At 36.4% G+C, this 121,896-nt stretch overlaps 3 protein-coding genes and 2 pseudogenes across 3 annotated transcripts; 1 reads left to right on the forward strand and 4 right to left on the reverse strand.

Moving 5' to 3' along the window:
- Positions 1-4,951: 4,951 nt before the first annotated feature.
- On the reverse strand, positions 4,952-5,482 carry LOC132301696 (secreted RxLR effector protein 161-like). Its single transcript, XM_059798929.1, has one exon. It carries the CDS (start codon positions 5,480-5,482, stop codon positions 4,952-4,954), a length of 531 nt encoding a protein of 176 aa, XP_059654912.1.
- A 62,816-nt stretch (positions 5,483-68,298) lies between these two features.
- LOC132301697 (disease resistance protein RUN1-like) lies at positions 68,299-70,692 on the reverse strand (annotated as a pseudogene).
- A 25,024-nt stretch (positions 70,693-95,716) lies between these two features.
- LOC132300698 (disease resistance protein RPV1-like) lies at positions 95,717-98,624 on the reverse strand (annotated as a pseudogene).
- An 8,892-nt stretch (positions 98,625-107,516) lies between these two features.
- Positions 107,517-107,843, reverse strand: LOC132301699 (disease resistance protein RPV1-like). The gene has a single exon (XM_059798930.1). It carries the CDS (start codon positions 107,841-107,843, stop codon positions 107,517-107,519), a length of 327 nt encoding a protein of 108 aa, XP_059654913.1.
- Positions 107,844-115,845: 8,002 nt separating this feature from the next.
- Positions 115,846-120,676, forward strand: LOC132300699 (protein EIN6 ENHANCER). Its single transcript, XM_059797897.1, has 3 exons — positions 115,846-116,175; positions 117,822-117,889; positions 120,232-120,676. The coding sequence occupies exons 1-3, from the start codon at positions 116,001-116,003 to the stop codon at positions 120,361-120,363; spliced, it is 375 nt and encodes a 124-aa protein (XP_059653880.1). The 5' UTR covers positions 115,846-116,000; the 3' UTR covers positions 120,364-120,676.
- The last annotated feature ends 1,220 nt before the right edge of the window (positions 120,677-121,896 follow it).

The following is a 121,896-nucleotide window of genomic DNA, read 5'->3' on the forward strand; positions in this document are numbered from 1 at the left end:
AGAATTTCTTTATCAACATTATCTCTTTTCCACTCGTATCTCTTTTCAAGGCTCTCCAACATGATCGCAAAACATAATATATACAGTGGCAAATCAAGAAAGGAAGTTCAATCCCAAAATGCTCTTTATAGAATATCTATAGAGGTGAGGACCCTTCTCAATGATGTAATTGTCTATTTAGAAAGAAAGCATGGCTAGCCATAGATAGATTTTGAAAATAAATAAATAAAGAAGAGGCAAAAGTTTTTGGAAGAAATAATTTTTCAAACATTCTAACAAACAAATGAAGTGCATTACAAAGTAGTATAATTTTGGGACGTGAACTAATAATGGCAATGTCTAAGGTGAATACATTCACTTTCAAAAACAAAGTGTAATTGCACGACAGGAAGTGTTCCAAAGCCCAAGCAATCTCAATGACAATTCATATGACAACTTCATATTTTTCAAAACACTTATTAACAGGTGGTAAAATTCTGAAATTAATCATCAACAATGGTCATTATTTCTTAAATTATAACGCAGTAGTATTGAAATATTCCTAAAAATTATAATCTTATATCTTAGGGAAGATCTCTCAAACAAATCAACTTGTAAAGTATAATATCTATACCTTAAAAATAATGAATAAGAAAAAAATTTACAATTTTCTTGTCCCTCTTAAAACATTGAAGAAAGTGATGTAGAACCTCCGTCCTCAGTTCTCTTTTCTTCAGAGACCCACCCCGATATGGTAGAATGTGTTAAGTAAGTGTTTATTTAGCTTAATGTACATGATAAATTTGTTCACTTGTAGAATCATATATTATAAGAAGGTCATTTAAGTAATAAACCATCAAATGGTCACTTGTTAGCAATTAAGTTTTATGTTTGGTGACTATTCACCTTTTCTAGACTTTAAGGTCACTTTACACCAATTATGTTTAATTTTGGTCACCTAAATCTAATTTTTCCAAAAAAAAAAAAAATTATATATATATATATATATTAAAAAAATTAGAATTGTCTCACTCCAATTTTCTTGTAGGTTTACTGTATTAAAGTAATTATTTCATAATTGTATATATACGTATGTGTATATAATATGTAACACTGAGTTCTATAAAGTGATCTTAAGAGTTCTATGTACAAATTATTTGGAACAATAAATAAATTTAGGTTGGAAGGCATGGAAAAGAACGTGAATGGAGATCTGACCGAATGATTTTTTTTTTTTTTTTAACAGTGCAGTGTTGGATCTCAGAATTTTATGAAACAAATATATATTACTAAACATGTTTATTGTTTCTTGTTTATAAAATTTAACAAACAAATTAATGTTACCAAACATTATTTTGTTTTTAGACCGAAACACAGAGAAATAGACACGTTTAGAAATAGAAATTAAAAATATAAAACATAAACGTTACCAAACAACTCCTTATTTTGAATTGAAACAATTATTTTGGAATAGTAAAAAATGGCAAGGTGAATATTATGAATATAGAGAAAATATAGAACACTAAGTGAATATAGAGAAGAATATAGAAATGAAAAGAGAGATTTTGTTTAGTTATCAAAATCTTTCGTACATCAATATAGCAAGGAGTAACCCATATTTATAGTCAAAACTCTTGCCTTAATCACCATCCATAGTTCACCATTAACCAAATGCATTTACCCCTTTATTGATTACACCATTAACCAAATGCATTTACCACTTATTTAGTGCACCATTAACGAAGTGTATTGTGATACCACCAGATTTCCGGATGCGGGTTGGCCAGGCCCAAGCCCGAGGATATCCAAAACAAACGACAATAATAGAACACAGAATACAAATATGATAAAAAAGAATAAATAAGAAAATATTCTGGTGCATCCAATCCTCCATTACTAATACAACTCGGGAATCCATCTAGTGGACCCCTAATAAACAACCCAACTGAAGATGAACTAAACCAACAAGGAAATCCAAAATTAAATAAACACAGAAGTCCTACGTAATCGGAAGAATGAGTAACCGTCTCTACTCAGCACGAACAAGCTCTAAGACTATCCGATACTTGAAAAATAATAGTGGGTCAGGCCCACGAACAAGTTATACTCTAACTACAATCCAAACAGAGACCCGATATATAGATACATCTTAGATAACTCAACAATAACTATCTAATCCATAAATATATATATTCACACTATGGGACTCTCATTGGATTACAAAGGGGGCCTCAACCTGAATAGAAGGCAACATGCAAAACGCACCTGAGGTAGACATGAGTACCTAAACCTAACAGGGTATACCTCTACCATTATAGCCAGTTATGCATCCCAATGCATATATGCTTCCTAACCATCGATCCTAAGATTCAAGCCCATATTATGGTACCATAATCATATATCTAAAAATCATATCCTATCCATCCATAGGAAAACCAATTAGTCATTCAACTTGTTATCTGACTTAAATATAAGTAACAAATAATCTAGTTAGTCATTCAACTTATTCAGCTGATCTGACTTAAATATAAGTAAGATTTAATTTTATAATCCATTCACTTATTCAAGAGTAGGTAGGACTTAGTATTTTGAACTAATTCGTCCCTAGTATGCCACCGTCCCATACCGGTGCATACAATCCATAACATCCATGTAATTGACAGAACAGAATATAATGGTTTATCAATTAATATCCAAAATAACATTTATATAATTAACATAACAGAATTTAATGGTTCATCAATTAAAATCCAAAATAACATCCATGTAATTGACAGAACAAAATTTAATGGTTCGTCAATTAAAAATCCAAAATAACATACATGTAATTAACATAACAGAATTTGATGGTTCATCAATTAAAATCCAGTACTGTTAAATCCATTAGCATATAGACATTAATTACGCAATATGAGGTTTAATATAACATGAAATAATGTTTAGAGTCCTTAATATTAACCCAGGACAGTCCAGGAACCCCAAAAATATCAAAACCGTACCCAAAACCACATCCAGTACACCTTTAAGTATGAGAGCTGGCTTTCTCTCTCACAGAGAGCCGTAACCAAAAAACTTAGGGAGCCGGCTCTGTCCCTACTTCCTGTCATCATCTTCACCTCCGATAATGTTAAATAACCCTCTATAATGTTTTGTTTAAGTTCCTAGAGGTCCAACAATGTCCCGTATCATTCAGAATAACACATAAACTCAGTATGCATTAATACAAGATGTAAAATAGAATATGAGACAATTTGATCAACAATTAAATTTCAATTAATCAACATACAGAATATAGTTTAAAACCTAAATTAACATGCATACTTAATCATTATTAATATCCGTTTAGTTCCTAGAGATTACCTAGGCATGCACGGAACACAGGTCAAAGGAAAAGAGCAATAAATAGAACTTGCTTCTAGGTTTCGAATTGAAACCTTTAACCGTCCTATGTCTAGACTTTTTGGCGACGTTTGATTGTTGTTAACTCCTTTGTTGCCCTAGGTTCAACCCACGAGCAAGCGTCCAATACCCTTTCTCGGTTCAACCCTTATTATTGGCCAAACCCTAACTCGTTCTCTCTGTTTTCTCTTAAACCTCACTATTCGTGAATAGGGTTTGTGTTTTAAGCCTTAAGCAGACATAATATGATATATATATATAGGCAAAATAGTTTTAACCTAATTCTATTCATGTGAGGAGTTGGCAAAGCAAACACAGAAATAAAATATAAAATACATATATATATATAAGTCGGCAATTTTAATGAATATATCTAAAACCCTAAAACTTGATATTACATATATATAAAGAAAATATAATGAAGCTAATTTAATTATTACCAATTACTAATAATTAAACTAACCCAAAATACATATATACTCATATATACATATATATCCGTCCATGAGTAAAAACTGTACCCATTCACACTATCCAAATAGTCCATTAATCCTATCCAAGTTTAACTCCGTTTAAAAATAAAAATAATACAAACATGTACTTTCAATTAAACAAGTAAAGTAATTTAAACAATTATACAAAATAATTTCAATTTAAAACAAATAAACCAAGCTAAACAATTATACAAAGAAACAATTAAACAATTAATATTAAACAATTAAACAATTATAACCAGCCAAATAATCAATTAAACAATTAATTCAATTAAACATATACCATCAAGCCACGTAACCACATAGCCACATAAACAACTAAAAATGCACAAGAAATAAAATTTAAATTCCAATTATATCCTTTTTAAAATTAGGAGTATTACATGTATTTACCACTTATTTAGTGCACAAATTAATTTAACACTATACCTAATTAGTGGACACCATATATATTACACTCCCCCTTGGGGTCCACTACACAACACTAAGAATATGCCTTATTAAAACCTTGCTAAGAAAAATCCAGTGGGATAAAAACTTAGCGAAGGAAAAAGAGTATAATATTGCTGTGTATATGAAAAATGGTATTTTATAGGTTAAAACTACCTCATTAAAACCTTGTCAGGAAAACTCAGTGGGATAAAACCTGAACGAAGGATAAAGAGTACAATATGCCAATATCTTTTCAATTTAATGCTCCCCTTTATTGTTGCATTAGTTCAACACTAAAGATCCTTGAGTTGACTCATTACAATATTGTGTACCAACCTTTTGAATGTCGTAGTTGGCAGTGTTTTAGTGAACATGTCTGCTAAATTTTCATTTGAACGTATCTGCTGAATATCAATATCACCATTCTTTTAACGTTCATATACATAAAAGAATTTTAGTGAGATGTGCAGGGTCCTGTCACTTTTGATATAACCCTCTTTCATCTGTGTAATGCATGCAACATTATATTCATAAAATGCTATTGGGCTATCTTTTATTGATGAGAGACCACATGTTGTACAAATATGCTGGATCATAGATCTCAACCAAATGCATTATCTACTTGCCTCATTGAATTGTGAGTATCTCTAAATGATTGAAGAAGTTGCAATCATTGTTTGTTTTATAGATCGCCATGATATAGCAGTGCTACTACGGGTAAACACATATCCTGTTTGTGAATGAGTTTTGTGTGGATCAGAAAGATAGCCAGCATCTACATATCCAATTAACTGGGAGTTCGATTCTTTTGAATAAAACAATCCCATATCAATTGTACTACGAAAATATCGTAATATATGCTTGATTTCATTCCAATGTTTACAGGTTGGTGCAGAACTGTATCTTGCTAATAAATTGACTGAAAATGCTATGTCCGGCCGTATGCAATTTGCAAGATACATAAGAGCACCAATTGCACTGAGATATAGCACTTCAGGACCAAGGAGTGTTTCATCATCCTCTCGAGGATGAAAAGGATCTCTCTTAATGTCAAGTGATCGAACAACCATTGTGGAGCTTAATGGGTGCGCTTTATCCATATAGAATCGCTTCAAAATCTTTTCTGTATATGTTGACTGGTAGACGAGGATCCCACTTGCTAAATGTTCAATCTGCATCAAATCTTTTCTATATATGTTGACCAGTGGACGAGGATTCCACTTGACAAATATTCAATCTGCAGACCAAGACAAAATTTTGTTTTTCCAAGATCTTTCATCTCAAATTCTTTCTTTAAATAAGTGGCTGTTTTTTCAATTTCATCCAATGTTCCCACAATATTAAGATCATCAACAAATACTACAATAATAACAAAACCATATCTTGACTTGTTAATAAAAATGTAAAGACTCGGTCTGTTCCTTGTTTTCGTTTTCGGCAATTTTCTTTTCTGTTTTTTTTTTTTCTTTTTTTTCTTTTTTTCTTTTTTTTTTTTTTTTTTTTTCCCATTTTCATCTTTTTCCCTATTTTTTCTTTTCCTAATTTCTCTTTTTGTTGTATAACCTCACTTTTTGTGCTCGGATTTGATTCTGGCTTTGCATGTATCCATAATATTTAATTTCTACAATATCTACATTTTTACTTTTGTGTAAAAACATGCTAATTGTTAACTTTTCTTGCAAAGGGCATGGATGCATAACTTTTGGTAATTTTCTTAAACTTTTGGGGTTTTAGCGTAATTATACAAAGTAATTATTTTTCATCTTAGGGACCATTTTGTAATTTAATTTGGAAGAAATTTTCAAAAAAAGACCTTTTTACAATTTCCGAAAAATGTGACAAGTATCACATTCTCATGGTGCCACTTGTTGACATTGGGGTGGGGAGACTTGGAGGCATAATCTCTTGACACATGGAGGGTGAAGATTCACTCATTTGTTGGCCTAGGATAGGAGCACTTGTTGGTATGGATGGTTGACAAGTGTAAGCTTGATTTTAAATCTTGAAAGTTTGCTTAGATTCATGACAAGTGTAGGACTCACCTTTAGTCTTGCAAGTGTGTGTATAAAAGGTAGTGCAAGAGCACCTAGTAAGTGGAGAATCTGTGACGTTTTCGATTTTCAGCATTATTCAATTTTCTGTAATTCATGTCACCGCAAGGGAATGTTCATCCTTTCACGTTTTGTGTACGGGATCTTAATAGTGTCTGATTTCATTTTTGTGCATTTTAATTTATGTAGATTAAGTGGTATTTGTAAATGGTGTATTTTTATCTATGTGGTGTAAAAGGAGGATTAAAGAAAAAAGAGAAAATAAAAAAAAGTGGCGGGACCCACCACTAGTGTAAATAATGGTTAGAGACCATTTTTGGTCTCCCAATTCTCTCTCGCCCCGCTACTAACTCTCTCACTCTCTCAAATTTCCAATTTCCATCTTCTTTTGCTTCAAATCTTTGAAGCTTGATAGTTCCTTCATTACTTGCCGGATTTAGGTGCCGTTTGAGGCAAAACGAAGAGCACGACGAGCTCTACGCATACGTGCAAGCAATTTCAGATTGGGTGCCCTCCTTGATTTTCGAATTCCTTGACCCATTTCAAGGGTTTTGCTCATTTTGAGGTAGAGGCTTCCTAATTCACATTATTCATGCACCTTTGTGAGTTATTCTACTTGAATTGTGTTATGACATGCTTATTGGTGTTAATTGTAGCCTAAAATGTCTTGATTGAATATATGTGAATATGTGAAGACTTGTCATGATTGTACTATATGAGAAGCATGCTTATGTAATGAGTTTTGTGCCTATTATATTGTTCACATGCTATGAATGGTGTATGAAAGCATGCCCTATTGTATTTTGTGATAATCCATTATTGTTTAAATATTAAAAGTATGAGAACATACTTACTTGTGTTGTGTCAACTTCCTCATTTTCATAGTATTGAGATCATGAGACATGCATGTACACCATTGGGTTGCATGAAGGGAAGAAATTGTTTTTGAAATGAAAATGGGGAAGTTTGGGAAAGAATATTGTGATGAAAGTGTTTTGGAAAACCTGGTCGCTGTGGAGTCACCAACAGGCCGGTAGGTTAATATAACCTAGAGTGAACTAGGGAGATTGCCCTAGCGTGGTTGAGCTATCCGGGCCCCATAATGACGCTGCGGAGTCACCAAAGGTCAGGGACAGTAGCCAATCCTTCTCTCGGTGCTGCGGAGTCACCAAAGGGGGTTACATTAACAGTTTGAAAGCGATGATTCTGATTATGAAATATAGGGAGCGACATCGGCATGCATTGCATCTCTATTGCATCTTATTGTTTGTGTTGAGAAGGATAACCATGTTGCACTCTCCCCTATGTTGTGTGATCCCAACTCCTATTGGCCTATTCTTTATTTTGGATTCACGGGGTCTCATGAGGTGCATCTTAGGCGTCACCTACTGAGCAAATTGCTCACCCCACTATATTATTATATTTTTCAGGTCATGGCAAGGAAATAGCGGATGAAAATCCTCCACAAGCTTAAAAGTTGTTAGAAGATGAATTTTTTTTTTGCTATTTTGTATTTGGCCATTACATGTACAATTATAGTTTTGAGAATGTAATTAAATTTGTATTCATGGCTATTGAGAAAATGTAATTAAGTTTTACTCACTCAAAATCAGTTTATATATTTTAAGTAACGTGTGATAATTTATGTTATTGATGGTGGTGGTATTTTTATTTGATGTTATAATGTGAATAAAATTTCACGTAAGTGTAGTGTCGTGGTGGTTGGATTACCAAAAGTTAGTGTATATGAGTTTCCACAGGTCAGTGGGAAGTGGAAGTGTGAATTACCCAGAACCGGTCGACGTATGACTTCCCAAACGTCGACCGGTATCTTCACAGTGGGGTCATTGAGACATACGTTCCAAACCAGTTGACGTATGGCTCCCTATACGTCGACCGGTATCATGTCCCAAACCAATCGATATATGGCTACCCATACATCGACCGGTATCTTGGCAGTGGGTTTTCCCACTGTTCATAACCTAAACCAGTCAACGTATGGTGTGGATACGTCGACCGGTTTCTGTCTCTTAAGTAATATGTGTTTAGTTTCCCAAATTGCACTTTGGCACCCAAGTGAGGTTACACGTAATTATTTTATGACCCACTAAAATGTCATAATTATATTTTAACCACCAAAAAGGATTATATTGCCCTGGACCTTATTTTGTTTACTACGTAATGCAAGTAAATGACTGTTTTACCCTTTGAGACTCAATTTATTTAATTATGGAAAATTACCATTTTGTCCTTTTGGACCTTACTATTTAAATTTAACGTGAAATGACCGTACTACCCTCGGATGTTTTTGGGTCGGGTAAGGACCCGTTTAATGATCCGGATCCATGAGGATTTGGGTCGTTACAAAATGGTATCAGAGCAATGGTTTGAAACCATAGGACGACGGGTAGAGGCCTATGTAGGATTGCATGGGAAATTGAATTGCGTGACTATGTAATACGTGTTTAACTGTTTAAGAAGCACGCTTATTTGCTTACTTGCTTACCTGCTTAATTGCCTACGTGTTAATTTGCTTATGTGATCACATACTTACACGTTATATGTGTGTAGCACTAATCTATGAAGTAGGTGTTATGTTTTCAGTATGTAATCGTTTGGCATGCGCGCTTCTATATTGTGTTAGTTCTGTAAGTTATCACCTGTGACTAGGGAAAGTGTCAGCATTGTGAGCAAGGGGTGATGTGAATGGTACGACCTATTAAGTTCAGGTTCGATTTGAGCACGTTGTTCCATTAGGAGTCTTTTCCTTAGGGACTAGTAACGGTAGAAGAGTTTGATCTTAGGTGTCTTCCAAAAACGGAAGTTCTCTTTTTCTTGCTGGGATAAGAGTTTGTGTTATGTTTCTTTAGCATAGTGAGTAGACTCTGGGAATGATGGATTCGTATGGTATGGTGTGTGAGTCAATGGATCCTTTCAGGTAAGTAAAGTTGATTGGATGTTATAAGACGTGAGGTGGTATGTAGAGTATGACTTGTGAGGTTCTAGTGTTGTACGGGTTGAGTGAGGTTGGTATTTGGATTTTATATAGAAGTTCACTGATGTTTAAGATTGCGAACTTGTCTCTTAGATTGCCATTTTGGGAATAAAAGTTAAGGTTGATCTTGTGATGGCGACGAGATGGGTAGGTTGCACTTTTTATTTTGATTTTCCGTGAGGAAGATAAAAGTTCGGTGTGATGTTGTTTGGTGACCATAGAGTGTTGGTCACATATTATGTTGAGCCAGGATGAGGAGTGACCTCTTGGGCTCGGTGGCCTGTTCTATCTGATTTCTTTGTTTTGTGGCCCTGTAGGCGGGTGTGCGTGAGCGTGTGCAGGTGGCACCAGAAGGCCACTACACTAAGCGAGCTGCGAGCACATAACTCAGATGAAATCAATGTGAACATTCCATTGTGTTGGATGGTAGCCTTAGCGATTGATTAGGAAATGATAGTGTTAGGGATATAGGAGTTGTGTACCCTGTTGTTTAGCCAGAAAGGTCAATTATAGGTATGACCTGAGTGTCTAGTTAGATACCAATGAGAGACTATTATTTTGTAGTTGTCTTAGAGTGTAGTTTGTGAGGTTGACCATTTGGCGTGGTGTTTGTTTTCCTTTTTGGGATTGTTTCTGTAGTGTGCCACGTATAATTCCTTTTTCTTGTGACGGTAATTGAGTCTCGGTGAGTTGATTGTACGGCTCGGTCGATGAGCGGAGTTTTTGGTTAGCACGACTGTCTAGAAGGTCTTAAGGTGAGGTATGGTGCATTTTGAGGTAGAGGCTTCCTAATTCACATTATTCATGCACCTTTGTGAGTTATTCTACTTGAATTGTGTTATGACATGCTTATTGGTGTTAATTGTAGCCTAAAATGTCTTGATTGAATATATGTGAATATGTGAAGACTTGTCATGATTGTACTATATGAGAAGCATGCTTATGTAATGAGTTTTGTGCCTATTATATTGTTCACATGCTATGAATGGTGTATGAAAGCATGCCCTATTGTATTTTGTGATAATCCATTATTGTTTAAATATTAAAAGTATGAGAACATACTTGCTTGTGTTGTGTCAACTTCCTCATTTTCATAGTATTGAGATCATGAGACATGCATATACACCATTGGGTTGCATGAAGGGAAGAAATTATCTTTGAAATGAAAATTGGGAGTTTTGGGAAAGAATATTGTGATGAAAGTGTTTTTGAAAACCTGGTCGCTGCGAAGTCACCAACGGGCCGGTAGGTTAATGTAACCTAGAGGGAACTAAGGAGACCCATAATGACGCTGCAGAGTCACCAAAGGGGGTTACATTAACAGTTTGAAAGCGATGATTCTGATTGTGAAAAATGGGGAGCGACATCGGCATGCATTGCATCTCCATTGCATCTTATTATTTGTGTTGAAAAGGATAACCATGTTGCATTCTCCCCTATGTTGTGTGATCCCAACTCCTATTGGCCTATTCTTTGTTTTGGATTCATGGGGTCTTATGAGGTGCGTCTTAGGCGTCACCTACTGAGCAAATTGCTCACCCCACTATATTATTATATTTTTCAGGTCATGGCAAGGAAATGGTGGATGAAAATCCTCCGCAAGCTTAAGAGTTGTTAGAAGATGAAATTTTTTTTGCTATTTTGTATTTGGCCATTACATGTACAATTATAGTTTTGAGAATGTAATTAAATTTGTATTCACGGCTATTGAGAAAATGTAATTAAGTTTTACTTACTCAAAATCAGTTTATGTATTTTAAGTAACATGTGATAATTTATTTTATTGATGGTGGTGGTATTTTTATTTGATGTTATAATGTGAATAAAATTTCACGTAAGTGTAGTGTTGTAGTGGTTGGATTACCAAAAGTTGGTGTATATGAGTCTCCACAGGTCAGTGGGAAGTGGAAGTGTGAATTACCCATAACCGGTCGACATATGACTTCCCAAACGTCGACCGGTATCTTCACAGTGGGGTCATTGAGACATATGTTCCAAACCAGTTGACGTATGGCTCCCTATACGTCGACCGGTATCATGTCCCAAACCAGTCGACGTATGGCTACCCATACGTCGACCGGTATCATGTCCCAAACCAGTCGACGTATGGCTACCCATACGTCGACCGGTATCTTGGCAGTGGGTTTTCCCACTGTTCATAACCTAAACCAGTCAACGTATGGTGTGGATACGTCGACCGGTTTCTGTCTCTTAAGTAATATGTGTTTAGTTTCCCAAATTGCACTTTAGCACCCAAGTGAGGTTACACGTAATTATTTTATGACCCACTAAAATGTCATAATTATATTTTAACCACCAAAAAGGACTATATTGCCCCAAACCTTATTTTGTTTATTACGTAATGCAAGTAAATGACTGTTTTACCCTTTGAGACTCAATTTATTCAATTATGGCAAATTACCATTTTGTCCTTTTGGACCTTGTTATTTAAATGTAACGTGAAATGACCGTATTACCCTCGGATGTTTTTGGGTCAGGTAAGGACCCATTTAATGATCCGGATCCATGAGGATTTGGGTCGTTACAGAATCCCACCACATTTAACTTAGGATTTTCATTACATTTTATTCATTCATCTTTTTGCTCTCAAGAATCCTAACCTGGTCACCATTGAAGATAAGCTTGGTTTAAGGTTTGGACTTCATTTTTAACCTCCTTCCACTCACCTTAGATCATTAAGCTTGGAATACGAAAGTCTTGCCTCATCTTCCTCTTCATAAACCTAGAAGGAAAACTTGAAATTCATTTGCTTTCCTTGGATTCAAGAGAAACAATCCTCTTGTGAGGTAGAGGGTGTTCTAAATTATGTCTTTGATGTTTTATATGTTTTAGCATCTTGATACATATGGAATACATGTCTCTAATCTAATATTTAAGTGAGTAGTTAATTAAATCTTGTAGGAAATTTTGCTAGGACATGATTTTTGGAAAGGGCATGACTTAATTCATAACATATATTAACTTGAAGTCATTTAGGGTTGTTTTGAAATCTAGAGAAATTAGTTAATTAATTTAATTAATTTTTGTTATTATGTTCTTATGATTTAAATCAAGTTTTGAAGTGATTTATACAATGACCATGATAGGTACTACAACATATATTAAATTGAGCATGTTTGGCTGAGAAATGAAATCTAGATAAATTAGTTGTTGTATTTAATTAATTTCTATGCTAGTTGTGTTAATGAAAAAGTATGTATCCTACGTTGATTGTATGTTTAAATTATGATTTTGAACTTATGTCATACTTGTGAGACTATGTTCTTATTGTTGGATGATATTGTTATAAAGAGTAATAAAATTGTATAATGATTATTCAACATTCTTCATGCCATTGTAGTTGAGAACTTAAGGCATGTATTGCGTTTTCAAAATTGGTTTGTGCATGGTAGACGGCTTTACATTATATATATATATATGTTATGCTAATATATATATGTTGTTGCACAAATTGTCGATTTTGGAAACTTAGGATGTCGTTGTTATAACTAAGGTTAGGGCATAGTTCTAGTACGGGGGATTGTCCCTCTACAAGTCTAGTGCGCACATAGGGAGGTTATCCATGGGCTAGTAACCTTAAAGTAACTATGGTGTCGGTTTGATCCGGCGTGACGTCTAAGTATCCACTTTGTTTGATTTTGCTTTTAAATTCAAAACTTGATAACCTTGTGATATTGCATCTCATTGTGCTATGTTAAAAGTTCCAATGTCATTATAATAGCATGGACTAAATTCTATAGAATTGCAAACTTTGTAATAAGTTAAATTTATGCATGCTCCTTCCCTACGAGTAAACTTGTTTACTCACCTTGAAGTTACTGGGTGTTTTTCAGGTAAAAAAGCTTTATTGTGGGCTGTACAACACTCTTAGACTTGTTAGAATTCTTGGAGTACTTTTGGTGACATTGAATATACACTTGTTAGCATATCATGATCTTTTTTGGTGTATTGTATAAAAACTTGTATTTATTATCTAAGCTATATAATGTGCACTTAGGTGCACCCTTTTGCCACTCTTTGGATGTATATGTAATAAGGTCAAGGGCCAAAGACACTTATATGACAAGTATGCTAGTTTAAATTCATAGCTTGTTTAGGGACTATAATGGATTTCATGCATTGAAGGATCATATTTTATATATAACATGCTGAGGCCGTAGGCCATTCTAGTGCGTCTAATTCATCTTTTTACACATGCGAGCATGATCATATCTCAAAGAATACTTGGATTTAAACTTTTGAATTATTTTTGGATGATTTATGAAAATTCAGGCAAAATTCATGCGTTGGAGTATCATTTAAAGCATCACTTTGATTTAGCATGTAATGGTTGTTCATTTAAGGTTTAAAGATATTTTGAACCTTGTCCGGATCAAATGGGAAGTATGCATAGCCTTAGAATTGAGCCAAGCACCTTCCCCATGGATTACAACAGCTTTTTCTGCTATTGCTAGGTCCATCGGTCGGCTGATAGCAATCATCAGCCGACTGATAACTGTTTGAGACCAATTCCAGTAGCCTTTTTGGGATTTTTAGCGTTTCAGCCTGCTGATCATTGGGGTTTAGTTGGCTGATGATTGGGGTTTGGTCAGATAATGATGAGGGTTCAGCCGGCTGATCCTCTCAGGAACCTTCTCCTTTTGATTTTCTTGGACAGCTTTGTTGTAGCAACTTCAGGGAGCCATAACTCCTTCATTCCTAACCCAAATTAGGTCGTTCTTAAGCCTAAACTCAAGAGCTTGAAGTCATATTTCCAATGATACCAACCACTTACAAAAAATCCAATCGTAGTGATAGTTATGATAGTTTTAATAAGATAGGGTCGTGGAATCTCTAAATCGGAAGATACCACTTCGTTCTAAATTCATATCTTTTCCGTTCGGACTCCGAATTAGGTGATTCTTGAGTCTAAATTCATTAATTTTTTATTTTCTTTCCAATGGTATGCTTGGTTTCATCCATTTTTTTTATTTTATAAAATGACCATTTTACCCCCAGGTTCATTCTTGTCCGTTTTTGAGACGTCTTTTTCGCATTCATTGTCATTGGGTTTCGTGACCTCATTGAGGATCACATTGGTGTTTTGTAAATGTGTAGTATCCATAGAGACCATTGTTATACCTTTTGATTCACATTCTGGATTCATCATTGGATTTACGTTCGATTTATCATAGGACGCACTGGCCTAAAAACCAGGGTCGTCACAAAAAATGCATGGACAAATATAATTATTCACATACCTTTCTTTTATCAAGTACTCGCTAAGGCGATTGTACCATATGCGCCTAGATTGTTTCAATCCATATAAGGATCGTTGTAATTTGATCGAGAACGTACTAGGTGGTTTTGTTTCAGGAATTTGAAATCCTTTTGGACTTTTATATAAATATCACTATCCAGTGATCCATATAAATATGCCGTTACCACGTCCATTAGATGCATATGCAATCTTTCTATGACTGCCAAATGTATTATGAATCGAAATGTAGTTGCATCCATCACAGGAGAGCATGTTTTATTATAATCAATACCAGGTCTCTGTGAGAAACCTTGAGCTACCAATCGGACTTTATATCTCATAATTTCATTTTTCTCATTATGTACGTGAAGTATTTGGACCTGTAGTCCAAACACTTGAGGATGTAGAGGACTGATGTGAAATCATGGTTCATTTAGCTATCGACATTAAATTTAGCACTCTTGGGAATAAATTCTTTCAATTTCAAAGCCTCCCTCTTCCAAGTTGCCTTAGCTAAAAACTTTCCAGAAATTAGCTAAGTGTAGCCAAAATGTGAACTTTTTCGGAACTGTTTTGAATTGCGTTCCAAAAGTCATTTTAGGCTTCCTTAGTCATTTTAAGGTCTCGGTACCATTTTCGGAATTTTTCAAGATCATTTCAGCAATTTTCTCAAAAATCCAAAAAAATCACAAGAAATTCGGACCCCAAAATTAGCGCTTTTTCAAATGAGCTCTAAATCCCATTCCGAGGGTTATACAAGGTGTCTAAGGTCCATAGGAGCTTAAGTTTCTAATTGGAGAACCCCGTCCTGGCCTCTGTTCGGCCAAAATGAAAAAACAGATTCTGTCAAATTTGGCGGGTGCCCGCCAATCCTTACGGGCCCCCGCCGATTGCCAAAGGCTGCAGCTGCTGCACGCTAGGTTATGTCATGTGCCATGCCATGACATGCTGCGGGTGCCTGCCCTACGATGGGGGCACCCACCAAACTTCGTAGCCCCATTTAAAATACCCATTCAAGGCCCATTCAAATCCTCATAACTTTCCTCTTCTCTCTAGCCGACCCACCAACCTCTCTTTTTCCTCCCCTTCTTCCTCTTCTTTATCCAAACCCTATTCTCTCCCTTCCATCTTACCTGCCACCATCTCCATCGCTATCAAAAACCCTTATCTCTCATCTTCTTCCCTCCATTTTGCACCAAGCAAGAGGGATTTTGTTGATTTCTTCACTTCGGGTAAGTTTTTCTTTCTCTCTCTCTTTCTTTCAATTTTTGGATTAATAGAGGATGAGATTGATGGTGTAGAGGTGTAGTATTTGTTTGGGCTTGGTATATCTTGATTGCAGGACAAAAATTTTTGGGTTTTCACCATTTTAATTAATTCTTCCCTTTTGAAATTTGTTCTTGCACACTAGGTGTTCGACAAATTTCCTAAGCCAACTCCTTCTTCCAAATGGCTCCAAAAAATTCCTCCAAGTGTGATCACTCCTCCGAGGGACCATCCGAGGAAGCTCCTACTCCAAATTAGGCTGAGTGGCCCATTGAAACCGAAGCCAAATTCATCATTAAGAATGAGTTTAAGGAAAACCCAGAGACGGCGTGGGCAGTCAAAGAATTGAAGGACCGTGGCCTTAAAGCTCTTTTCAAACCCTGCACTGGCTCGTTCTATCCGCATATAGTTCGCCAATTTTACTCCAACATGTTTTACTCATACGCGGAGCCGGAGGTCATTAAGACCACCATTGATGGCACACCTTTTGCATTCACACTTCATGACCTTGCTACAGCCTTGGAGTGTCCACTAGCATCTCCTTTGGATGAGGAGGACCAGCCTCTATATGGTGCTTCTCCAGCTGATCTGAAATTGTCAGAAATTGTCGAGGAAATATGCCATAACAATTATACCGGTAATCGCAAAACAAGCACGAATAAGTCATACCTTCTTGCTGGCTGTGGTTCTTGGACTCTGTCCTTGCCAAAAATGTCTTTCCCATCCCTAAGCACTCTGAATATAAAGGGATTTTTCTTCACACCCTTTATGCCGCTGAGAAGGGACATTGGTTTTGTGTTCCGCAGCTCATCTGGGACCAGCTTCTCAAGTTCTACAATGATCTTTTTGTGATACAGTAGGATAATTCCCTCAGTTGGGCACTTTCTTTCCCATATTTGGTCACCAAGCTACTTAATAAGAAAAAGTTTAAGGTCCCCCAGAGAGAAGAGCAGAGCACTGAGGTATTTCTTTATGACCTTGATGCATAGAAGTCAAGCACCGTTCAGCTTAAGACTTCTCGTCAGGCCCGCATTGGTGGTGTGTTTGATTGGGTAGGTATCGCTGCTTCTGTTGCTCCTGTTGCTCCTGCACCTGCTGCTCCCGCACCTGTTGCGCCACCACCACCTGCTATGTCTCGTGCCGACTACGACCCTCTCAGCACCTGTCTTGATACACTGCAGCTGCGAGTCGAGACCATGGAGGGCACCCTTATGGATTTTCGTAAAGAGACTCAGGAGGGGTAGCAAGTATTACAGGCCATGCTATAATCTTTGATTGACCAACCATTAGGCGGAGCAAGTGGCTCATCCTCCACTCCAATGATGGAGTGATTTTCTGTTTTCAGTTCCTATTTTCATTTTCAGTAGTACTCTTTTGCTTTACTTTGGGCCACGTTTGGCATTGCTTTCGGTTTTTATTTTGAACCTATAACTGCAATTCTTTTTGCTATTTTATATGGATATTTAGTTTTTGGTTAAATAAAATTGTAGTTGGTTATTTTTATCTCTTTCTATGTTCCATTTCCTGCTTGCTGTATATATTTGTATTCTTGATAGGTTTTTAGATTTAAGTTTGGGGGCGTGGCTTTTGGAATTCACATGGTGGTATATTGTCACACCATTACAGATTTTCCTCCTATACTTGGTAATATTGTTCTTGTTACCCTTTCTATTTTTCATTAGTCATTCTTTGTCTTCCCACATTAAGGACAATATGACATTCAAGTTTGGGGTATATTTTTGGTATGCATTTTTTACTTTGATATGCATTTTTGTTTGCATGTGCTAAATTGTTCATGTAAATTGATAAAAAAAATAATGTTTTGGGGAAGCAAGGATCCTTTAATCTTGGAACTTGTTGAAGATTGAAGCATGTGTTTAATACTTTGTATATAGAGGCAAATAATAGTTTTGAAGTAAGGAAAAATGTGAAATGATCATGTTGATTCAAATTGGTTTGTATAAATGCTTCAATTAGATTTTCGTCGGATTTCATTCTCTTCTATGCTTCACACTTCACAGATGCACACCGGAAATCTAATTGTGAGGCATGCAACCCCGATTTACCTTGACCTTGACTCAGTTGATTTGAATTGATGACCCTAATGAATGGATATCTTTGGCATTGAATCTAAAATAAATAAATAAAAAGTTGAATAAGGAAAATGACTAGTTTAAGTTCGTTGCCTTACTAACTCGAGTTATTAAGCCTTTGGAATGTCCTTACACTTAGCATCCTAAAGCCGTCTGGTTTGGGAGTTGTTGGCCTAACACTTGCTATATGGGTTAGTTAGAAAGCTTAAGGGACTTAAGCATTGCACGGTCATTCACAAAAATAAAAATAAATAAATATGATTAGTTTGAGTTCGTAACCTTGCTAATTCGAGTTATTAAGCCTTTGGAGTGTCCTTACACTTAGCACCCTAAAGCCATCTAGTTTGGGAGTTGCTGGCCTAACACTTGCTACATAGGTTAGTTAGAAAGCTTAATGGACTTCGACATTGCCCGACCATAATATATATATATATAAGCAACAAAGGTTGTATTTTGAATAAATTTATGCCTTAGAGACCTCATTTAAAAGGGAAATTTAATGATTTGAAGACTTGTGTTCTTGAAATGGGAAAAAGAAGGTAAAAGCCACAAATTGGGAATCCAGTTCACTTTTAAAGAAGTTAGAGATGATTTCTTTTATAGATATGACAATTGAAGTATTTATATAGACTATGATGTTGATGCATGAGAATTGAAATATGTTTAGCCATTGTGTTACATTAAGGCTTCATATACTCAAGGTAGTTTGCAAAATGATTCCGTCTCTAATGTTCTGTCTTTCTGCGTTGTAAATGAACTGTGTGTATTTTCTTGCACTATGGTTGATGTCTATGGATAGCATTACAAATGTTGTCATTTTGTTAAGTCCTTCATTTTGGTTTTGCTATAGGACTAGTAAAATGTAAGTTTGGGGGTGTGATAAACGCCGAATATTGCATATTTAAGCTCCCTTATTTGCACTAGTTAAGTCCATTAGTTAATCATATTGTATTTATTAGCTTCATTTGCATGTTTTTGTTTACTTTCAAGTTGGTTCCCTAAAATTAGTTAAAAGTGAGGCTTTGATGAGTTCTTGGAGATCAAAGCATGCAGTTGCCGGGGACCTTCATTTTGCCAAGCTAGTAATCCATTGAACTCATGGTTTTCTCTACAAAAAGTGCTAAGGAGGATGATCGCATCATCAGGCCGAGCCAAAACCAACTCGAAAAGGAGATTTGTGTCCAGAAGCATTGCGGACGCCCGCCATTTTGTCTAGTAGGTTTCAGATTTGGCGGGGCCCCGCCATGTACTGCGGGCCCTCGCCAAGTGCCTCTATCAGGACATCAACGCACCTTTGGCATCCCGCGGGCGCCCGCCAATTTGCAAACAAAAGGTCGTGGGCTGCATTGCTTCCCCCAATGTTATCCCCTTGATTCAAGGGATTGCTTTGCACTTTTCTAGGGATTTTGGGCCATAAATTTAGAGTGGTTGGAAGGCTATTTTTGCTTTATAGAAGGCTTGAACCATTGTAATAAGATATCGCACATTGTAAGGATTTTCTAGTGAGAGAAATATTGTGTTCTTAAGGGTACGTTGTATGTGTATTGTGGCTCCTAGGTGCGAAAATGGAGGGGAAGATCTCCTCTACTCCTTCCTCCCTTGCTTCTATGGGTAACTAACTACCTTTCTAGAGAGGTGATGAAGCCCTTCTTTGTAAGCATGCTTTAGTTTTGTTTAATTTGGGGAATGAAGTGTGTATATGGTATTTTCATAATCTAGAGCACTTTACATGTTGTGATGGATATTAATGTCTATAAATGATCATTTTGAGTTCATTATCTTCTCTTAGATTGTTTCCTCTCATGATCATATAGCTTACATCTTCATAGTGAGAATGGAAATGAGATTGTGAAATGGGTTTATTGGCATGTTGTATGAGAGGCTTGTTAGTCCATAGCTTAGGGCCTCCCTTTGATGGATTTTTCTTGGTTCTTGACTTCATGTGCTCTTACCAAAGTGATTGAGGGGTTTGATAATCCCTAGCTTAGTGAGCATGTCATGGCTACACTCTAAGTTAGGTAGTTCAAGTATGTGAAACTTTGAGGGATTATACTTAACTCTTGATTCTATGAACTTCTTGAAGATAATGTAGTAATCTTGTGTTGCTACCTATCATTGCCATATATGTAATTTGTTTCCCAAATTAATCATAAGCTAGCATGTTTATAGGGTTGGTAGTTGATTCACTTCCCTAGTCCTCTCTACATAAGTTCTCTCCTCTTAAATTCCTTCAATTTATTATTTTATGCAATTTTCAATTCTAGTTTCTAAGTGACAAACAAAACCAACTCTACACCTCTTCATCAAACAAAGTGATTTTTAAGACCTTGGTTGCCATAAACTTATAGTCCTTATGGTTTGACTTACCCCTATCATAGCCCTATTTTACAGTGATTTGTGCTATTGCAAGGGTTGATTATTATTGGTAGCATATACTGAGGCCCACCACCTCAGTCACAACAACCCACTGACTCATCAGAAGAAAATGTGCCTATGAGGCAACACCGCCCTCACTGGCTATAAAAGACTAATCAGTCCATAATCGCCTCGATCGATGCATAACCCCATCACCTACCTGACAACATATGACAACCAACTCATACTCTTTAATCCTCATTCAGATCACACCTTAAACCGTTCCACTCATCAGTACTAAACACCACGCGATAACTGATGTGTGTTTTTATTTATTAATAATAAAATACCACTAGCAATAGAACGAATCCTTGTAGGATAGGGCTATGTTGATGGTGTCAAACCTCAAGGACTGTGGTAGTTTATCAAGTCTTCAATTAATACTATTTTAATTTAAAAAGAGGATTTGATTTTGTGTGCTGTGATGCAATTCAATAACATAAAAGAAAATAACAGAATAAAAGGATTGAGATCAAGAGAAGAAATACTTAGGGAGTGACTTCACCACGAACCTCATACTATGTTCAACTGTTCAACCTTGGAATTTCAACAATTATGTATAATGTGGAATTAAACTTAATAACATTTGTTTAATTCAGATTTTAAAGAAAGATGGAATTTCAATTAACTATAACCTATCTTCGGTTGGTACGAATTATCTACCTATCTACTTTTAAATACTTTTGCAATATAACTCATCTTTCCTAGGCATAGACTATGAAAACATTCATTCATAAAAAACTTTTGAATACCATTGCATAATCTCCATTCTTATGTCCGATAGGCCTCCACCAAATACCGTCTAATAAGAATGGGTTAAATATAATATAAGAATAATTAAATCTAAGATAAGGTATTAATCATTAAGAAACTATGTAATCATTAAAAACCAATTGAATTAAGTCAATTGCCCATAATCATGCAATTAAAATTCATAATATATTAAATTTCCAAAGTACAAAACAATCAAACCATAGTATTCGGATTCGGGCCACATCAATGGCCTAAGAGAGGAATTAGCTACTCAAGACGATGCAAGATATCATCTGTGCCGTTTTGGTCTTCATTACCATGGACCGCCAAAACTCCTTTTGGATCTTCTTCTTTAAAACCCTACAAGCCACCGTGAAAGAGAGATGATGGATTTGATGGATCCCTTAATGTGTCTTCTCTTTTTCTTTTATAGTGGAAAATAAGTTCCAATCCCCTTTGGATTGGTTTTATAACTTTTGGTAACAATTGGGCCCATAAAGAAACAAAGAGGAGTTAAAATATATAATTTCCACATGTATTTTTAACCTTCAGGACGTCAAAGCTCGAGCTTTGAAGTCAGGGCTCGAGGTTCACCTACTAGCAACTTGTTCTAACGTTGTAATGTGATTTTAACCCATTTAGAGTGTGAATCTCTGTAATGACCCGGATTTTTTGGATAAATTTTTTCCGTTGTCTTTTCCCTTCTGAGTTTGGTTTCTTGTCGATTAGTGTCATCTCGAGTGCTCTGGAGTGATTCCGAGACTCTTTTCTGTGGATTGACAACTTCCTTTGAGGACCGAGTCATTTCTGCATTTTCACTTTTCAGACACTATGCGCTATTTTGTCTTTTCCCTATTTTGTCTTTTCCCCGTTTGTCACTTTGTTGGCTTAACCACTCTTCTTGTGTTCAGAGTTGGTTTTTGACTTCACGTATCTTCATCTTGAGTGGTTTCCATAAAATATGTATCTTTACTTTTGCAAGAAAGTACTCTGGTTGCTCTCGGTGTCCGTAGGGGCATGGATGCAAAGTTCTTTAGAATCTTTTTCGTTTCTTGGGGTGCTTTTCATAAATATATTTTGAAGATATTTTATTTTAGGGGTTTTTAAGAAAATATTTTTGGAAGATATTTTCATTATAGGCCATAAGTGCAGTTTTCACTTTTTGGAGGGGCCATTGTGCAATTAATGAAAGTTATTACAAAATGTCTTGTTTTGAGCCTAGATACTCGTACGGGATTCATTTTCACATTTTGACGAGTTGTGTACTCTTCGAATTTCCTCCTGGTCGATGTTTTCCAGTTTCAGGGTTTTTGACCCCGGTTTGTGCCAAACTTGTTTTGGGCATAACTTTTTGCTCGGGACTCAGTTTTTGATGCTGTTTCTTCTGTTATTCATATTTTCTCATTTTAAATCCTTTCTGTTCATAGAGTTTTGCCATTTGAGCGCGCCTACTCAAATTTCACTTTTCCAGACCCGGTGAGGCCCGTTTGGGGCACTTTTTGAGATTTCTATAAAAGGGGGGTGAGATATTTTATTTTTTCATCTTCCCCACTCTCTTGCACGACCTGGAGCTTCCATGGCAGCCCAAGGGAGGCTGCCACCTTCTCTCTCCTCTTTTGAGCTTCATTCCTTTGTCAGAACATAGTAAGGCTTTGCGTTTTGTGTTCGTGTTGACTACGCGCTTCTTTCACCCTTATTAGAACCCATTTCTAGCCAAATTTTGAGTTTGGTTTTGAGGTCAAGTTGTGATTTTGATGGGGCTTTCATAAGGGTTATGTTTACGGCGTTGTCCCCGACAAAACCTAGTAGTTTCGTCGGATTCGGAGCCGTTCCATTTTGATGGCTTTTGAGATTTTCATCTCAAATTGAGGTAGGGGATGTTTTAGGATTTTGTATGTGTTGTATGGGGTGTTTTCCATGATTATACAACTTGATTGCATGACTTGTATCAAATCTAGATAATTAGTAATATTTAATTCTTTGTACAAGATTAAATTTACATAGATGTACCTTGCATGAAATTGACTTGTAGCATGCTTTTAAATTAAGTCTAGGAATGTTGTTTAACATACTTAAATTTGAGAGCATTTGGATAAATATGAAAATCTAGAGACTTTAATTAAAATCTATTTAATGGTTCCTTTAGCTTAATTAAGTTTTGACTTGATATTTGAGATGACTAGGACTTGTATGCTAGTATATGTTAATATGGGACCATTTTATGTTGTTTTAGAATTTAGGGATTTGATTATCATGATTTAATTAAATTCCATTTTGTTATTCAATTGGCCTAATCAAGTTTTGGAATTGGTATATGCAATGATCATGCTATGTTGCTAACATGTGTAATTTGAGGCCATTTGGTTGAGAATTGCAACTTAGAGGAATTAATTAGTTTACTTGATTAAATTCTATTTCTATTGCATTATGGATTTAAATCATGTGTTTGACGTTGATTGTATATCTAAAGCATGATTTTAGACTTGTAATGAATTTATGAGATTACGTTTCAATATTGGATTATCTTGTTATAGCGTGTAACGAATCGCACATTGAAGATTCGACATGTGATGTTATTATAACGCATAACGAATCGCGCTCTGAAGATTCAACATTTGTCATCCTATAGTAGTTGTGGATTTAGAGCATTTATTGTGTGGTTACGAACTACTTGTGCATGGGATGTGGTTTCGTATATATATAAGTTGCTAACTTATATATTTTGGAGTCACTTGGGACATGGTTACTATGATATGGCTAAAGTTCGGCTTTAGTGCGGGAGGTATGAGTTCTCCCCAATTGAGATAGTGCGCACTAAGGGTGGTTTTCCCTGCGGGTTAGTGTCCAGAACAACCATTGATCTCGGCAGAATTCCGAGTCTAGATGTCCAAGTCTTCCATTATTTATTTTCGCATTCAATTCCAAGTTAGCAATCATGTTTATATTGTGACTTGTGGTTTTGGCTATCGGCGATTTTGATGTTGTTAAGTACATCCATGCTTTATGATCTTTGTAGATTTTGATGTTGCCAAGTACATCCATGTTTTATGATTTTAATAAATCATTTTAATGTTGTTAAGTACATTCATGTTCATGATTTTTAATAAATCATTGTAAGCTTTTAATGTTGTTAAGTACATTATTGTTTTATGATTTTGATGAATCATTGTAAGCTTTAGATGTTGTCAAGTACATTCATGTTGTGTTGTTCAAATGTAAATTAGGAATGATTCTATAGATTCATTTGGAACATAGACGTTAGGTGGCATGATCACTTATGTCGTTTTCGTTCTTTAGATTTCAAATTGATGACTTTGAGAATCTATGTTTGTTGCTTTGTGTAAGCATGACCCTATGTTGCTAAAATTGCATGAATGAGTTGATTGATGCTAGAAATGATCTTAGGTAGCTAGGATGTTCATTGAGTCTCACCTTTGACATAGATGTTAGGTGGAATGAATCACAATAATTAATCATGCAAACTTCTAAAACGTAGGTCGATGCATGCTCATTTCCTACGAGTAGCTTTATGTTACTCACCCCTACGATACTGGGGCATATTTCAGGTACGAAGACTTAGTTCGTGATGCCTAGCATTCCTTGGATGTCGTATAGCTTTCAAGTTTCCATTTCATGCAAATGTTAGCATGAAATGTCATTTCGTAGACTAATATGTCAAAATATGTATATTTGATTCCATATATGTAATGTGTACTTAAGTACACTCCTTTCAATGTATTTGATATGTATGAGATGAGGCCGGAGGCCAATGACCATTATATTGTATTCTATGTACTTTTTAACTTCATGAAATATTGTGAAAATCTTGAAAAATCGCAAGTCATTACTTGATAAGCGCCGAATAATGTATATTCAAGCGCCCTAAATTACATTAACAAAGTCCAGTTATTAATTATTTTATGTAGATTAACTCCAATTCTATGTTTTTATGCATTTTCAGGTTTATTGGCCAAAATGGAACAAGAATAAGGCCTTGTGGAGTCTTGAGCAACAAAAGGGTGCCAATGCTGAATTCTGGCAGCAGTAGAGCCTGGACTTCGCTTGCCATTTTGACCTTCCAAACTCGAGAACTGGACTTCCCTCATAACATGAAAGATTTAGAGTTCTGAATCAGCTTTCCAAATCTTCAAGTGGTTCATCATTCGGAGTTCGGAGCAGAGAGTTATGATCTTCACAACAGAGGTGCGCAGAACTGCCTAGCAGCACTGATGTACTGCCTTTCTCCCCATTTTCGACCAACCAGACTTGAGATTTGGGTCTTCATCAAAACATGAAGTTTTTAAAGCACTGAATCAGCTCTCCAAAGCTTCAAACAGATCGTCATTCGGAGTTCGGGGCACAAAGTTATAGCAGTTTTCCCAAAATAGGTCAGCACTGAGCAAGAGGAGCATGTTGCACATTGCACTAAGTTAGAGTGCTCAAAGTCACCAAGCGTGCGCTCGAAAATCAGGCAGAATGCCCTTCGGAAATGGCTCATTTCAGCCCACTTGCACATTGGTTTCCTCAATGCCATCTTCCCTCTTTATGAAGTGGTTGGAGGTGTTCCTTGGAGGAGAGAGGGTATGGTTGGAGCATAAAAGGCTACCCAAAGGCCACATATATCATTAAGCTTTATCTTGAGCAAGAGAAAGGAGAGAGAAGAGAGCAAGGAGAAGGGTGTTCTTGAGTGCTACAGTAGGAGCTCGAAAATGGAGATGAGGATGATGCTTCTTCCTTCTTCTAGCTCATCAATGGGTAACTAAACCTCATCTAGGGAGGTGATGAAACCCCTCCCTTGTAAGCATGTGTTAGTATAGTTTATTTTTGGGGATTACAATGTATTTTTGATAGTCTTTCCATGGTCAAGAGCCTCATTTTTGTTGTAATGAATGTTGAATGTTTTAAATGATTATTGTGAGTTATTCATCTTGTCTTGGATGGTTGCCTTTCTTAATCATATTGCTTGCACTTCCATGGTGACAATGGAAGTTAGATCATGGAATGGTTTTAATGGCATGGAGTTGGAGAACCTAGATAGTTCATGGCTTAGGGTTTCCCTTTGATGGGCTATACTTGATTCTTAGCTTTATGTGCATTCACCATTTAAATTAGGGCTTGATAATCCTTGGCTTAGTAAGCATGTTCTAAGCTACATTTTAGTTTAGGTAGTTGATCATGTGAACCTTTGATGGTTTATTCTTGCCTTTCTAATTAAATGAACTTCTTAAGGATATTATAGCAACCTAGTATTGTTATGTATCATGACTATCATATATGTTGTTTTCCCCTTAAATTAATCTTAACCTAGCATGTGTATAGGGATGGAGGTGGATTCATTTCCCTAGCCTTCTTTACTTGTACTCACTCCCTTAAATTCTTGCAATTTACTGTTTTATGCACTTTTAATTTCCTAGCTTAAGTGACATCCAACAAAACCTCTATACACCCTTCATCATTCTAAGAATGATTCTAGACATTTAGGTTGTATTAGACTAGCGTAGTCCCTGTGGTTCGACTTACCCGACCAATAGCCCTATTTTACAATGATTCGTGCTATTGCGAAGGTTGATGTATGATTGACCAACCGATCAATTTTTGGCGCCGTTGCCGGGGACTGCAAACGGTTTAGCAACCGAAGTTTCTAGGGTTAAATTTAGTTTGATTGTGAATATTGTGTCTTGTGAATATTCCTTGTGTGTTTTGACCACCTTTGTGTTTTAAGTGTTGCAAGATTCTAGGGACTCGAAGCTCGCCGTGGGAATGCTAGCAAATTGTAAGTCTAGAGGACCCCAGGTAAGTCTCGTGACTTCTAGTTTCGAGTTGTGAATATTGTGCATGTGTTAAATTTAGTTTTAGTTTAGTTGTGAAGCCCTTGTTGAGGCTCTTATCCTGTTTAAATTTTGTGTTAAAGCATCGGTCCTTGTCGTGGCCATTTACATTTTCCGTCTTGATAATTGAGGAGAAAGGGAACATCGTATGTGGAGTTGTGGTTGATGAATTGCTTTGTTGAGTATATGCTTTATTGTTGATGTTCGGTCGTAGGTCACTTTCCTTACCCACAATCGATTCGCCCATTGATATCAATTCTCTTGAAAGAACTCTTAGACGGAACCTTAGGGAACCCACTCTTACAAGGGACCTTGAAACTGAATTCAATATAATGGGGGATAACGTAGGAAATCCGGGGAATGAAAGGGCTGAAATTCCTAATATCGAGCCAATGACTCTTAGAGATCATTTCATCCCTACCACCTATGCTTCTCCATCTTGCATAGTGATGCCAAACATCGATGCAGCTCAATATGAGATCAAGTCTAGTACCATTCAAATGCTTCCATCATTTCATGGCTTTGATAATGAAGATCCATACAAGCATCTTGATGAGTTCCTTGAAATCTGTTCAACCATCCGGTTGAGAGGTTTTCCGGACAATGCACTTCATCTCCATCTCTTCCCATTCTCCCTAAAAGATAGGGCAAAATATTGGTTGAACTCCCTCGCTCCCAACTCTATTACTTCTTGGGCTCAATTGCAACAAGAATTTCTTAAGAAGTATTATCCGGTGAGTAAAACCAACCAAATGAGGCGTTCCATTCTAAGCTTTTCTCAAGTTGATGGAGAACAACTCCACGAGACTTGGGAAAGGTTACAAGATCTTCTTCGGAAGTGTCCTCATCATTTGATCCCAAAATGGCAATTAGTGCAAGCTTTCTATGCCGGCTTGACCGAAACCCATAGATTCATGGTTGATTCTTCTTGTGGTGGGATGTTCATGTCCAAGAATGCGGATGAGGCTTGGACCTTACTTGAGAATTTGAGTGAAAATTCACTTCAACACAATTCTCGTAGGGCTCCGACCGCAACCACTCCAAACAACACCAACCCTTGTCAACCAAAGTCAATAAGGGAGGAATCATCTCAAGTGGATGCCATCGCTCATAAATTCTATCAATTGATGGCACCACATCTTCCTCCTTCATTGTCTCAAAATTCGGCAAGTTCAGTTTGTGCTTCATGTACTAGTCCATTCCATCTCTCGGAAGATTGCCCCACAACGGAGCAATTTCCTAGTCCCAACCAAGAGCAAGCTAATGCCATGTTCTCGCGGCCCGGGAACAATCCATATTCCAACACCTACAATCCGGGTTGGCGAGATCATCCGAATTTCTCGTGGCGGCAACAAGCCCCACAGAATTCCCAATTCCAAAACCAAGGGCGGCAAAATCAGCCCTCTTCTCAATATCAAGGTAGACCTTTCCAAGCCTCTTCAAGCTACCGTCCTCCTTACAATCCAAATGTCTCCAATCAACCTCCTGTGTGTCCAACTGACGAGATAGTAGCTGCAAACAAGCAAATGATGGAATCATTAAATAAGCAAATAATGGATGCCAACAAGCAACTCTTGACATCCTTGCAGCCTACTCTCCAAATGGTCCACTCTCATACTCAATCCATAGCTAATCTCGAAAATCAAGTGGGCCAAATAGCTAACTCGGTGAATCAATTGCTTCAAAAGGACAAGGGCAAGCTTCCCTCTCAACCTTTTGAAAATCCTAGAGGAATTCATGTGATTGACGAAACCCCTCCTCCGAGTGGGCCGACTCATGAACAAGTTCAAGCTATCACCACCCTTCGGAGTGGTAGAGTGGTGGACAACAAGGTCGATGGAGACAAAAGTGAAGAAGTTTCGCCGTTGAAAAATCCAAATTCAAGCTCTTCTAATCCAAATTCTTGGCCCAATACCATTCACGGATATCCCACACATGTCTCCCCAAATGTGGAAACTACTTATGAGCCAAAAGCTCCGTTTCCTCAACGTCTTCAAGAGTCGACACACTTTGGGAACAAGAATTGTAAAATTCAAGACATGTGGGAAGTCTTCAAGCAAGTGAAGATTAACTTGCCCCTGTTGGATGCTATCAAGCAAATCCCCCCCTATGCAAAATTTCTTAAAGATTTGTGCACTCAAAAGCGCACTTCTAAAAATCATTTGCCAAAAAAAGTGAGGTTGACTGAAAATGTTAGTGCTATTATTCAGCACAGCACTCCCCCGAAGTATAAGGATCCGGGTGCCCCCACAATCTCGGGCGTCATTGGTGATAGCAAAATCGAGAGGGCCCTCCTTGACTTAGGAGCTAGTGTGAATTTAATTCCATACTCGGTCTACCTACAACTTGGTTTGGGCGATCTTAAGCCGACTTCTGTGGTTTTGCAACTTGCCGATAGATCGGTCAAGCATCCACGAGGTATTCTTGAGGACGTCATCATCAAAGTGGACAAATTCTACTTCCCGGTAGATTTTGTGGTTCTTGATACGGAACCAGTCCATGACCCAAAAAAGCACATTCCCGTGATCCTTGGTAGACCATTTTTAGCTACGGCTAATGCATCAATTAATTGCCGAACCGGGGTGATGGACATTGCTTTTGGAAACATGCAAGTCAAACTCCACATCTTTCATGCAACTCAACATCCCTCCAATGAGGATGATTGTTTTCTTGTGGATGTCATTGATGAAGTGGTCGAAGAATCTCTCCCCTTCATCCTAAGCAAAGATCCCCTTGAAACTTGCATGTCTCATTTTGACTTCTCAAACTTTGATGTTGATCAAGCCATTCAAGAAGTCAATTCCTTGCTTGATATTAATGCTATCATGGATGTACCTCCTTGGAAAATTCCAAAAGAACCACTTCCCCAACTTTCCACCACTCCTCCGGTCCCATCATTGTTATCTCCGCCACAACTTGAGCTTAAGCCGCTCCCGGCCCATCTCAAGTATGTGTTCCTTGGTCCAAAGCAAACCCTTCCGGTCATTATTGCCTCGGACCTTCAAAAAGACCAAGAGACCAACCTTTTAGCGGTGCTCCAAGAGCATAAAGAAGCTATTGGTTGGACAGTGGCAGATTTGAAAGGAATTGACCCCTCCATTTGTATGCACCGCATTCATATGGAGGATGACGCAAAGCCTACTAGAGAGGTCCAGCGCCGGTTAAATCCAAACATGAAGGAAGTGGTCATGAAAGAGGTGATCAAATTGCTAGATGCGGGAATCATCTATCCTATCTCTGATAGCAAGTGGGTGAGCCCCACACAAGTTGTCCCCAAGAAATCCGGGCTCACCGTTGTTGAAAATTCAGCGGGCGAGCTCGTGCCACAACGAACCACCACCGGGTGGCGTGTGTGCATTGACTATCGTAAACTCAACTCATCAACTAGGAAGGATCATTTCCCACTCCCATTTATTGATCAAATCCTAGAAAGGTTAGCCGGACAAAGCTTCTATTGTTTTCTTGATGGTTATTCCGGCTATAACCAAGTGGCCATCGCCCCCCAAGATCAAGAGAAAATAACATTCACATGTCCCTTTGGTACTTTTGCCTATCGACGCATGCCTTTTGGTCTATGCAATGCACCGGCAACGTTCCAAAGGTGCATGATGTCCATATTCTCCGATATGGTTGAAAGGTTCTTGGAAGTTTTCATGGATGACTTTTCCGTATTTGGCTCCTCCTTTGACTCGTGTCTCAAAAATTTATCTCTTGTGCTCCAAAGATGCAAAGAGACGAATCTCATTCTAAGTTGGGAGAAAAGCCACTTTATGGTCCAAGAAGGCATTGTTTTAGGACATGTCATTTCTAAGCGGGGAATCGAGGTAGACAAGGCAAAAGTTGAGTTAATCTCTAATCTTCCTCCTCCGAATTCCGTCCGTCAAATCCGTTCTTTTCTTGGCCATGCCGGATTCTATCGTCGCTTCATCAAAGATTTTAGCAAAATCTCACGGCCCTTGTGTAATCTCTTAGCCAAGGATGTTCCGTTCAATTTTGATGACGCTTGCATGGAAGCTTTCATCAAACTTCGCATTCTCCTCTCCTCTGCCCCGATCATGAAACCCCCTAATTGGTCTCTTCCCTTTGAGATCATGTGTGATGCATCCGATTATGCATTAGGGGCGGTTTTGGGCCAACGTGTGGATAAACTTCCGCATGTCATTTATTATGCTAGCAAAACTCTCTGTGATGCCCAATTGAACTACACCACCACTGAAAAAGAATTGCTAGCTGTGGTGTACGCCTTGGATAAATTTCGCTCCTATCTTCTTGGCTCCAAGGTCATCGTCTTTTCAGATCATGCCGCTCTTAGGCATTTGTTAGCGAAAAAAGAGACAAAACCCCGCTTAATTCGATGGATCCTCTTACTTCAAGAGTTTGACATTGACATCCGGGACAAAAAAGGGACCGACAATGTTGTCGCCGATCATCTCTCTCGCTTACTTATTGAGAAATCTTCAGAATTTGCAGCCATCCGTGATTCCTTTCCGGATGAGCAACTTCTTCAAGTTTCACATTCTACTCTTCCGTGGTTTGCGGATATTGTCAATTATCTTGCGGTTGGCAAAATTCCAGCTCATTGGTCCAAACAAGAGAGGGACCGGTTTTTCTCCCAAGTCAAGCATTTCTTTTGGGAAGATCCGGAATTATTCAAGTATTGCCCGGACCAAATCATCCGGCGATGTATTCCTGAAACCGAGGCCACAAGCATTTTAAATTTTTGCCATACTCTTGCTTGTGGAGGCCATTTCAGTGCCAAAAAGACCGCTAACAAAATCCTTCAAAGCGGATTCTTTTGGCCTACCTTGTTCCGGGATGCATACAATTTTTGCAAATCGTGTGAACGATGTCAAAAACTTGGATCCATGTCCCGAAGAGACATGATGCCCCTCACCAACATTTTAATTGTTGAAATTTTTGATGTGTGGGGGATTGACTTCATGGGACCATTTCCATCTTCTTATGGCTATGAGTACATCCTTGTAGCGGTGGATTATGTGTCTAAATGGGTTGAAGCCGCGGCTACCAAAACTGATGATCATAAAGTCGTGATCCATTTCATTCAATCTCACATCTTTAGTCGTTTTGGTACACCCCGAGCAATCATTAGTGATGGTGGATCTCATTTCCGAAATCGTTATCTCAAATCCGTCCTTGCTAAGTATTCAGTCATTCATAAGGTTGCTACACCTTACCACCCTCAAACGAGTGGTCAAGTAGAGATTTCTAACCGGGAGATTAAGCACATTTTAGAAAAAACGGTTAGACCGGACCGCAAAGATTGGTCATTACGGCTAAACGATGCACTTTGGGCTTACCGGACAGCTTATAAGACACCCATTGGCATGTCACCATATCGACTTGTCTTTGGCAAAGCATGTCATCTCCCGGTAGAATTAGAGCACCGTGCTTATTGGGCCGTAAAAAGGTTCAATTTTGATCTCAAACAAGCCGGCTCTAATCGTGCGTTGCAATTAAATGAACTTGAGGAATTGCGTAATGACGCGTATGAAAATGTAAAAATTTACAAGGCAAAGACTAAAGCTTTCCATGACAAACACATCGTCAAAAAGTCTTTTGCCCCGGGACAAAAGGTCTGGCTTTTCAATTCCCGCTTGAAACTCTTTCCCGGTAAACTCCGGTCAAGATGGGATGGTCCATACATTGTCACTACCGTCTTTCCTCATGGAGCAAACGAACTTCATGATCCTGCAAGTGGATCACTCTTCAAGGTAAATGGCCAAAGGCTTAAGCCTTGCATTGACAGCACAATTCTAACCCAAAAAGTTGAGGAAGTCCCCTTGACGGATCCCATTTATGAGGAATAGTGCCTGCTCTAGCTTGGTCTAGCTATCGACATTAAATTTAGCAAAGCAAGGGAAGAAATTCTTTCGATGTTCCAAGCTTCCCTACCTTCTCAAATTGCTCGTGCCTTGAAATTTTCTGGGAAATGGTTTCGAAAAGCCAAAAATTTGATTTTTCTGAAATGGTCTTCAGTTGTGTTCCGCAATTTTAGACCGGCTTCTTAGACCTTCTCAACTCTTGTTTTCATTCCCGAAAGTTTCCGGCTCTATCAGGCAATTTTCTCGGACTTTCAACATGGCACTCACATGCATAACCTCTCATCTTCAATGCATTGTTGAAATGTTCTTAATCTCATCCATGCATTGAAGAGATGTTCCAAAGTTTGAAAATTTTCTCAAAATCATCCACGCATTGTGTGAGGTTGCAAAAGTTAGGAAATCTTCTTGAAATCATCTATGCACTCATTGAAAAAAAATTTGCACAATTTCAAAATTTTTCTAAATTTTCCATGCATTGCAATGAAGTGTAGAGTTTGACAATTTTCCCTCCTTGCATTAGAATGGATTGAAGTTCAAAAGTTTGAAAATTGTCCATGCATTAGAACGAAGTTGAAAAGTTTTCAAAATTTTCCACCCATGCATTAGAATGGATTGAATTTGAAATTTAAAAAAAAAAAAAAAAAAAAAAAAAAAAAAAAAAAAAAAAAAAAAAAAAAAAAAAAAAAAAAAATTTCCATGCTGTAAAAAAAAATTTGCACAGTTTGAAGCATTTTCCAAATTTTCCATGCATGGCATGAAGTTGCCAAGTTCTTGATTTCCATCCATGCATTGGTTTGGAAAAATGCATCCAAGGTCTGAAAATCCATCTATGTATTGCTTGGCCTCAGGTGCAGCAGTTGCAAAAATTTTTCCATCTAATTTGCATAATGTTGCTCACATTGCAAATTCCATCTCCATGTTGCCTAATGAGTTCACTGCCTCATTTTCGAGCCCTCTCAAGTTCCTTTGGAGTGCTCGCAGCCACCTCCCAGCCAACCCTCACTCTCTGCCACAATATCGAGCACTCGAAAAGGCCATTTCGAGTGCTCCAACTCCCATCCTCGCAGCCAACTTCCCATCCACACACCAAACCCACCTCCCTCACCACCCAGCTCACCACACTGCATGCATGCCAAACCCACCACTCAGCAATCACCTTCCATCTATCAACCCTCCTCCCATGCCTGCATGAATGCCCATGCATGCATGCAAACCCTCAACTCTATCTCACACCATGCACACCAACCTTCCTCTCTCTCTCTTCCCAAACCAAACCATACATCACCACCCTGCATGCATGCATGCACGTCCATGCATGCATGCCACCTCTCAAACCCACATTCTCTCTCTCTCGGCAACACAACAACAACACACCCTCCAACACCATGCACCACTACCACCTCTCGGCCTCCACCCCTCACCACCCAGCTAACCACCTTCCTGCATCCACCCTCTCGGCCATGCATGCATGCAGGCCCATGCATGCATGCCACCCCTCCCATCCCTCACCACTCAGCTCACCACCCTCCTACCAACCATCACAACCAACCATCACAACCAACCTCACCACCCCTCCACCCACTGCTCAAATTTCGAGCACTCGAAGACCCAGCTTCGAGTGCTCGAACTCCCCTTCCCACACCCTAGCCCCTCACCCAACTCTCTGCCCCCATTTCGAGCACTCGAAGTGGGCCTTCGAGTGCTCGAACCAAGCTCTCACTCTCCCTCTTTTAAACCCCGAAGCTACCATCACCTCACTCTCATCCCCCTCTCTTGGCTCCAGCTTCCCCACCCTCATTGCACCCACTTTTCATCTCTCTCTCTCTCTACCTTCCCCAACCACCTGCTCGACCCTCTCACACACCACACCAGCTTTTCTCTCTCTCCCACTCACAACCAAGTGCACAACCACCAGCATTCACCACACCTTGCATGCATGAACATCCAACACCCATCACCCTCTCGGCACTCCTCCACCCACCACCTTCAGCCTCCACTTGCATAACCAACCCACCTCCATACCTCACCACCCCATCCTCTCACCTCCCTCTTCCTGCCTTCCTTCTTGCTCTCGGATACCCTGACATTCAGGTTTGTGTCCTCTTCCTTAGTTTTTCTTTTCCTTTGTTCATTCATGGTGTTTTACACGGAGGATGGGCTAGTAATGTTGGAGTTTGGTTTTGTTGGTGATTTGTTGTTGCTTTGTCAATGCTAGAGCTTGTTTCTTTGTTAAAAATTTTGGGTTTGCTCCTCCATCCCACTCACTTTCCTCTTCTCCTTTTTGTGGTGCACGCCAGGTGTTCGCTGAAATTCCTCAACCAAGTCCACCTCTCTAAATGTCTCGTGCCGGTCCTTCTCGCCCTCCTCGACCCTCTTCAGGTGCCCGTGCTGTCACTCGTGAGCGACCACGTGATCCTTGGGATCGCAAACAACTCAACTACGAACTCTCATTTCCGCTCACGGATGCCTTTGACATTCTACCCACAACTTCGTGGGCTGTCGCCGAATTGACTAACCGGCGTCTGCAACACATTTGTGCACCCCTTGCCAGGGTTGCCTACCCCCGTGTAGTGCGCCTCTTCTACCAGAATCTCCAGTGCCCTGAAGAGCCACCCATTTCTCTCACTACATCCATTGATGGCACCGCCTATACTTTCACTATGACCGACATCATTCAGGTTTCTGGTTGCCCCATTGAGTGCCCCGATGACATTGTCAATCGTGAGAATCTCCCTTTATATGAGGAGCCGGATACATTAACTGTGGCGCAGATTGCCGCTGCCATTTGCCCTATTGACGATCCTACTCGGCCCCGGTCTTTTATCCGCAAGACCAATCTTCCGGAACGCCTATGGTTCATTGACACTGTCTTCAAGCACAATGTTTGCCCTTTGGTGCACAGCACCGAGCGTCGGGGCCTCTTTCTGCAAGCCTTATATGCCATGGACCAAGGCCAATGGTTCTCCATCCCAGAGCTCATTTGGTCCACCTTTATGAAGTTCTGGCATAATGCTCATAATGCACGGGCTCCGCGAGTTGAAAATCGGAAATTGCCTTTGCCGTTTTTCATCACTCGACTCCTTCAGCACAAGGGTTTCGTTGTTCCTCCCCACGAACCAAAAGGCGACAAAATTAAAATTTTTACCCAGCGCCGGTGGATCAATGTTCTGAGCCATTCTAGTACCCCTCCGCCTCCTGCCCCCCTGTTCATCCACGCTCCACCTCCTCCTCCTTCTGAGGCAGTTTCCACCGCCGCAGCCACTGCGAGGATAGAGCCTTCGGTCGACTCTCACCAGGACCAGGCTTTCATCCGGGCTTCCATTGCCGGTATTCATGCGCGACTAGATCGTTTTGAGCATTCTTTGTCCGCGTGCACTCAGGCTCTGTGTGAGTCTTCTTCACGTGCTGAGGAAGATCGTCGTCTTGCTGCTGAAGACCGCCGTGTCGCCGCTGAGGACCGTCGTTTGGCTTCCGCTGAACGGCGTAAGACTCAATCTCTCCTCCATTCCATCCTCGCCCGTTTACCTTCTGGCCAGTAGCTTGTTGCGCGTGTGGACCTTCTCTTTTGTTTCATCTGTAACTATTTCTCTTGTATATTTTGTTTTCCTTTTAAACTGTAAGAATTTGCTATGTATAGGTTGCTCTGGTCGACATGATCCCTGTACAGTTCTTTTTGTCCTCATGTAAACTCTTTTTGCAATGCAAGTTCTTTATGTTCTGTTAACTTTCGATACATTCGTTTTCTGTCTTTATGCTTGTGCTATTAATGTGTTTGTGGTTGTTTCTTTTGGTTCTTCATATTGCTTTCCAGGTTGCGCAGTCCGGTTCAAGTTTGGGGGTTTTTGTTTCAAAATGCCATTCCCTCCCCCTGGGTATTGTTGTTCCTTTTATACTCGTTGTCATTTTTGTCTCTCACTTGCATCCATGTCCACATTGAGGACACTGTGTCGTTTAAGTTTGGGGGTGCATCAAGCATTCTTGGCATATTTTTGGTTCCATAATTTTTGCTAAGCAATGATAATATAACTTGACACTTGTCGGAGATGAAACATATGTTTAATACCTTGTGTATAGAAGCAATTGAAAAATTTTGAAAATAAAGAAAAATTTGAGTTGAAATGATCATGTAAATACAATGTAGTCTGTATAAATGCCTCAATTAGATTCTTGCTGGATTTACACTCTTATAAGCTTCATAATGCACAGATGCACATTGGAAACTTAACTGTGAGGCATGCAACTTGATTGACCTTGACCTTGGCCTAGTTAATCTGATTTGATGAACCTGATAGATGGATACCTTTGGCATGTTTATTCAAAAAAAAAAAAAAAAAAAAAAAAAAAATGAAATGACCAGTTGACGTTCGTAGCCTTTCCAGCTCGAGCTATTAAGCCCTAGGAGTGTCTCTACACTTAGCACCCTAAAGCCATCTGGTTTGGGAGTTGTTGGCCTAACGCTTGTTACAAGGGTTGGTTAGAAAGCTTAAGGGACTTAAACATTGCACGGTCATTCAAAAAAAATTAAACTAGTAATAAACATGGTTCGTTGGAGTTCGTAGCCTTTCCAACTTGAGCTATTAAGCCCTATGGAGTGTCTCTACACTTAGCACCCTAAAGCCATCTGGTTTGGGAGTTGTTGGCCTAACGCTTGCTACAAGGGTTGGTTAGAAAGCTTAAGGGACTTCAGCATTGCACAACCATTCTATGTTTCGCTTATGTGTTGAAATAAATTGTTAACAAGCAACAAAAGTTGTCTTGAAAATAAAATCATGCCTTAGGGACTTCATGTAAAAGGGAATTCATTGACTTGAAAACTTGTACCTTGGAATTGGAAAAGAAAGTAAAAGCCGCATGTTGAGAATCCAATTCACTTTCACTGAAGCGAGAGTTGATTTCCATTCAAGAGATGATAATTGAGTTATTTATATAGACTTTGATGTTGATGCATGTATGTAGAAATGTATTTAGCCAATTTTTGTATCAATGCTTCATATATGCAAGGTAGTTTTCCCAATGACCCCATCTCCAGTTTTTGTCTGTTTCAAGTTGTATTTGAGCTATGTTTCTATCTCATTTTACCATGGAGGATATTTTTGTAGTAGCATGCCCATGGTTGTCTTTTCTTTATGTTTTTCATTGTAGTTTTGCTAAGGGACTAGCAAAATGTAAGTTTGGGGGTGTGATAAGCGCCGAATAATGTATATTCAAGCGCCCTAAATTACATTAACAAAGTCCAGTTATTAATTATTTTATGTAGATTAACTCCAATTCTATGTTTTTATGCATTTTCAGGTTTATTGGCCAAAATGGAACAAGAATAAGGCCTTGTGGAGTCTTGAGCAACAAAAGGGTGCCAATGCTGAATTCTGGCAGCAGTAGAGCCTGGACTTCGCTTGCCATTTTGACCTTCCAAACTCGAGAACTGGACTTCCCTCATAACATGAAAGATTTATAGTTCTGAATCAGCTTTCCAAATCTTCAAGTGGTTCATCATTCGGAGTTCGGAGCAGAGAGTTATGATCTTCACAACAGAGGTGCGCAGAACTGCCTAGCAGCACTGATGTACTGCCTTTCTCCCCATTTTCGACCAACCAGACTTGAGATTTGGGTCTTCATCAAAACATGAAGTTTTTAAAGCACTGAATCAGCTCTCCAAAGCTTCAAACAGATCGTCATTCGGAGTTCGAGGCACAAAGTTATAGGAGTTTTCCCAAAATAGGTCAGCACTGAGCAAGAGGAGCATGTTGCACATTGCACTAAGTTAGAGTGCTCAAAGTCACCAAGCGTGTGCTCGAAAATCAGGCAGAATGCCCTTCGGAAATGGCTCATTTCAGCCCACTTGCACATTGGTTTCCTCAATGCCATCTTCCCTCTTTATGAAGTGGTTGGAGGTGTTCCTTGGAGGAGAGAGGGTATGGTTGGAGCATAAAAGGCTACCCAAAGGCCACATATATCATTAAGCTTTATCTTGAGCAAGAGAAAGGAGAGAGAAGAGAGCAAGGAGAAGGGTGTTCTTGAGTGCTACAGTAGGAGCTCGAAAATGGAGATGAGGATGATGCTTCTTCCTTCTTCTAGCTCATCAATGGGTAACTAAACCTCATCTAGGGAGGTGATGAAACCCCTCCCTTGTAAGCATGTGTTAGTATAGTTTATTTTTGGGGATTACAATGTATTTTTGATAGTCTTTCCATGGTCAAGAGCCTCATTTTTGTTGTAATGAATGTTGAATGTTTTAAATGATTATTGTGAGTTATTCATCTTGTCTTGGATGGTTGCCTTTCTTAATCATATTGCTTGCACTTCCATGGTGACAATGGAAGTTAGATCATGGAATGGTTTTAATGGCATGGAGTTGGAGAACCTAGATAGTTCATGGCTTAGGGTTTCCCTTTGATGGGCTATACTTGATTCTTAGCTTTATGTGCATTCACCATTTAAATTAGGGCTTGATAATCCTTGGCTTAGTAAGCATGTTCTAAGCTACATTTTAGTTTAGGTAGTTGATCATGTGAACCTTTGATGGTTTATTCTTGCCTTTCTAATTAAATGAACTTCTTAAGGATATTATAGCAACCTAGTATTGTTATGTATCATGACTATCATATATGTTGTTTTCCCCTTAAATTAATCTTAACCTAGCATGTGTATAGGGATGGAGGTGGATTCATTTCCCTAGCCTTCTTTACTTGTACTCACTCCCTTAAATTCTTGCAATTTACTGTTTTATGCACTTTTAATTTCCTAGCTTAAGTGACATCCAACAAAACCTCTATACACCCTTCATCATTTTAAGAATGATTCTAGACATTTAGGTTGTATTAGACTAGCGTAGTCCCTGTGGTTCGACTTACCCGACCAATAGCCCTATTTTACAATGATTCGTGCTATTGCGAAGGTTGATGTATGATTGACCAACCGATCATTACTTCACCATGGTTGCATTGGGTGTGGGAATTCCATTCTCATTCTTTTATAGGGTCTCATTAATCTTGTATGAAGTGTGGTCAAGGGCCAAACGGTCAATTGACTCCATTTTGTATTTTTGGATTCCATGTTTTCCATTCCAAGTCCATTTTTGCCTTTTTGCCCGTTAGGGGGGGTTGGATTTTGCATCGGCTATGTTTTTAAGCCATGGACCATTGTAGTGCGTCTAAATAGGTAAGTTATGTTTGCGTGCATAGTCGTTTCCGGGCAAAACCTCATTGTTTGTGTTTTGAGCCTCCAACGAACTCATTTTGCGTTTTTGTTGCATATTCTGATCTAGGGGTATTCTAGACTTTTCAATTCAGTTTTATTTCCTTCTTTCTACATGGTTGAATAGAAAACATGATTTTAGGGGAGGTTTCTTTTTCGTGTTTTTCCAAAAAAGGTCGTCTTGGTGCCGGAAATCCATCGTAAAGTCCAGCTTCTAGTTTTCATTTTGGCAGCTTTTTGAGCCCTCTTGTTTAGATTTCATGGAGGGGCATTTCGGGTATTCTACATTGCATTTTTTTTTAATTCTCTCTCAATGCATAGAAAATTTAATTTTGAGGGGGGTTTCTTCTTTGTGTTTTTCCAAAAAAATTCATCTTCTAGCCCCTTTTTGCTCTCAGTTGCAGACAGTCACTGTAGCAACCTTTAACCCTCATGTTCAGTTCTGATCTAGGGGCATTTTGGGGATTTCACAGTGAGTTTTTTTCAATTCCGTCTGCAATGTCGGGTAGAAAACTCAATTTTAAGAAGGGTTTGTTCTTCATGTTTTTCCAAAAAAATTGTTTCGGCCTCCATTTCAAGCCTCAATTCTGGAACCTCATTTTTTTTTTTCTTGCTGTCAGCTGGTGCATGCCATTGGGCACCGGCATGAGCGCCGGTGGGCTCGTGCATGGGCGCTATGTGCGCCATAGCCCTCGTCGGGCCGCCGCGATGTCTCAACTTCAAACCCTCGTGTCTCCCTCGTCCGGACTCCAAATCGAGTGAACTTTTTTTTGAACTTGACTAATTTTTCGCTGTCTTTCCAACGGTGTGCTCGGTTGCATCCGGATCTTCCTGAATAATAACCAGTTTACCCTTTTAGCCTTATGTGTTCGTTTTTCTTCGTCAGGCCGTTTCTCCTTCGTCCGGACTCCGAATCATGCGATTCTTGAGTCCATCCTGATTTTTTTTTTTTTGTCTTTCTAGCGGTGTGCTCGGTGGCACCCGAATCCATATTTTTTAAAAATGACTATTTTGCCCCTGGGGGCTTATTTGTCATATTTTTGACCTTTTGCTTCCGCATCAGTTCTCATTGAGTTTCACGACCTCATGGAAGGTCACTTTGACTTTTTAGAGTCTTGTGTTCTGTTTTTGCTTCCGCATTTCGGATCCGTTATCGGATCATCCTTACGGTTCATCACAAGACACGCTGGCCTAAAAACCAGGGTCGTCATAATCTCAAGATGGTTATTAGAGATAAAAACATTATGCTTCGAATCTTCTTTCCAGAGCCACTGAGTTTACTCAATTTCAAGTTTCGAGACAAAAGTTATGCCCAAAATACTAAAGAAGGTCTAGAGTTTTCAGCAATGCTCGAGCCCTGCCCAAGCTTTCTGAGTTGGGCTTGAGCTTTGAAGCTTGGGCTCGAGCTCTGGAAGCAAAATTTTTCTGAAACGTCTTTTTATTGATGGTGCTTGATCCTTTCTTTATGGTTCTCGATCCCAAGGTGTTGGGCTCGAGCTTTGGGGCTGTGGGTTCAAGCTCTAGGTGTTAGTGCTCGATCCCTAAGGTTTGGCACGAGGTCCTAAGAGCTTAGATCAACTTTTCAATTCTGACGCATTATGTGCTCGAGCTCTTAGGTAAAGGCTTGAGCACCCTCTGGTTGGGCTTGAGCTCTAAGGGTTAGGGCTCAAGCTTTCTTGCCTTTGGAATTTCTTGCCTTTTTCTGTTGAGCTCAAGCCATAGAACCGAGGCTCGAACTTCTAAACTTGAAACTCCCCAAAATTCACCATTTTGACTCTCGGCTTGCTTTGAATGACCGGCAATGACTCAATAAACTTCTTTATCATTTTTTTCATCATACAAGTCCGATTTTATCGGTTTCTTTGGGAAAGTACCTAAAAACACAAAATATATAGAAATCAGTCTAACAATGGATAGAAGTATCACTTTAGGTCTTAACATACGTATATTTAGGGGCTCAAATCTGCAATATTCAGTGCTCATCAATAACACCTCTATTACCATCATTCCCGAATGACAACTCGGACTCACATCCCACCGACAAGACAAGCTACTACCAAGTGATCTCCCCTCAGGCATCCTTGGATGACACGATCACAATAAGAGAGTATGCATTAGTCTTGATACTTCCCACAATGGCCACAACCTGCCATAAGAAAAAAATATTTATACGGCAATGCCATGCCGACAAATCCCAAAAGGAAAAATAAACACCAAAACCATAATGCTCCATGTCCAACTGTCTCCTCAAAACCAACTATAACACAATCAGCCGCTAACACTTAACCAGTTACTCAGACCACTCTTCCCAAGACAATCTACGTGCATAGTTAGGGAAACTTCACACTCTTGCTTTAACATCATTACCTCTCCTCTTCACCATTCCTCAGAGCACCCTTGGCCCCGACAAAAGTTAAATAGGGCTACCAGCTAAACCTGTGAGATCACTCTCATTCCAATCACTCTAATCAAGAGTCCATTTCTTTGGATCCTCAAACAATAAGTACTACCTCCTGGTACTCTAGACATAATTGAAATACAACTCTAGTTCATAGCTTTCAAACTCTATAACATACTCTACGTGGTAACTCAACACCTACCATCTATCATCTCATCTTCAAACAACTGGACGCTTTAATGACCACCAATTACTTTCTTTATCATGCAATTCTGCACTGCATAGCTAAAAATGACCACTATACCCAACCTCGAGACTCTCTCGATAGCCGTGCCAACCTATGGCCCTGCTCATCCATCGAGCCATGCAATCAACTAACCGAGAGTTAATTACCTGCAACACACTCCTGTAGTTTTTCGAAATGGGAATCACCCCTCAACCAATCGTCCTCTAGAGCAACTCTTATTAGACCGTGTGATACCCCTCGATTCTAGAGCCACGGGTGATCAAGTCCGGGCACAGATCCGAATGATATCAAACAATTAATATGTAATTGAACACAGAATACAAAATTGAATAAGAATAAATATTATAAGCTAAAAAGAATACGAATATAGAATCCTCAACTGATAACACTTAACAAAATCCAATTTCCAAACCTCCATGATTACAACTCGGGAATCCATCTCTAGTGGACCCCTATTTAAAAATCCCAAACTAAATGGAAATAAAACTGAAGATAAAAATCCAATCCCAATATCTGGAAGGAAGTCCTACATCGTCGGTGAAATGGAAAATCGTCTCTGCTTAGCACGAACAAGCTCAAGCCTGAAACGGACCTACACCTGAAAAATAGGAGTGGGTCAGGCCCACGAACAAGTTCTATCCTACTACAATCCAAGCAGAGACTCGATACGCATGTACATTCTAACCAACTCAACAATAGCTAATAGTCCGTATGTATATATATATAATCACACTAAAGGACTCTCACTGGACTACAGGCCGGTCTCAACCTGAATAGAGGCAATATGCAAAACGCACACAAAGTGGGCATGTGTACCTAAGCCTAACAGGGTACACCTCCAACCATCATAGCCAGCTATGTATCCCAACGCATATACGCTCCCTAACCGTCGATCCTGAGACTCAAGCTCATATCGAGGTACCATAAAAATATATTTAAAATCCATCCAGAATCCATAGTAGTGCCGCTCAACTATATGTTGCCTTGACACTACAAATCCATAGGATTTAACCTTTCGTCAATCCATTTCCTTAATCCCAAAATAGGTAGGACTTAGCGGTTTTTGAGCTAATCCCCCTTGTATGCCACCGTCCCATACCGGTGCATACATTCCATCCAACCAGTAGTTGATAATACAGACCATGCATGTAAATATCAACTGATCCATAAATCCAACAATTTAAAATAAAAATATTAAACTAGACATTCAATTGTTCCATAAAGAGTATACAAAAATTATGTAATTTAATATGCTGATTTTAAACTACGCAACCGTAACCCAGCAATTGGCAATATAACAGTATATGTAATTATCAATTTATCCCAGAATCCATATAATTAAGAGAACATGAACAAATATCTATCTCAATTAATTCCATAGCAAGCATAATGAACATTGACAAATTATCATGCTTATATAACCAGTCCAACAATTGATGCGATAAATGCTGAAATTTAAACATCAATTACTCCTTAACAAGCATAGTAAAAATATATAGATTTTAACAATGCTTATTTTATACCATTAATACATGATTAGAATTTGATAATCATTTACAGAAAGTTTCTACAACAAGTTAAGCAACTTAAACCACTTGCATTCCCTAACAGTTTACAACTTTGTTTAGAATTGATTATTGTTCAACCAATAAACCCCAAGTGATTTATTAACCATTCCCACACCCTCTGGAGCTTTAGTATAACCTTAAAACTCATTTAGGTTCCCATGTACAGTCTCTGAATGTTCCAAACAGATCAAAAACTCAGCCTAGAAACAAAATTCGTCAAAAATTGCATCACAAGGGGAAGGAACCGCCTCCCCCACATGGGGAGCCGCCTCCCCCTTGTGTGGAGCCGGCTCCACTCCATGTGGAGCCGCCTTCACACACCCTAGAGCCGGCTCCACCTTGTGTGGAGCCGCCTCTTCCTCCTGTTCCCCTCTCTGCTTGCTTTCCTTCTTCGTTTTCATCTTCGGCGACTTCCACCACCTCCGTCCTCCATGGTCAGGGTTCCTAGATGTCTAAACTAGGTTCTAGAATGTCCATGAGACAAATTAATTCTTAATACAACTCCTAACATCAACATAAACATGCACTGTGTAAAAAGAATTTAATCCGAGAAATCTAGCATTACTGTAATCCCACTGTTTCAAACAACTCAACTATGCACCCAGATTTAGTCTAGTGTTCTCCTAACGTGTTCCAAAATAATAAATCTCCTTACACATCAATGGACATGAATTAGAACAAGAATTACGCAAGAAAGCATTTAAATCAAAAATACAGAACTTGAAAACATGTTCTAGTTACAGTATCTTAAACATGCAACTTAGTTTAATTTTAATCCTTATATGTTCCTGGAGTTATATTAGACCTGTAAAGAACACGAGCAAATGGGAGAGAGTTAGGTATAGAACTTGCCTTAAGCCTTGCACAGTCGTCTTCCTACGTTCTCCGATAACGTCCTACTGAAATCCTCCTCTGTTCTCTCTCTGCCTCCACTGTCGTGAATAGTTTTTTTTTCTAAAACCCTAAGCAGACTTAATACTTGTATTTATAGGTTTATGCAGAACCTAAAATAAAGCCAAACCCTATAATGAATCCTAACCGGCCCATAGAGAATCCTAATTAAAATCTACGTCGGCTACCAAGACTTAACTTCTAAAACAAAACCCTAAATTAAACCAATTAAGCATTTAAAAGAATTAAAAACCAAAATTACAATTAACTAAACAATTAAATACATTAAAATATAATTAACTAAATAATTAAATAACCTAAAATACAATTAACTAAACAATTAAATAAATTAACATACAAGTAACTAAATAACAAGCAAATAAACCAATAATTTCAAATAAATTCAAATACACAAGCAAAATAAACAATTTTTAATTATTAAAAATGCAATTAAATATTAACCAAAATACCAACCAAAATACCAGGACTATCCTTTTTTAAAATTAGGGGTATTACAGACCGCCAAGGATCACATCTACTAATCAATCTTCCGTTACAGGCACGACTCCATCCAATACCTACATCAACCTATACTTACTAGATCAAATAAATCTCCCTCAACGACCATGGCCAATACTCTTCATCAGACCACCTTAAGGCTCATAAAACACACATCCACAATCCTTGGACCACACACAAGACTCTGACAATCTCTATCATACCTACCACAAGCCGGTTAGAAGAGAACCTGCGCACCAAACCGTGACTCAAGTTACGAAAACTAACCTCTTAAGGTCATACTTTTCTCCCACAAAAACCTCACATCGTATACCTGACCTTCCTGGTCACAAGAACCTATACGCTAACACCTGAAGCTCACACGTCTCGCCCTGGACACTGCACCATGCGATACGCAATCATTCTAAGGTCGTGCCCCAAGCACCATACTATAAGAACAATGATGAAACTGGGATAACCACGCATCGAATAGCTCAATCCACGAGCTAGAGACTCATGCCATTTGTTCGATAAGAACTAGCACCCAACAACTCTAGAGTAACCGAGCTCCTTTATCAATCACATCATAACTCACACAACGGACAACACCGTTAACAAGCACTCAACCATGCTAGAACCCATCCCATGCTTAACCACATACGTGTATAGGTATATATCTATATATATATATATATATATATATATATATATTTTTTTTTTTTTCTTAGTTGGTACTCACACACACATGCCTCCACTGAGGCTTGAACCCCTGACCCCCCTTTAAAAAGTGGGGGCCTGATATCGCTAGGTCACTGACTTATTGGTATATATATATATATATATATATATATATATATATATATATATATATGTCTATACACATACTTCTACATACCCTGACCAAAACATAAATCTTGACACAACCGCGTCCCTTCATTTAAAATTTAAGCAACTTGTCTTTCTATAGCCATCATTCTTTTAAAAAAATACTTCCATAAACCATGCCTAAGTACCTGTCACAATGTGTAACGACCCACTCCACAACATGGTATGATATTGTCCGCTTTGGGCCTGAGCCCACACGGTTTTGCTCTTGGGTTTCATCCCAAAAGGCCTCATACCAATTGGAGATGACACACTTACATATAAGCACTTTACCATTCCTCTACCCAGGCGATATAGGACTGTGCACCTGTAGCTCTCCAGTGTGGTAGCCTGTCAGTGTCTCTTGCACCCGCCCACGGCACACCCGCCCATAGGGTCATCACAATCCACCCCTCTTGGAGGCCTGACGTCCCCGTCGGCACACTTCTGGGTAGGTCAAGCTCTGATACCATTTGTAATGACCCACTCCACCACATGGTATGATATTGTCCGCTTTGGGCCTGACCCTGCACGGTTTTGCTATTGGGCTTCACCCCAAAAGGCCTCATACCAATTGGAGATGACACACTTATATATAACCACTTTACCATTCCTCTATCCAGGCGCGGATGTGCTATGGGCGGGTACGAGAGACACTGTCAGGCTACCACATTGGCGAGCTACGGGTGCACAGTCCCATATCGCTTGGGTAGAGGAAAGGTGAAGTGCTTATATGTACGTGTGTCACCTCCAATTGGTATGAGGTCTTTTGGGGTGAAGCCCAATAGTAAAACCTAATGCGGACAATATCATACCATGTGGTGGAGTGGGTCGTTACAAATGGTATCAGAGCCTGACCTAGCCGAAAGTGTGCCGATGGGGACGTCGGGCCTCCAAGGGGGGTGGATTGTGATGACCTTGTAGGTGGGTATGCTGTGGGCGGGTGCGAAAGACATTGTCAGGCTACCACATTGGCGAGCTACGGGTGCACAGTCCCACATCGCCTGGGTAGAGGAAAGGTAAAGTGTTTATATGTAAGTGTGTCACCTCCAATTGGTATGAGGCCTTTTGGGGTGAAGCCCAATAGCAAAACCGTGCGAGCTCAGGCCTAATACGGACAATATCATACCATGTGGTGGAGTGGGTCATTACACAATGCCATACAAAACATTCTTGCGTATACTATGCTCACTACTTGCCACATTATCTTTTAAAATATAACTGTACAAACCATGCCTACCACTTGCCGTTACCGCTTACATCATACTTGTCATCTTATCACAATTAACATGCTTTTAATCACTTTCACACTTCATTTACATGATTAGATCACATAACTATTTTGCATACATGGCCATGTAAAACAAATTTTAGCACTTAAACAAGTAGGCATGTGAACACTTAAAAAGCAAGTATGTCTTTCAAAACTGTAAACACGTAAACATGTAACAAGTAAGCATTCTCCTTAAAACAGTAAACACGTCATCACAAAGCATGTATTTAATGAAAGTCAACCTTCTAACCCATCTAGGTAAGCCACTACCTGTCGTCCTTAGGTTTTCGAATGTAAAGCTTTGATACCAAATCTATAACAACCCAAGCTATGGGATCCGGGTCACTAACCGGGTCCTTACCTGAACCTGAGGTCACATAAGGGTACTATGGTCATTTCACATAAATTTAATACTTTAAGGTCCACTAAGGGTAAAACCGTCATTTACTAAAGTCATCCAATGATTTAAATGAGATCTAGGGGCCTCATGGTCGTCCCACGTCATTTTATGCTCTTAGGGTTCATAAGGGTATAATAGTCATTTTACATGGTCAATTAATAATATAGAACCCAAAAAGGGTAAAACAGACCTTTACCGTAGCCAAAAGTGATTTAAAAACTCATAGGGTCAAAATGGTCATTTACTAGTCAAAATATAACATTCATACCCTTCAGGGATAATTATGTCATTTTCTAGGGTCATTATGTACTTTGGTTGAAATCTGGGGTCAAGTATGTAATTATACAGAAAGTTGGGGTCAAACAGTGATTATTGGACCATCTGTGCACACAGATGACCATCTGTGCTCACACTTTGGTCATCTTATCAATAATATGACATTCCAGTGAGTGTGTAAAAACCCAAAACCCAATTTGTACCACACTTGCCCCATCTGTATGCACAGATGCTAATCTGTGCGCACATTTCAGGGATCTGTGTGCACAGATAAATGATTCACGCTTACAAAACTAACCCCAAAACCCCATTTGTATGCACACTTGCCCCATCTGTGTGCACAGATGCTCAACTATGTGCACACTTCTGTGATCTGTGCGCACAGATGAATAACTCAAGTGTACAACACTACTACCAGGCCGATGCCTCCCAAAACTATGTGTCAATGAAACCACACCCTTTGCCCTATTCCAATGTCGCTAACGTGTGTGAATGTGAAAATTAAAATCCACGGTATCATCTAACCCTCCAACAATGCATTAAATAACCAAAATGAACACGTGAATAATCATTTAAGGATTTTAAACCTTCATCATTCAATACATACATATCCCAAAAATTTAACGATTTAAATTACAAGAATAATTTTATAAAATAATAAAGCCTCCATGGCCATTGTTACAAAACTTCATTAAAGCTCCCAAAAGATTGTCATTAAATTACATAGTTACATTGTAATGTTTTCATTTTTCACCATTTTGCATTTTTTCAGAATTTTTGTTTTTAAGAGGGCATTTTCGTTTTTTTTCATTTTGCGTGTTGAACACCATGGGGTGTGCCGGTTGTGTTCGAGAGTTGGTTAGAGCATTTCATTGAGTCCATGACTTTTTGAAATGCAATAGTTGCCATTGACGAGGTCGCTTGTAATACGCCAAACTGAATGTAGTGACTGTGTGGTTCAAGAAAAGCCTTTTATGTCAAATTTAAATTTATAAAAACCACTACCAACACTACTACTAACGTAGCAAGAGTGAGTAGGGATCGTCCCAAGGGATTATACGTGTTGGAATTTCAACTTCGACTCTAGCGTACCAAATGATTGCAAAAGAGAATTGGGTTGGTTGATTACTTTTAGAAAAGAATTAATTAAAATGCATTAAGATAAAGAGTAAGTAAGAAGGAAAGGTCTTGGGGTGTAGAGATCACCACCAAACAATACTATTCCAAACCATAATCAAGTGACTAATGAGGGAAATGAATGTGTTGCAACAATGTTGTGTGTGTAAAAGACATTTAATTGGTAAGGGTGACTCAACAAGTGCAAATTGTCTCAATCAACATGTGTGAGGCCACAATACATCTATTGGTAGAGGAATATATTGTCTAGACATCATGTGAAGAGAACAAAATATCAAATCAACTCATTGAACCTTTCATTAAGCTCATAGTCCAAGCAATCCATAAGGATGACTTAGTTAAACATGCATTATCTAAACATCATGTGAGAGGCCACAATTTATCTATTGGGTGAGGAATAAATTGTCTAAACACATGTGAAAGATACAACATATCATAACTAGTCATTAATCCTTCATCAAGCTCACAATCCACATACAACACAATATTAGAGGAATATGCCATTTGGACTCACAAGCATAGAACATCAAACATCAAGAGTAGATTGTCCTCCTATCTAACATTACACTATCACTACACTAAATCTACACTACTAGCATGAAAATAAAGCTATCTAGACTAGGGGAGAGGCACAAGCCATCAAGAATAGGCATAAACCATCAAATGAACCAAAATAGCATTCAATAAGCATATCATCTTGATAATCTCTAGATCTATAGCATCAATACACATAGACATGCATCAAAAACACTAAATCTAGAGATAAGCACATGAATATCCTACTCTAGCATACATAGACATATGGGTAGCATAGAATAGTCAATTGGAAGCATTAAACCATACAAACCATGAAATAATCAAGATTTATATATACATGAATATCAAGATGTATCATACAACACTAATCCCTCAATAATACACAAGATTAGAGTATAGAAAGCATGCTTGGGGCTAACTCTAGCCCCAAGAGGATGTCTAGACACTCATGGTAGTGATGATCCAACCCTCAAGGGCTAACTCCATGGCTGCTCCTTGTTGGTGAAGATCTCCTCCAATGGTGCTCTAGCTTCCCTCCTTCCTCCTCTCCAAGGAGAGTCTCCAAGATGATTTTCAATGTGTGACAAGAGACTCTAGGCTCCTCTAGGCCCTCCTCCAAAAAGTGTATCATATTCCTTATATAGGTAGGTCAAATACACCCTATGATGAGCTGTGGTCGTGCAAGGCATATTCTCCAATGATTGGGTGAAGGACGAAATAAATGAGCTGGACTTTTAACTTTTTCTCGCTGGAGGAAGTTCGATCGATCGAACCTTAACTTGGATCGATCGAAGATGGGTTCGATCGATCGAACTGCATCTTGGATCGATCGAAGTGGTCTGACTCCTCCGGATAAGGACAAGGCTGAGATATTTCGAAGATATTTATGGGGAAAAGGACAAAAGTGGTTGGTAGGCGTACAGCTGTGGATAAGATCAATCATTTGAATAGGACAAAATAGGGTTCGATCGATCGAAGGTGATGTTGGATCGATCGAACTTGGAATTTCAGCAAAGGCCAGGTTGGATCTATCGAGAAGTACTATGATCGATCATAGATGTTCGATCAATCGAACTCTAAGTTGGATCGATTGAACTTTTCAGCTGCACAACTTTGATTCCTTTTTGCTCCTTGCTTTCTCCACTTTGCTCCCTCCTTTGGTTTATCTCAGGATTGCTTCAATTAAGCTCTTATTTGGTTGAGTTAGCTCAATTTTGGGATTAGTGCCTGAAAATATAAATAACACGTAATAAGTCTAAAACGGCAAAGTAAGATAGATAAAGGTACTAGAATGCTTAAGCTTAACGGGTTTAAATGCGCACTTTTCAGTGCTCATCACACCCCCAAACTTAAATATTGCTAGTCCCTAGCAATGAACTAAGAAGTAAAAGAATGAAATGAACAACTAAACAAGTATAAACTAGAAAGCAAGTAAAATGATAGCGCCACTTTCGTAGGGAACACGATTGCATTTAACATATGCAACAAGTCTTTTAAACCCCTAGGTTACCCCTAGTGGACGAGTGAAGTCTCGTGAGGGTTTCCAGAAATGATACCCACAAACATTAAGCTCATTCTTTCAAAAGAGGCACCAATATTGCAAACAAGCATTGGGAGAAAACTACCTCAAGTATGCAATTTTTCAACCATTTCCAAGCAATCTCCCAAAATCTCAACATCAAACAAGCAAGTATGGTCCTCCACACATCAAGAAAATGATTATGAAAATTGAAACAAGTCTAAAATCCATGTGAGAGGTCAGGCATCAAGTGTGTTGCTATCTTAGCCAACTAGAGAAGTAATCACATCCTTACCCTCAAACTAGCATACAAATCTAGTCCCAATCATCAAGATAAGAGAGTGGACCTTTTATTAAAGCTTTATTGTTCTAGGTGCGCTTATTCTTTTCACTCATTTTCTTTTTTTTTAATTTTTTTTTATTTTTTTATTGAGGATCAAAGATGGAAATATTGTGCAATGTGTTGATCTCTTAAGCTTTCTAGAAGATTCATGTAGCGAGCTTTAGGTCAATGACTCCCAAACCAGATGGCTTTAGGGCATTAGGTGTTAAGACACCCCTACGGACTTACAAACTCAAATCAACTAGGCTACAAATCAAGACAACAACCATCTAATCATTTCATACTTCTCACCTTTTGGGAGAAGTCCTCACTTTTATTACTTTTGCAACTTTTTTTTTTTTTTTCAATCAATTATTAACCTAGAGTTTGGGCCCTCCACCTTTCGGCGCGAGAAGTTCACTGCTTAATGAGGCAAGAATCCCGGCTACTCAATGAAAAGGGGTTGTTATCCACCTTTATCAAGAATGAAAGCTTTCAATGCACTACTAGCTCAATTGGGATATAACCAATTCAATAATCAACAAAGCATGTACCCCACAATTGAATGCTAGCGTGCGCCGGTGCTAGTGTAAAATCCTAGAATGAATCTCAAAACAATTACAAAATCAGGATTATGTGGACCACAAGTGCAAGCAAGATATCAATCTTTTGAAAAATTTACTCCTAAATGGCATCCTCAAGGCATACAAGGAGTATTGGACTCTCAAGTCAAGCAATTTTTAAATTTTAAGCAATATAGTCCTCAAAAGATCAAAATCATAGCTAACATTAATCTCAAATCTCAATCATGCATTTAAAACTCAAATCTTAAGTAGAATGCAACAAGACACCTTACCCCCAAACTTAAACCGCACATTGTCCTCAATGTACAATGAGAACAATGGAAAAAAAGTGGAAAGAGTATACCATGGTGGTGTAGACATGAAGCCCGGTCATGATCCAATTCGAAAGACGTCTCCCCCAAACTTGGAATCAACAACCTACTTGAATAACCACGTTAGCAAACTCACATCAAATATCAAATGGGATAAGAATAATCAAATCAAGCATTCTAAGGCAATGTAACACATGATACAAGAGAGATATAAGATCAAGCCCTAACTAAAGGATAAAGTATGCATGACTACACATAAGGGCACAATGATGAATCTTTTTATATTTTTCATTTAATGAAAGCAAGTATATACAAAATGCAAGAAAAATAAAGAATAAAATGCATGAACAAAATATAAAAAGAAAATTAAATAAGGCAAAATGTAATGAAAGAATATATTCAATGTAAGAAATGAAAAATAATATGTGCAATGCAAGAAATGAAAAGGAACATGTACAATAAAAAAAAATAGAAAGAATATGTACAATGCAAGTATATACAAAATTTTCTTACTTTTTGTTTTTCATTTTTTTTTTTTTTAATATATATGTGAAAACATGCAAAGAAAAATGAAAAATGTAAGAAATATGCAAAATGGGTGCTAAGTTTAACGTCTCTAGCAAGACGGAATGCTTCTTTCAAAAATCGTCTCATTTTTTTTATTTTTTATTTTTAGACAAAACAAATATGTACAAAAACAAAAATAAAAAGACAAGTGAATAAAAATAAAAATAAAAATGCAAGAAGTAAAAATGTAAGGAAATAAAGAATGCAAAAAAATTTTTTCTTTTTTTTTTCGAAATTAAAAATTAAAGTTAAACAAAATATTTTTGGATTTTTGGAAATAAGATAAAAGGAAATAAAATAAAAGAAAAGAAATATTATTATTTTTTTATTTATTTTTTTATATATATATATTTTTTATTTTTAATACCAAGATAGAAGTAACTAAATAAAATAAAATAAAATAAAAAATAAAATAAAAATAGAAATAGGAAAAAGTCAAAAAGTCAAAGGGTCAAAGGGGCAAAGCTGTGATCGATCGAAGATGAAGTTCGATCGATCGAACATATAAAATTTTGGAGATCCCGAGAGCATGCATTTTTTAAAAATGGATCGATCGAACCACATGTTGGATCGATCGAAAGATAGTTCGATCGATCGAAATGGTTTACGATCGATCGAACTTTCAAAAATTTGGAGATCCCGAGAGCATGCATTTTGGAATTTGGATGCAAGTCCAAAATTTTTCTAAGTGTTGGGACTCAAGTGGAGTTCGATCGATCGAATCCATAGTTGGATCGATCGAAGAACAATTCGATCGATCGAAGGTGTTCTTGTGATCGATCAAACTGGCACCAAATGCCTAATTTTGAACTGAAAGTGTAGAAAATCCTATGCTAAGCCCCAATGATGGTAACAAGAATGAAAATTTGAAAAATAGATGGAAGAATGTACACAAGAATGAAAAATAAAAAGAAATGAGGGAGGAATAGAGTTGTGAAACTCTACGAATACTAGTGTTTAACGTCTCTAGCAAGACGTTAGGTCAACTCACTAATCAAATGAATCAAAAACTGGATATGAAACATCCTTATTGACCCTCTTTTCACTTTTCTCATTTAATGACCCACTTATGACAATAAAATCATCCTCCAAAAGAATGACTTGAAAAGAAATAAAAGAGATGATATTGTTCCTTTCATCCACGGTCTTGAAAACAAAATCAATCATGGTTAGGCTTGCCTCTTTGTTGTATTCTTGAAACACATTCAAATGATCATCCATATTGATAATTGGTGAGGCATTGTCTTTCAAAGACTCATTTGGATTAACAAGAAACACCCTCTCTTCATCCCTCTTCTCCTCCTCATAGATTACCATTTCCTCACCTTCTAAGTAAGCTAAGGAGTCCATTAAAGAGTTTATTTCATTTTTAGAGCTTTTAAAGTCAAAACCACAATTTTTATACATTTCCAAAAGACATTCCTCAAGAGGGTCATTAGAGATAATAGAAGGAAGGCCCTCTTCAACAAGTTCCTCCTTCTTCTTTCCTACCTCAAGTGTGGTCAACATCTCCTCACTCTCTAGAGTAGCCATCTCCGAGATAAAATCATAATCAAAACAAGGAAAGTCCTCATTAATCATGTTATGTTCTATTGGATTAGCCACTAACTCACTTGCCACTTCGTTCTCTATACAAGCTAGAGTGCTAGGCATTAGCTCACTTATTTCATTCTCCTTACTCTCATCATCCTCATCTATATTCATTGAAGTTCTTGCCATTTTTTCATTTGCCTCTTCCTCCTCCTCTTGATGAGAAAAAGTACTTGCAATTTGCTCAACTTGAGCTTCTAAGTTGGCTAAAGTTTGAGAATGAGAATTAATAAGTGAAGTGTGTGAAATATGCACATCAAGTAAAGCTAACACTTTTTCTTCAAATCCGGGTGAGTACTTAGAAGGTGGTGAAATTGATTCATCATAAAATGGTGGTGGAGGGCAATAGTCATAAGAAGGATTAAATGAGTGATCAAGTCCATAATAAGATGATGCATGAAATGAATTGGACTCAATCTCATAAGGATTAAAATATGATGGAGGAGCATAAGGTGAAGGGATGTAATTCCCCCCCAAACTTGGATCAAACAATTCCTCCATTCACAATTAAAACCCAAATGCAAGAAAAAATTGGCCTCAACAAGGGCCTATGCTTGGACAAAAATTTAGCAATAAAATGAGCCTCAACAAGGGCTATCACAAGCATACAAAGAAGTGAAACAATTAAAATACAAGAGTGCCAAGAATTGCTCACAATGGTCCTTTAGCACTTCAACTCCAAATGTAGCTTTTAAGCTCCAATGATTGCTTTAAGCTCCAAAGTTTGCCTTCCTTGTAGTCAAGTACCTAATTGAACAAATAATAATGAGAATCAAGAGAAAAGAATATACAATGGAAAATAAAATAAAAATAGAAGCAATCTAATGAACACTATTGTCTAGTTTAATTCCAACAAAACCGTTAATCCCCGGTAAAGGCGCCAAAATCTTAACGACAGCCGTTCCAATACGCCAAACTAAATGTAGTGAATGTGTGGTTCAAGAAAAGCCTTTTATATCAAATTTAAATTTATAAAAACCACTACCAACACCACTACTAACGTAGCAAGAGTAAGTAGGGATCGTCCCAAGGGATTATACGTGTTGGAATTTCAACTTCGACTCTAGCGTACCAAATGATTGCAAAAGAGAATTGGGTTGGTTGATTACTTCTAGAAAAGAATTAATTAAAATGCATTAAGATAAAGAGTAAGTAAGAAGGAAAGGTCTTGGGGGGTAGAGATCACCACCAAACAATACTATTCCAAACCATAATCAAGTGACTAATGAGGGAAATGAATGTGTTGTAACAATGTTGTGTGTGTAAAAGACATTCAATTGGTAAGGGTGACTCAACAAGTGCAAATTGTCTCAATCAACATATGTGAGGCCACAATACATCTATTGGTAGAGGAATATATTGTCTAGACATCATGTGAAGAGAACAAAATATCAAATCAACTCATTGAACCTTTCATTAAGCTCATAGTCCAAGCAATCCATAAGGATGACTTAGTTAAACATGCATTATCTAAACATCATGTGAGAGGCCACAATTTATCTATTGGGTGAGGAATAAATTGTCTAAACACATGTGAAAGATACAACATATCATAACTAGTCATTAATCCTTCATCAAGCTCACAATCCACATACAACACAATATTAGAGGAATATGCCATTCGGACTCACAAGCATGGAACATCAAACATCAAGAGTAGATTGTCCTCCCATCTAACATTACACTATCACTACACTAAATCTACACTACTAGCATGAAAATAAAGCTATCTAGACTAAGGGAGAGGCACAAGCCATCAAGAATAGGCATAAACCATCAAATGAACCAAAATAGCATTCAATAAGCATATCATCTTGATAATCTCTAGATCTATAGCATCAATACATATAGACATGCATCAAAAACACTAAATCTAGAGATAAGCACATGAATATCCTACTCTAGCATACATAGACATATGGGTAGCATAGAATAGTCAATTGGAAGCATTAAACCATACAAACCATGAAATAATCAAGATTTATATATACATGAATATCAACATGTATCATACAACACTAATCCCTCAATAATACACAAGATTAGAGTATAGAAAGCATGCTTGGGGCTAACTCTAGCCCCAAGAGGATGTCTAGACACTCATGGTAGTGATGATCCAACCCTCAAGGGCTAACTCCATGGCTGCTCCTTGTTGGTGAAGATCTCCTCCAATAGTGCTCTAGCTTCCCTCCTTCCTCCTCTCCAAGGAGAGTCTCCAAGATGATTTTCAATGTGTGACAAGAGACTCTAGGCTCCTCTAGGCCCTCCTCCACAAAGTGTATCATATTCCTTATATAGGTAGGTCAAATACACCCTATGATGAGCTGTGGTCGTGCAAGGCATATTCTCCAATGATTGGGTGAAGGACGGAATAAATGAGCTGGACTTTAACTTTTTCTCGCTGGAGGAAGTTCGATCGATCGAACCTTAACTTGGATCGATTGAACCTTAACTTAGATCGATCAAAGATGGGTTCGATCGATCGAACTGCATCTTGGATCGGTCGAAGTGGTCTGACTCCTCCGGATAAGGACAAGGCTGAGATATTTCGAAGATATTTATGGGGAAAAGGACAAAAGTGGTTGGTAGGCGTACAGCTGTGGATAAGATCAATCATTTGAATAGGACAAAATAGGGTTCGATCGATCGAAGGTGATGTTGGATCGATCGAACTTGGAATTTCAGCAAAGGCCAAGGTTGGATCTATCGAGAAGTACTGTGATCGATCATAGATGTTCGATCGATCGAACTCTAAGTTGGATCAATCGAACTTTTCAGCTACACAACTTTGATTCCTTTTTGCTCCTTGCTTTCTCCACTTTGCTCCCTCCTTTGGTTTATCTCAGGATTGCTTCAATTAAGCTCTTATTTGGCTAAGTTAGCTCAATTTTGGGATTAGTGCCTGAAAATATAAATAACACGTAATAAGTCTAAAACGGTAAAGTAAGATAGATAAAGGTACTAGAATACTTAAGCTTAACGGGTTTAAATGCGCACTTTTCAGTGCTCATCAACCATTCTGGCATTTTTCATTCTTCGGGCCAGATGGTCCCGAGTGGGACCCGCATCTGGATTTGTTGTGCACGGGGGTTGCGTTATGGGTCCATTGCATGTCATGTATAATTATTTTATTCATAATTCTATTAGGTTGTATAACTTAATGTGTGGTTGTAGTAATTTGTGTATATATATGCATTTTGTGGTGGAAAATGTAAAAAAGTGGGATTTTTATGCTTAGTGGTGGGGCCCACTCCCTACTCACTTTTCTTTGTTAGCCAAGAGGCCAACTTTGGCCTCATTGTCTCTTCTCTCTTCCCAACCAAGCTCTCTCTCTTTCCTCATTTTCTTTTTCTTTTTCTTTTTCTTTCACCATCTTTGAAGCTTGATTTTTCCTACACCTTTGGGAGTTTGATAGCACTTCCCTAGGCAAAGTTGTAGAGCTCGTTGAGGCCGTCGATTTCATAGGAGCCAAGCACCGTTTTGGCCAACCTCAGGATTTCGAATTAGGGCTTGGATTTGGGAAAATTGGGACTTTTCTTCATTTGAGAGGTAGGGGTGTTTTAATGCATAATTTCTTATGCTTTTGTGAGTTTTCTTGCTTAAATTGATGTCTAGCATGTTTAACTTGTGATAATTCTAACAAAATTTTTTTAAATGTTAAGTATGGAATATGTGACTATTTGTTAATGGATATGTGGTGATTAAATATGCTTATATGAAGTTGAATTCATGTCATATATGCTTACTATGCTAAATTGACGTTGAATGAAAACATGAGTTATGTATTGTAGTAATTTATGCTGGATAACATGTATGAAAATTCTATGGTTGAATTGATGATTTGAAGCATAAAGCATTCATGCATCCATTGGGAAAGAAAAAAGGGAAAAGTATTTTGAAAGCAAATGAAATTATTTTTAGGAAAATGATTTTGGAAAGTGTTTGTGAAAACCGGATGCCTAGGAGGCACCTAGTGGTCCGGGGTGTTAAGTATGGAATATGTGACTATTTGTTAATGGATGTGTAGTGATTAAATATGCTTATTTGAAGTTGAATTCATGTCATATATGCTTACTATGCTAAATTGATGTTGAATGAAAGCATGAATTATGTATTGTAGAAATTTATGTTGGATAACATGTGTAAAAATTCTATGGTTGAATTGATGATTTGAAACATGAAGCATTCATGCATCCATTGGGAAAGAAAAAAAGGAAAAGTATTTTGAAAGCAAATGAAATTATTTTTAGGAAAATGATTTTGGAAAGTGTTTGTGAAAACCGGACACCTAGGAGGCGCCTAGTGGTCCGGGGTGTTAATGTGATCTAGAGGGAGGTTGAGCTACCTAGGCCCAGACAATGCCATGGAGGTGCCATGTGGTCGGGGAAAGCTATCCAATCGTTCCCTCGTGGTGCCATAGAGGTGTTATGGGCCGGATTGCATTAATGGTTTGGAACGGCAAAAAGGAATTGTTTTGGGAATTTAGGGAGCGACATTACATGACATTGCATCTTTTAGCACGGCATGTTTCATTTGTGACTCGGAGTATTACTATTGATAGCATTGTTGTATTTCTCCCGGAATTGGCATGATCCCATCCTCTTCATTTCCTTTTCATTGTATGGATTCACGAGGACATAAAAAGTGTGTCTTAGACACTTCTTACTGGCTTCGGCTCACCCCTTCATCTTAACATTTTTCAGGTTCAGGAAAAGAAGTGGCGGACGACAAACCACCACAATTCTATATGTAACTTGTATGAGGTTGTACATCATGGACTCTTGTAAATTTTAGTTTTTGCTTCATAGACTGTAATCTCATGTTAATATAATTACTTTGTTCTTGATTATTGAAGCATGTGATGAATCATATAATATGTTGTTAATGGAGGAATTCTCTTATATATATATATATATATATATATATATATATATATATATATTCACCATGCTCAAATGAATGTTGTGATGTTATAGTCAATATTTATGTATATTTTGGAAAAGGAATTATTCAGTTTTAAGGTGCAATAGTAACCCCTTATGCATATTTTCAAGTTCGTAGAAGTCCAGCATGATTTCTCAGCTTCCAGTAGCTTCATCTACTAATTAGAGCACAACCAGCTAACCGAAGTGGTTATTTTGGTCAACTGCTACTGAAGCCATTTCGGTCAACCGATTTAGCTGCTATTTGTGCATCTTGCCACCTCTTCTTGGTATAGTCAATCCTGAGTATTGGGAAATACTTAAAGCCTTCTTGAAACATATTTAGGACGTAAGAACAATGTAATAGCACTAGACTTGATGGCATTGACTTAGGTAACCTCGAGTTCGAGTAAGGACCCGGTTAGCGGTTCGGACCTAAAGGTTCGGGTCGTTACATACATTGTCTCAGAATTACGTACACAAAAGATAGCAAAATATATCTACAACTCCTAAACCTGCGGGGTTACTTCTTCTACGATATCTTTGTCATGTCCTGAAAATAATAAATAAGGGATGAACACAACAGCTCAGTAGGAAAAGTCTAAAGCATTTGCTTTAGGCTTCCTTGAGTCATCAAACAAAGAATTGAAAATAGAAATTGGGATCATACATGGGGACATCAAGTAAATCATAATCAATGCAAGTATGTCACATACTATGAAATGTAATGCTTTCCTAACCATAATCTTAGCCCAACACAACATATACCGAAAACCACTAACCGACTTTATCTAGGTGAGATTGATAACTATCCCTGATTCTAAATCCAGCAACCATTTGAAACCTAGTATCAACTTTTTCACATCCAAAATCGACACGCGCTCCCTCTAGGTTGAATTAGCCCCGGACTCGTGAAACTCAATTCTTTTCACAAAAATGATTTCTTTCCCAAAACCTTTCTCTTTGAAAACATCGATCAAGACATCCTTCCTTTTCACAAAAACCTTCCAACATAATTTTTATAAAACAATTTCTGCCCAATCCTTTTACTATACCTATGCCATGAATGAAATCAACATATATATGCTTTGCAATTTTATCAATTTAAGCAAACATGCTCATTACAATTATCATTATTAACATCATCATACACATGTTCTCAAGAAAACACTTATACATATAATATGCTTCTCAACAAATTTCCTTCAAATACACAATCAACATCACTTTTACGCATAATTTTCATTACATAAGCACATAGATCATGTTTTTCGTGAAATCTGGTGTTGTCGAGGCACCAACGCTTAAAAATGTGCTAAGAATGGGAATGTGCAATGTGGCCAAGTTTTAAATTTATAAAAGCCACTACTACCTCTAACTAAAAATATAGCTAGGGTGAGTAGGGATCGTCCCAAGGGATTGTGGCGTGTTTGTAATGGAAACAATGTATAGGGTTAGTAGGTCGAATGATCAAAAGGTGGGTTGTTTGGTTAATTAAACTACAATGCAATTGAAATTAAAGCAAGTAAAATGTAACAATTTAGAATGTAGGGAAAAAGATATAAAGTAGAGGACTTGGGGTACTAGAGCTCACCACTAAGCTTGACTTTACTAGACACTAGCAATTGTATATCAATGGAGAAATTAAATTGTAACTTATGTGTGTGTGTGTGACATTAATTGAAACTAGGCATGGATGGCAAATAAGTATACATTATCTAGCCAATTCAAATGGAAAGCACAACCTATCAAATGAGACCAAAATCTATTCAATGAAACCATAATTTATGCACACACAACTATCTAGATGCATACACCCTTTGCATTCATAAGTATGGAACACCAAGGAACAAGAATAGATTGTCCACCTATCTATGAATCTAAAACAACTACACTACAACTACACTAAAGACATGAAAATTAAACTAAGTAAGCTAAAGGTGTGGCACAATCCATCAAGAAACAAGTGTGAAACCATCAAATAAATTACAAGAGTGTTCAATTAAGCACTATGTTTTGATCATCACTAGATTAACTTCATCCATACACATAGACATGCATAAACTCCACTAAATCTAGAGAAAAGCACATGAATCATCCATTTTAGCATACATAGACATATGGTTAGAGATAGAGAATCAACTGAAAGTATTAAAATCCATACACATCAAGTAGAAACCACAAGATATATATATAAATCCAAGATCAAAACATTTGTTACAAGTAAATCCCCAAAAATATACAAAGCATTAGGTCTAGGAAGCAAACTTAGGGGCTACTCTAGCCCCAAGTAGATGTCTAACCACTCATTGAAGTAGTCATCCAACCTTCAAGGGCTATCTCCATGATAGAAATGACCTCTTTTTTTATGGAAACCCTAGAAGAATTGAAGAACTCCCAAAGATGTGTAAAAGCTCTCTAGTCTCTAGCCTCCTCTTCAAGAAATGAGATATGATATGTGTAATGAAGATATATTTTATCTTGCTCTTAAAATGGCTCCAAATCCTTATATAGGAGGCTTAAGTGTCACACCCAATGGTCTGGATCCGTGCACTAGGGTCCTTGCAATGATTGCACCATGAGCCAACTTTTAATGAGCTGGAATTTGTTTTATTTCGGACTTAAGGAGGTTCGATTGATCGAACTGTGTTGAGATCGATTGAACATTGGTGAGATCCATCGAATGCTGCAGAGATCGATCATCCTTGGTAGCCCCTTTTTGAATAAAGACAAATCTTTGAGATATTTTGGGAAAGAGACAAGATTGGTAGGTGTGGATAAGATCGAATAATTTCGATCGATCTGAGAAAGGTTGGATCGATCGAAGATGGTGAGATCTTTTGGATAAGGACAATTGATTGGATCTATCTTGATGAGGCCAAATCGATGCTGCTCTGATCAATCGAAGGAATGTTGAGATCGATCGAACTTGCTATTTTTCCACACTTTGCTTCCACTTTGCTTCTTTCTTCCATTCAGCTTAAGATTACTTCTTTTAAGCTCTTATTTAGCTGAATTAACTGTTTTGGGATAAGTGCCTGAAAAAGGCAATAACATGAAATTAGTCTAAGACGGAAAAATAAGATAGATAAAGGTCCTAGAATACCTAAGCTTAAGAGGTTTAATTGCGCACTTTTCAGCGCTCATCAAAATCAAAACATGAAACTCAAAAAGAAGGTTAAGCATAATGAGTTAGACACCCATACCAAAAGAAAACAACTCAAAAGCCAAGAACTCTGAACTCGAAATCCTCCAAAAGGTAGCAAGATTGATGTCAAAACGTTGCCCTCGCTAAGATTTACACTTTTTCTAATTATGGCTCTTCACAATTCTCATTGTATCATGGTGAAATCTTGGAGAGAAGAGTGAGAGATATAGAGAGAGAAAGAAGAAAAGAAAATGGAGGAGAGAGAGGGAAAGTGACGAATGAAGGGGGATCGAGAGGAATGAGGTGGGTAATGATGATTGGCCATTGAGTCTTCCATTTGCTGCCAATGTACCAAAATAACCTCTTTTCTTTAAATAATCCTCCCACATATGCCACAATATATCTCTTCTTCTACCAACACGACATATATATATATACCCATATATATATATATATATATATATATATATATATATATATATATATATATATAACACCCCAATGGCCTAAAATAAATAATGATGTAATAAAAATATACCGGATCCCACATGGCATGTAAAATGATGCACGGAGAATAATAAAAATAAAAATATCGAAAAATTCCAAAAAAATCAAGGACATTACAATCCCGGACCAAAATTCTAAAAAATGTTAAAATGACTCGAAATGCATTTATAAGAGTTCTAAACTCAAAGAAATACCCTAAACGACTCTCGAGACCTATACGGCACGCTAAACGGTGCCTGATATGTAAAATGAGTAGACAAATAAATAAATACGAAAAAATCAAAAAACGCAAAAATATTCGAAACATCACAAAGCCGAATCATGGGATTTGGGGCGTCACACCTTCATTCTTTTCTACAACCTAAATACTCCTTCTGTCAACTTAGTCACTACTGCTTATAGAGAGGAGAATGAAGTTGTTTCTTGAAGTATTTCATAGTCTTTGATCTCTCTTTATTTAATCTTTTTATTTTTATTAATATTTTAGTAAAACTATAAGTAACTTTACACCCATGAATCTTCATATTTACAAACTTTGTAAAATTCTCTACCCTTCTATAATTCTTTCCAACATACAAATTCTACATGGTCATGTTTATTTATTATATGTATGATTTACTTATTACTGTTACAAGAAAGAAAGAAAAAAACAGCATTTTCTTCTATTTTTTTTCGTGTGAGAGAAAGGGAGATATAGTTTTGGAATGTCATTTGTGATCAAACGAATGGTGAACGGTCATTTATCTTTAAAATTTTAATTTAATTTAGCAAATCCTTGAAAAGGTAATTCAATAGGAAAATGAAAAAGAATTCAACACAACATACGTTTCAATTTCTTTTTGGAAATAAAAAAAGTTATGTAATAATATTTTTTTAATTAAAATATTATTTTAGATGAAATTTTTAAATCATAAAGATCATTGAAACAAAATAGAATAATTCAAGAAATAAAAAAAATTACAAACATTTTTTCATGCACGTTGATTCTTCTAATATATATATATATATATATATATATATATATATATATATATATATATATATATCTTAAGTTTGTTTTAATAAGAGTTTACCTATGATACCCACAACATCGTTATCCAAGGCAAGAATTACAACTTACATTGAATGTTGTTTTTTAAAATTAATTTCATTTTTCGAAACAGTCATTGAGGATTATACATCTTTTCACAAAATCTAGAAAAACTTTAGAAGCTGGTTATTTAATTGTGAAAAATAAATATATTTGTAGGTTATTGAATTTAAAAGCACAACGTACCAATGGCAAAAGAGTCAGTTTAGCAACCGCTATTGTAACAAAGCAAAACACACACACACACAAAGGGAAATGATTCTTCGGGTGATTGTCATCTCTTCATTAGTACTCTCAAATTATTTCTTTCTACGAATAACACATCTATCATTGAATATAGGTTCAACTTCTATTTTAGTTGCAATTTCTTTTGCCTCCTTCCACAATGACAATATCTCTTTTTTAAAAGTCAACTATGTTGGAATTTCATAAGTAGGGCTGCAAATGAATTGAGTCTAGCTGAGTTTTAGGCTGCTCGGGCTCGCCTAATTCAGAGAAATGCTCGGGCTCGGCTCAGTAACTTTTGGACAAGCTTGGGTTCGAGCTCAACTTCCATTGTTAGCTTCTGAACTTGTATTAATCTCCAATCTTCATCCTCTCTTTTGCTTGCTTCGGATTTCAACCATGACCATGGATCTTGTTTTTGTCTGTGGCTTTGGTGGACCTGGGGGGTCATAGTTTCGCCCCATCAGTAGTATTATAAGAGTGAAGAGAGAGGGGGAGAGAGACGAAGAGAGAGAACTAACCTTGTTTGGAGACAGAGTTCAGCAATTTCCCAATCTTTTTCCATGGTTGCCAACTCGGTTACTGGTTGTGGCAGATGTGCAGTAAAGTTTCCATCCTTCAAGTTGATAAAAGAAACTAATCCAATGGCTGAGATGGAGTATTGAATTGGGCTAATGCGTTAGTAGGATGGCCCTATAAAGATCAAATATAGCTATTTAAATATAATATATATAGGCCTTATTAAACAAGCTTGTCCACCAGCTTTATGAACTGAGCTTAACATTATTCGAGTTCGGCTCGTTTAGTAAACGAGCTCAGGCTCGGCTCATTTACTTAACGAAACCGAACTCATAACAAGCCGAGCCCGAACTATTCATGAACAACTTAATTATAACCCTATCCATATGAAGACCTTCCATTGTGGCATTGTTATCAATATAGAGGACACTATGTTGATTAGAGGTAGAGGAGCCAAAGAAAAAGTCATACCTACTCTTAGGGTAATCTTCTCCTCTTGCCCAGCCAAAACGATGATGGCAGAGGAAGTAGGTGCCTGTCCTCACCTGATACACTAACAAATCACAAGAAGGATATGTGTGGTATGGGCTACCATTCTCTTCCTCCTCAAACACAGTATGGATCCCGAACTCCTTTAGCTCAAAAGTGCTCTTCTTCAAATACACTGAAACATTCACATCATCGCCAGCTTCCAGGAATTGATTCACAAAATTCCAATGGCTTAACCATACCATCCTGTTGCCGTCATCTGGAACGCCCATGAATGTTGGGCTGTATGTCCACTTCACATCCTTTGTCCTATTACTCACTTCAATGTAAAGCTCATTCCAATACTTAGGTCTCCAATTATCAGAATGTCCATAGACAACAAATACATTCAAGCCTTGGATCTTGATATTAGGAAATGAAGGTACCATATAACATATTAAATATTCCATGCTCTTCATGCTGAACCAGCCTGGAACTTCATTACCAGGTAGAAAAGTGCTAAATATACCCAATTCATAGAGTCCCTACAACATGGAAATCATAAATTTCAACTCTTACCAACATGAGTGAGATAGAGAGAGAGAGAGAGAGAGAGAGCTCACCTGGATGGGAACTTTTCTTTTAGTCCTCGACATATTATTCCATAGAGAGACTTCAATATTTATCAGGAATTCCATGTTGGACAAGCCCAAATTGCTGACCATTACTTCATCAAAGTTTCCAATGGGTTCTAACTTGAACAATCTTTGAACCTCAGTTAGTTTGTCACAAAAACCTATCAACAAAAACAGTGAATTCAACAGGTTTGGTAGATTTGTTATCATTTTCAATGACCTGCACTCGAGTAACACCAACCTCCTTAAACTCATTGGAAGCTCCAGAAGTAACTGGAGCTTTGGGCAGTTGTTTAGATAGAGTCTGTGGAGCATAGTGAGACACTTGATGCTCTCTGGTATGCTACAGATTAGATTTCTACTTAGATCCAAGTTCTGTAATAGGGATAGGCTGCCAAGATCCTTTGGAATAGCATCATCTGATAGGTTGCAGCCAGCAAGACTCAAGGTTGATAATGAGCGTGGTAAAGCACACATTGAAAAACTGATTGATGGACTCCTTCTTGGTCCCAATAGCCAATCCCTGAAGTGTGAACGCCATGATCTTACCGCAGTAGTAACGGAGGGTGATTGATTTATGGCAATCCTGTCTGCATGGAGCATTTTCAAAGACTCCGTCTTTCCCTTCTCTGTAGGCAACATCTCGAGCTTTAAACAACGAGATACAATGAGTATTTCAAGTGATTTTAGCAGGCTAATTTTCGATGGAAGCTTCCCAAGACTCTTGCAACCTTTTAGATTCAACAAAACTAGTCTCCCTAATTCCCCAATTCATACATGAATCTCAATCAAATTTATGCAATTTTTAAGAATCAATCTTTCAAGATTGGGGACTTGTGAGAAGTCAGGCGTATTGGTAAGACCATGAGAATGACTGAGATTGAGGCTTTTCAATGATCTGAGCAACTGTATAAAAAAATAAAAAATATTAGCATAACACACTTGAAAACCTAAGCATTTTTATCCATGCACCACACAATCGCCCATTTAGAAATTAGTTTATATGAATATTAATATTACCAAAGAAAATATAAATAGGAAAATAGTTAGTATCAGACCTTGTTTCCATTCCAAGCTTATTTCAAGCTGCTATTGCGCATGTCAAGGGCAACCAGACTCTCCAAATAAAGACCACTAGGTATACATTCTAAAGGGAACTATCGCCAACACAACCATCTTAAATTTCTAGGGAATTCTTCATAATCTCCTGTGAGCCTTGTATTATTCAGCTGAAGTAGTCTTAATCTGCGCATCCTTGAAAATGCATCAGTTTGCAAATCTACTTCATCTGATGTGGAATTCAATCTTGTTGAGGCAAAATTGATAGGGAGCCAAGAGAAGAAGCCTAGACAACGCCGCTTCAATGAATTGCTTTCGAAAAGTAATGTTGGTATGTCAAGAAAATATTCTGAATGGTGTCTTTTTGCTTTATCTTCCTTAGACACAGTCAAGTTGAGGATGAGGCCTTCAATGGAATCTGTTCCCTGATAAGAGGGCTTGAAATAGTAAGCAATACAAATAGACATCATGAGGAGCAAATTTCTTACAGTTTTTTCATTTAATACACTAAAGGCATCCTTATGATGCCACAATCTGCTTCATTTCCCAGGTTCCTTGGTTGATTCTTGGTGTATGATTTCTTTCCCCATGTCCCAAAGCAATTGATGCATGGTCAACTTGTTATTTTCATTGATAGTTATGAGACATCTATCAATGAGATTGTGAATCCCAACTTTTGAGTAGAAACCACACCCATCTAGTATTGTAGTTGTGAATTCTTTATCCTTTCTAACAAAGAAACAAGCAATGTTGAGGAATCAATTTTTGTCATGGTCATCTTGTAAAGAATCAAAACTTATTTTAAGTTTTCTTAGAATCTAACTGTCAGGAATGGCTTCCAATTTCTTTAATGTACTTTCCCACACATCTAGAGGTTTGCTAGATAGAGAAGAACCCAACACTTGAAGAGCTAAAGGAAGCCCTCCACAGTAGTGTACAATCCTTTTTGAGTGCTCCAAGTAAACTTCAATGGGAAGGTCTTGTCCAAAGGCATGCCAACAGAAGAGCTGAAATGATTCATTGCTATTTAATTCCTTAACTTTGTGCATCTTATACCGTTCATGTGCCTTCAGCAATTGCTCATGTCTAGTTTTTATGACAATTTTACTTCCCGGATAAAACCAATGTCGCATAATGAGTACTGAATTTAATTGGTCTAATTGATCCACATCATCAAGAATAACTAAAACTCTTTTACAGCAAAGAGCATCTCTAATCTTGATGATTCCTTCATCAATACTGCTAATTTTTTCTTTTCTCCCCTTTAGAAAATCGGAAAGAAGTCGTTTCTGTAAACTAACCAAACCATTGGATTATTCTGTTATTTCTCTAATATTTGCAAGGAAGCTGCTACATTCAAATCTGTCGAAATTTAGGTTATACACAGTTTTGGCGATGGTGGTCTTCCCAATTCCCCCCCATTCCACAAATTGTCACTATGCCAACATCCGTCGATCCATCTTGTATCCACGAATTAATGTCTTTTACACGAGAATCTATTCCAATTGGGTATGGACCAACACTCAAGACCGTGCGATTCAACTTGTTCCCAATCTCTTCAACAATTTTTCGAATAAAACGTGACTCTTGCCTAAAAAATGCAATGAAAATGGATAAAGTACATTTAAAATGTCATCTATTAAAATGAAACAACAAATGATGATTATGAAAGGAAAAAAAAAATTACATGGTGTTCAATTTTAGCCATTGCGACTCATATACAAGCTTATAGACTGCTAAATATTATGATAATCTCGAATTGATAAAAGTACGTAGGATATACTATGTTAAATATATATGAAAGAAGAAATACAAGAAAAAAGAAAAGAATGTTCACAAACTTCTGACTCCAATTCAAATAAGCAAGTTAATGAACAGTAATTCATGTTATTCACAATCCTAATGATATTTCCTCTCTTTAAAATTCATCTTCTTATTTTCATAATTTTTGTAACTACTAACTTTATTCTTTTGAAGTGCTTTTATTTGATTTTAAACTACTTAAAGTTTGAGTTATTGAAGCACTTTTAACTCGACCCAGCTATGCTTCTTTGGATCTTAATTCAAGTTATGTTTATAATTTATTTTATACGTATTGTGGCCTCCACATGCCTTGAGTTGTAAATAAAAATGACTAAACATGTTGTTCGTTAAACCCTTTAATGTTTGATCCATCCTTTAATTTTCCTTCTTTTTCATGCCATATATCCAAATAGAAATTTTCTTATGATCAAATCTCTATACCAGTGGTATAATACATAATTCATATAATAATTTTCTAGACTCAACATCCAATATTGGTTGTATCCGGAGTGCCCATCCATTAAGGATAGCAACTCATGACCAGCGACAGTGATATAACATTGCATTTATATAACATATGCATATTGGATAGCATGTATTTTGCTTCTACTTGAAGTCTTGAACTATTCTATCAATTTTTGAATGATGTCAAACTTTCATATATTATCAATACTTTGGCTAAAAGTGTATATATATATATATCGATAGTATTACTAGTTTAAAACATTAGCATTAAGATATACTGTGGAGATAGGATAACATTAGCATCTAATGGCATGAATAATTTGAAAGTATTAAATCAACAATATTAACAATTTAAGGAAATTACCCATCTCTAAAAACCATCCCTGCCATATCTGCAACTTCTTTCAAAGCTTCCTTCCACCTCCTTATCTTGTCCAACCCCACCTCTTTCCTTTCTTCTTTCTCTGTCTTAAATCGCTCTTCGTGTATAGCAAATACATCTGCAAAACTCCCTGTCTGCTCTCTTACATGGGATGGATCCACATTATAGAAGACGGGTATAATCATATGATTAACCGTCTTTTTGCGCTCAAGGATATTAAAGAGCTCATCAAGGCACCATCTTGAAGATGCATAACCTTTTGAGAAGATAATTATTGAAATCCTCAACTCTTGGATTGCCTTATTTAGTTCTAAGGTAATATTTTGTCCTCTCTCCAGTCCATCATCGTCCATAAATGTTCGTATTCCTGCATGTCGTAGAGCTGTATAAAGGTGATCAATAAAGGTATTTCGGGTGTCTTCACCTTTGAAACTTAAGAACGCATGATAGGAACATCGACTTGAGGCGACTTCTTGGACTCCCATAGTAGCCAACGAACAATGCTCTTAGAGATCAATGAACAAGGGATATATGTAATCTGTGCACGCACAACCAGTATTTTAGTACAGTGTCAATAAAAAAATAAACCAACAATATTATGTACTCAATATGGGCGAAGCTAGTTCAATCCCATATGCGAACCAAAGTACATAAAGAAAATGATAAAGGATTTGCTTTAATGAATTATACACGATCGAGGAAAGGGTTAAATGGAAACACATGCAAAAAAATCTAGACACAAAATGCTTCGAAGTGCCTTCACAAAGGACGTAGCATAACTCAACTCAACCAAATTTCATCTCAATTATTTGTTGTATGCTACATGAATCCCATTTCACCATTTGCTCTTTCTAGGGTTAATTATTGTTAAAAGATATAAAAAGTTGAAGAGAGAAATTAAATATGAAGAACGCAAGAATATAACTTGGTTCCAATAGGGCTTACATCCACGACACACAAACTCCAAAGGGCTACATCTCTTTTATTCCATTTTCTCTTGATTTTGTTTACAATAACCACCTATATTTATAAGTGAATTATAGAAGACTTGTAATAAAGGAATTACAAAGAAAGTCAAATATAATTATGGCAACAACTTGTTGCCCAAGTATAGCAACTTAACATTCTGTCAATGAGTGATTTAAGGGCTTAAATCACTAGTATAATTATTCTCCAACACCCCCCATCAAGTTGGTACACAGAGATTTAACTAAAGTGTCTAACCTGAAATTAAATATGAAGTTGCTAAGAGTCTGAGACGAGTAAATGTGTGAGACGAGTTGATCCGGAGATCCGAGACAAGTTGATCCAAAGCTCCGAAACGAGTTGATCCGAAAATCCGAGACGAGTTGATCCGAAGATCTAAGATAAGTAGAGTATAAAGTAAGGTATGATAAACCTGCATTGATACCATGTTAAAAGATATAAAAAGTTGAACAGAGAAATTAAACATGAAGAACACAAGAATATAACGTAGTTCCGCCACTAGAGCTTACATCCACGACACACAAAGCCTGTAATATTTCTTCTTCTTTTTTTTCTGTTGGGCCCCACAAATCACAAACTTATTACATTGTTATATCATCTTTTGTCTGATCATTTTTCTCCCAAAAAAAAAAATCGTGACCAAGCTTTCTCTCACTACTAGTACTCTATCTCTCTATATCTATATCCTTAAGGCTTTGATTTCTCTCTCATTGTTTAGAGATTTTTAGAGCCGTTTGCGGCAAAACGGAGAGCTCAGCGAGATCTTCAAGTTGATGCAAGCAATTTCATCTTTGGCCAACCATAGAATTTTCAAAAATTGGGCTTGGAATTGGGGTTTTTGTATCTAAGTGAGGTAGGGGTGCTCTAATTCATATTTTCTTTGATCTTTTGTGAGTTTTCCCCTTTAATTTGATTCTAAGCATGTTTGATTTTAGCAATTTTGCCTATGTTGTTGTGGTTGAATGTAATTAAGGTGATGGATATATTATATGTATTAATTGAACCAATGATTATGATTATATACTTGGTGGGTGAAGATATATGCTTAGTATTGACATTTTAGGTGCCCCATGATTTTTAATTGTTAAGAAAAGTGATGTTGAAATTATATAAATAAATGTTAGGATTTCCCTTAATAATGTGATCGTGATGTAGACGGAATGTATGGGATTTATTGTAAATTTTTCTTGAAAAATTGCCATGATGTTAGATATATGATGTGTATCTCTATGTGTGTTATGTGTAAATAATATATGTGTGTATGATTTATTGATTGGATATGGAAAGTATACTTTTGTGATTATGTTAATTCTTGTTTAATATGTGTAATTGTAGAAATTTTGTTGACTTAAGCATGCTATAAATTCATAAGAAAATTCTTCTTTAGTATGGAATGTTGTTAAGGTTTGATGATGTGAAAATTATGGTAAATTATGAAGCGTGACGCATTCATGCATCCATTGGGAAATAAAAAGGGGAAAAATATTTTTTTTAAACCAATGAAATTGTTTTGGGGAAAAGTTTTTGAAAAATGTTTGTGAAAACCCAGATGCCTAGGAGGCGCCTAGTGGTCCGTGGTGTTAGTGTGGTTTAGAGAGGGGACTAGGGAGAAACCCTAGTGTGGTTGAGTTAACCAGGTCGGATGCGACGCCTTGGAGGTGCCTTGTGGTGGTGGATGGTTAGCCAATCCCCTTTTCGTGACGCCTTGGAGGTGCCTTGGGTCAGATTATATTAACGGTTTGGAAGTTAAAACGGTATGGTTTCGGAAATGGGGAGTGACATTGTATGGCATGGCACATCATTGGCATACGTGGTGCATTTGGTAATTGGTTGAGATATGTATGTTTGTTGATGATACAGTGGTTTTACTTAACTCCCAAGACATGATCCCGTTCTCTTGCTTTCTATTCTCTATGTGGATTCGCGGGGTCATAAGAGGTGTGTCTTAGACACTTCCTACTGAGCGTTTAGCTCACACCATCATTTTAACATTTTTCAGGTCACGGGAAGGAAGTGGCGGATGACGTTCCTCCACAGGTTTTGAAGGGTTAGTGGATTATTTTTGACATATTTTATGGCTATGATCCCATCATTATCATTATTATTATTATTATTATTATTATTATTATTATTAATTGTATTATGTATCGACATAAGAAAGGACGGTAGTGCCCTTAGTTGACCTCGGGTTCGGATAAGGACCTGATTAGCGATTCGGACTCTCGGGTTCGGGTCATTACAAAGCCCAAAGGGCTACATCTCTTTTATTTCATTCTCTCTTGATTTTGTTTGCAATAACCACCTCTATTTATAGGTGAATTGGGGAAAACTTGTAATAAAGGAATTACAAAGAAAGTCAAATATAGTTATGGCAACAATTTGTTGCCCAAGTATAGAACTTAACATTTTGTTAAGGAGTGATTTTAGGGCTTAAATCACTTATATAATTATTTTCCAACATCCCCCGTCAAGTTATAAGTACACAGAGATTTCACTCAAGTGTCCAACTTGAAATTAAATATGAAGTTGTTAAGAATTCGAGACAAGTACATGTGTGAGACGAGTTGATTCGGAGATCCGAGACGAGACGAGTTGATCCAAAGATTCGAGACGAGTTGATTTGAAAATCTGAGACAAGTTGATGCAGAGATCTGAGAAGAGTTGATTCAAAAATCTAAGACGAGTAGAGTATAGAGTATGGTATGGTAAACCTGCTCTGATACCATGTTAAAAGATATAAAAAGTTGAACAAAGAAATTAAACATGAAGAACACAATAATATAACGTGGTTCAAACACCAGGGCTTACATTGACGACACACAAAGCCCAAAGAGCTACATCTCTTTTATTCCATTCTCTCTTGATTTTGTTTGCAATAACCACCTCTATTTATAGGTGAATTGGAGAAGACTTGTAATAAAGGAATTACACAGAAAGTCAAATATAATTATGGCAACAACTTGTTGCCCAAGTATAACAACTTAACATTCTATCAAGGAGTGATTTAAGGGCTTAAATCACTTCTACAATTATAACTTTAATAAAACTACATGAACTTGTGTTAGTTTTGTCTTCTTATAAACTTTTTATTTCTTAATTAACATTCTCCCCATGGTAGGTTGTGAAGTCCTTGGTTTTGTGGGAATTGTTCCGAGAGGTTATGACCGATGCGACGTGAGGCGTGACTGTGATACCCCCGGATTTCCGAATGCGGGTTGGCCAGGCCCATACCCGAATACCGAGGATATCAAAACAAATTGATAATAAACGAACACAGAGTACAAAAGAATAAAGAAGAATAAATAAAATGCTGACAAAAAACTAAAATGATAATCTAATAATAAACCTCAGAATATATTTCCATTAATTAATAAACTCTTCTGATACAACTGATCCTCCAAAATACAACTCGGGAATCCATACTGTGTGGATCCCTAGAAAATCCAAACTAAACAAATGACAGCAATAACTGTCTAAATCAAGAAACTGAATCATAAAGGAACTCCTATGTAACATCGGAAGACTGAAGTAGACTGATCCCCCCTCAGCACGAACAACCTCTACTCCTGACGAACACCTGAAAATAATGGTAGGTCAGGCCCACAAATAAGTTCTACTCTACTACAGTCCAAGCAGAGATCCGATACACGTATACATCCTAGTCAATCCAACAGTAACTAGTAGTCCGTATATATATATATATACACACTAAAGGAACCTCACTAGACTATAGGGTTGTCTCAACCTGAATAGTAGGCAACATGCAAAACGCACATATAGTGGGCATGAGTACCTAGACCTACCAGGGTACACAACTACATTATATCTAGCTACACATCCCTGGCGATATACGCACCCTAACCACTGATCCTGAGACTCAAGCTCATATCATGGCACCATACTTATATATATATAATCTAGTAACCATCCTATTCAGTATAAATTAATCCTCCATAAGTCATTCAACTTGTTCAGCTGACCTAACTTGAATATAAGTAGGACTTAACATTTTAGTTAATCCATTCCCTTATATAATAAATTAATCCTCCATAAGTCATTCAACTTGTTCAGCTGACCTGACTTGAATATAAGTAGGACTTAACATTTTAGTTAATCTATTCCCTTTTATAAAATAGGTAGGACTTAACTGATAAGTTAATCCGTCTCTAGAATGCCACCGTCCCATACCGGTGCATTAAACCACACAATCCAACAATTAATGTAACGATTAAGGAAATACATCAAACAATCTAGAAATAACTATGATAATATGATATCAAGTTATCGCAAAATAGGAATGACTTATTATTTATTTAAGTTTCCTATATCATATGTCCTACATAAACTGATTCTTATACATGTGATGATATTTTATTATACCGTTAAATAACCATTCTCCATATCCAATTCATCCTACACATTTAATCTCAATTGCTAAAACATATTAAAAGATTAAATTCATTCGTTTGTTTAAAACATTCGAATAGCAAGCATCATTATGATTGAGTATATTTAAATTTATTTAAACCCAAACCTAGTTCCTATTTAATGTTCAGGAATCCTAGGCATGTTTCTACGTTCCATCATTCCACAGATATGAAAAATACATAATTTAAACATGTAAAAATTCACACCGGAAATCAAATCAAAATCATGCATTTATCAATTCATAACACAAGAACAGATATGAATAAAATTCATAAAACCTATGTTCTAATCCAATTAAACATGCATAATTATTTAATTTTATGTGTTTAATAAATCCTGGAATTTCCTAGGCATGTACAGAAACACGAATCAAAGGGAAAGAGATAGAAGAAAAACTTACCTTAAACTTTCGGATCGAAAGTTAAACTTCTTCTTCCTTAATCTTCTCTCTACATGGTTTTTCTCCTCCTTCCTTCTCTAACTCTCTCTCTCTCTAGCATATATCACGTGAATATTTCTAACCCCATTTTACAACCTATAACTATATATTTATACGCTAAATAAAATAACCCTAACCCTTTTCCCAATCCAAGTCAACTTAAAAAAAATAAAAAATAAAATATTAAAAAGGTAAGTAAAATATGTTACGTATATAATTTATGTATATCTTTATTAAATAAATAAATTATACACATTCCATTATTTATTAATGGATTATCCAATATTATTAAGTTACCATAATATTATAAAGTAACTTAAAACATAATACGTATCAAATCTATGTATATTTTTATTATTTAAATATAAAACATATACGTCAGATAAAATATTACTACCCAGGTTACCATAAAAGTAATTAATAAATTACTTTCCCTTTTATATATATTAAAAAGGTAAGTAAAATATGTTACGTATATAATTTATGTATATTTTTATTAAATAAATAAATTATACACATCCCATTATTTATTAATGGATTATCCAATAATACTTAAGTTATCATAATATTATAAAGTAACTTAAAACATAATACGTATCAAATTTATGTATATTTTTATTATTTAAATATAAAACATATACATCAGATTAAATATTACTACCCAAGTTACCATAAAAGTAATTAATAAATTACTTTCCCTTTTATATATATTAAAAAGGTAAGTAAAATATGTTACGTATATAATTTATGTATATCTTTATTAAATAAATAAATTATACGCATCCTATTATTTATTATTGGATTATCCAATAATACTTAAGTTACCATAATATTATAAAGTAACTTAAAACATAACACGTATCAAATCTATGTATATTTTTATTATTTAAATATAAAACATATATATCAGATTAAATATTACTACCTAAGTTACCATAAAAGTAATTAATATATTATTTTCCCTTTTGTATATGTATATAATATATATCTATATATATACATGCACAACTATCCATGGACAATAATTCATACACATTCAACCTCATATCCAAGTAGTCCATGGGACCCAATTAGTTGGCCAATTACTACTAACCATAACCATAAAAGAAAAATAAAATAAAATAATAAAAGAAAAGAAAACATTTAATTTACAATTAATCAAAACACCATTTAAGCACATAATCTAATTAAACAATTAACACATCGACAAATACAAATAATACATAGACACATAATCAAATAATCAAGTAATACCTAATTCAATTAAACACATAAGCAATTGGTCAAATAATCAATTAAATAATTAAAAATACAATTAAAACAAATAAATAAATACCGAGACTATCCTTTTAAAATTAGGGGTATTACAGTGACTTGTTTACCGGTGTGTACGTTTTCTTAGGATCTTGGAGCTAGTAGTAGTATCTAATAGCTGTGATTTGATTTGTGCGTTGAGAATGGTTAGACCCTGTGTTATGAACCGTATGTCTGGAGTTAGACGTAGGAATCGATGTATGTGTATGCTTGAGGATTAGACCTGAAAACAAGAACGATGTTGGTGTTGAGGTCAGATCGACGACGAGAATGGCCTGGCTAACCATTTCTTTGAGTCATTCTTTCCTTGACATGATATCGGGTCAAAGGTCAATGGTTATTTATATGTGAATGGGAAGGTGATGTTTTGTCTGGAAGTGAGTTTCATGTGGAATGGCATTGTGGATCGTGTCTGTGAGTGTACTAGTAGTTCTTTCTTATATTTTGACTGGTATGTCGTGTTGTTCAGTCGTGGAACCGGTAGTTGATTGTGTAGCTATGACATAGCTAATGATGACGATGAAAATCGGGAACGGTGTTGTGAGTATCTCTGGATTTGCGATTCAAGCTTGTGAGCAAGTTTTATCAGAGATTTTGTATCTACTTTCTTGTTAGCATTTGGGGTTACTAGCGACCTTGAGGCGAGTAACTTCCTAAACTGTTTTGTGTGAATCTATGCACTTCACAGATTGTGTTGCATCACTAGTTAGAATTTCCATGGCAAGTTGTGTGGGCGTGGGAGACATGACGCCTTTTCCTTTTAAGGTGGGTAGATTTTGAGGACGAAATCTTTTTAAGGAGGGTAGGTTGTGATGTTTCACAAGTATTCCATTTTCCAGCATTTATTAACTATTTTAATTATTATTTATCATTTGTGTAAGGGCAGAATTGGTATTTGATATATAAATGGTATTATTGTGAATTAGTGGCATTGAAAGGGTATTATAGGCTTTCCTTGGTCTAACCTTTGACTAAACCTTTGTGTGGCACTAATACAACCATGTGGGAGATTTTTTTTATATTGCTTGACTAACCCATTCGGCAGCAGCTTCTTTTTTCTTCTTCCTCATTTTCTCTCTCTTTAAACTCATTTTATTCCTCCATTGTTGCTCTTTTAGAGCTTGATTTTGATGACTTTCTAAAGGGATTTTGGGGCTGCCATGGGAATGAAAAATATTCTTTAAAGAGAGGGCTTTCCATTGATGTAATCATAAACCCCATTTCTTCCATGCTGAATTTTGAAATCTCTCTTTGAAGTAGGGATTAGTTGGTGCTTTAAGAGAGGGTTTTGCTCCTCTCTTTTTCTCTCCTTTGGTGGTTCTTGGGTGACATTTGGTGAACCTTGGACCTTCAAATTGGGGGCTATTTTGTGGAGATTTGCTAGGTTTGAGGTAGGGGTTTCCTAAAGCCTACAACCTTTGTTTTTTGGTGAATTAATTCTTTAAATTTGAACTACCAACTTGTATAGAATTTAGCGTTTATTCCAAGCATGTTTTGTGAAGTTTCAAATCTGAAATTCGTAGCTCCAATAATAGTGTGTGATATGTATTTAGAAACTAAGATAGTGAGCTCCCCTAAATGTTAATTTTGTTGTGTACATAAAAACTGAAACTCTAATAATTAGCATGATTGTGTTTTGTTGTTTTACAAAACTAAAATTTCTATGCTTGAACGACCTCAATTGTGGGACTATTTTGAAGTAAGTATTGTTGTTGTTGGTGGTGTGCAAAAACTGAAAATCTTAGCTCCTATGATGGTGGGTATTATGTACTTAGAAACTGTATTCAAGCTCCCCTAAATGTTGATTATGTTTGTGCACATAAACTGAAATTTTAGTAATTAATTTGATTGGGTTGTTGCTGATTTACAAAAAAAAAAAAAAAAAAAAAAAAACTGAAATTTTATTTTGAACTTACCTCATATGTGGGGCTGTTCTGTTGTAAGGATTATAGTTGACGGTGTTGCTCAAAAACTGAGTTTTGTAGCTTCCTTAATGGTGCATAGTTGGTGCTTAGAAACTAAAATATAAGCTTTCTAAATGCCGATTGTGTTGTGTGTATAAAAATAGTAAAGTTAGTAATGTTCATAGATATGTTTTTTTTGTGTTTGCAAGCTGAAATTTATATGTTTAAATTGCCTCATTTATGGACCTGTTTTGTTACAAGCTTGTTATTGTCATTGTTGTTGTTCAAATTCTGAATTGGTGCCTGAACTTTACAGCATGAATGATTATATTATTGTGGTATCAAAACTGCCATATTGATTTGCCATTAAGCATAATTTCATAACCTAAAATTTGATGTGAAGATGCTATGACATTATGAGATTTTGAAGTGTGTCATTCATGCATCACACTGGGTACTACATGGGGCAAAAATCATATTTTTTTTTTTTTTTAGGAGGAGATTGCATTTTTTTTAAAAATGAAAGTAATAACTAAAATTTTGGGGATTTCATTTGCAAGATTGCATTATGTGATGGTCATTACTTCCTGAACAAGTATGAACCCCTTTCCTTATTGCTATTCTTTGTTTGGATTCACGGAAGCATTAAGGAGTGCGTTTTAGGCATCTTCTACTGAGCCGTTGTGCTCACTCCTTACTAATATTTTTTAGGACATGGAAAGGAAGTGGCTAAAAACATTCCCCATAGGCTTAGATAGGATTTGACGGATTTTCTTTTGTAAATTTTTTGTTGTATATACAACTCTTGTAAAACTTTAAACTTGTTTTGTATCTCTTTTGTAAACTTATGTTCACGGACTGTGGTCGGATGTAATGTATCATGTAAATGGACTTTTGGTTTTTCGTCTATGTGTGTGATCATGATATTACCATTATAGATGCATGTGGTGACTATTGTGGGATAGGGTTAGCCTTTAATATGGCTCACAAATGAGTTCGGAAGTTACAGGACTTTAGAAACTTAGAATCCGTATTTCAGTTTTCAGATTTGGTATGACGTGTTTCCTTGTAGTTTAGAGTTGGTAATGACTGTAGTGACAGTAGATGACCTCAGATTCGAGTAAGGACCTGGATATGGTTTGAACCCCTGGGTTCGGGTCGTTACAATAAACTTAAAATATTGACTAATGAGTGAGTGTTCAATTGTAAAAGGCTTACCTGTAATTAGAAAAATATCCCAAAAATGAATTAATCAGTCCACGAAAAGATTGATTTTGTTATGGTCACTAATGAAGAGAGAGAGACGAGAGAATCAAAAGGGTGGAACAAGAAAGAAGGGAAAGTGTGAGGAAAAGGAAAGGAAAGAACCATTGGTGGCAACCAAACATTGAACTTTCAACTCAACCCCAGTGGACCATTGACTAATCCGTCAATTTGAAATGCATAATCCAATGCAAAACGAAGAATTATGAAGAGTGGTGAACCTGTATAGAATGAGCTCAGGTCTAAATCTCGTATTAAATATTCGTTATAATAAATTCTTTGAGTTTTTAGGTTTTGTGGTGGTTTTGAGTGAGGGCCACAATTTAGCAATCTACCAGAAGGTTGGTTTTTTTTTTTTTTTTAGAAGCTACACTGATGACTATGTAAGTTCTATTGGAATCTTTGGAATAATAAATGAATGAATTAATATAAAAAAAAGTTGCAATACCAAGTTCAACTTAATATTAATGTAACGGCCCGAATCCTAGTGACCCAACCCAACCCAAATCGCGAGTTCAAAATACAGAAGCTAAAACCCATACTAGCCCATATGGATAATATGACCATGAAAGGTGACCCAATGAAGTTCATTGAGTCATACTAGACACTAGAAACATTCTATAAGATCATAATCACCAAGGCTTTGTTTGGTTAAGAAGAAACAGCTAGAAAAGAAAGGAAATAAAAAAAATTAAAATTTTTTTAAAGTTTGGATAGATAGATAGAGAATCGTAATGGAAAATTTAGTTTCCAGTTTTGAGTTTTTTCCCCCAAAATTTTTCCCTCAAAAAACACTCGAAAATTTTATTTTCGGGTGAAAGAATCCCCTATTTATTTGCCGTTCCAATTTTACCCATAACTTAATCATTGCAAAGTTCTCTCCAAAGGTAAGTTCTCTCTCAACATTTCTCTGGCAACGCAAATTATACATTTAATACAGAATATAAATGATAATTTATGTAAAATTGCTCCTTCTAAATAGATTTTTTTTTTTTAATTATCTGTTCTATATTGCAATTCTAGCCGCTCATAATCCCAAATCATACTTAAAATAATGAGTTTAATAGTCTTAGATCACTATTACATCTATAGTTTCAAAATTTTTGATAATCAAGGACGCTATTTTAACGATTTTTTCATTCCAAATATATACACAGTATCAATATATATTATCCAATATATATAAGAGACAACACATAATATATATATATATATATATCATACTATACTATGTGTTGTCTCTTCGTGCTTTTTCCTTTCAATTTGTAAAGAGCATCCACCTGTACCTGTAGATCACTAATATATATATATACACACACACTCATACACCTCTCTCTTTCTATTTAAATTTTGATGGAAAAACTTTGTTCCACGAATGTTTTATTGAAAGACAAACAAAAAAAAAAAGACCATATTGAACTTTTAATTTGGTATATTAATACAAATCATAAGGTATGGACATGTATGTATATATATAGTTATATGGTGAAATATTTGATTTTTCTCTCAAAGGGTAGTTTTGGTATGTATAATTCTTTTCATTTTCATACTATCCAAACCAACAAACTAATATTTTTCTACAATTTTCTTGATAAATTTTTCATACTAACTAAATGCATGCTAGAAAATCTCTTTTCTTTTCATTCACTTCACTTCTCATTCACTTTCTACATTTTTTTTTTTTTAACGTATTTTCATCTAACCAAACGAAGCCCAAAGGAATGATTTTCTCACAAGTGGGCTTTCTCGACTCCAAAAATCTTATGACCATGCCTCACTTAAACAGTCATAACTCTTGGTACGATTGATATTTTCTAATGAGAATTGTACCATTAGAAAGGTTACTTCGAGCTCATCAAATTGAACACAAAATTCACCTAATTTGAATTTAAAATGAGGGAGATACGGCTATTTGAACTAAACATGTCAAAATGAGAAAGTGTCCAGAAAATGCAACCAATTCAATTCGAAATGCAACCGGTTCCAATTTTGCACAAGTGGGCTTTCCCGACTCCAAAAATCTTATGACCATGCCTCACTTAAACAGTCATAACTCTTCGTACGATTGATATTTTCTAATGAGAATTGTACCATTAGAAAGGTTACTTCGAGCTCATCAAATTGAACACAAAATTCACCTAATTTGAATTTAAAATGAGGGAGATACGGCTATTTGAACTAAACATGTCAAAATGAGAAAGTGTCCAGAAAATGCAACCAATTCAATTCGAAATGCAACCGGTTCCAATTTTGCACAAGTGGGCTTTCCCGACTCCAAAAATCTTATGACCATGCCTCACTTAAACAGTCATAACTCTTCGTACGATTGATATTTTCTAATGAGAATTGTACCATTAGAAAGGTTACTTCGAGCTCATCAAATTGAACACAAAATTCACCTAATTTGAATTTAAAATGAGGGAGATACGGCTATTTGAACTAAACATGTCAAAATGAGAAAGTGTCCAGAAAATGCAACCAATTCAATTCGAAATGTAACCGGTTCCAATTTTGCTGAGAGTAAAAATTAAACCTGAAACCAGTCCAAACCCGCCCTTTCTCAATCCCAAACATGGACTAACCCTAATAAGTCATGAAATGGACAAATGAATGAGTATGAATTAAACGTAAATGGACATCAATAGTATGCATAAGTCATGAACATGAAGGTACCAACTTTGGAGTGCAATTAAAGAGAAGTGCCATACATTTCAATAGAAATGGCCTTCAGGCCTCATTACGGCTATTGTCCAAGTTAAAATACACATTATGAGAAAGATTACATTGCCCCAAAGGTATACATCGAGTCACATTATAAATTCCAAATAAGCTATACACATAGCATGTCAAAACATAATATCAAGCTTCCAAAAGCTCCATCAAAGCACCATCCGGACTAAGGAAGAGGGGGATCCTCAAAGGCAATGCCTTTCCTGAAAAAGAGTAAATAAACGGGGAGTGAGCAAATAATGCTTAGTAGGGACTATGCTAGGTAAATAAACTACGTTCCTTTGGCCTCATAGACACAACATGGGTTATATATAATACATAGAACATGCTCCCTAACATCAAGTCCATGTGAAAACCTAGAGGGATCATTCTAAAAGTAGCAAGAAACATAAATGCACCCATTTCATTCCAAGTAAACAAATACAAAGAAAATGAAAAGTAAATCAAATCCCAAGTCACAACTACACATGGATGTCAACTAGTAAATAAAGATTCGAAATCAACAAATGGGTTAATTCGGAACACACCAACACCCCTGAACAGACCTACTGCATGCACTGGAAAAAGAATAGTTATTTTCGGGCTGCTAATTTATATTGCTTAGTTGTTTTTCTTTTTCAATTTTATTTATTTATTTATTTATTGAATTGAATGGCGGTTGAGTTTAATTCAACAATAGAAGGATGTTCCAGACTTTGAGCAGAAGCTATGTTTAGGTTTTAGCAGCCCTTCTTTTGTGTGATTGCGCTGAAAATTATGAAACTACTATTGACTTGAAGGAGGATCCTGATGGCATTCTAAAGTGAAAAGATGGAAGATATTCAAGTTTTCGCTCTCACATTTGTATCAATATTATAAGGTGAAAGGGAAATTAGCAAAATATTAGCTGCTTTTTCAGAGAAGTTTCTATTACCTCTGGGAGATGATGGCATAACATTTCATTAGTTCTTTTTATTGTACATTTGCTCAAATAGTAATTTTTTTGGTGAAATGATACTTCAAGTTAGAAATAGGTTTTAACACTTCAAGGCCAGTGGATATGTATTGCTTTGTGTTATAGATTTATTTAGTGGTTTTTCTATATGTATTGCTTTGTGTTTGAGTTTTTTATCTGGTATTCTATATGTGTTGCTTTGTGATTTGAGTTTTTTTTTTTTTTTTTTTTCTGGTATTTCTTTCTTTTTTATATTGCATTTACACTTTCAAACTTATGGGTTCTAAATTATTTCTTGTTGCATAAAGAGCATAAACAAGTGTAAAGCATTCATGGAACACCTTTGATAGCTTAGACACCAGATCAACAACAGGAAGGCAGTAAAAAATACTTACTGCATCAGAATTTACGACTCCTAGAATGCTGCTTCCTTGAGACAAAGCTCTGAGCTTGCAGACCTTCCAGGACAATAGCTGTGTAGTTTTACAACTCCTAGAATGCTTCCTTTAAACTGAAAAATGAAATAAAAAGATTAAAATGGTATGATTTATAATCCTTTAGATTCTGGAGTTAACATAGCATATGAAGCCTCCCTAAAAATAGTAGTTCCCCCATGCCAGTGACAGAAAATTAAATATAAAAGGAAAAACCTACCAAAATTAAACCCCAAAATACATACTGAATTATAAAATACCCATTTCTTTAGGGGCAATTACTTTGTAATATCATTGCTGCAGTTAAAGACTTCTTTATCTCTGGGAGGTTGCTATCTGAACTTAATTGCTCCTACATTGCATTAGTCCCTAAAGTTCCCAACCCCTCCACAGTTAATGACTTCAGGCCTATTTCATGTTGTAATTTACTCTATAAGTGCATTTCCAAGCTGATCTCCATTAAGCTAAGTGGTGTCCTCCCATTGCTCATTAGTCCATCCCAAAATGCATTCATTAAGGATAGAAAAATCAGTGATAACATCTTGATTGCACATGAACTCTTGAATGGTTACCACAAAGCCTCACATACTCCATCCTGTTCACTCAAAATTGACTTGAAAAAAGCCTTTGACTCATTGCATTGGCAATTTATCTTGGATACCCTGCACCTCTTTGGCTTCCCAAACCAATTTGTGCATTGGATTGAGCAGTGTCTCACCACACCCTCTTACTCCATCTCACTCAATGGTGAGCTGTTTGACTTCTTCAAGGGCAAAAGGGGTATCAGGCAAGGGGATCCAATTTCCCCTTTATTGTTTGTTCTAGCAATGGAGGTTCTGTCATTGGCTTTAAACAAGAATATTTCACAAAACCCAAGTTTCAGGTTCCACTGGAGATGTAGTAAGCTGGGAATTTCCCACTTAGCCTACTTTTCTCGTATGGTAACCTGGCTTCTGTAGAAGTTTTGTTTTCAGCCCTAAATGAGTTTTTGAACTTCTCTGGGCTTGCAATTAATTGCTCTAAATGTCATGTATTTTTTGCTGGGGTGGACTCACACACTAGAAGTAGTATAATGTCTCTTCTACAGTTTGAGGCTGGAATCCTACCAATTAAGTATCTTGGTTTGCCTCTCTCATCTTCTGCCATCAATGCAAATGATTGCCAAACTCTGGTGCAAAGAATTACCAAAAGAATTAGCATGTGGACCTCAAGATTCCTATCATACGCAGGTAGAGCAGTGTTGATCAAATCTATCCTGTGCTCTATTCAGGCCTACTGGACTCAAGGCTTCATCCTTCCAATGAAGGTCATTGATCAAATCAATCAAATTATTAGGAGCTTCTACTGGTCTGGTGTGGAACTTAAGAAGGGAGGGGCCAAGGTTGCTTGGTCAGCCATTTGTAGACCTAAGGCCAATGGTGGTTTAGGTTTTCCTCGCTTGGAGTTGTCTAATAGAATTTCAAGTCTTAAACACATTTGGAGGTTATGTAGCATGAAAGATTCTCTTTGGGGTTCTTGGGTTCGTAGATATCTCATTAAGTCCAAATGTTTTTGGTCTGTCAAAGCTACAACACTTAGTTCTGGTTTTTGGAGAAGGCTACTCAAGTTGAGGGGAATGGCAAGGGGTCTGCTTAGGCATAAAGTTGGCTCAGGGGTTTGCACAAGCTTATGGTTGGACTACTGGCTCCCAAATGGTCCTATTTCTTCTCAAATTGGTCTTTCTGAGTTGGAAATTCTTCAACTTGACTATCAAGTCAAAGTTGATAGCCTAATTTCCAATTTTCAGTGGACAATTCCTTCATCTCTGCAGCAGAACCACTTCTTTCAGTCACAGCATTTCCTATCACAGCTTCATAGCCTTCCAGATCCCACACCAACTCAAGATGTAATTCAGTGGTTACCAAGTGCACCAAGGGATTACTCCCACAGACTTACCATGGATTACTTCACACCCCCATCACTGTTATTTTCATGGTCTCATCTCATCTGGTTCAAGCATCACATTCCAAAGCATGGCCACATTGCTTGGTTAGCTCTCAGACACAGACTATATACATTAGACTCTAAACCTATGAGACACAAGCACAAAACCAATGCCTGCTACCTCTGTCTTGCTGGATGGGAGTCTTTGGATCATCTATTCTTTCAGTGTAAATTCAGCAGAGTTATTTTGGAGTTCATACAACATGCTGCTGGCTTCTACATCCTACCAAACAACTGGACTGAACTCATAACATGGTGTGCTAACTCCTGGACTCAAAAGGGATTTCTTACTCACAAGTTACTTCTCTCAGCTGCTATCTACTTCATTTGGCTAGAAAGGAATGCAAGGGCATTTAGGAACAAGTCTTCTACTCCTCATCTTCTCATCAAGTCAATTAAGAGCTGTGTGAGAGCTAGACTTGCTTCTATCAAATTGAATAATGGTGCTGACTTGAGAAAGTTTACTTCATGGAGAGACCTGCAGAAGCTATTCTCAGAAGGGTGTGAGTTTGCCCACAGGCAACCTTGTTTTCTCCTTTGAAGTTCTACATTAGGAAGTCTACATTGCTGCAGTTCTACAGTGCTGAAGTCTTCCTTGAACACATTGTTGGCTTGCTCAGATTTCGCTGTCGGTTCATTTTGTTCATTTTGATAGTTTCTGTTGTGGTGTCAGTTTGTTGTGTTAATTCTGTGGTGTTGTGTCAAGATAGGACCACTTTGTTTTAATTGCTGTATTTTGTTCTTGTGTGTTGGCTTGGTGTCCTGTCCATCTTCATGAACTTTTTGGACTTCTGTACAAAAAAAATTCTTATTTTATACAAAGCTTACCCATTCAACAAAAAAAAAAGAAAAAAAAATTACTTTGTGAATAGTGAAAACTCAATATGCCAAACATGAGAACTCCAACTTTTGAGTCCAGTGGCAACGACTTCATCAAACCATGCACTATTCCTCAACCTAGACAACGTCATAGTTGTGATTTGTATGAGAAGTAAACAAGAACAATCAAGAGAACTTTCATTCAGTAACATGTCATATCAAAATGATAGGAAAAAGGAGCAAATATCATTGAACTAAAATTATAATGTAAACCCAAAGTTGGAGCGTCATTTGTGCCATCCCCTGTGACCATGATGCGAATTTTTTCAACCCGGTGGTCCATCCTCTCATCCGGAGTATAGTCTCAACATTGTACGCCTTCCACGACTTCACTGTCATGTATGCACTAACAGGTTAATCGAACATTGAGGGAATAGACTAGGATATAGACCCAATATAGTAATCTGAGTCATTACTAGTGCAATTTCTTATGGTCATTTACCTTGAAGTAGAAAATACATTCATAAACAAAAATTTACTCGGCCGCATGGAATTGGAGAGTCGGAATTGGAATTGGAATTGGAATTGGAATTGGAATTGGAAAAAAGTTTAATTCAAAATTACAAAAAATTAAACTAAAACCCCATACTTGATGCTCTCAATTAAAGAAGAAAAACAATACAAACATAAATAAATAATATACAATTAGATCCAAAACACAATAGAATATTATTTTTTAAAAAAAACACACACATAAGTTCAAGTTGTGTTGCCACTTGCCACCAACAATATGACATGTGTATGAGTTGTGCAGCGGAAGATTATTTGCATAGAAAGTTTTGTATTTTGAAAACAGATCTGTGTCTTTCTAACTTTACTTATTTTAGCAATTAATCAATTAATATCATACAAGATAAAATAAAGTAAAGTAATAGAGTAAGAGATGACACCAAGATTTTTAGCGAGGAAACCCTAATTGGTAAAATAGACCAACTGTTTGCGTAGGAAAAACCTCGTGGATGTGCAGTCCAAAGTAAATCGATCCACTATGTTTGAAACAAAGTAAAATGAACTTTGACTCAGGCTCACACCCTATCATTCTACAAAACACCAATAGCTGACAATCCTCTGGCTTTGATACGTCCCGTCCAACAGCACTTGACCTTAGGCTTACTCTTGATCTCTATAGAAGAATTGTTGGTTGATCAAACAACACTCCTCGAATGCTTTGACCCTTTCAAAGTGTGATCGCTTCACCTCTGTTCTTCAATATCTGGATTTGTAGAAGAATTAGATCTGCTTTTCTGATCGTTGTAGATGCAAGACTTTGATCACGATCAGGATTTGAACAACACTCTAAACTTACTTGTGTTTATGTGTGTGTTCTAGAAAGAATGACAGAAAAATCAACTTTGATTTTCTGCAAAAATATCTCTCTAAGGCTTTTAAGAAATCTGAAGTTTAGTGCAAAAGCCGTATCAACCTAGATGTAAATTGAGGTTTATATAGAATTTTCAAAGACCTAAATATGCATAGGAAAAGGTAATTTTCATCTATAAGACTTTTAGTAGTATTCCAAACCAAATAGGAAGTTTGAACAGAACAAGAAACTTGAAATCCTAAATTGTATCAGCAGTAAGTATCGGTAGCCACCTTTGGTATCAGTTCCCAAAGGACAGAAGGTTTTCTTCGAAGCTATGGTTTTTGAACCGGTTCCCACTTGACAAAATTCTGAAGAATAATCAAAACTTGGAAAATTTCTATTTTTTGTAACTTGAAGAATATACCATATAGGTATAGTGTCCTAAGTGGGAAACAACTTCCTAAATTGTTGTTCATACCTTATTCGTAGATTAAAGTTTATCAAACTTGAACAATCTTTCAATTCCGCTACCGATCTCAATCTTGATATGGTAAGTTGAGAATGACAACTCGATCAAACTTGTTTTGATATCGAAATTTGCCAATTATAAAAATTATATCTCACAACATGCATACTCACAAAAAAAAAGCCTTTAAACTGGAGTCAATGAGCATATTTATTAGACATGTTGTAGGCATAATATAAACTAGAGAAACAGATCAAAGCAATTTGAGCAACGGTTGTTCAAGTAAAGTTTGCTTCACCACTACACTGATGATAAATTGCTTAAAAAATAATTAGGACATCACACGTTACAAGAGGCAAAAATGATCTAAGCAAAGGTTGTTCAATTAGTTCACATAACCATTAAACACAAGAAAACAAATAAATTCAATCTTTATGGGCTTCATGCCCCTTATGTTGCACTTCACATGCAACGTGTCCAATCATCACAACTTCAACATTGCGTTACCACGCGCCATCAGTGGTACTCTTATAGTGCCGGATTCTCACAGATCCGCTTCTCGTCTTTCGCTCCATTTTTTCTCTAGCTCAATAATTCCGCCTCATCAGTTCACCTCATAGCCAGCAGCGGCACCTGCCACATCACCTACCATGTCAGACGTAGCTAGTAGCGGTGCCAGCAATAGTGCCCTGTCACCTACCACTTCAGCTGTTAACTGTGCATCCATCTGCATCATGGGTGAAAACCCATCTCCATCAAACTTTCGTTAGGTTGCTTTCAAGGATCTTATCTTCAAACTCAAGATGGCTTCATATAACCCACCTTGACTTTGAGGGAGCTGTTAGATTATATTGTCTATTGTATATTAAGGTTAGGGTTAGTTGTCTTCACCTACTCTCATTACCATATATACTATTACCATATATAGGGTTTACTTGCTCTCCACACATGTCCTCTCCCCCTCTGTACTCTTATATTATTCAATACAATACAATTCATATTTTTAACAGTGAGTTTGCTAAGTCTTTGTTCTTTCTTTGAATTATTACTCTTCTAATAATAAGTCAGTAAAAGAATTTGTTATCAGGGAAAACAATAATAATAATAATGATAGAAGATAAATGCTATAAAAAGTGAATGAATGACTTGTCTAACAATGAATATTTATGCAAATACAACAAATTCATATATGATTTAATATCTTGATGATTCATAAATAACACACTCATACATTGGAGGACACCTTAATGTCATAGTTGAAATAGTCCGGACAGAATGAAGAATATGTGAGTTGTACGAAGTAGAATGTCTTAGAAAGTTTCGATTATTTTGAAAATAGATCTTGTGTTTTTCTAACTTACTTTATTTTAGTAATTAAACAATTAATCACATGCAGATAAAATAAAGCAAAGTAAAACTTAGAGATGACACCAGGATTTTTAGAGAGGAAACCCCAGTTGATAAAATACGTTAACTGTTTGCGTGGGAAAAACCTCGATCCAAAGTAAACCGATCCATTATGCTTGAAACAAAGTACACTGAACTTTGACTCTGGCTCACACCCTATCGTTCTACCAAACACCAATTGCTGACAATCTTCTGGCTTTGTGACTCTCTGTCCAACATCAACTTGACCTCAGGCTTATGCTTGATATTTGTAAAAGAGTAGCAGGTAGATCAAACAACACTCCTTGAATGCTCCAACCCTTTCAAAGTGTGATCGCTTTTATTTATGTTCTTCAATAGTCTAAATTCGATATAAAAGTAGATCTACTTTTGTTTGATCGATGTATATGCAACTATATGATCATGATCAGGATTTGAACACCACAACTCTAAAATCACTATGTGAATGTGTGTTTGTTCTAGAAAGACAAACAAAAAATTCTCTAAGAATTTCTGAAACCAAAATCTTTCTAAGGCTTTTAAGAATGATAACTTGATAGTGCAAAAGCCGTAAATAAACCTATGTGTATGACAAGGTTTATATAGAGTTTTCAAAGTCCTATTCCTTCTGAAAATAAAGGAAATTTTGTGCATAGGACTTGGAAGGAAATTGGAATCAATAAAGAAACCAACAGAACAAGGAAACTGAAAAACCTGATGCTGTCAAAACTTCTGGAACCGGTTCCCAATCTGTGTTACCGGTTCCCAAAGGACATAATTGTTTTCTCTCGAATCTTAGCTTCTTGAACCGGTTCCCAAATTCAAGTACCAGTTCCCACTTGACAGAATCCAATTTGAACTTGGATTTTCTATATTTGGTAATTCTGGAAAATATACCATATAGGTATCTGTGTCTTAAGTGGGAAACGATTTCCTAATGTGTTGTTATTTTCTTTTTGATGATCAACAGTATTTTCCTCTACTGAACAACCTTCCAATTTTGCAGTCAATGTCGATCTTGATATGGTAGCTGAAATTACAACTCGACAAGGACTTGTTTTCTTACCAAAATTTGCCAATTATAAAATAATATCTCAAGGAATATATGTTGATATACCATTTCCATTGACGTATAAATTACAGTATATGTTTAACTATGACTGCACCAATTATTTGCATTAGCATAAGTCCACCTAAACCTTTCATTATCGATCCCAGCTCAACAAAGCCAGGGGCGGCTCAATGTTATTTGAGGCCTTAGGCGAAAAAAATAAAGTGACCTTTTAATTAAATCTACCCATATATTTGTCAGTATTATACTAATTATTTGTTTTGTGATTTTTAAACCTATCACTAAATTTTTTCCAAACTCTAGTTCCATTGTTAATTAATTGGTCATATGCTTTCTAATAGTCACATTTAACCATATAAATAAAAATTATAAACAAAATATATAATTTTATGATAACAAAAATTAATAAAGCTATAAACTAATTTAAGTTATAGAATAATAGAAACTGATTTCGAATAATTTGATATAATACTCCAATAAATTCTTTAATAGAGTATAAATAAGTGTATTCAAAATCTTATTACAAAGTGAGATTGTGAGATTGTAAATTGTAACAGGGGAGCAAATGAAAAAAAAAAAAAATTATAGTGAGAGAGGAGAAAAAATATATAAGGAGTAAGCAAAAAAGAGAAAATAAAAGTTAATGGGAGTCTTAGAAAAATATAGAAAGTTTCACCAATTTTCACTTAAATATATATTTAATATTTAGTGTGGGTATATATGCTGATGTAATGAGGGTGAGAGAGAGCAAAAAAAAATTATAATAATACAAGGATAGAAATATTTTGGACAAACTTTGTATTTGTTGAGGTTTAATAATATAAGAAAATAAAATATTTAGGTAAGTTATAATATATAAAGAAAAAAAATTTGGGGGCCCCTCAAAAAAAATATAAAGAATAGAAATCTTTTAGGTCAACTGTCAAATTTCTCTATAAGTTAAAGTTTAATAATTAAAGGAAATACTATAATTGTTTTAGAAAAGTTATAACATATAAAGAAATAAAAAATTATGGGGCCTTCTTATTGGCTGGGGCCTTAGGCAACCGCCTAACTTGCCTAAGGCTCCAGCCGCCCCTGAACAAAGCACAAACTGTTGATTATTTAACTGAGCTATGGCTGCCCTTGATCAGCCTGAACCATATGTGTATTAAATGTTACTAAGGTTTGTAATTAATTATGATTAGCTAATTGCACAAGAACGATAATTCTCAAAGTTTGCAGAAGCAGTATAAACATGTGTGTTTCCATTAAAACTCATTTTTATGTTTGTTATCTTTTGTATACTACTCCTTGATTAGCATATTTATTTATGTATTATTTATTTTTCTTTTGATTTGAACAATCTAAAGGTTTGGTGCATGCATCATCACTTCCAGTGACTTGCACATGTATAAATCCAAGTACCATAGACTCATTGGAGGCATGTGTTATGCCGTGGTGCTTTTTGATAACCTAATTCAACACTATGTTCTGAATGAATAAAGTTTTTGTCCATTTAAGGTTGTTTGATAATGCAATCTATCAAGGATAAGCCTAACTTAAATGGAGTAAAATTTTAAGTGACAGTGACTTTGAATATCAATGAACACTGAATACTTTAAAATTTAAAAAGATATAAAAAAATCTCAATTTTTAATTATCACTCAAAAAGTTCAGCACTTAAAATTCAACTCCTAAAATATTCACTACTTAATTTTCAGTTTGATCAAGCAATACCTTAGGCAACATGTTAGAATGAGTTTTTCAAGAGCTTTCAGATGACCAAAACTTGTAGGAAACTTTTTAGCCTATTAAATTCGACAAAACAAGTCCCTTTAGTTCTATGATGGATTCATGAACCTTGATTAAATTTATGTCTTCATGCCATTTTGGGGATCTAAATTTAGGCCATTAACATCAGCCAGTTGACTCAAACCATTAACCTCCGGCATTCACTTCAGCCTGAGAGATTCGAAGAGAAACTGAATCTGTGTCGGAGAGGCGTGTAGTCTCTCTTTTCTAAAAGTCAGTCAGGGTGTGTCTGATGGGGTTGATTTGGAGGGATGGAGAGTGAAAAGAAAAGAAAAAATAGGGTGGGAATGTGTTTGGGTGGGTTAAGTGCAGAGAAAAGAGAGGATAGGGACCTATCCCTCATTTGCTTTCTCTCCAAATTTGAGAAAATAGGGAGAGAAGGATAGTGGAGTAAGTGATGAATTGTTAATACCAAAAATACCCTCTACAAATTAACATGCACAAAAGTTATTCTATTTATGTCCCAATTATATAATATATACACACACATACGCACATCATTTCCACTTAGTCCGGGATCAAAAGAGTTCATGAAGATATTCAATTTCTCCTTCCAAAGTTGCACGATAGGTCATTTGGAATATGGTTGACACTTTGGTTTCCTATTATTAAATTTTTTTACTCAGAGCAAAGCAATGTCATCCAGAGCAGCCACCATCTTTGTCATATTATTGGAATGGAGAAGCTTGTCTTGCTTGTTGTCTTGTGTTGTGGGGACTTTTTACCTTTCGTACCTGGTCAAGTAGCTTGGTCTTCCTTTTCATATTGATTGAACAGAGGGAGTAGCCAGTGGAAGCGAATTTCCTCTCTTCAAGTGGCAAAACTGCTTCATGCACTTAGAAATTAATTAGGGATCATTCTCATTTAATTAGGGATCAATCTCATTTAGTAGGAGTGAGTAAACTAATCATTTCATTAGGAAAAAAAAAAACTAATCATTTCATTAAAAGGGTCCAATCCTATCTAAATTTGTTTTCACCCATTATTTTCTTTTTTTCTTTTTTCTCTTTCTTTTTTACTTTTGTTTTTACCCATTGCATTGAACTAACAGAAGGAAACTTTCCAAAATATCCTAATGTGTGAAATGGTTATGAAAAGGTATGATAGTAATTTAGTCACTATCATTTCTTTCTTTTCTCTCCTCTATCATATCCAAACAAAAATAACTATTATTTCTTTTCTTTTCTCCCCTATCTATCCAAACATGAATAGAAATTATTACTATCATTTCTTTTCTTTTCTTTTCTATCCTAACTTATCCTATCATTTCTTTTCTTGTCTCCCCTATCTATTGTGTATATATGTTTTAAGTTCATAAGGAGTATGCATGTGTCTATACAAGGTCATCAACATGAACACAAAAATATAGTTTACCCAAAAAAGAAAAAAAAAAAAAAAAACAACAGATACACAAATGCAGGTAAACCAAAAAAGAGTTTGATATAGAGCTGTTACTATCAGGTCATACCTCTGCAACAACCATTGCTGTTTTTTTTTTTTTTTTCCGTTAAAGGGTAAGCTTGAACAACCATTGCTGTTGATTGTATTTAGGGGTTATTTCAAAACATGCGTTGGGGAGGTGGTATGGGAGGTACAGCTTGAGAGTCATCAAATAAGAAGTCATACCACCAACCCGCCTGACTATCATCATTTGAGGAGCTTTGATGGATGAAAAAACTATGATGACAAAGGAAGTAGGCCCGTGTCCTCATCTGATACAATAAATCTCTGTCATTAACATTTTGACAAGAAGGATAGGTGTTGCACGGGGTAGCCTTCTCTTCTGGCTCGAACACAACATGGATTCCAAACTCCTTTAGCTCAAGACACCGCCACAAGAACGCTGAAACATTCACTTCATCGCCAGTTTCCAATTGATTCCCAAGGTTCCAATGGCTTAACCATACCATGTCTTTGCCATCATCTGGATAACCTACGAATGTTGGGCTATATGTCCACTTCAGATCCTTTGTCCTGTTACTCACCTTAAAGTAAAACTCATTCCAATACTTGGTTCTTGGAGTAGGAGTATATGGTCCATCGGTTCTTGCATACACAACACACACATTCAAGCCTTTGATCTTGAAATTAGGAAATGAAGGTACCTTAAAACATATTGAAGATCCCATGCTCTTAATGCTGAACCATCCTGGAACCTCACTTCCAGGGAGAGAAGTGCTAAATATACCAAATTCATACAGTCCCTACAGCATGAAAATCATAATTTTGAACTCTTACCGATATGCGACATAGAGAGAGAGAGAGAGAGAGAGCGCGCGCTCTGACCTGGAGGGGAACTTTTCTTTCAGTTAATGTCATGTTATTGTACATGACCACCTCAATATTTCTCAGGAATTCCAAGTTGGACAAGCCCAAATTGCTGGTCATTACTTCATCAATGTTTCCAATGGGTTCTAACTTGAACAATCTCCGAACCTCAGTTAGTTTGACACAGAAACCTATCATCAAATCCAGCGAATTCAACAGGTTTGGTAGATTTTCCATTGTTTCCAATGAGCTGCATTTGAACATATCCAACTCCCTTAAACTCGTTGGAAGCTCCGGAAGTAACTGAAGTGTTGTGCAGTTATTCAAATTGAGTGCCTGGAGCATAGTGAGACACTTGATGCTCTCTGGTAGGCTGGAGATCGGATTTCCCCTTAGATCCATGTTCTGCAACAGTGATAGGCTGCCAAGATCCTTTGGAATAGCATCATCTGATAAGTTGCAGTCAGCAAGACTCAAGCTTGATAATGAGCGTGATAAAGAACGCAATGAAAAACTGATGGATTCTGGACTTCTTCTTGGTCCTAATACCCAATCCCAAAAGTGTGAACGCCATGATTTTACCCCAGAAGTCGTAGTGGGTGGTTGATTTATGGAAATCCCGTCAGCATGGAAAATTTTCAAAGATTCCATCTTGCTTAGCTCTGTAGGAAACTTCTCTAGCTTTAAACAATGAGAGAGAATGAGTATTTCAAGAGATTGTAGCTGGTCAATTTTTGATGGAAGCTTCTTAAGATTTTTGCAACCTTCTAGATTCAAAAAAACTAGTCTCCCTAATTCTCCAATTGATTCATGAATCTCAATCAAATTTATGCAATTTTTGAGAATCAATCTTTCAAGATTAGGGACATTTGAGAAGTCAGGTGTATTTGTAAGACCATGAGAATGACTGAGATTGAGGATCTTCAACGATTTGAGCAACTGTATAAAAAAAGTAGAAAATGTGAGTATCACACACTTGACAACGATTTGAGTCAGGTGCATTTTATATGAATATTAATATTAATCACCAAAGAAAAGAAAAATAAGAAAATAGTTAGTACTAGACCTTGTTTCCATTCCAAGCTTGTTTCAAGCTGCTATTGCGCATGTCAAGGGCAACCAAACTCTCCAGATGAAGGCCACTGGGTATAGATTCTAAAGGGAACCCACGCCAACACAACCATCTTAACTTCCTAGGGAATTCTTCATAGTCTCCTTTGAGCCTTGCATTATCCAGTTGGAGTAGTCTTAATCTGTGCATCCTTGAAAATGCATCAATTTGCAAATCTATTTCATTGGATGTGGAATGTGATCTTGTTGAGGCATAATTTATTTGGAACCAAGAGAAGAAGCCTAGATGACGCTGCTTCAATGAATTGCTTTCGGAAAGTAATGTTGGTTTGTCAAGAAAATCTTCTGAATGGTGTCTTTTTGCATTATCTAAACCAAATAACTTCTCACTGGACCTACCTGCCTTGGACACATTCAAGTTGAGAAAGAGGCCCTCAATGGAATCTGTTCCCTGATAAGAGAACTTGAAATAGTAAGCACACCAACAAATATATACAAATAGAGATCTTGAGAAACATATTTATTACCCTTTTTTCATCCAATACACTAAAGGCGTCATTATGATGCCACAATCTGCTGCGTTTTCCAGGTTCGTTGGGTGATTCTTGGCGAATGATTTCCCTCCCCATGTCCCGAAGCAACTGATGCATTGACAGCTTGTTATTTTCATCAATAGTTATGAGACATCCATCAATGAGATTGTGAATCGCAACTTTGGTGTAGAAACCACACCCATCTAGTATTGTAATTGTGAAATCTTTATCCTTTCTAACAAAGAAACAAGCAATGTCAAGGAATAAATTTTTGTCATGGTCATCTTGTAAAGAATCAAAGCTTAGTTTAAGCTTTTTTAGGATCTAACTGTTAGGAATAGCTTCCAATTTCTTTAATGTACTTTCCCACACATCTACAGGTCTACCAGATAGTGAAGAACCCAACACTTGAAGAGCTAGAGGAAGCCCTCCACAGTAGTTTACGACCCTTTTTGAGTTCACCAAGTAACCTTCAGTAGGATGGTCTTGTCCAAAGGCATGCCAACAAAAGAGCTTGAGCGATTCATCTTCGTTTAATTCCTTTACTTTGTGCATCTTATACAATTCATGCGCCTTTAGCAAATGCTCATGTCTAGTTGTTATGATAATTTTACTTCGCGGATAAAACCAATCTCGCATAAGGAGTATTGAATTTAATTGGTCCGATTGATCCACATCATCAAGAACAACTAAAACTCTTTTACAGCAAATAGCATCTCTAATCTTCATGATTCCTTCGTCAACACAGCTAATTTTTTCTTTTCTCCCCCTTAGAATATCTGAAAGAAGTTGTTTTTGTATACTAATCAATCCATTGGGTTGTTCTGAGGTTTCTCTAATATTTGCAAGGAAGCTACTACCTTCAAATTTGTCAAAGTTTAAGTTATACACAGTTTTGGCGATTGTTGTCTTCCCAATTCCACCCATTCCACAGATTGTCACTACGCCAACATCCTTCGACCCATCTTGTATCCACAAATTAATGTCTTTTACATGGGGATCTATTCCAATTAAGTATGGACCAACACTCAAGACCGTGCGATTCAATTTGTTCCCAATCTCTTTAACAATTTTTTGAATAAAACTTGACTCTCGCCTATAAATTGCAATGGAAATGGATAAAGTACATTTTAAATATCATCTGTTTAAATGAAACAAGAAATGATTATTATGAATATAAAATAAAACAAATTACATGGTGTTCAGTTTTGGCCATTATGACTCGTATACAAGCGTATAGACCGCTAAAAATTATGACAACTTTAATTGACAAAATTACACAGGTTATAGCATGTTAAAGATATATGAAAAACAGAAGATTAGAAAATACAAGAACAATCACAAAATTCAGACTCCAAGCCGAATGAGCAAGTGCATGAAAAGGGATTCATTTTACTTATTTCCAGAATTTTTGCAACTACTGACTTTGTTTTAGGAAAGTAAGTGAACAAAAAAAAGGGAGATCCAGAATTTTTGGTTTTACTCTTTCATAGTGCTTTTATGTTATTTTAAACACCTTAAAGTTTGAGTTGCTGGTGCACTTTTAATCCCAGATATGATTATAATTTGTTTTAAACTTATGTTGTGACCTTCACACGCCTTGAGTTGTAAATAAAAATGATTAAACTAGTTCATTTGACCCTTTCATGTTCTATCCATCCCTAAGTCACACAATCCTTCTCAAACAGGTATGGCTCTCACATTCCAAGTGCTCTCCCGCTCTTAGGTTTCGCGCGTGCTCTCGCTCACATTCTAATTGCTTATGACTTAATTCTGTCGCTCTCACGCAACCACTCAAATTCGCTCTCACCCCCACTCCTGCTTTATGTGACTTAGGTCCATCCCTTATTTTTCCTTCATTTTTCATTCCTTTCAAATAGAAATCTCATTTATCATTAAATCTCTATATCAGTGGTATATTCATTAGCTCAGATTCTTGGTAATAATGCAAGCAGTTGTGAGATATATTTTGTAATTGGCTAATTTCGATGTCAAAACGAGTCCGATCGAGTTGTAATTTTTGATGTAAAAATATCGAAGATTGAAGATCGGATGCGGATTTGAAGAAGGTTAAGTGTTCAAAATATACTACACTCTGAGATGATGAGAACAACCCTCTAAGAAGTTTGAGAGGTAGTGAGAACATTTAGGAAGGGTTTTGAAAGGTTCGGAACAAGTTTTTACATTCTGTCCATCTTGAACTGGTTCAAGATCTATCGCAACATCATCAGAATGCTAAAATTTCAAGACTGACCATCTTGAACCGGTTCAAGAGGGCTGAATCGGTTCAGAGAATTCGTGGGATTCCTTACTATCCATCTTGAACCAGTTCAAGATGGCTGAACCGGTTCAAGAAGTCCTAGATGCATCAGGTTTCCAGTTTCCTTCTTCTGATGTTTCCTTTTTGACCCCAGTTTCCTTCTAAGCCCTATACACGAAATTTATCATATTTTCTGAGGGATTAGGACTTTCAAAACTCTATATAAACCTTGTCATATACATTGGTTGTTGATGGCTTGAGGGAAAATCAATTATATATTTTGAGAAAGCCTTCTAGAGAGAGAAAATTCAGAAAATCAAATCTGATTATTCTGAATTTATTTATGAGAGCATACACATATATTCATGAGTGATTTAGTGGTGTTGTTCTTTATCTCATCGGAATTGGAGCTATACTGAAGATTCAGATATTCCAGATAAGAAGCAGGATTTAATTCTTCTACAATCGAGTTCAGATCTTGAAGACCAGAAGTAAGCGCTATCACACTTTGAAAGGGTTAGAGCATTCGTGGAGTGCTGTCTGATCTACCTGCTACTCTTCTACAAATATTAAGTGTAAGCCTGAGATCAAATTGCTGTTGAACGGGGAGTCGCAGAGCCAGAGGATCGTCAATGGTTGGTATGGTGTAAAACAATAGGGTGTGAGCCAAAGTTAAAGTTCGGTATACTTTATTTCAAATATAATGGATTGGTTTACTTTGGACTACATAGTCCACGAGGTTTTTCCCATAACAGTTGACGTATTTTATCAACTGGGGTTTCCTCGCTAAAAATCCTGGTGCAATCTCTCTCAACTTAACTTGCTTTACTTTTCAGTATTTATATTTATGATTGTAGATGTTTAATTGATCATGCAATTTAATCAATCATAAATTAAGCAAGTTGACCTAATAATCAGATCTAGGTCATTAAAGGAGTTAATCACAATTAAAATCAACTGTTCCGCACCCCGCATAACTCTTGTTTCACAATTTGGTATCAGAGCGGGATACTTGATATACAAAGTAGATTATATTTGTTGATTGATTATTGATTTTTTCATCATATTTGAAAATTCATCTGTTGTTGATGTGTTGCCTGTATCTCCTATTTTTTATTCTGTCACAAGCATGCAAAGTGAATGGTCAAAATTTAAAAAGGATTTTGAAAATTTGTTAGAGAAATTGAATCTTGCTGAACTTGAAAGAGATATTTATAAGTTAGAAGTTTCTATCTCTAATAAGAATTTGGAAGAAATTGGCCTTTAGAATTTGAATCTTCTTCATAAGATTGATTTTCTAGAAAAGGAACTTAAGAAGGTAAACTTGTTTAATAAATCACTGGAACTTAATATTGATACTTTGAGTAGTGAATTTGTTAAAACAAAACAGTCGTTTCAGAAAATTGATATTAACACTTGCAAAATAGATAAGTTGAAAGGTGTGGTTGGGAATGTTATGAGTAATAAAGATTTGGCATCAACTTCAAAGGATCTGTATTTTAAAAAATCAAAAGATATTTTTGTGAAAGTTAAAACCAAACCTTGTATTATTTTTAATTCTCCTAAACTTATTTCAACATGTCATTTTTGTGGTGAAAAAGGTATCAAGTATAAGTGTCAAAAAAGAAAATTTGAACTAGGAAAGAATTTGAAAAATCTAGAGAGTTCAAAATTGAGGAAGAAGAGAATTAGGATTGTTGAGCCTTGTGACACTTTGCCTAGAATAATAGGGAAATCATTGCATAATGAATCTAAAATTGTTTGGGTAAACAAAAAGAATTTTAAATGCCTTGCCATGCACACTGCACTTAGAGCACTTAGTCCATGTGGTTGGTACTTTGATAGTGGTTGCTATAGGCATATGACAGGGGGATAGAACATTATTTACCACGTTTAAGGAATGCTCAGTTGGTACTGTTACTTTTGGTGATGGTAAGGCTTCTACTGTAAGTGGTAAAGGTAAGATTAAATTTTCGGGAATTGAAGAGTTAAAAAATGTTCTATATGTTAAAGGTTTAGCTGCTAATCTATTGAGTATTAGTCAAATATGTGATGAGAAGTTTCAAGTCAATTTTACTTAACAAGGGTGTTTTGTAACTAATGAAAAAGGTGAATGCATCTTAAAAGGAACTAGAACTTCTGATAATTGTTATGTTGTGTTTTCTGATCCTTCACTTATGTGTTTTTCTGCAGTTACTGATGAGGCTGTTTTATGGCATAAAAGACTTGGACATGTGAATTATAATGATTTAGTGAATTTGTCTAACAATGATCTTGTTCGAGGTTTACCTAAATTGAAGATGCCTAAGAATGAAATATGTGATCCATGTCAGTTAGGAAAACAAACTAGAGTGTCACATAAGAGACTTATTCATAAAGTCACTTCTCGACCTTTAGAGTTGATTCATATGGATTTGATGGGTCGCATAACACCTGATAACATTGGAGGAAAAATGTATTTGCTTGTTATGGTTGATGATTTTTCTAGGTTTACTTTTGTTGCATATTTGAGAGAAAAATCTGATACTTTTGTGAATTTCAAATCTATTTGCCAACTTATTCAAAATAAGAAGGGCTATCGAATTAATCGGATTAGAAGCGACAATGGAGGTGAATTCGAACGTAAGGAGTTTATTGAATATTGTGATAAGAATGGCATTAAGCATGAATTTTCAGCACCTAAAACACCACAACAGAATGGTGTAGTGGAAAGAAAAAATAGGACAATTACAGGTATGGCTCGTACTATGCTTCGGGAGAATAAGATTGCTAGTCACTTTTGGGCTGAATCAGTACGTACTGCTTATCATATCCTAAATAGAGTTTATCTTAGGCCTGGAACTAACAAGACTTCATATGAATTGTGGTATGATAGAAAGCCCACTGTTAAATACTTTAGAGTCTTTGGAAGTAAATCTTATATCCTTAGAGATAGGGAACACTTGGGAAAATTTGACTCTAGAAGTGATGAAGGTGTGTTTTGGGTTATTCACAAACTAGTCAGGCTTATAGAGTTTTTAATCTTAGAACCAAAGTGGTCATGGAGTCTATAAATGTTGTATTTGATGATACAAAATCTAAGATAACCTCTTCTCAACTTAATGAAGAAGAAACTAATTTTGAAATTGCAGGAGAAAGGAAAGTACCTGCTATTCAAGAAGAAGCAAGAGTTGAGGATTTAGGTGGAGAAGGTGAAGAGGTTGAAGAAGATAAGGATGAGGAATTAGAGGTTACCACTGATGAACCTATAGGAGTTCCTGCACCGTCTCTAGATATTCCCACATCGAGCAGTTCTAGAGTTAGATTGAGTCATCCAATTGATAATGTGATAGGTCCTTGGAATAAGCATGGTACTAGGAGTACAATCCGTGATGATGTAGGACATTCATGCATTGTAGATGATATAGTTCACTCATGTCACATGGCTCAGTTTGAACCTAAGAATGTTGATGAAGCTCTTCAAAATTCTGATTGGCTTATGGCTATGCAAGAAGAATTGCTTCAATTTGTGAAGAATGATGTTTGGGAATTAGTGCCTCAACCTAGTGATGTTAATATCATAGGGACCAAATGGATCTTTAAAAATAAACTTGATGAACATGGTCTTGTGATGAGGAATAAAGCTAGGTTAGTTGCACAAGGATACACTCAAGTTGAAGGAATTGATTTTGATGAGACTTTCGCACCTGTTGCTAGACTTGAGTCTATTCGACTTCTTTTTGCTCTTGCATGCCACTTTAAATTCAAATTGTTTCAAATAGATGTTAAAAGTGCTTTTCTTAATGGTATTTTGCAGGAAGAAGTTTATATAGCACAACCGAAAGGTTTTATTGATCCACATAATCCTGATTTTGTTTTTCATCTTAAAAAGGCTCTTTATGATTTAAAGCAACCACCTAGAGCATGGTATGAGAAGTTGACTTCTTATCTATTGCACAAGGGCTTTAGAAGAGGAGGAGCGGATAAAACGTTATTTATTTTCAGGAAAGGAAAAGATTTTCTTGTTGCTCAAATATATGTGGATGATATTGTTTTTGGTGCTACTTGTGATAACCTTATTCATAATTTTTCTAAAGATATGAGTAATACTTTTGAAATGAGCATGGTTGGTGAACTAACTTTCTTTCTAAGTCTCCAAGTGAAACAACTTGATGATGGGATTTTCATATCTCAATCAAAATATGCAAAGGAGCTAGTTAAAAATTTTGGTATGAAAGATTCAAAGCATATTCAAACTCCTATGAGTACTTCATCCAAATTGAATAGAGACTCTGATCCTAACAAGGTTGATCATTTCTTGTATAGGAGTATGATTGGTAGCTTGTTGTATTTGGCAGCAACTAGGCCAGATATTTCATTTAGTGTAGGTGTTTCTAGGTATTAAGCTGATCCTAGAGAACAACACATCCTTGCAGTCAAGCATATTATTCGTTATGTCAATAGTACATTGAATTATGGATTGCGTTATTCTTCTGAGTCTAACTCTGAGATTGCAGGCTATACTGATGCTGATTGGGCTGGAAACAAGGATAATAGAAAGAGTACTTCCGGTGGTTGTTTCTATGTTGGTACTAATCTTGTTTCATGGTACAGCAAGAAGCAAAATTGCATATCTTTATCATCTTATGAGGCTGAATACATTGTTGCTGGAAATTGTTGCACACAATTGCTTTGGATGAAACAGATGCTTCTGGATTATGGAGTTGATCAAGATACTATTTCTAACTTTTGTGATAATACTAGTACAATAAATATTTCAAAAAATCCAGTTTTGCATTCTAGGACTAAACACATTGACATTCGACATCACTTTCTTAGGGAACTTGTTGAACAAAATGTCGTGTCTTTGGAAAAAGTGCATACTGATTAAAATTTGGCTGATATTCTTACTAGACCATTAGATGCTCCTAAGTTCTCTAATTTTAGGAAATCTATTGGTGTTTGTTGTCTTGATTAGATGCATTGCAAAGACATAGTCTAGAAAGGATTTTCATGCATATCTTGAGTGTCTAGATTATGTTTATGGAAAGTAAAGCAAACCATATTGATTGAGTATGTTGAACACAAGGAATTTAATGACACATGGATTATCTGTGGAAAGCATACAATGGCTATGATTTGATGAAATTGGTTTTGCTTACTTATTTCGTATAGTAAATGAGTCATTGATAATACATTTACTTAAGATTTCGTTGTTTTGGTCAAAGATAATGTTGATATGATTGATTATTGTCTTGGGGTTTAAACTTGATTTATGTGTTTTAGACCAAAAGAGTGAAAAGAAAAAAGAAAATTGAAAAACAGCTTGGAATGAAACAGTTTTTGAAAAAGAAAGACAAATATTTGCTGTTTTTGAAAAAAAAGTGAGGTGGAAAAGGCTACTTTTGGGAATTGTCCAAAAGCTACCTTGACTCGAAACAAATGAGAATAAGGGAAAGAGTTGGCTGCCCATAAGCGTGAAAGCCGTCAGTGTGCAAAAAAAAAAAAAAAAAAAAAAAAAAAAAAAAAAGGAGCCCAAAGAGAGAAAAAAAAATGTCTTTTGCACATGTTGATTGTTTGATTTCTAAGAATATGTGATATCATTGATTTATTATCTGAAATCTGAACAATTGACAGATCATTGTTTTTGGAACTTGGTGGTGATTTTACTACACTTACTAAGTTTGTGGAACTTAAAGAATTGATCTTGGTTATTTCTTTTAATACATCTAATCTTGTGGAGTCTACATTCTCATTGAGTTCGATTTACAAGAATTATATGGTTGGTTGCTTCCTACTTCTAGGATTTGTCTTCCTTAAGACCCTTGTTAATTTGTGACAAAAAGGGGGAGATAGAGATTAGAGTTTTATCATTCAAGGGGAGATACTTTTGCATTAAGGGGGAGAAATACTTTTTGCATTAAGGGGGAGAACCATTGTTCATTGCATTCCATTGCATTGACATCAGGGCATTTTTAGCTTTGTTATTTTATGCTTGTGTTTATTTTCTTGATTAAGCTTCACGGGTAGTTGTGTTTGAGCTAATGTGCAGATTACAGGTTGCTACATGTGTAGAAGCTTCATGAGGTTCAAGAAAATGTCCGCGGTTTTTTTTTCCTTTAACATTCAATGTAATTTACTTTCCTGCTTGGGTAGATTGCTAAATTGTTTTAGGGTTTTGTTACGAAATTGCCAAAGGGGGAGATTGTGAGATATATCTTGTAATTGGCTAATTTCGATATCAAAACGAGTCCGATCGAGTTGTAATTTTTGATGTAAAAATATCGAAGATTGAAGATCGGATACGGATTTGAAGAAGGTTAAGTGCTCAAAATATACTACACTCCGAGATGATGAGAACAACCCTCTAAGAAGTTTGAGAGGTAGTGAGAACATTTAGGAAGGGTTTTGAAAGGTTCGGAACAAGTTTTTACATTCTGTCCATCTTAAACTGGTTCAAGATCTATCGAACATGTTCAACATCATCAGAATGCTAAAATTTCAAGACTGACCATCTTGAACCGGTTCAGAGAATTCGTGGGATTCCTTACTGTCCATCTTGAACAGGTTCAAGATGGTTGAACTGGTTCAAAGAAGTCCTAGATGCATCAGGTTTCCAGTTTCCTTCTTCTGATGTTTCCTTTTTTATCCCAGTTTCCTTCTAAACCCTATGCACGAAATTTATCATATTTTCTGAGGGATTAGGACTTTCAAAACTCTATATAAACCTTGTCATATACATTGGTTGTTGATGGCTTGAGGGAAAATCAATTCTATATTTTGAGAAAGCCTTCTAGAGAGAGAAAATTTAGAAAATCAAATCTGATTATTCTGAATTTATTTATGAGAGCATACACATATATTCATGAGTGATTTAGTGGTGTTGTTCTCTATCTCATCGGAATTGGAGCTATACTGAAGATTCAGATATTCCAAATGAGAAGCAATATTTAATTCTTCTACAATCGAGTTTAGATCTTGAAGAACAGAAGTAAGCGCTATCACACTATGAAAGGGTTGGAGCATTCGTAGAGTGCTGTCTAATCTACCTGCTACTCTTCTACAAATATCAAGTGTAAGCCTGAGATCAAGTTGCTGTTGGACGGGGAGTCGCAAAGCCAGAGGATCGTCAGCGGTTGGTGTGGTGTAGAACGATAGAGTATGAGCCAGAGTCAAAGTTCGGTATACTTTGTTTCAAACATAGTGGATTGGTTTACTTTGGACTGCATAGTCTACGAGGTTTTTCTCATAACAGTTGATGTATTTTATCAACCGGGGTTTCCTCGCTAAAAATCCTGGTGCAATCTCTCTAAACTTAAATTGTTTTACTTTTCAGTATTTATATTTATGATTGTGGATGTTTAATTGATCATGCAATTTAATCAATTATAAATTAAGTAAGTTGACCTAATAATCAGATCTAGGTCATTAAAGGAGTTAATCACAATTAAAATCAACTGTTTCCGCACCCCACGTAACTCTTGTTTCACAGCAGTCTGGTACAATAAGTTTCTAGACTCCATAACTTCTGAAATAAAACTGTAATAAATCATCGCATTTATTATATATCATATGCATTTATACTATATCATATCCATATGGGATAGCAAGTCTTCTGCATCTACTTGAATTATTCTATCAATTTTTGGATGGTGCTAAAATTTCATATTTTATCAATACTTTGGCTAAAACTAAACATATAAATTCATAAAACATTTTGATAAATGATATATATACAGAAAGTATTAATAATGTTTCAATACATTTTAACTAGTTCAAAAACATTTGCATCAACAAATAATGTAGATAGTGGGAAAAATTAGCATCTAATAGCATGAATAAATTGAAAGTATTCAATCAACTCTATTAACTTAGAAGGAAATTACCCATCTGTTATAACCATCCCTGCCAAATCTGCAACTTCTCTTAGAGCTGTCTTCCACCTCTGTATCTTGTCCAACCCTTCCTCTTTTATTTCTTTTGTCTCTGCCTTAAATCGCTCTTCGTGTCTAGCAAATGCTTCTGCGAAACTCCCTGACTGATTTCTTACATGGGATGGATCCACATGATAGAAAACGGGTAGAATCATATGACCAACAGTCTTCTTGTGCTCAAGGATAATCAAAAGTTCATCAAGACACCATCTTGATGATGCATAGTTTTTTGAGAAGACAATTATTGAAATTCTCGACTCTTGGATTGCCTTCATTAGTTCTAAGGCGATATTCTGTCATCTCTCCAATCCATCATCATCCCTAAATGTGCGTATTCTTGCATCGAGTAGAGCTGTATAAAGGCCGTCAATAAAGGTATTCCGTGTGTCCTCCCCTCTAAAACTCAAGAATGCATGATAAGAACATCGAGTAAAGGAGGCTTTATGGGCTTCCATAGCAGTCACTGAACAGCACTCTTAGATCAATGAACAATGGATATATGCAATCTGTAATAGGCACAACCAGTATTTGCGTAAGTTGTCAAAAAATTAAATCGGCAATATTAAGTACTTATTTAAGCGAAGTCAGCGAAATCCCATAGATGAACCAAAGTACACAAGGAAATGCTAAAAAGATAGATACTTTAATGAATTATACGACAGACAAGGATTAAATGGAAACATTTGTAACAAAATATCCAGTAACAAAATGCTTCAAAGTGGCATCACAAATGTTTTATCACAACTCAACTCAACAAAATTTCATCTCAATTATTTGTCGTAAGCTACATAAATCTTATTTCACCGCTTGCTCTTTCTAGGGTTAATTATAACTTCAATGAAACTACACACTATCATATCTTCCTTGCTACATGAACTCGTGTTAGTTTTGTCTTCTTTGCTCCATCATTGCCATCAACTGAGAGCATTACTTTTCCCTACTAGCGTAGTTGTCTTTTTTTGCTGAACATTACCAAAACCATGTTAGTAAATTTCCGATAATTTCTATCCCCAGTTGATCCTTCTTTGTCTTAACATACATCCACCTCAACATTCTTTCCCGTTGTTATGCTGTGTTTGGAATCACCAAATCAGCACCTTAGAATTTGAATTGGAGTCAATGCTCCCAAACATAGCTTTAAAAATGTTCCGTTCAACTTTTTATACTGATCACACAATACACCATAAACACTCTTCAACTTAATTAACTTCATCTTCGATCCTCCCATCAATTAAAGAATTGAGCCTCGGTAATAAAAAAATCTTTTGGTAAGTCACTGTCGATCTTCCTTACATCTCCATATATATTTTCAGTTTTGCTAAATTTATATATCAAGTTTTAATCATAATTATTTTAAATTTATGAATGGCTTAATTCCTACTAGCTTAAACTTCTAGAACAAATTGGATGGATGATCTGACAGATATACCAAGACACAGAACATGGGTCAGGGATGCATACACTTAATTACAACAACAAATTAAACAGAAACAGAACATAAAAATTGATTAATGATCCATGTAATAAACTTGAAAATTTGTAAAAAGGTTACCTGTAATTAGCAAAATCCCCCCAAGAAATGAATTGAAAGCAGGTAACAATAAATCTTGAAGAGTTTGTATACAATGATTGGTGTATGTGTGTGGAGGAAAGTCTTTCCATGCAGTGAATGGAATACATTAAATGTGATGGTGTTATTGTGTGTTGCTAACTTGTTATTGGCCAGTGTGGTCTTGGTCTTTGTTAGGGGCACACATTAAATGTGCTATGGCGGTGAATAAAGCTGCAAATGCTCACTTATAATTATTGGCGTTTTGAAGAGCGCCCCACCCGATGGATTTGATCTCAACATCGACCTAGAGATTTATTATTATTTGCTCTTTCTAGGGTTAATTATAACTTCAATGAAACTACACACTATCATATCTTCCTTACTACATGAACTCGTGTTAGTTTTGTCTTCTTTGCTCCATCATTGCCATCAACAGAGAGCATACTTTTCCTTACTAGTATAGTCGTCTTTTTTTGCTGAACATTACCAAAACCATGTTAGTAAGTTTCCGCTAATTTTTATCCCCAATTGATCCTTCTTTGTCTTGACATACATCCACCTCAACATTCTTTCCCATTGTTATGATGTGTTTGGAATCACCAAATGGGCACCTTGGTATTTGAATTGGAGTCCAAGGGGCTCATTCAGTGCTCCCAAACATAGCTTTAAAAATGTTCCGTTCAACTTTTTATACTGATCGCACAATACACCATAAACACTCTTCAACTTAACCAGCTTCATCTTCGATCCTCCCATCAATAAAAGAATTGAGCCTAGGTAATAAAAAAATCTTTTGGTATTTCTTGACCTTGGATCTTTATTACATCTCCATATATATTTTCTATCACGACCTGACAATTCTAATAAAATCCTCAATTTATTCGACTCAAAATATATCAAAATACACCTAGGATCTCAAAAAAATGCCATCTTTTATATAAATGGCTTAATTCCTACCACTCCATCCTTATCCTTTCTTCTTCGTTCAGTCATCAAACCCTCACCACAAAATAAAGCCAAGTGAGGAAAATCAAAGCATGAAGAAAACTTTGGCCAAAAATCTTCATGGGCCCCGCAACAAGCCACCATCAAAAAATCAATTCTTTCTCTCACTATGCCCCATCGGCCAACTTGCCATATATATATATATATATATATATATATATATATATATATAATGTAATAAAATCAACCAACCAATTAAAATATCAAATGGGACCCGCAAAAATGCCATCATCACCATTTCCAATTCATTCTTTGCTCCCTCCACTTTCTGCTGCTGTTGCTCTCTCTCTCTCTCTCTCTCTCTCTCTCTCTCTCGCACGTAGAAACTAGGGAAAATTACATATAAATGGAGTCAAAGTTCCATATTTACTTAGAGGCTGAGTCAAAGTTCCATATTTCTCTAAAATGGATTGCTGAGGTGGCACATGGTTTTTTACTGTTTAGAAATTGTGGTGCCTAAAATACCCTTCCGCAAAGGTACTACTTTTTCTTCGAAGGTACTACTTTTTTGAACTGAAGGTACTACTTTTTGGCGTCCAGGTACCATGTTTTTTAAACACCCGCGAAGGTACTACTTTTTCTCCAAAGGTACTACTTTTTTGAACTGAAGGTACTACTTTTTTGCACTAAAGGTACTACTTTTTTGTTAGGGAAGGGCATTTTAGGCACCACAATTTTCTAAACAGTAAAAAACATGTGCCACCTCAGCAATCCATTTTAGAGAAATATGGAACTTTGACTCAGTCTCTAAGTAAATATGGAACTTTGACTCCATTTATATGTAATTTTCCCTAGAAACTATATAAAAAAAAAATAACTACTACTATACCTCCACTGAACTGAATTCAAAAATAATTATAAATTAAAATTTTAAAAAATCTGGTTATCACATTTTCTGTTTTACTAAATTTATATTTCAAGTTTTAATCATAATTATTTTAAATTTATGAATGGCTTAATTCCTACTAGCTTAAACTTTTAGAACAAATTGGATGGTTGATCTGACAGATATACCAAGACACAGAACATAGGTCAGGGATGCATTCACTTACAACAACAAATTAAACAGAAACAGAACATAAAAATTGTAATAAACTTGAAAATTTGTAAAAGGGTTACCTCACTTATATTTATTGGTGTTTTGACGAGCGCCCCATCCTATGGACTTAACCTCAATATCAACCTAGGTCTTTATCCTTAAGGGAGTCTAAGGGTCATGCAGGGATCTAGAAAATCAACATTTATAGACTTTACAAAATGAACAATGCTTATGATTTTAGATTTTCAAAACTAATCTGCAATGCTCCCTTGAAAAATTCCTTCTATTGACACTTTAGAATTTGTAATTTGTTACTGGAGTTGTCTACCGGTCTGTGGATCCGAACACAAGCTTGGCATGAAATCAAATCAAGAATTTGGTCTGATACCACCCTCTGCCTTAAAAAGTTTAAGTTATTGGGTAATGATATATACTCACCCATATAAGCCAATCACATTTTCCTTCCCGATTCGATGTGATATACTCCTACATTCTCTGCACCAATTACTTTAATAACTGTAAATCGTAAAGCAATTTAAAAAGTCCACTTAAACATTTCGATCCCCAACTCAACAAAGCCCAAACAGATTTTTTTTTTTTTACGGCAATGTTCTCCATAGGAACAATTCCTGAAACACAACTAGTTTTTTTCATAATTATGTCACAAAGTTGTTGAGCTCAATAGGTTTGGTGTACTTATTACCAGTGACCTGCCCAAGTATAAATACAAGTACCATACAGGGAGGGAGGGAGGGAGAGGCATGGTCAAAAAAGTCAGTATGTATTCTCTAGAGGAAGAGAAGCCACACGTTCAGACTCTCTCGGAAAAACACTGCCACATTCACTTCATCGCCAGCTTCCAATTGATTCCCAACATTCCAATGGCTTAACCATACCATCTCGTTGCCATGATCTGGAATGCCCATGAATGTTGGGCTGTATGTCCACTTCAGGTCTTCGTCCTATTACTCAGAATGTCCATCAGTTTGTCCATAGACAACACAAACATTCAAGCCTTTGATCTTGAAATTAGGAAACGAAGAAGATACCTTAAAACATATAAAAGATTCCATGCTCTTAATGCTCAACCAGCTTGGAACTTCATTACCCGGTAGGAAAGTGCTAAATATAACAGTCCCTGTAGCATGAAAATCATAATTTTACCGATATGATAGACTGAGAAGAGAGAGAGAGAGAGAGACTTACTTGGGGAGAACTTTTCTTTCACCTGACGTCATGCAGTTGGACAAGCCCAAATTGCTGATCATTACTTCATCAAAGTTTCCAATGGGTTCTAATTTGAATAACCACTCAACCATAGTTAGTTTTGTGAGTTGTGCAGCGAAATATGTTTTATGGAAAATTGAGTTTTAAAAACAGTTTTAAGAGGAATTAATGACATATTTCTTTATTTGATATTTACAGTAGTAAAATTATTGGTAAATTGACAATCACACATAAAATAATGAGAAAGTAAAGTTAAAGTGATACTGGATTTTAACGAGAAAACCAATTTGAAAGCTTCGAGATTTTGTTCGTTGTCTCAAGCGTAAAACAATCCACTGTGTATGAAACAAAATACACCAAATTTTGATTTGGACTCAAACCCCTTTACTCTACCAAGATTCAATCTGTTGAACGCCCAGGCTTTGTGACTTTCCGTTCAACAGCCCTCGACTTCAAACTTATACTTCGAACCTTGTAGAAGGATTGCTGGTAGATCAACAACACTCCGCAAACATCTTGATCCCTTCAAAGTGTGGTCGGAAAATTTTCTTCTTCGAATATGAATATGTAGAAGAAATCAGATCTCTTTTCTCTAATTGTTGTAGATGCAATCTTCAATAGTTAAGTCACGATCAAGAATAGAACAACACCCTAATTCACTCATGTGTGTATGTTCTTAATTAAAAATCTCACAGAAAAGGATCTCAATGTAAATCTGAATTTTAAGCAAAAAGTCATATTGGTTTAAGTGTACTTTGTTAAAGTGTACTTAGAAAACAAGTCGAATTCGTGCATAGGTTTTTAGAAAGAAGTCAATGCAAAATAGGAAGTCAAAATGAAGTAGGAAACAAAGTTACTAATGACTACTGCAAACCTTGAACCAGTTCAGTTGCCCTTGAATCGGTTCAAGTTGGCCATTGATTTTTTTAAAAAAAACAAAGCTTTAACTCTTGAATTGGTTCAGCTGCTCTTGAACCGATTCACGTTGGTCAGACATGAACTAAAAGTTTTAACACTTAGAAAATTTTTGGCAACTCATAATTTTTGAAAACACGCAATGCATGCAAGTTGTGACATTCTGGATTTTTTTGACATTTTTTGAGCATTTTCTTTTATTTTATTTGTGCATAGGGATGCGTGATGTGATGTTCCGAGAGTTGTATAGGGCGTTTCTTCAGGTTTAGAACCCAAAAAAACTCATTTGGTTCATTTCGATTGTAACGACACAAATCCGGGGGATCCGGATCACTAACCGGGTCTTGACCCGACCTAAGAACACCAAGGGTAAAATAGTCATTATAAACCCTACAATGCACTAGGAGTCGAAATGAAGTTGTAATAGCCATTTCTAATCATTTTGGTGCAATGTAGATGAAGATATCAACTTCATTTTAAAATCGACCCACTTAGGGTTTCTAAGGATAAAATGGTCATTTTACGCCCTTAAGCTCATAATTAGACGCAGTTATTTCATTATAAACACTTTTGAGGTCAAATAGGACCCACACGTGGAAAAGCCGAGCCATCGGAAAAGGACGGGAAAAACAGTGCCCAAAAGCTCTTAGCCGAGCGCTCGATATCAGCCTCTGAGCACTCACAGGGCACCTTGGGCACCCCAGTGCACACCTCGAGTGCTCGGTGGACACCCCTGGGTGCTCGGAGGGTGCCCACGAGCACCCCAGTGCACGCTGAGCACTCGAAAGGCACCCTTAGCGCTCGGCTAAGGAATTTCGCTACTAGAATTCCTAGCCCAGTGGCCTGAGTGCAAGGAGCAAGGGCTGTGAGCGCTTTGGGGTCCCTGAAACTGGACCTTTTTTCCCTTTTTCATCTCTGTTACCGTCCCCAAGCTATAATTTGGTCTTTTGACCAAAATACCCCTGTCCTAACTCACGAGCATGAATAAATGATTATACATCAATAAATTCCATCAATCTATGCATTTATACAAATCATCATGCACCTATATCATTTAAGAACGTGTAAATCATTAGCATGTGATATAATTATCCGTTAAATGTCCCAAATTACATCAAAATAGTCAGAAAGAAAATGAATTTCAAGTTTGAGGCCCTTAAAGCCCTAGATACAATGCCCTTTACAAAAATGATCGAATTATGGTCACTTTACAAAAAAATGGTTGTCAACACTAACATTGATTACAAAAATTACAAAAGATAGTTTTATCATTGTTGACTACTCTTGTGGAGGAGCGTCGTCGACCACCTCCTTGCTGTGACCAGAAAAATGTTAAAGGAAGGGGTGAGCATGGAGGCTCAATAGGAGATGCCTAAGGCACCAACTTTGGACTCCCTTAAGCCACACAATACACATTAGGGATAAAAGAGAACCAGAGTCATATATTGGGGATTTTACTAAATTCAAACCACATTTCAATCCAATCAAAGGCATAGATACAACTTTGCACACTGTGAATGTTAATGCAATGCAATGCATAACCATTCCCCAGCTTGGTCTCAAACAAACCCCAATCCCCACCTATGCTAACCAACTTTACCAAGGCGAGATTGATATTATCCCTAGCCTCAATTTGATGACTATTTGAGGTCTAGTACCAACGTTACACGTCAATTTGATGACCATTTGATATTTCTCTTTCTATGCCTTAATCAATCAATTATCTAAAGAAACGTTGTTAATTAACTAAAATTGAATTAAACAACAGTTGGTTTTGGTTGATATATTTTGATTTAGGTATTTTTAATCTAACTCATTCTTTAATTTTATTAGGTTAAAAATAATAATCGCTCAACATCAACCTTCAAACAAGAAAGTGAAAAGTATGTCTAATCTCTCATTCTATCAAAAAGAAATGCCAAATGAGTGACAATGGTCAATTGAAAAAGGATATGCCTAGTGGTAGTGCATCTAACATTGAAAATGATCAATTGAAAAAAGATATACATAGTGATCTTGATTTGCAACCTCGTGCCTTTCCTCAAGTTGTTGAACCCAATCAACTTCACTTCACTTCACTTCAAATGAAAGAGATCCTAAGTTACGTATTTAAATACATGAATACCTAGTAAATCAAATGGATGATATTAGACGAGCTTTTTTTTTTTTTTTTTTTTGCTTAAAAATTTTTGTTTAATGTTTAGCCCACCCAATTGAGAAATCATGGATCCGTCCTTGCAAATGACTCTACCAAAGTCACTGAGTAAAAAACTAAATAAAAAATATACTACAAAAAATATTTTTTTATAAAAGGAACTAACAATTTGGTAATTAGAATAAAAAAAGGTTTTGTATATAAATTTTGGAATTGACCAAAAATTTACATTTTTTTTAATTTTGATAGATAAAAATAAATTTTATTGCCGAAGAAAAAGAGATCTAGAAATAGCCCAGATTGTGTGCTACTACGTGTGTGACCCCACCAGAACGAGTTGCACAGTTGCACCTTTGATATTCCATCAAACGGCATCGTATTTATCCCTAACCTGACTTTCTCTTCCACACACTGTTATCTCTCTCTCTCGGTTGTAACGTTTAGGGTTTCTCACAATCATACTTGGTGGTGTGTGCATTGATGAAGATTCGCTTGAAGATACAAATACAGTTGAAACCTTTTCTAGGTTATTTGTGCAGATGGAACCAGAAGTAATCGAAGCCGAGATAGTATTGCCGACACACCTCAGTTTCAAGAAGATTCAGATGTATGAGAAGTTTCCAAAGGGACAAGCCAGAGGGAGGCATTGGAAACATCTCAAGCAGATCATTCAAGCTGAGAATTACCAAAATTATTCCCCTGATGAACCCAATTGTGAGTTGTTGATATTATGCTTCTATAATTCCAAAAACAAAAAGAAAAGAAAAAGAAAACCATCATATTTTAGATTTTTGACATTTATTTTTTGTTATACTACTAAATCTATCAATTATACTATGCATATAAGTACTTTTGATTGTTTGATTTGAAATTCATGTTCATTGTGGCGTATATTTTTTAAGATTACTATAATTGACCCCCTTCTTTGCTTATTCTGCTGTAAAATTGACCTTAGAAGTCCTTTTAGACCTTCCAAAAGCTCCCCAAAACACTTCTACCTATAGTATAGCCAGTCTCTTGTAATGGGTTCCCTTCATTATTCATCTTTAATTGGTTTGATATGTCATCATTAATTGATTCCAGCAAATGTTTGTCACTGTGGGGCTCATCAGTTGAGTTGAATTGACTTGATGAAAAGTATCAATTGTGTATAGCATAGTCTTAGTGGATCATATTGCTTGCAGTATCGGGATTGTGATTGATGATATGTTTCACTTTTAGATTGTGGAATTGAGTTCTACCTTTGCCTAGTTTTATACAGTTTGTCACTGTCGAACTGTTAGGCTGAATTTTCGGTTTCCATCACTTAAACTGTAGTAAACATTCTGCAGCACCACAATGTTGCCCATTCCAAAATTCAATTACCAATTTGTAAAATTGTCATATGAGGTTATCAATTAGGAAGTTAAAATGTAATTTCCTCAATGAAACAATCCCCAGGCTAAGTATGTATGAATCCATCTTCCAGCGATAGCCAGAATGCTTCATGCAGAGTTATCACCTTAACCTTTTAGAAGACGAGATACTTTACTAATTTTCTTGAACAAGGTGCAACTACATAGAGGAAACAACAACATGTTCGCTGCTTATCCAACTTTTTGGATTGGCATTAAGGAATAACTTTGTGACTAAAGGTATTTATCGGCTTGAAAAAATATCAATTATAAGGAAATCAGATGGAACCCATGTGTTCTAGCTGTGGATAAACAAGCAAAGATCCCCTTTAGTCAGGAATAAGGATGAAGAGATTCTAATGTGAAACCCCATTTTCTGGGTATGAGTGAAATACTTCATAGTCAATTCCCACAACATGGAAGGATAAATCTTGCCGTTTGTGGTGCATCTAAGAAAAATTACTGTCACATACCAACTAGCATTTTGAGGGTGACAACGACATGTAAGAAGTTTGAAATCTTTGCTTATGCAGTCCATGGGGTCAAATGTAAGAATATGCATCTGTTGTCATCATGCCTGTGGTAGTCTTCTTTGTCTCTTTTTCTACATCACCAAAGTATAGAGCTAATGTACAGTGCTATATTGGCAAATTTAGCGAGTCAAAACCTTCACAAGGGTGACCAAAAAGAAATTACACTCATCTCTAGAGAGGAACTCAATCACTTAGCTTAGTATTACTCCATAACAAGCCAAAAGGCAAGACCCTATGATGGTTGCTTGGAATGAAGCAGTACGGGTGTGTGAGTGTATCATCATTGCTGTCTTTGGCTAGATGTTCCTTTTCTTCAAGTCTAGATTGACATTGCATCATGTTTATCCTTTATACTGTTATTGTATTTAGAAAAACAATGTTAGGTTCGACTTATTATTTAGTAACATTTGCCCCTTTTGATCTTGTTTTGCAGATGTTAATATTGAGACACCACCCTCCATGCATCCTTGCAAGCGAATTTGCGATGTAACAGGTTTTGAGGTATGTAGTTCACTTGACAAGATGTGGTTATTGCTGATTCTTTCCTCTTGATGAGCTTTATATGATAATTGATAAGGTTTGGATTTTAGCTATGGTGATCCTGTGGCACATATTATGACTGATATAGCTTGACTGGGTTACTTCCCCTCCCCCCACCCCCCCCCCCCCCCCCCCCGCCCCCCCCCCCTTTCTTCGAAGTTTGAACTGTGCTAAGCAGTATCTTTGCTCTGGCAACTTCTTAAGTTATTAGGTTTGGCTGAGGTTTGTCTTGGACGCTTGCCTAATCTAGGCCATTCATTAGCTCTTGTAACTGGGAAAAGTTTCAGTTAAACTAAAATTGCTTCAACTTCAAAACATAAAGGGAAATGCTAGAAAGCATTAACTATTTTCACATCTTGCTAATGTGACAATGATGTTTTTTAAATCAGTAATATAATAGCTAGAAGTCAAGGAAAGAGAGATAAGGATATCCGAGTGAGGAAGTTGAACTGAGTTTTAATGTAAAATCGCTTCTTTTAAAATTATTACAATATTATCGCATATAAAAAATAAGGGAAATGGTGACTATTAATGTATGATACTGTCCAACTTCAGCCAACTTCATTCTTCCCTTTTCCAATCTTTCAAATGGTTAATTACCTCATTAAACTATAGTAAATGGCCTTGATTATCCGACGACTGAAGAGCATCTATAGGCTACACCAATTCTGCCAGCCCCCAAACTTATCATTTGGTCTATGTTACATGGACTCTCCTATTTCCCTCAATGTACCTACCTGTCTATACATGGCATTTTTTTTTGATAAGATTTTATAAAAGGCACTCAAGAAGGTAGCGCTCCCTAAGGAATACGAAAGATGCCCAAGGCGGCACTATAATTTCAAGCTATCCACAAAATCCAAAAGATGCCCCAGAGATTTACAATTTCTCCCATTAACCCAAAAAAACAAAGTAGACAGTATATTGTATTTGAGAGACCAAATACGGGAATCCACTCCTCCAAAGTCTCTGCTATTCCTCTCATGCCACAAACCCCACCATAAACAAAGGGGAGTGCCCCTCCAAGCATCCACTATACACCCTCTCCATGCCCCTAACAAGTCAGCTCAAAAGGAGACGACAGATAGTCGTGGATTGGTGTTGCATTTGCAAGAAGACGGAGGAATCAGTGAACCACCTTCTTCTTCATTGCCCGGTGGCGAGGGATGTTTAGTCTATGTTCTTGGTTATATTTGGCATGTGTAGACACGACATGATATGGACATGGGTTTGAAATATGTGTCCAACACGTGTAGTACTCAAATTGGACACCTAGATCCTCTAGGATGACGGAAGAAGAAAAATTACTCAAATTTAATAGGCGAAGCAGTTTCTTAAAATGACGGAATCGCTCTTCTTATAACCATATTTCATTTAGTTTTTTACTAAAAAATTGTTTTCAAGTATTAAAGAAAAAAAAATAGTAGGATTCATCACACTTTTAAGTATCACATTATGTTTTTAAGAGTGCAAAATGTGGTCATATATTTGTATCCATGCTTTGGACACATTTCAAGCCGAGTTCATAATTCTAAAATTTGCAATTTGGGATGTCTAACACTTAGACACCTATCCAAGTAATTAACATAGCATTCAGTATTGAGGTTGGTGCCTCAGCTTGATGTCAGGAACACATAGTTGTGTTATATCCCACATCAGGTCGGTGAGTACTTGATCTTGGGATTAACAAAAGGGTGTGGGGAACCCCACAAGTTACCAGCCCGCTCATTGTGACATTGGTATCGGAGCCAATCCTGGGGGGTACTACGTGTTGGTTGGGGAACTATTGCACTGGTCATATGTGGAAATGTGGGTCCACTGGTGAGGGCACAATGGTCTGGTCTGGGGAGTCCGTGTGGTGTTATGTCCAACATTGGTTATGTATTGGGTGATCTTGGATCAATAAATTGGTGCCACGAGTGATTAGGCTGGTTCCACATTGTGACATTGAGCTATCTATTGTGGTGGTGTTGTGGATAAGCTTAGGCTGTTGAGTAATAACTTGTTCATTTTACAGTCCTACTAGACGTTGATGCCATGTCGTGGAAAAAGTAAATAGGTACATCTTTTATACTTTTTAAAAGAATATGGAATGATATATATATATATATATATATATATATATATATATATATATATATATATTCTCTCAACAAAAATATATATAATGATGTGTTTTATTTCGGTTTATGAAGCTTCCTGCTTCCTTACGTTACTCTGCCAAGTTGAATATTTACGGGAAAAATTGCTTTGTGCACCTTTCTTTCCAAATGCATTGAGAAAGTTATACATTTAATTTTCAGGCACCTTACTCTGACCCAAGAACCAACCTCCGTTATGCCGGTACAGATGTCTTCAAGCTCATAAGATCACTTCCAAATGAGTATGTTCAGAGGTATCTCGCTCTCAGAAATGCAGCGGTTGTTCTGAAATAATTTTTGACAATTTAGGAGACTGGAGATCGAATTTCTGCATAATTAAAAAGCGCGTTGAAAAGTAAGTTTATGCAGAGTGGGTGATCTTTGATATGCTATTGGGTTGCTCACTGTAATGTGTATGACTAGATGAAAGAAATGGAGAGCTTTCTCCTTTACTTTACATGAAGCTACTAATAATTAATTTAAGTGCTTTATGAGCTGTTATTGGCAGACTAATCTGTTAGCATTGTAGATCATGTATTTCCATTGTTTCTATACAGTCATTGTAAGGTTCCATTCTGTATTTTCAGATTGTTAAAGAATGTAAAAATGATTTCGAATATTAGAGTAGTCACTTCCTCTCTATCACAGTGGATAATGCATTCTATGTAGTTACATTCTCAAAGCCTACTTTGGTGGTAGCTCATGGAACTGAAATGGAACAATATAAACCCTAAAATTTGAAGTGGACGAGTGTTAACAGAGGTTTTGTCCCCCATCGGATCCGGATGGAGAAGAGATTCAGTATGTATAGGTGGATTTGCAGCGCTATACAACAGGTTAAACTTTTAGATCAGAAGGCAAAACGTCCTACTCGTTATGCCAAGCATCTCAAGTAATGCCATTGATAGTGATGGTGGTTTTGTTGTTTTGTCAGGAATTCAGGATGATAGTAAATTATGGCGATATAGTCAAAAGTTCATAGGATAGTGCACTTTTATTTATTTCCTTTAATAGCTTGTGAAATTCAATATTAAAATAGAAATCTATTCAACTTCTTTATCTACTTATTCATTGTAAAAAAACAAAAATTGTAACATTCATAATCAGTTTTCAAAGAAGAAGTTGAGTGTTCAGTCCAAGAGGACATTATTGATGGCGGTTATTTTGGAGCGAGAAGCGAAACTATGAGAATTTAAACTTAATTGGAAATTTGGAAAGCTTTCATTATTTTACCAAGACAATTTTCGAAAGTAAGCTTTGATTGTCAGTCTCATCTTGTTGCCCATAAGATTTGATACAATGAGATTGACGATTGTCAAACTTCTGGAGTTCAGATATTGTTATCCCATGACAAAAGAATCTATTATTCATTCTTTATTTACTATAAATTTTTTTGTCCAATACAGTGAGTTGAGCAGATCTTGTAAGGTTTACAATTTCACAGCAACCAAAAACAAGTGTTTGAATAAAAATATAAAAAAATTTTGAAAGAAATGAATTAAGAGTAAAACAATAAAAGAACTGTGATTTTTTCTTTTATCACACAGCCAAAAGAAGAAAAAATAAAATAAAAAATAAATATTGATTAGGGAGAAAAAAACGTATTCATATTGAATGTTAAGTTTTGAGATTTATAGGGAGAAAAACAGTATTTCAGGTTATGTAGACAGATTTGGGTGTGTTTTTTTTTTCCCCCTTTAAAATGTGGTGCATGCATAGTGGAAACTTAACGACTCTTTTTCACGGCGTCAATATACCTAAGAGAGCGCTGGGGACCGAAATCGTCTCCAGTGGACCAGGAGAATTTGTTCCCCCCGATTCTTACTG

The sequence above is a fragment of the Cornus florida genome, unplaced genomic scaffold (assembly GCF_030987335.1).
Source record: "Cornus florida cultivar Cherokee Brave unplaced genomic scaffold, ASM3098733v1 CherokeeBrave_3.0.0_Hap2_Chr03, whole genome shotgun sequence".
Lineage (NCBI taxonomy): Eukaryota > Viridiplantae > Streptophyta > Magnoliopsida > Cornales > Cornaceae > Cornus > Cornus florida.

What these genes read in the sequence shown, in the direction of transcription:
- LOC132301699 (XM_059798930.1), bottom strand. Translation starts at nt 107,843, where the DNA reads ATGAAGGCAATCCAAGAGTCGAGAATTTCAATAATTGTCTTCTCAAAA.
- LOC132300699 (XM_059797897.1), top strand. Translation starts at nt 116,001, where the DNA reads ATGGAACCAGAAGTAATCGAAGCCGAGATAGTATTGCCGACACACCTC. An exon ending in TTCCCCTGATGAACCCAATT is followed by an intron (nt 116,176 to 117,821) that starts GTGAGTTGTTGA and finishes CTTGTTTTGCAG; the next exon opens with ATGTTAATATTGAGACACCA. An exon ending in GCGATGTAACAGGTTTTGAG is followed by an intron (nt 117,890 to 120,231) that starts GTATGTAGTTCA and finishes TTTAATTTTCAG; the next exon opens with GCACCTTACTCTGACCCAAG.
- LOC132301696 (XM_059798929.1), bottom strand. Translation starts at nt 5,482, where the DNA reads ATGCAGATTGAACATTTAGCAAGTGGGATCCTCGTCTACCAGTCAACA.